General features: G+C 38.5%; 1 long non-coding RNA gene and 1 pseudogene across 1 annotated transcript; one reads left to right on the top strand and one right to left on the bottom strand.

Annotated features, from left to right (window-relative positions):
- Positions 1–36,080: 36,080 nt before the first annotated feature.
- Positions 36,081–108,815, bottom strand: LOC121450198. The gene is made up of 3 exons (XR_005974560.1): positions 108,795–108,815; positions 102,490–102,691; positions 36,081–36,116 (listed from the first exon to the last, which is right to left on the bottom strand). It is a non-coding gene; the product is annotated as an uncharacterized LOC121450198 (long non-coding RNA).
- On the top strand, positions 66,578–67,122 carry LOC121450191 (annotated as a pseudogene).
- Positions 108,816–144,179: the final 35,364 nt, after the last annotated feature.

Genomic DNA, 144,179 nt, shown 5'->3' on the forward strand with positions numbered 1-144,179 from the left:
CCCTTTGCATATAATACTGTAGGCTCGGGTTGTGTTCTGTGCTCTCTCCTCCATTCCCCATATAGGTGGGCTGCTACATTTTACACCGGTAAAAGGATGTTGGTGAACGGCAAAGCCCCTAAGGTGATATATTCTGGAGGTCATAAATGCACAAGAAACTAAGGCTAAGTTACCATAGAAGAGAGGCGAAGTCAGAGTCCTATGGGGAGACATAGTGGGAGGAAAATTGCTATTCATAGCAACCAGTGCACTTGAATAGGCAATGGTGTCTCTTGATGGATGGAATCGCATGCCCAGTCTGTAAACCTCAGATACGAAGAAAACCTACTCTTTCCATGAGAGTACTTGTATTCCCAGATCTCACTAGTTTGGGAAACAGCTTTGGAAGTTGCTCACCCTGGAAATGGAAGATGATTTGCATTAACTACAATAAGCTAATTCTCTGGTAAATCATCACGAAACATGTTATCAGTCTGCACTCACTCTTTCCCCATCTTGTCTTTCAGGTTAACACCAATAATAATAAGGTGAAGACAGACATCACTTGCTTTTGGAGGACAGTCACTACCAAGGGAGAGGGGGTGCTTGCTTTCAGTGAGTTTTTCTTCCAGGCTTTCAGAAAATCATCCCACCTGACTGCGCATGGTTGTAACAAATTTCAGATGCTTTACACAGGATAGGTGTAATGGCTTTTCTTGGTGTCAACTTGAGCACACCTGAAATTAACTAAAACCCAAGTCTGTGAGGAATTTTTCTCAATTAAATCACTTGAAGTAGGAAGAATCACCTTTAACCCAGGTCTTTTGAGGTGGGAAAATCCACCTTTGATCTAGTCCACAGCTTCTGATGGCAGTTTACCTAAAGGACTTGCTATTTGTTGGGTTGCTTGCCCTTGCTTTTGCTGGCAAGTCCATTCCTTCACTAGCATTAGAGCCGACTTCTGTAAGATCCCAGTATACACTCAAGACCAGCAGAGACATCCAGCCCAGGGGACTAAACAATGACTGGATTCTGGGACTCCTCTTTGGTAGGCAATTGTTGTTGGACTTGCATGGTCACAGCCTAAAGTGTGGTTCCTCTAGACTAATACAGTAGGCAACATACATCTTGCAGGATGGGCACTCAGCCCGTGCTCATGCTGCTCCTGTGAATTTCTCTGTTTTTAAGAAAACATGTCACATTAAGTAGTTGCTGGAAAGTGCATGCTTTTATCTTTTCTAAGCCTACAGAGCCATTCAGAGCTCACCGCTATGAGGTATGCATTAGTGGTAAGGACAACACCTCACTCATGAGAGCTATTTCTGTCCTCTAAGTGAGAGCCATCATCAAACACACAGATGGGAGTGAGCTACGATGAAACTAAGTGTTTCATGTTCTCAGAGATTTACAGTATAAGACCTTTCAGTACTAGACATGCTTACTTAAAAAAATAAAATCTTTTACAGAATGATCTCTAACACTCTTCTGAGGCTTTAACATAGCATGCTTATGTGCTGTTATTAACACTGTTTTCTATGTATTTCTGCTTTGAAATGATCTTGTTTAAACCATGACTATTTTAAAAAGAATGTGAGTCCCCTGTGAGAGGTCAAAGTAGATTTTTTAAAAAGAAAAACGTCCACCAAAATATATATATATATAAAATATATATATTTTATATATATAATATATATATATAAAAATATATATATATATATTTTATGGTGGGGGGGCAGTTAAGTTTTCTAGAAAAACAATTTCCTGCCAATGTTCTCATTTTTCATTCACAGCTTCTTAGGAAGAGCATCTTCCTGTCCTTTGTACGTGTACCAGGACCAGTGGGTGTTGCCGTGCAGGACTAACACTTCTAACCTCGCTGCCAGACTCTGGAAATCGATGTTCATTTCACACTGTACTCCTCCCCCCCCGACTTGTGCTACTCAACAAATACCATGGCTGGAAGAGATGACCCCTTTTAATTCCCTAATATAGGCCACAGTTCTCTTTGATTTATAGAAGACTGGTAGTCTATTTATAAAATATGTATCTGTAAGATGCAGTTTATGAGAAACTTGGCTTTGGGGACACATTAATTCTAACTGCAGATGCAACTTTCATGTTTTATAATATAACCCTGACAGCTGTAATTTCAGATTAAAGATTTTTCATTCCCATTCCCATCCTGATTGCGCTGCATGGTCCTTATATTACCTTATTGTCAATAGCAAGTGTTCACCCTATTGGGAGTCGTTTAATAACCAGTTGCCATTTAAAGTGTGGACAGAACATTTGTCTCGGCATAGCCATCTCGAGCAGGGCTCCTGGAGCACACAGAGCTGGGATCTCCTCAAGAAAAACAACAGCTGGCCCGCACCATTGTCCCCACTGATCCCATTTTTGTGCTGCCTAGTTAAAATAAACACGGACACTCTCGGTGAATTTTCTGGATGCATTTGTGAGCTTGTTATTTTAGTAACAAAACCGTTCCCGCTGTCAGTCCATCATCCCAAATCCCTTATCCCACCCTGACCCTCATCCACTTTATGGATCAACTTTTATTCTTTTCTGAGTTTTATAAATATATAACTCTCTGAAAGTCACATCATGGTTACTTAAAATGGAGAAACATGAAAATTCTAGGTTCCGTGTCTATCTTAAAACATCTGTTTTTGGGGGAAGTTAATAATATATCAATTTGTGCAGGTCACCTTTGTAAATGATCAGATTCTAATGAACATTAATTGTAACACTAAGAGGATCTTCCACAATCGAATTACAGGTCTTAGTCCATCTATAAAATCTTTGAGATCTAGGGTTGATATATGAAAACACATTCATGATTGGTAATGTTTTTATTTACAGTCCCTTTAAATTTTCTTCACTTGACAGCTGAGGATTAGCTTCTATAGCAGCCAGTGGTGAAAGAAATAAAAATGAAAAGTCAAAGAAGACAATGGACTCTTTCATGGCTAATTAAACCAGAATACAAATCAATCATTGGAAATAAGTGATGAATTTATTATGCTTGTGAGCTTACTATACCCCCTAGTGTCTGCTATACATTGAAATTATAATTTCCATCAGCTTATAGGGTAATCGTTTATCCTAAGCTTTATCTTTATCTATTGTATCGATCTGAGACTCTTCTGCAAGGAATGAAAGGTTGGTGGTCCAGGTAAATATGAGAAGTTAAAATACTTCAACTAAGAAACATGGGAACTTCTGACAATGTGACAAAGACCCCCCCCTTTTTTTCTTAATTTATTTCAACTGCTAGGAAAGTACCCCATTCCTAAATCCACAGGCAAATCTAGTTCAATGCATGGGAAGCAAATGTGGGAAATTGTCCTGGCAGAATGCACACCAAGATGCCCCTTGTATTGCACCACATTGCCCATTTCCTTCCTTTTTTTTTTTTTTTTTTTTTTGGTTTTTTTGGTTTTTTCAAGACAGGGTTTCTCTGTGGTTTTGGAGCCTGTCTTGGAACTAGCTCTTGTAGACCAGGCTGGCCTCGAACTCACAGAGATCCGCCTGCTTCTGCCTCCCGAGTGCTGGGATTAAAGGCGTGCGCCACCACCGCCCGGCCCCATTTCCTTCCTTGATGTGGATGAGAGATACTGTAATTGTATCATCCGTAGTTACCGGGAAACCTTTGCTTTCATAGATTTGTACCATAATACTTAAACATTACGGTATAATCAAAGTATTCTGATTTTTTTCATACTTGTTGTCCCAGTTATTTCTACATGTATTTATTCTTCCTATAGACTATAATAATAAACTTTTTTTCTTGAGCATCAGGCTCATACCTTTTGCAGTGAACATGATCGCAAGCACACATTTCCCAAATAAAAAAACGTTGAGATTACAAATATTTCTGCAGATGTATGAAAATGTCTAATTTTTTAAAAAGCATTGTGCAATTTTTCATAGATACATAGCAAGATTCAAGGAACCAATTAACTAATGACTACCAAGTGGCAACAATGTCTAGAAGTCAATCACCTCCACTTTGTAAAACAAAAACGGTGACCTCTTACCAATGTAAGTTTCGCAGACTGGCTCTTGCTAGTGAATATGACTTCTCTAGGGATGATATCATAACTAAGCAGCTGAACTCTCAACCCTTACAAGGTCCTCAGCCGGTTCCAATCCAGCTTGGTGACCTTGCTGGAGGGGCCACCAGTGCTCCTCTTGGCTGTCTCAACACACCTCATATTTTAGCCATTCTCAGAGCAAAACAGCAACATTGAGAACTTGGCCCAGCTCTCCTATGTGTCATTGTCTGAGGGCAGCAATAAAGAATTAGGCCAGCTGCATCCCTGAGAAGAGCCTATGGCCCGAAACATCTGCATTTCAAGGACAGCTCTGGATGGATAATAAATCGAGATGTCTCTGCCTTGGATTGGAAAAGAAGTCCCATGACTAATCATGCTTCTAAGAGAGTTAGTGTTCGAGTTTGGGGAGGGGGGAGGCGTCTTCATTTTCTGCCTCTGCAGTTTAGACTCTACCTGCAGATGTGGCATCGTTGGGAAAGATGTTGCCTGAAGGAAGACCATGGGTGTTTATATTCAATTTCTTTTATTTGATTAAGAGAAAAGGTTAGTATTCATATGTGTACAGCACAGAGTGGTGTACAGAAAAATGCTACACAATGGCAGACCTATGCCTTCTACATAACATTTAAGAAAACAATCTGGAAGGCTCTGGCTTTCCAGGTACTTACTAGCTGGCTCTGTGTTTGCTATAAACAAAGTATCCCAGCCTCTGGAGGCTAATGGGGCGGGTGATTGGTGTTTACTCATCCCAGCAGGATCTGGTTTCTGATAATCTAGGACCCCTGTGTACTTGTTGTGCAGGCTGGTGGTGAAGTTGTGGAGCTCACTTAAGGGCAGAGGGGAGGGGTTTGTAAACTCTCCCTGGCCAGGTTGGGCTGGAAGGCTTTGTTTATTTAGAATTCCTTCCAGGTCCTCTAAGACCCTAGGGAGGGCTGCAGCAGTCAAATTCCCCAAGGCCCTTTGTATCTTTGTTAGAGTATCTGGTTAGTGAAACACTAAATGAGATATTGACAACATTGTTTTGAGAAGCCTGGAACATTTTATCTGATATTTATCATTACCTATTATGCGGTGGTTTTGTTTCTCTAGAACATTCTTTGAACATGAACACAAGCTATCAGACTCTGAAAGCAGACAAGAAGACTGTTAACCTTAGCTCTACAAGATAATAATTAAGTTTCTTTTTGTGGCATTGGTGGGGAGGGGGCCAAGTTTTCCATGTTAGCTTGGCAATTTAATTTTCTTTGCTTTCACGGCTTTTAAGGTTTCTCTAAGAGCAGACCCTAAAGTGGAAAATTGTCAAGGACCCCTGCAGTTGAACTGTGTACAAGTCGTCTCCTAAGAGAAGATTTGGTACACCATGGTGGCAGCCCTGGATAAGGAATTTAACTTTGAGATGTTTATCCCAATCATATTCTGATCCTTTATTATCTTACAACTGATGATAATATGATTTCTATCCTTAAAACATGGAGGCTCTGTATGGACTTGGTGGTCCTACACGTCCAGACCATAGCGACTAATGGTACCTAGTAGCTACTTCATCTCGTCACAGAGATTTCTTTTTTGTATTCAGCTAAATTATCCAACTTTTACTTCTCTTCCCATCCATACCCATAAAAAAAAGATTGAGTTTGTTTCTTTTCTACATTTTTTAATTTTGTTTTATGTTTGAGGCGAGTTGAAAGGCAAAAATGGAAAATTTGTTGGTGTGGTTATAATTTCTGTAAGCCTTGATATATAAGCTGTGGCTCCTCAGAACAAAGAGGCTTCACACTTCTTACCATTTAGTACTATACCTCATCAATAGTCTTAGAGAAATCTAGAGTATTATTTCTCTTCCGGCATCTCTGTTTGAAAATACCACATTTTAACATCTGGTATGGAGGGGCTGGAGAGGCGGATCAGCAGCTAAAAGCACAAACTCTTGCAGAAGACCTGCTTCAGTTTCCAGCACCTATGTCAAGTAATTCACAACAGCCTGAAACTCCATTCCCAGATCATCTGAAACTTTCTTCTGGCCTCCACAGGCACCTGTACCAACTCCCCATGATACACACGTACACAATTGAATAGTAAAAACCAAATCCTAGAATAGCTGGTGCATGAGCAGCTAGAGAAGAAACTGTTTCTCCATCTATCCCTAATTCTTTGTCCTGGAATGATGTTTGATGAAGCTCAGTCACAGCATCAGCATCCCATCTCACTTGACATTTGTTTGCTTTTTAAAAAGAGTGCATGGATAAGCCAATACTTAAAAATAATTTTAAAAAAAGAACGTAATTGGATTTATTTGCAATTTGAGTTTGCAACACTTCTGAAGGCAAGGCATAAGTCACAAAACAATCCCACACCAGTTTGGAATTATGATTAATAAAAGGGTTATTTATTTAAAGGAAAAACTTACAGATCACCATCCTAGACAACAGCCTTCTGCCCTACCAGGAAAGGAGTCTTGTAGCCGGAAGCAAGTCTTAAGCAAGATCATGGCTACCACTGCTTTAAAAAGTAGCAGAGACCATGCCCAAGTGGGCTGGTATCTTAAAGGCTATTGGCTGAAGGAGCAGAAGAAACTCCCACAGCACACTTCGTTCCATAAAATAGTATAATTCAAAAAATGTTTTCAAATACTCATGTGCTTAATATTCTGATATGACTATAATACACTGTATATGCATATAACATTATTATGATTTATCCTCTAAAAATGTAAAGACATCATGCCTCAGTAAAAATAATAAATCCTACTTTTTAAATAATACAATAAAGGTAAATCTTTATGAATCTATCAAGAGGTACATATTGAATACTTATGTATATACAATGTACCTATACTTTGAAAGAGACTACACGCAGTAGCAACAATTGATCACTTTTAATTTTACAAGGACATTATAGCCATGCAGTAACACACATGGGAAGTACTTGTCCAGGTGAGAGGACTGTGTGTGCTGGTTACACAGTTGAGCTGTAAGGCAGAATGGAAGCTGAGTAATGAGCCCTGGCCAAAGTAGTTTTTTTGAGAGAGCTTTGAGAGAGAACAAGAGTTTGGAATGAATCTTGAAGGAAATAGTGTCACTGGATGGAGAGCAGAGGCAGAGGCAAAGCAAAATGATACATAGCATATGATCAGAAGTCAATTAAGAAGAGAGATAGACTTAAAGACAAGAATTTGGATAGCTAGAAGGATTGAATCCAGCAACAATTTTGATTCTGCATGTTAGGTAAGAGTTAGCCATTTGTACTTTAGGGAAGAGAAATGAAATTTTTGAATGCATGGAAAATAATCTGGAAAGTGTATACAAGACGGAAATGGAGGCTGAGAAAATGGTTAATGCTGTCAACTTTCTATTTAATATGCATTGTAATTACATTTTGAACATTCTAATAATTGGTGGAGGTATGCCCTTTTAAATTGTCTATAGTAGTTCTTTTATCTTAAAAGAATGCTCCAATAATATAAAATTATATTAATATTTTAAAATATCTGTTTATATTTGTTATAGTAATGACAAAATACATTCAATTTTTTGTAAATATTGAGTCAAAAACATTACCATTAATACTGTAACCTTTAGCTTTTCAGTTGCTTTTGTATTCAAACCTTTGATGTTATAAAAGCAGGATTTTTGACAATATAATTTTCTAATTCCATTAAAACTGAAAAATATAATGAATTCTTCCAATGATAAGTAATCTTATATAATAAAATTTTAATGTTTTTAATACTGTACAGGAAGGTTAGATATCTGGTGCTCTACTATTGGACATTCGGTGACTTCAAGGTCTTTCTACGGCAGAAAAAATGGCTATGTAAACATTTTCAGGACTAGATCTCTTTGTGCCTACAAAATATTTGGTCATATAATAGTGAAGAACATTATTTGAAATATTTTTAGGCCAAAATACATACGATTTATGATATTTTAAAAGCAAGTTAATAGTTACAATTTATAATGTATACAATTTATAATGCAAAGTGTCACATAAAATGAGCAATTTTGTAAAATGATGACCTTCGTATAGTGAAAGATAGGCTACCTAACAGAGAGCATTTCAAAGTCTTACTCTATTAAAGGGAAAGTGAATTAGTAGGGTGACATCGGTCCAGAGAGTCGGGTGTGAAACAAAGACGAGAAGGGTTTAGTCCTGATTCAAGCCAATTAAAATTACATAGTATATACGCCATTAGAAATCCCTAGGAAAGAATGATAGAGACTTATGCATGGAATAGAAAGAGAATGTTTGTATCTATGAGAGCAACATCCCAGGTCTCAGCAGGTAGAGTGGCTGATCATGAGGTGATAGAATATAGCAGTTCAAGAGAGGGGGAGAGGCAGACAGGAACTGATCTTAGATCATCCGAGTGATTCCCAAATCTGCAAGCAACCCCACTCATCTTACTGTGGCCTACTCTCTCACTTTACACCCTGTCAGCAGCCGCCACCCATATCACAGCGTAGGTGAAGCTTCCACGTAGGCATCTGGCTTTCTTCTTCCCTAATGATATCTTTATGAAAAGGAGGCCCCTGATCTCACAAAAGTACCCTTTCTGTCACAGTCTTGGTTTTCTTGCTCTTGTAGGACTGGAACAGAGACGGATTTGCAGTAACAGCTGTAGTAATAAGGGCGGCGGGGCTGCGTCTCCAGCACCCCAGCGGCCCGCACGGCTAGCTTATGCCCGAAATAACAACACACAAACTGTATTCATTTAAACACTGCTTGGCCCATTCTCTTCTAGGCTAATTCTCACATATTAATTTAGCCCATTTCTAATCATCTGTGTGTAGCACCCCAAGGTGCGCTTACCGGGGAGATTCTAGCCTATGTCCATCCTGGGTCGGAGCTTCATCCCAGGAGCAGGGCATGGCGTCTCTCTCAGGCGTCTGCTCCAGAGAGGAGAGCTGTCGAGACTCAGCTCACTTCCTCTTCCTCCCAGCGTTCTGTTCTGTTTACTCCTCCCACCTATCCTCTAACCAATAAAATGGACCAAGGCAGTTCCTTTATTAGCCAATGACCTTCCTCCATCAAACAGCAGTGGAGTCAGTACTGAGGTGGAGTAGGAGACATCTGGGTGGCCAGGTTTTCCTTTGAAACTTAAAAAGCAGGTAACGCGACAGGATGAACATCATCTCCAAAAAGATGCTCACGATTTCACAAGGCATATAAAAATCTGAGTGCAGGGAGGAACTGAGGAAGAAATTCTCCGTGAGGTTCTAGAAGAGTCCATCTTTGTATGATTTACCTCCCCTTGCCTGTAATTTTCATATGATTTTAATAAAAATATTTCCTACATATCAAGCACTCCCATCACTTTCTTCTGGTGCCTGAACAACTATTGAAAACAAAATATACTCTAAACTATTTTTTTTCAAACATATTTCTACCGGTGCTTTTTAACCAAGGAACACAAATTTCCCTCTCCCTGCCAAGTTTATCGTGTATTTGCATTATAAAATCAAAGTTAATTTTTATTGGTATTTGCTGTATTTCAGGCAGGCACAAAGCATTTTATGGGGCATTATCTCATTTCCTCTTTATGTCATGGGACTTTTCCTTCAAGAATGCTTTGGCACTGTGGCTATGTCTATGGAAAACAGAATCTGAAATCAGTTATTACATGGATAGTCCTGAAATCTTATTCCGAGGTAGATATGCTTTTCGGTCTGTTTAACCTGTCTGGAACTAGGTTCAAATGCTATGCTGAATCATTTCCACTGAGAACTTGGAGATGCCATGTTCCAAAGGCATTTAAAAGTTTTACCATAGGTTTATATTACTGCCTTTACATGTAATTATAATTGCCCACCTATGATTTTCATATCTGACAATGAATATGTTTGAAATGCATGGTTCGTTCACAAGATATGCAGGTAACACTGGACAAATTGTATAATGCATTTGGCTTGTAGAGGCATGGTTTTACCAAGGTTAAGATAAATGCCCACCAGGTTTGGGCTCTGGAGTCATCAACAGCTTCCCTCTCTGCTGAGTTCCTTTCCCATAGGAGTCTTCCCTCTCCCCTGCAGAAAATTTGGCTGTAAAAGAAATGCGTGCAAATGTCCACAGGTGCTGAGCCTGGAATGTAATGTCATGCAGGCAAATGAATAGCACAGGGGCTTAGTAAACCAAGATGCATCTGCAAATAATTGCCCATGGTAACTGACATTGGGCCAGCACGTTTTTGTTTTAGTTTTTAAAGTCCCATGTTTGTGCTGCTGCTAGCTTGTCCCAGAGTCAGTTTCTAAGCTACACCTACAATTTCTGAAAGTACAGACAAAGATATAAAGCCATTTATAGTACATTTCACATAGTGTAGCTTCCCTAAGATAAAGATACAACCTGCAAAATAATATTTTAACATATGCTGCAAGGTTCACTTACAGAAAGGATTGAAAAGGAACACTTACATTGTCTCAAAATGCCTGTAAGACACTATTCACTCTGGATTCAACTCCCCGTGTCCGACTTATTCTAAAATTTAGCGGCAATAGAAAAAGTATTTAAACATTCTAATTGGATGTAAGGCCTATGTAAAAGGAGGAAGCTCATGATTGGCACCGTAACCCTAGTCAATTACCCTTGGCTGGTTTTCATGGACCTTAGAAGAGAACCCACTATTACTACAGATAAGTGATTTTTTTTTAACAGATGGAGCCTAACATAGAGAGCAGGAACTGATCAAAATTCAGAGAGCAAATATTGGGCACAGATCCTGGTTGATACCTCTATGACATGATCCCTATGCCTATGGTGCAGGTAGCATCATGGAAGAGGGAATGGGGAAAGTGTAAGAGTCAACCTTGGGTGCTGTTCCTTAAGCCTCATCCACAGTTTGTTTTGAGAGAGGGTTTCTCAGTGTCCTGAGACTCACCAAGTAGGCTAGACTTGTTGACCGGTCCCCAGAGATTTGCTTATCCTTGTCTCCCCAAAATTGGCATTACAAATGTGTGTCATCATTCCTGGCTTTTAAAACATATTTTGGGGGAGGGAGGGACAAACATAGATCTTTGTTTAAAAGGCAAGTACTTTACCAACTGGTCTATATCTCAAGTCTACTGAAATACATGTGTTTTCAAGTTTTTATTTAAATCCTTCAGTTTTTGTTAATATAGAATGGGAGAGGTATATAATCTAATAACTTGTCTATTAGGACATGGGGATTGTCACACTCATTCTATACTCGGTTCCTTTGCGTGTTAGTTATCATTTGTTCATTACTCTATCCTTGCTCCTACAGCTGCTTTCTTTATTCAGCTCTCCACTTATGAACAGCTCTTAACTATTCTTCATTTTAGTCTTGCTGCCTCTAGAGCCCTCTAACAGAACCAGAGTTTTTCTATCAAAAGCTCAGATCTCTCCCACATGTTTCTGAGCTAGAACTGGCTTACCAGGGGCATTTCATATAATAGAAGCTGTGGGATGATTGATGTCTTTTGTGTCAAAAAAGCATTCATTATTCAAAAAGCATTCATTCTTCAGATACATGAGGAAGTTTCTTCGTGGCAAATGAATTTTCCACTGTAAGACAATTCAAGTCCCTGAATAGGCTCAGATTCATTGGCAGCTCCTGAGAGAGCCAATGAAAATTGTGCATAGCTTCTCAGATATGTAGCCCCAGCATCCATTTCTATGTTTATGCTGTCCTTAGAGGACTCGGGGCACAAATGCATGAACAAGCGCTTTTGGGGGGAATTAAATGCCTGCAAAGAGAATATCCCAGCCCCTCCATTGCCAATAGACGATGTTCTCCACAATCCAATTCCACTTCATTTTGCCAGCCTCTTCTAGAGCCTACAGTGTATTGTGATAAAACTGCAATTCCTGGGCCACCTCAGACACCTTCTCATCTCAGTGTGAGTTTCTCCCGGAACTCTTATTTGTGAAATTGTTCCCCCTTTCTCAAAGTGAAATGCGGTCTTTTTTGAAGACCCACTTCATGGTTATTGGTTTCTCTGAAGAACCTTACACATCTTGCAGAGAGAAACAGCTCTCTTTTATTTCCCATGCGCTAGCACGCTTCTCCCAGCTTCTTTACTGAAGTTGTCACTGGGAGTTATGAATATTTTATTTGTTTTATTAAGACATCACTTGCATGGTTTAGACTCCCAGTTAAATTCACAGGTGAGTATGGGAACGGATCACTTTCCATGCTCCTCTAGGCAGTGAACTCATTTATAGAACTCCAAGCCCTTAAGTAGTGTCTTTCTACACATCTGGGCTGATTGTGAGGGTTTTGAAGAAAAGATCCTTTGTGACTTCTAAGATGAGGTTGTAGAATGCTCATTCTGGGGAGATCTATTCCCCCCACGAATCCATAGAGACCACTGTGTGATAAAGGGGAACTTTTGGTTAGTTAGAGAGAGGGGGGGGATTGGATAGGTGAGATGTCAAAACAGAGAGGAAGAGAGGGGAAAAGAAGGAAGATGAGGAGGGACAACTGAAGTGGCATTTCAATGGTATTTTAACAAATAAAGACTGCCTGAAGATCTGAGAGTAAAACAGTCCCACTGGTCAGCCTTATAGACCAGGTTAAGGTAACACGCATCTTTAATTCCAGGAGCCACATTAGTTGCCATAGAAACTGAGTGGTGCGTGCCTTTAATCCCAGCTCTAGAAAGGATTATAAAATTGGAGGAAATAGTTCTCAACACAGTCTCATTCTGAGATTCTGGGACACAGGATCGCTATTTCAGACTGAGGATGAAGTAAGAGCCAGTGGCAGGCTGTTTTGCTTTTCAAATCTTCAGGTTGAACCCTAATTTCTGACCCTGAGTTTTTATTAATCATGCTTCAAACAACTATTATCTAGCCAGCAGACATTTCAGGTAATATACTAATATAGCCAGCCCATCAGAGGTGATATCTGAAGTCACCAGACCAAATATTATCTGTGCCTGTGGACATGAGGAGTCCTATGAGCCTGGCAGTGGAGTGAAGCCTATTGCTTTGAGACTTATGGACACTGAAAGACACTTAAATGAGCTGATGTTAAAAATATCATTTTATTTCTCTTAATTGTACTCTCTTAAGTTTAGAAAAAGAGGCTATGTGATGTCAGCATATGTCTTTAAAACCAGTACTTAGAAGGCAGAGGCAGAAAGATCTCTGTGAGCTGGAAGCCAGTCTGACCTACAAAGCTCGATCCAGTCAGGACTGTTACACAAAGAAACTCCATCTTGAAAAACCAAAGCAAAGCAAAGAGAAATAAAGAAAGGAGGGCAGGACGGAAGGAAAGGAAGCAAGAAAAACGTAAGAAAGAAAAGGAAAGGAAAGAAAATTAGATAAAGAAATAAGCTGTTTGTTTTCAATTAAAATATAAAGGAAACATTTCTGTCATAGTACTTGCTGGAATGAAAGCATGAAAGAGTTTCTTATTTTCAGGTTCTCCAATCAATAAAAGGTGTAAAGGAAAAAGTGAGTCAGGTAAAGATAAAATCTAGAGTGCTACCAGAGAAATGCTTTTCAGGGTAAATTTGTGGGTTTTTTTGTTTGTTTGTTTGTTTTGTTTTGCTAAAAACTCAAAATATTGTGCATAAGATTAGCAGAAATTCTTAGGTAGAACATGAATGTAAACAATTTGTAAATACTTTAGACTTTGTGCAGATGGTTAGTTTTGTATTCTTTGTTTACAATGTTCCCTTTGGGATGTGGAAGACATTCAGAGTGTTATCTAAGAAACTTTTCAGCACCCTAGAAGGAAACCCCATGCCCAACAAGCTACCACTCTCCAGTCTGGATTCCTTTCGGCTCACAAGACCTGCTATGTTGCTTTCTCCTGCTATATACAGAATTTTCATTCCTTGGATATTGTACATAAAGAGTATAGGGTAGTATGGGTTCTTTGTGTTTGCTTTCTGTAGCCAAAATAATTACAAGGATTACCCTTGTTTCACCATTTGTCAGTAGTTCATTGTTTTTGGTAATCTCTACCTTTGGCTGTCAGAAGTGAACTACTGGAAGAAAACTGTGGAAATGTTCATAACCTTGGTTTGGGTAAAGATTTCTCAGAGAAGACTTCAAAAGCACAGACAATGAAAACAAAAAGAGACAAATGGGGATTAAGCTGAACCCAACTTTCTGTATAGCAAAGGAAACAATTGAAGTAGTGAAGAGACAATGTGCAGAATGAGAAAAATAGTTTCAACTTTATATGTGACACCAGGGCTAATATCCAGAATCCATAAAGAACTCAGATCACTCATTGCAGAAAGCACAAATAATCCAAATGAATAAATGGACAAAGACATTTCTCAGAAAAGAATAGGGAAATCATGAACCAGTATGAAATAGGAAATATGCTGAAACTAGGAAATAGAAATCAAATCACATATAATCTCATAGGTCCTAGTGTGTCAGAAACCATTAAAGATAAGAAGCACTAGTGAGAATATGAAGAGTGTTGGAATATAAATTACTGCAATGTTACAGAAAATACAGAATGACCAGATGACATAACAACCCTTCTACTGCACATATGGGGGGAAATAAAATCGGTATATTGAGATCTACACTGCCAAAATTACTGAAGAACTATTTAAAATATCCAAGATATGGCAACTCAAGTACCTAGAGATACCCGAGTAGACTTTTAAAAAAATGTGGTGTATATGTATGTCAGACAAGAATTTAACCACGAAGAACAATGGAATTTTGTCTTTTACAACAACATAGTCTAAAAGACATCACATGAAATGAAACCTTCCAGACCCAAAAAATTAAATACTGAATGATTTCTTCATCGACTCTGCAGTTGCTCTCATAGGAAGGAGAGTAGAAAGTGATTACAAGGGAGTGGAGGGTAGAGGAGAGGTGATAGGTATGTGTTTCCACAGGATAGGAGCAGTTTTCACTGCTCCCCCGCACAGTGGGATGATGCTAGCTCATAATAATGTAGCCTTATTCTAAAATTCCGGAAGAGAGCACTTTAAAATTCATTGCTACAAAATGACAGATATCTGAAATGATAGACATGTTAATTATTCTAATTTTATCAGTAACTATCTACTATTACATATTAATTGTAATAGTGAAATATCACATTGCATGTCATAAATGTGCAATTATTGCTGATTTATTAAAGTAAACTTTAAACAACATCAAAAAATCCTCGGTGGTAGGAACCTAGATTTCCAAGAATGTCAGTATGTGTTCCCATAGTATTTGACTCAACTAAGCTCAAAGAGAGGTGAAAGTCATCAGGATCTTTATTGCTTTGTCATTTGTCTGATATTTTAGACTGTAATTTAACATCATGGAAGTCCATCATGTTTTTAAAGGAATTATAACAGCATGTATGAAAGGAAAGGAATCTGTTCAAAACCCAAAGATGCTTGGGGGCATCACACCCTGGCAGGCAGGAAGCAAATACAGAGCTTCTCAATTGTAAACATGGAACTTCCATTTTTTTTTTATTGAGAAAAGAAGAAAAAAAAACATAAACAAAAAACAAGTTTCCACCTCCTCCCAGCCTCCCATTTCCCTTCCCCTCCTCCCACTCTTCTCCCCCTCCTCCCACCCTTCTCCCCCTCCCCGAACTCCTCTCCCCCTCCCTCTCCAGTCCACAGAGCAGTCCGGGTTCCCTGCCTTGTGGTAAGTCCTAGGTCCTCCCCCCTCCGTCCATATCTAGGAAGGTGAACATCCAAACTGGCTAGGCTCCCACAAAGCCAACACATTAAGTAGGATCAAAACCCCGTGCCATTGTCCTTGGCATCTCATCAGCCCTCATTGTTCGCCATGTTCAGAGAGTCCGGTTTTATCCCATGCTTTTTCAGTCACAGTCCAGCTGGCCTTGGTGAGCTCCCAGTAGATCAGCTCCACTGTCTCAGTGGGTGGGTGCACGCCTCGTGGTCCCGACTTCTTTGCTCATGTTCTCCCTCCTTCTGCTCCTCATTGGGACCTTGGGAGTTCAGTCCAGTGCTCCTGTGTGGGTCTCTGTCTCTATCTCCATCCATCACCAGATGAAGGTTCTATGATGATATGCAAGATATTCGTCAGTATTGCTCTAGGATAGGGTCATTTCAGGTTCCCAATCCTCAACTACCCAAGGAACTAACTGGGAACCTCATCTTGGGCACTTGGGAGCCCCTCTAGGGTCAAGTCTCTTGCCCACCCTAAAGTTAAGGGAGTCCCCTTAACTAAGAATTGTTGTTCGTGCTCCCCTATCCACCTTTCCTTTATCCCAATTCTCCTGTTTCCCCAAGTCCCCCCTCCTTCCCTTCTACCTTTTCTCTCCCCATCTTCCCTTACCCCCATCCACCCCACCCCCAAGATCCCAATTTTCTCCCCGGCAATTTGGTCCACTTCCCTTAGCCAAGAGGATAACTATATGTTTTTCCTTGGGTTCACCTTCTTACTTAGCTTCTTTAGGTTCACCTATTGTAGACTCCGTGGCCCTTATTTATGGCTAGAAACCAATTATGAGCGAGTACATCCCATGTTCATCTTTTTGGGTCTGGGACACCTCACTCAGGATAGTGTTTTCTATTTCCATCCATTTGCATGCAAAATTCGAGAAGTCATTGTTTTTTACTGCAGCGTAGTACTCTAGCGTGTATATATTCCATACTTTCTTCATCCATTCTTCCATTGAAGGGCATCTAGGTTGTTTCCAGGTTCTGGCTATTACAAATAATACTGCTATGAATATAGTTGAACAAATGCTTTTGTCATATGATAGAGCATCTCTTGGGTATATTCCCTGGAGTGGTATTGCTGGGTCCAGGGGTAAGTTGATCCCGAATTTCCTGAGAAACCGAAACACTGACTTCCACAGTGGTTGCACAAGATTGCATTCCTACCAGCAATGGATGAGGGTACCTGTTCCTCCACAGCCTCTCCAGCAAAGGTTATCCTTGGTGTTTTTGACTTTAGCCATTCTGACAGGTGTAAGATGATATCTTAAAGTTGTTTTGATTTGCATTTCCCTGATTGCTAAGGAAGTTGAGCATGACCTTAGGTGTCTTTTGGCCATTTGAACTTCTTCTGTTGAGAATTCTCTGTTCAGATCAGTGCCCCATTTTTTAATTGGGTTAATTAGCATTTTAAAGTCTAGTTTCTTGAGTTCTCTATATATTTTGGAGATCAGACCTTTGTCTGTTGCGGGGTTGGTGAAGATCTTCTCCCAGTCAGTAGGTTGCCTTTGTGTCTTAGTGACAATGTCCTTTGCTTTACAGAAGCTTCTCAGTTTAAGTAGGTCCCATTTAATCAATGTTGCCCTTAATGTCTGTGCTTCTGGGATTATACATAGGAAGCGATCTCCTGTGCCCATCAGTTGTAGGGTATTTCCCACTTTCTCTTCTATCAGGTTCAGTGTGTTCGGGCTGATATTGAGGTCTTTAATCCATTTGGACTTGAGTTTTGTGCACGGTGATAGATATGGGTCTATTTTCATTCTTCTACAGGATGACATCCAGTTGTGCCAGCACCATTTGTTGAAGATGCTTTCTTTCTTCCATTGTATACTTTAGCTCCTTTATCAAAAATGAGGTGTTCATAGGTTTGTGGGATAAAATCCGGGTCTTCTATACGATTCCATTGGTCGACTTCTCTGTTTTTATGCCAGTACCACACTGTTTTCATTACTGTAGCTCTGTAATAGAGTTTGAAGTCAGGGATGGTAATGCCTCCAGAAGATCCTTTATTGTATAGGATTGTTTTGGCTATCCTGGGTTTTTTGTTTTTCCATATAAAGTTGATTATTGTCCTCTCCAGATCTGTGAAGAATTTTGATGGGATCTTGATGGGGATTGCATTGAATCTATAAATTGCCTTTGGTAGAATTGCCATTTTTACTATGTTGATCCTCCCAATCCAAGAGCAAGGGAGGTCCATCCATTTTTTGGTATCCTCTTCAATTTCTTTCTTCAATGCCTTAAAGTTCTTGTCAAATAGATCTTTCACTTCCTTGGTTAGATTTACCCCAAGGTATTTTATGCTGTTTGTGGCTATCGTGAATGGTGAAGCTTCTCTGATTTCCCTCTCTGCTTCCATATCCTTTGTGTATAAGAGGGCGACTGATTTTTTGGAGTTGATCTTGTATCCTGCCACATTACTAAAGCTGTTTATCAGCTGTATAAGTTCTTTGGTGGAGTTTTGGGGTCGCTTATGTACACTATCATATCATCTGCGAATAACGAAAGTTTAACTTCTTCCTTTCCAATTCGAATCCCCTTGATCCCCTTATGTTGTCTTATTGCTATTGCTAGAACTTCAAGCACTATATTGAAGAGGTATGGCGAGAGTGGACAGCCTTGCCGTGTTCCTGAGTTAAGTGGGATGGCTTTGAGTTTCTCTCCGTTTAATTTGATGTTAGCTGTCGGCTTGCTGTATATAGCTTTTATTATATTTAGGTATGACCCTTGTATCCCTAATCTCTCGAAGACTTTTAACATAAATGGATGTTGAATTTTGTCAAATGCTTTTTCAGCATCTAATGAAATGATCATATGGTTTTTTCTTTCAGTTTATTTATATGCTGGATTACATTGATAGATTTTCGTATGTTGAACCAGCCCTGCATCTCAGGAATGAAGCCTACTTGATCATAATGGATAATTTTTCAGATGTGTTCTTGGATTTGATTTGCCAGTATTTTGTTGAGGATTTTTGCGTCGATATTCATGAGTGAGATTGGCCTGTAGTTCTCTTTCCTGGTTGAGTCTTTGAGTGGTTTTGGTATCAGAGTAATTGTGGCTTCATAAAAGGAATTTGGTAATGACCCTTCTGTTTCTATATTGTGGAATACATTAAGGAGTATAGGTATTAGGTCTTCTTGGAAGTTCTGGTAGAATTCTGCATTGAAACCATCTGGTCCTGGGCTTTTTTTGGTAGGGAGGTTTTTGATAACAGCTTCTAATTCTTCGCGACCAACAGGTCTGTTTAGATTGTTCACCTGGTCCTGGTTTAGTATTGGTAAATGGTATTTATCTAAAAACGTGTCCATTTCTTTTACATTTTCCAGTTTTGTGGCATACAGGCTTTTGTAATAAGATCTAATGACTCTCTGAATTTCCTCTGTGTCTGTGGTTATGTCCCCCTTTTCATTTCTGATCTTATTAATTTGCGTGTTCTCTCTCTGCCATTTGATTAGTTTGGATAGGGGTTTATCAATCTTGTTGATTTTCTCCAGGAACCAGCTTTTTGTTTCATTGATTCTTTGGATTGTTTTCTGTGTTTCTATTTTGTTGATTTCAGCCCTCAGTTTGATTATTTCCAGTCTTCTACTCCTCCTAGGTGAGTCTGCTTCTTTTTTTTCTAGAGCTTTCAAGTGGGCTGTTAAGTCTCCAATATGTGCTCTCTCTGTTTTCTTTAGGTGGGCACTTAGTGCTATGAACTTTCCTCTCAGGACTGCTTTCATAGTGTCCCATAAGTTCGAGTATGTTGTTTCTTTATTTTCATTGAATTCAAGGAAAACTTTAATTTCTTTCTTTATTTCTTCCTTAATCCGGGTATGGTTCAGTAGTTGACTGTTCAGTTTCCATGAGTTTGTAGGCTTTCTGGGGTAGCATTGTTGTTGAATTCTAACTTTAATCCATGGTGATCTGATAAGACACAGGTGGTTACTAATATTTTTTTGTAACTGTGTAAGTTAGCTTTGTTACCGAGTATGTGGTCAATTTCGAGAAGGTTCCATGAGCTGCAGAGAAGAAGGTGTTCTTTCCTCGTTGGGTGGAATAATCTATAGATGTCTGTTAAGTCCATTTGCTTCATTACCCCCATTAATTCTCTAATTTCTCTGTTAGGTTTCTGTCTGATTGACCTGTCCATTGGTGAGAGAGGAGTGTTGAAGTCTCCTACTATTAGTGTGTGCGGTTTGATGGCTGCCTTGAGTTTTAGTAATGTTTCTTTTACGTACATGGGTGCTTTTATATTAGGGGCATAGATATTCAGGATTGAGACTTCTTCCTGATGAATTGTTCCTGTTATGAGTATAAAATGTCCCTCTCCATCTCTTCTGATTGATTTAAGTTTGAAGTCAACTTTGTTAAAAATTAGTATGGCCACACCTGCTTGTTTCTTAGGTCCATTTGCTTGATAAGCCTTTTCCCAGCCCTTTACTCTGAGTAGGTGCCTGTCTTTTTGGTTGAGGTGTGTTTCTTGTAGACAGCAGAATGTTGGATCCTGTTTTCTTATCCAATCTCTTAGCCTGTGCCTTTTTATAGGTGAGTTGAGCCCATTGATATTAAGTGATATAAATGACCAGTGGTTGTTAACTCCGGTCACTTTTTTAGTAGTAGGGTTTGTGTGTTTTCCTTCTTTGATTTGAGCTGGTGAAGGGTCTCTAGATGTCTGAGTTATTGTGGTCATTGTTGGACTCCTTGGTTAGTGATTTTCCTTCTATTATTTTCTGTAAGGCTGGATTTGTGGCTACGTATTGTTTAAATTTGTTTTTATCCTGGAAAATTTTGTTTTCTCCATTTATAGTGAACGAAAGTTTGGCTGGATATAGTAGTCTGGGCTTGCATCCGTGGTCTCTTAGTTTTTGGAGTACATCTATCCAGGACCTTCTGGCTTTCATGGTTTCCATAGAGAAGTCAGGTGTAAGTCTAATAGGTTTACCTTTATAAGTAACTTGGCCTTTTTCCTTTGCGGCTCTTAATATTCTTTCTTTATTCTGTATGTTTTGTGTTTTGATTATTATATGGCGAGGGGATGTTTTCTTTTGATCCAGCCTATTTGGTGTTCTGTATCCTTCTTGAACCTTCATAGGTACATCTGTCTTCAGGTTGGGAAAGTTTTCTTCTATAATTTTATTAAGTATATTTTCTGGACCGTTGAGCTGCACTTCTTCTCCTTCTTCTACTCCAATTATTCTTAGGTTTGGTCTTTTTATTGTGTCCCATATTTCCTGAATGTTTTGTGATGAGAGTTTGTTGGACTTGCTGTTTTCTTTGATCAGAGCGTTTATTTTCTCTATGTTATCCTCAGAATCTGAGATTCTTTCTTCTATCTCTTGTATTCTGCTGGTTATGCTTGATTCTGTAGTCTCTATTCGTTTACCTGGATTTTCCATGTCCAGCCGGCCCTCTGTTTGTGTTTTCTTCTTTGCCTCCATTTCAGTTTTCAAGTCATGAACTGTTTCCATTATCTGCTTGATTGTTTTTCCTTGGTTTCCTAGGGTATCATTCACTGATTTACTCAATTCCTCGAACTTTCCATTATACTTCTCATCCATTTCTATAAGGGCGTTTTTTATATGCTGATTAAGGATGTCAATCACTTTCATGAAGTCAGTTTTTTCTACTTCTTCTTGATTAAGCTGTTCATGTCCTCCTGTTGTGAGGTCACTGGCTTCTGGTGGTTTCGTGTTGTTTTTCAGATTGTTGGGAGAATTCCTGCATTGGCGTCTGCCCATCTCTTCCTCCCAGTACTCCCCTTTGGATCTTCTTTTACAGGATCAGGTCTTCTTGCCCACTGATGTACCTTCCCAGTGATGTCACTCCCCAGAGATGTTTCTCCACAATGATGTTTCACTTGGGGCCCAGATCGAAACTCTGCTGCTTGGTTAACTCGCGAACAAAGGGCCCACCCTGCTCGCTGCAGGCATGCTATGGGAACAAAGGAGCTTCAGGCCACCCCTTTGTCCTCCCGGTTTGGGTTCGGTCCCAGTGCCCTAGCCGGCTGAGCAGGGAGGCGCTATGCTTCCAAAGAAGGGAGGGAGGGAGGGAGACAGGGGGTGGAGGGATCTGGATGTAAGCTGGATGGGATAGGAAGAGAGAGGAGGTATGGGCAGTATAGCTCCTGTAGGATGGCCAGGAAGTGTGGGCAGGCTGAGGTATGTTCCCAGCTGCTGCAGCACTCACTCACCACAATGATGTTTCACTCGGTGCCCAGATCGAAACTCCAAGCTGCTTGGTTAGCTCGCGAACAAAGGGCCCACCCTGCTCGCTGCGGGCAGGCTATGGGAACAAAGGAGCTACTGGCCACCCCTTTGTCCTCCTGGTTCGGGTTCGGTCCCAGCCCCCAGAAGGCTGAGCAGGGAGGCGCTATGTGGCCAAAGAAGGGCGGGGGGGGAGGGAGACGGGGGGGGGGGGGGATCTGGATGTAAGCTGTATGGGATAGGAAGAGAGAGGAGGTATGGGCAGTATAGCCCCTGTAGGATGGCCTCCATTTTTTTTAAATGACAATGAAGATTGATTCAGAGGTAAGAACAAAATGTCCAGAATAACACTGAATCACAGTGAAGACTACTTGTCCGTACGAGAGTGCCTTTTGGTTACAGGAGCAAACTCATTAGCAGAAGTGTGGGGCAGAGTTCAAGTAGTAACTTGTCCAGGAATCAAGGAACTGGATCTGAAACAAGGATGACTCTCACTCCTAAGGACTTGCCTCCAGACAGTTTGGACTTGAACCATAGCAATGGTTATTCCACTGAAGAACACAGAACAACACAACTCAAGAGGAAATTAGGCATATAGTTTGTACTTAATGTTGATGGAGCAGTGAAATGGATCTCACCTTGCACAGGATTATTCCAATCTGCCTGTGGATGATATCCAAAGAACAAGTAGAAACACATGCCAATGCATACCTCTGGCATAAACTGATGGCTTATGCATTAAATGGTTTTGTCACGGAAGAGGGTCTTGACATCATAGAGGATGGGAGAGGCTCAGTATTTGCACAAGTGAGTACATCTTCACATTGAGATTTATGTGCACTGCCACCACATGTATGTGTATCAATGAGTTTTTTACTTAACAAGTGTTTCCCGTCTTTCTGCAGACAGAGAGGTTTATTTCCAAATCATTCAGCCTTCCTTTAAATACTCTAAAGCCTGGTGGTGGTGTTGCATGCCTTTAATTCCAGTAATCAGGAGGCAGAGGCAGAGGCAGGCAGATCTCTGTGAGTTCAAGGCCAGCTTGGTCTACAAGAGTTAGTTTAAGGACAGGCTTCAAAACTGCAGAGAAACTCTGTCTCGAGAAACAAAACCAAAACCAACCAACCAAAAAAACCAACAACAAAGAGACTCTAATAGTTGGTCCAAAGCCTAGAGAATTCATCTGCTGGCGGAACTCATGACATGCTTTGCATTGTCCAGTGAGGTCATCTCTGTCCATCACTGTTTGAGAAGTTTCCTGATAATGAAATCATCAAGACCTTAGTCTGCTTTTACATGTAGGCATTACTGTGAGGGAGGTAGGGCAAAATTAATCCACCCTAGTAGACAACAGGCCTGAGATGACATTTGAAGCAAGCAAGGGACATAAATAGAGAGAAAATTAATTGCAGATTTGCCCTTGTTGGCATTTTACCATAATTAGGTGTATATACTTGCTTGTCTAGACAAACCTTGTGACCTACTCAAAAAAACCTCAATTTTGGCTGATTTTGTGTCCTAGTGTATGTATTCTAAAGAACTACTGAGTGAGTTATCTTGTTAAATGACTTTGTAAATCAGCTGGAGGGCATTTGTGTCTAGAGGCATGTTCTCTGGAGTCATGTGGTCTGGGTTCAAATCCCTGCCCTGCCTATAAATGTGTATTTTGCCACCAACTACTTAACATTACTGGGATCTTTGTCTCCTCTTCTAAATGAAAGTCAAGAATTCATTTCCTGGGATTTGAATGAATTAATATGTAGAAAACTACTTAGAAAAAGACTAGTATGGGGATGGAGAGATGGCTCAGCAGTCAAGGGCATGTACTACTTTTGCAGAGGATCCAAGTTTAATCCCTATATTGGGGAGCTCATAACCAACTCTAACCCCAGTTCCAAGGGATCTTCTGGCCTCTGCTGGCACCTGCATATATACTCACACAGACATGGAAACAGAGAGAGAGGGAGAGAAAGAGAGAGAGAGAGAGAGAGAGAGAGAGAGAAATAAGAAGAAGAAGAAGAAGAAGAAGAAGAAGAAGAAGAAGAAGAAGAAGGAGAAGGAAAAGGAGAAGAGGAGGAGGACAAGGACGAGGAGGATGAGGAAGACAAGGAGGAGGAGGATGAATAAGATGAGGAAGACAAGGACAAGAAACAAGAGCCAGAACAAGGAAGAAGGCAAACCCAGGCCAACCAGAAGGCTTAACCAGTAAAAACCACTGCCATCATGCCTGGAAAAACTGGGACCGACATGGTGAAATGAGAGAATGAATTCCTTCAAGTTTCCTCTTATCTGCACATGGGTCCTCTGGCATTTGTGTGCAAGCACACATACTATAAATAACTAACTAAATAGCAGACATGTTTCAAGTTAGAACTTACCACTAATGAACTGTGAAGAGAGCACAGCAGTATTGATCTTCCAATGAAATGTTTGCTTATGTTTTTTCCCCTAAAATAATGAGTTGAACATTCTCAGGCTAAGTGAAATAACTTGCCCTACGTCATACAGGTGGCACATTCAGGATTTATTGCTAGGTTGTGTGATTGTGATTTCAAAATGTGTGCTTTCAACTTCTGTCTTTCTATGCTATGGTAAGTAGTATGGGGATATAAGAGAGGGAATGACTCATTCTGCAGACCACTGGCAAGGAGGCAAGTCCGAAGAGTATTTGGTCTATTCTATCTTTTCTAAACTTTAGGAAAAAATTTTTCAATGTTCCAGATACTCTTTTATTGAGTAGGGGAAAATCAATTTAATTACTATGACAACATTTTCATTAAAAATTCTGTTTTATAAATGACTTTACGTTCAAGTTTGCAAATCATTGTGTTTAAATCTTTTATTTTATGGAAGAGTCAGACTGTTACCTTTCAAGGTGATTAAAATTATTAAATATAGAGCCTTGTAAGTTCTGATTGAGAAAACGATTCCTCTACTTAGTGAGTTTTTTCTGACATACATACAGTTAGCATAAATTCAGAGGTAGACTACTAATTATTGAAGGATGAAATACATGTAAATACAAATCTAATACAAACCATATAACAAATTTGCTTTTGGGAGGTTTGAACAGTACTTCGGTCCTGCGAAGTCATCAACATGACAGCTACCACCTTGGCTTCTGCTTTGTCAAGAAGGTCCCACTCATAGCTAAAGAGCTATTGCTGTTTGTTGCTTTATGAGGAAAGTCCGTTTGTCAAGGTAGTGACATGTGGTATATTGTCCATACTCCAGGCGCCATGTCCGGGAGTAATCACCCAACACAAACTAAAATCCATGGGTTTTGTTTTATGCACTTAATTTATTCCCTCTTTCCAGTTTGGCATGTCTGCTGGTGGTGTTCCTGTTCAGTTCACATTCGTATTGGCAAGACTTCACAGGTTTAACTTCTGAGGTCATTAAGACACAGTTTAACAGAAAACTATTGCCTGAGCCTTAGAAACTTTCTGCTCCCTCTTCTGCAGTGTTCCCCAAGTCGCAGGTGACAGAGTATTCTGTAGACTTATCCTTTGGAACTGAGCTCCACCTCTCTGCATTTATATCAGATATGGTCTTTGTCTGTTGCAAAGAGAAGTTCTGTAGATGAGAAGCGAAGACTACCCTGCTATGTGGGTATAAGGGCAAACGTTTACAGAACTCTATACAAAATGCCAAAGGGAAATGAGTACAGCAGGGAGCAGGAGTGGTGGGCATCTCTGAGGAACAGCACACCAATTGGTTGTCCTGTGTCAAACAGTCAGTCAGCCTTGAGAATATCCATACAAGTAACATTATATAAACTCAACAGGTTATATATAGAAACTTACATGTACATATAACTGCATATAGGTAAGCAATACACAATAAGAATTAATGAAAAAAGAGGCCATAAATTTGAAAGAGAGGAAGGAAGGGTATCTGAGAGGACATGGAGAGAGAAAAGGAATGGGAGAAATGTAATTAAATTACAAACTTCCAAAATAAGCAAGAATAAACTGAAAGAAATTTGTTGGTGGTGGGGAGAAAACATGAAGTTGCATGGGGAGGGAGGTGAGGGAGGACCGGGAGAGGAAATGAATATTATCAAAATCTATGGAACTTTTAAAGAAATTTAAAAATTCTTTAAGAAAGATATGATAATACAACTTAGGGAAATAATTTACATTTTGGACCAACTACTTTAAAATGCATTATGACTTATGCTGTTTAGACCTGCATTAAAATCATATTGATATTATCTTTCCAGATATTTGTGTGTTGTTATTTAATTCTTCTTTATCAGCCACATGGGAAGCTAACCATAGAAGAATTTCAAAACAAGGAGAGGAAGAGGCTATGCTTTCTTTCCCATGCATGCCATGTTAAAACACTTTTCCATGTACTGCAGGTACATAAATTTCTCTTCATGTCCATGTAGTTAAAAGTAGGAATTCAGACTTGGTTAGACACAGGATACACACACACACACACACACACACACACACACACACACACACAATATTTAGCAATCAAAATAAGACATGGAACATTATTTTAGAGTTCTGACTTATAAATTATTAATAATTAATTTAATTAAAAAATTGGACAGTCAGACAAACAAGGACGGACCAACAGACTTGTTCTAGTAGAAGGAAATTCTGCCAGTCAGTTGGCAATGTCTTTGCTGTGAAATGCTCTGAACCAAGACAATGGAGACAATAGAGTCCCTGGATCACCTGCAGCTTCTCTCTCTTTAAGAAAAGTGGGCAGAGCTTTGGCCTTGATAAAAAGGGGAAGGAGTTATTTCTATAATACCAGATAATAGCTTGGAATCCAAGCATTGCTAGACAAATGCAGGGTACTAAGCCATCTTGCTTTAATGTAAGAGTCAACACATCTTTAAACTTTTGGCAGAAAAATAACTCTCGGGGCTTTTCTGTATATCCTATCTTCTTTTGTTTGCTCACTGAATCTCAGTATTATCTTTTTTATTGTTTGGTGCATCACATCAATACTAGAGTTCATATTACTAGCACTTTCTACATCTTTTCTCCCAGGTAAGGCAGATTGCCAGCAGAGGCCCACCTCTGGGTGATGGCTACTCTTGGGTGCTACCACTCTTGGGCTATACTGTGCACTCGGATCACTCTGGCAGGTTCTTCTGTGAGTGTTGTGGTTTTTGTTTGCTTTGGGATAATTTCCTAGCTTCAGAAATACACATTCATTTTTCCCCCTAAAGGAATTAAATCACCATCTAAGTTGGAAGACTGATAGCAAAACTGTTCGGTGTTTTGAACACACTGAGCTAGATTTTTCTATCTCAAATCAAATAAAGTACTTGCATTTAGGATCAGAAAGATGGAAAATACACCATGAGATGGAAAATCCCATGAGGGCAAGAGCTGTGCTACTTCATTAAATCTTTCCATAGATGCTTTAACTGTATCACATATTCTGACTTCTAATATGTATTTGTTTCAGTGTGTGTGTGTGTGTGTGTGTGTGTGTGTGTGTGTGTGATGCCTACGGAGGAGCTCCTGGAGCTGGAGCTGCTGGTTATGATACACTTGTTGTGAGGAATAGAACTCTGGTCCTTTCCCAAAGCAGCAAGGATTCTTAACAGCTAAACATGGCTACTGCTCCCATTATGTATTCGTTGAATGGACCAACAGGGGAAGAGAAAAATCAGATCCTACTGGGTTTCTATCTCTGCTTTAATTGTTTTGATTATTCTTATGTAATTAAGCTAAGATCTTAATATATTGAATGGAAATTTAGAAAATTTGTGATTTATGATGTAAGATTACACCGATAATATATAACATTTACATATAGTTTTTCATATTTTGCTCTAAGTTATATTTATTTGCTTGTATTCTGGCAAGTCATTCGTGAAAATAAAAAAAAAAAAAGATTGTCCCAAATACTGAGAATTGATGTTTCCAAGAACAAAACATTTTTTATTGTTCTTTAACCATCCTTTAAAAATTTGATAATTTATCTTCAGATTGATAAATTTGAGCCATTCAATTATGAGCTTTGTTGGAAAAAACATTATTATTATTTTATTATTATTATTTACATGTGCGCATATCTGTGCGAGTGCAGGCACATGCATGTATGTGTGTGTGTGTGAGTACAGGCATGTGTGTGTGCACATGCACATGTGTGTCTCTGTGAGTGCAGGCACGTGTATACAGAACCAGAGGGCAAACTTTAAGAATTAGTTTTCCCTTCACCTTGACCTGGGCATCAGGTTCAGGTCTTCCAGTTTGTGAGGTAAACACTCTTATCCCCTGAGGCATATGGCTGACTCTTTTACTTCATTTTTACGAAGGATTTTTACTTAAAAACTAATTGCCTCATCATTTTCAATGTGTTTTATTGCTGCTATCTTTGAAGCAATCTTCATTAACAGGCAAGAAAAAATACTAAAAGACAAAAAGAAACAGCATTTTTTAAAATATTGGTAGGTGGATTGTTTCCCACTGCCTTTAGTTGTTTTCCGCCAGTTTCAGAAACTCTTGTAGTACCTGAGAGATTCCAAGGCGTGTACATGCACATATGTATCTAAGTCTCTCTGTTTTATTCATATTTTGGTACATTTAGAGAAAAAATGACTTCTAATATGGTTGTGTTTATCATAAATGCTAGGCACATTCAACAATCATCAGATTTTTGAAATCCTCCCTGTTGATTTGAGAAAGTTCTATGTGGTTTGGCAGGATTACTATTGTTGTCATTCTACTTTTATGAATGTTGCAGGAAGTAAGTATCAAAAAAGGCAAGGTGAGGCCTAGTTTTGTGCACCTATAATCCTAACACTTGGGATGGATGTAGAGTCAGACGAATTAGGAGTTCAAGGTCATCCTTGGTATGTAGCAAGCACCAGGCCAGACTGGGATACACAGAACTTGCTTCAAAGCAAAATAAAACATAAAACCAAGAACTTAGCAATATTAAATTTTCTTTCTATGTCCTGTAAGATAGGAAGCACCACGAGGCCAGCTGAATTGCAGGGGAAAGAGTATTTGAAAAGCTTTCAAATTTACAAAAATGCATTCTTAGCTCATGTGCTACTCCTCTGCCATGTCATCGCTTTGGCACATGGCAATAGTGCAATATATGGAAACAAGGGATCTTCCCGTATTTTCATCAGGAGGCCAGGCCTCTGTCTCTTGCTCTGCCACATAATAATGCTCATGTATTGACAGTAATCTCAGTGTACATAAGTGATTTTGCATCTGGCCTATCACGTTGCTCCTGAGAATGCACATTTTACATGGACATGTATTATTTAGTAGTTGCTATTCCATGGGAGCGATTCACCTCTCTCACGGATAAAGAGAGTTCAGAGAAGAGGTCACGCCAAAATGGTTTATGCATTAATGATGGTCCTTTACCATCTTCATTTAGATTGTTTGTGAAATATTTAGGGAGGGAGGTGTAATGGACTCACTCGCTAATTAACAGACGAATCTAATGGGCTCCTGGCAGCCTTGTCAGTAGGTCAGGTCAGGAGAAAAGTACTCATCTTCATAAGGCAGTGACAAAGTTCTCAAACTCTGGTGCAAGTGTTATGGCTGCCTATGGGGACAAAATGCAAGTTATCGGACCTGGTATGATTCATATGCAATACTTCCCTACTTTTTCAGATGTGTACCAGTATACAGAGCGCGCATGAAGACTTTCAGTCAAATGGAGATCACAAGCATAATTTGATTTATGCAGAATTTTCAATTGTGAAATTATGGGAACACATGGGGTATAACAAAACAGAAACTTCATTTCCCAGCTTATAGCCAGAGTACAAGATTTTAACATAGTTTCTGATTTATCAGGTTTTTCTTTAAAGGATTTGAGCTATGTCTGCTTCAGTTTGGATTTATTGTTAATTTGTATATTGTTCCCTCCTGCAATGCCACAAAGACAAAGCTGAGAAGCATGAGAAATGAAAATGGAAAAATAAAAAAGCCATCTGAATTGCACTTAGAGTTGTTAGTGAAAATATTTACAGGAGATAGTTATTCTAATAGTCTGCCAGTTACATTAACATAATGGAAGAGAGATGTGTTTGTGCACGTGTGTGTGTCTGTGTGTGAATGATTTTGATTTGCTCACAGTTGGTTGACGATAGATTGGCAGTAACAGCTGCCACCAAGTGTCAACAATCAAGTACAATGAAGTGTGGCACCCCCCACCCCCTCGACTGTTTTTCATTCAAATGAGTTATGAGTTCTTACTGTGCAGAAGCACTCTTACTTTAAAAAAAAAATCAGAAGTTGAGTTGTGAGAATTGGGGAATATCCACCTGGCAGGAAAATTTTCATGCTTTGATAAAAAAGCAGAAAAATAGATTATATTAGATCAATCAAAGTCACTAGAAAATGTTAAATCAGAGGGGGAAAAACAGTGAGAAATAACCCCCAAAAACAATCCAGATGAACCTATTAACGAGGACAAGTGTCTCTTTTTCTTGGTTCAAGGACTCAGCTACAATGGGGTAGAGCACCAACCACCCTATCAGAAATGCACCGAGGTAACTACAGAGAACAAGGGGCCCACTCAACCCCCAACATCAAAGCCCCCTCGGAGGAAAAAAAAAGGCTTCGTTACTTGTAGCTTAATCCAACATTACACACTTCTTTCAAACATCAAAAATCCTGCTCGGCCTTGGATGGCGGGGCATTCTCACTACTAATCCAGCCTTAATTATAAAAATTTTATACTCCCTCAGTTCCTTGCCCCCTGTGTTACCAATTGCCTGGTGGGAGGCAGAGATAAGAGAAGAGAAAGAAAGGGAATCTCGCCTCACTTAGTGGTCATAGTTAGCTAGTACGTTCTAGCAACTTCAGTGCGTAAAGAGCTTTCCATAGAGCTCCTAACAGAACCTCAAAGTGTCCCCTTGTTTGACAGAAATAGTATTCCCCTTTCTTCAACTCTCACTAATGCTGTGTAACTTCTGAGCCCTCTGTGGAATCTTAAGTAGGAGTGAGCCCCCCTCCCCACACACACCTCTTCGGGCTACTTGCCTCGAAGGATAAAGGCCATATATTTCTTGTCAGCCAGGTTTTACCCATGAACATTGATTTGTGAGCTTTCGGTGCCCTTGGGTCTAAAAGCGCATGCTGTCTGTGCCTGGGTACTTGAACTTGAATAATGTCAGGGTACAGAGGTAAACAAATTGCCCCAAGTGCAAAGCAAATGAATTAGTCTGAGAGAGTCTCATGAATGGCGTAAGTTTCTGGCTTCTCACCTTTTCCTAATGATGACCAAAGTTAATCCTTTCTCCTCCAATAACACCCCTAAATGTTTGCAGACCTTTAACATGTCTCTTCTTATGTGTTTCTCCTCTAGCCCAAACATGTCCACCACTCACAGGTCTGCCTTCTTTCCAGCCTCTTATCAGTTCCCTTGCTTGCCTTTGAACTTCCTCCAATTTGCCTTTCTTTCTAAAGACATGAGAGCGGCCGCAGAGCACAAGACTCAGAAGCTTAGATGAGCAATTTAGACCAGTAGAAAGTGAACCCTGTCTTCTCGCATTCTTTGTAGAATGCCGATGTGTTAAATTTTTTGTCTTTATTAGAAATAGACTTTTTTTTTTTTTTTTTTTTTTTTTTTTTGCTGTGCTAAATTTATTGCCATCACTCTGTGGCAGCAGAATCATCACTAGTGTTAAGCATCCTGCCGTCCTCATGTGAACAGCAGCAGGGCCCCTCATTTAACTATTCTTATGAGGTTGTTAGATTGCACCCTGTGCATTAAAGTTTCTCTTTATTGGCATCTCTCCTCAACAATAAGTGTAAGAACATTTTTTTTATGTTTAATAATATTTGGTGATTTGTTGGATTATGTTTTCCAGTTGAAAAGCCCCCAGTGGATCGTATGTTGGGAAGGACAATCATACAATGTTGATTTCCGTCAAACTTGATGTTAGTCCTTTAGCAATTATCCTGGTGCCCCAAAGATCAGAAACAATAGGCCATCCATCTTTTAGTAGTTTCCTCTAATCCGCATAGCTCTGGTTTCTCTATGAATGTCACCCCCTGCTTTTGAAGAGAGGACAGGTGTCAAATGACAGCTGCACTAGGTCTCTTTTGACAACCTCCCAGCAATGAAGATTCTCCAAGTACCCTCTCTCCTAGCCTGATGCCCAAGTATCACTTCCTCCACAGAACTTAGGTAGGCCAAACTTGCAGGGGAAAAAGAAATCTGTAACAAACGTTATAAACTATCACCTAATCCTTTTTGTTTTGCCGATTTATTAGAGGGTGAACTGTGACTTCCAATATGCATTTTTCATGAAAAGTGCTATATTTCAAATGTGTTCATTCACATTATCCAAGCCACAGACATTCATAAGTAATCAACATTGTTGTATCATTCATTTCCATAAAAATTCATTCTATTCCAAATTAGATCAGACTTTAAAAACTAAGGCCCATCTGCAGTAAAAATAATAATAGGTAACATTACTTTAAAATTATATTATTATAAGAGAATAAATGAGTTGACTATTATTAGGATTTTCAGAAGAAAACTGTATTTTATGTGATACATTTTCATGAATGTTATGTAAATGCTACTTTAGGCATAGCTTATTCTCTGTCTACATACGACGGTTCAGCTAAACAGTGATCAAATAACCCTCTTAATGCTTGTTGACTCTTCCAACGAGATATTCCTAATAGCGGGAAGGATTTAATCAGCAGAGCTCTGTGGTATCTAAATTTAAATAGGAAATTATTTTGACATCTTGCGTTTGTGCATATTTGAATTCTACTGCATCAGATGTCTGTGGCTGTTTTCTTATGAAAACCATGCTTAGCATTCAGTACCAATTAAGTTCTCATACTGATATTTTGTCTTTGCTAAAAGTGCAACTTTGACAAGATGAAACTCACATCCTGACTTTACAGGGTGTGATGCCTTTACTTTTTGCTGCTTTTGTGTGACTCCTACCATAGCATCTAAGTTGTTTTGTGGGTAGGAGGGACCCACGAGGCCCAGAATAGTGGCTGACATAGGGAGCTGCTAAACAGGTAACTGCTGAAAAGGCTAACAAACTCTCTTGACACCCTGTGCTTCAGGTACAAGAATTCCAAGAAACTGCAGAGAGGGAAATAGAAATTCCCAGGAAGAGAAGAATGTTTAGAGCACTTCCTGGTTAATATTTCTGTCTTTTCCTGGCAATAGATATGACATCTGACCCACCTGAATAAGTGAGCTCACCACTATCCTTCAGGTTCTGCTCTTACAGTCCCAAACAAATTGCTTGTTTTCCTCTTTTACACAGAGAGATGATAGATAGATAGATAGATAGATAGATGGAGAAAGGGAGAGTAAGAGAGAGACAGACAGAGAGAGAGAGAGAGAGAGAGAGAGAGAGAGAGTCTAAAGGCAGACCGTGTGTATTATTTGTCTTTCTATTCATACTGAATGCATGCTTTGATGGTACATTATATATGACACTGGCTCAGAAAGTAGGTGAGAAAAAATTACTTTTTCTGTTTGACTCATGATGCAGGTCCAATTAATTTTTTCAAAGACCTTTCCAGCCTGAATATTCTCAATAAATACCTTATTTTTCAGTAAGTACACAGACCAAAAGATTAAATACTTCACATATACAGCATAACCAACACTAAGTTACACTCGAAAAAGTATTTGTGTGGGAGCTGCAGTATTCAAGGGCAATTCTTCATTCTTTCCCCAAGTTCTGTATTTGAAGCATCTGTTGTTACTAACCCTAACTCAAGCACTCAAGTACATGTATCAAACTAACAGGTGCATACACACGCACACACACACGCAAGCTTACACCCCGTGACTCTTATTACCTGGGGTCTTCACTCAAACACAGCTTACTTCTTTCCTTCCAAGCTCTCTGGTCTCTTTTATCTTTGATATTCAAGAGTAACTGTAGTTTATTTTAAAATGAGTATATTTAGCTCCTTATAAATTTGTGTTGTTCACGGATCACTAAAAAGACCACCAGTCTCTCTAGTGTGTTACATCCCAAGTCTATTTGTAGACACAGATTATGAATTCTAAGCTATTTAGTTAACAGATTTATAAGTATTGTTTATGACTCCTAGTTTGGGCTCTTTCCCTTAAATTAATAGAGCTCAAAAGCTAATACAAAAACATGACAGAAAATATGGGTTTTGTTTTGTTTTTTTCTTTTCTTTAAAAGTTGCTCCCATGAAAAATTATTTAAAATTCCTCTAGCTTGCAAACATCCATTTGGCGGCTGACTGGAATGAAAAGCCAACATGGTTTAGTGAACGATTGAAATGTTCTCATATTTATTTGATCTGGAGGATCAGTTTTGCAGTTCTGGATGACTTTACACAACTTCATGGAAGTCATTTTGCAGGAAATTGCAAATTATTCTGCACCAACTCGCTTTGTCTCCTGTTCTGTGGTGCGGAGCTTAAAAGCCTGCAAGGCTCCTTTCTTGTCCGGGGGCTGTTGTAAATTGATTTGGTGGTGGGGAAAGCCAAGAGCCAGAAGGAATGGCTTTCTCCATCACATTTAAATTCTTCTTCACTTGTGCAATTCTGTTCCAATAGTAAGTGCTCTGATTTAAAAAACAAAACAAAACCTTTTCTCTATTTTGAAGTATATTTTCTTTATTTAGAGAGTATTTAGGCACATTTAAGATTTTCACACTTGTTCTTTTGAATGCAACCATGTCATCATTTATGCATTAGTTACACTGCACACACGCTTTCTAGAAGTTATAGCAATATCCTCTATTGTTTACCTAACACTTGTTTCAAGGGAATATTAAATTAATCTTCTCAAAGGAACCTCAAGTACCTGTGTTTCTTGTCTGCTTTCATACTCATAGCAGAATCCCATAGTCCTAGAAAGACAAAAAGTCTACACTTAGAAGAGAGTTCACAGTTGGCCAGGAATAATAGCTGAAGGCAGTAGAAGCATGTGGGGATGGGCTGTATTTTTCCCAAAGCTTTGTTGGAGGTACAGAAGAAATGGTCTAGACATGATGCTGGATTAAAAACTAACAACAAGAAGTTAGTGGATTACAATGGCGGGAAGGCATAATCCCCGGTGTTCTTTGTCGGGTTTCCCAGGCACGTCAAAATGTCAGCTCTTTCTTCTGTGCATTTTCGAAAGACAATCACATTGTTGATAGCTCAGCCCTTGCCTTTGCGAGGCTGCTTTGTCGGAACCAGTCCGCTTTTGGCACATGGAGACAGGACCGGGGCTGCAAAACAGAGAGGAAATTCCAAGGCAGTGCCTCCAAAAACTGTAATATCTGTTTACATTTTTCTGTGGCTCAGAGAAAAACAGCTCCTGCTGAGTTCAGAGACACAGTCCTGAACACAGCCCTCATGAAATGGAACTGAAAACAGGCCAAACAACTGCACACTGTGAATGGGCCACACAAACGGGCATTTTGTACAGGCCACACAAATGGGCGCTTACGAACAGACCACAGGGTGATACCATCCTAAAATCTTTCTGTTCATGCTATTCTGTGGAAGGTGGCACTCAGGTAGAACCTTCAGGGCAGCCATGTGTCACCTTTGCTTGGAGGTAGAAGCGTATTAAGAAACGTGTGATAGGTGGGACAGTAAGAGAGGCCCACAGGCTGGACTTTGCAGGGTTGCCTTTTACAAACACTTGGGATACGGTGTTGGCATCTTTACAAGAATCAGTCATTCGCATGTCCCCAAGCGCCTTTTCGCCTTTTCGTAGTCTTTCCCTTTGCCTTGTCCATGCCATAGGTTCAAGGACAACGAAGAATATTGGTTTCCTTTGAGAACTTTGGGAGGAGAAAGTTTGATATAGGGCAGAAAATGTACTTTGAGGATGGGTGGTTTAACAGGCCATAGCCCTGAACATGTAGACCTTCCAAAGCGTCTCGTCTGGCTTTGAGTAGCTGAGGCTAACAGCTCTGCCGAACAATAAAACATCGGCTTGCTAGAGGACCATGCTCCATTTTTCACTATCTTGTTCCATTCTTTATTTTGCACCCTAGGATGAAATATTCAATTTTAAACTGAAAGGTTCTAGCCATTAGTAATCTTTAAATACTACATAATCTTTTAAAATGGAAAGTAAAGGCGAAGTCTTTGATAATTACCTTGGTCGTTCGGTGCCCCCAGCTCCAGCGTGTGGGGAAGAGACAAGGGAATTTAATGTGAGAGTGTACTCTGTCTGACCCGTGCTCTTCTCTGATCATGACCATTTCGCCTACTTATCTGCTGCTGGAATTTCGCCCTTTAGAGGCTGCTCTTCTTGTCTAGATGATATATAGGCACGTTGTACTTTTTGAAAAAAAAAAGTGACCGTTTTTCACTGCAAAGCTACTTGCATTCCTACAGTAGTTGAAATGATTAGGATATCCTTATTATTTATAGCTATATAGGTAATACCATAAATAAAAGACACACTGATTATAGCTTTCCTCTTTCTCAGTTGGTCATAATTTCTCTGGAGGAAGAAAATCATGCTTGGTATTTTCTTTGCTCCACCTTGACATGCTTGGCCTCAATTGCTTAAACCATTCGAAATTAACCAAATATAAAATGAATGCAGTCATTCCCCTTTCTAAAAGCTGGTTTTAACATTCTGTTACTCCTCTAACTTTAAAACAATGAAAACTGAAAACTTAATCTTAGCGTAATTACAGTCTTCTTCGAGGAAGGAGAACTGAGAAAAATTCTAAGAGTAGAAGTTAAAGAATTTTGTGTAATATGAAGATTTTAAATGTTGAAAATTATAGTTTGTCTTTGTAGAGTTTCAGCTATACTGTCAAAAGATTATCTTACTGACTTCATAAATAATTTAATATCTTAAGAACATAAGCAGTCTGGAAATGGAAACATTCAACCAAATGTACCTTAAGTACAAAAAATACTTATAATTTAAAAATAATGTTCTCATTTAAAAATAATTTTACAGGCAGACTCCAAAGTTAGAAAGTACTAGCATTATGGACTATAAATGGGCAAAATGTGCACTGGCAATACTGTCGGAAGCGCTTGTAATGGATAGGTGAGAAAGAGAACTGAGCCAGCAGAATAGGTAAGTCAGAGCAGTCAAGGCAAATGGATTACCAAATAGGATTCGAAATAAAGGAACGGAGGAAGCAATTTTCAAATATCCAAACGGGTGTGGCATAGACATGGATTTGGGCACCAAAAGTTAAAGAATAATTGAAGAGGAAAGATTAAAAGTCTGGGCATCTCTATGTTGTGTAATACCATTGGCAGTCTGTGGAGTGGGGACTAGGCTCAGAGATAATGAAACCTGGGTACATAACATATGTTATTGTTGCCGTACTGGTGCACTGAGAGTGTAGATCAAGAACAAGTGTGAAAGTCACAGCTAACACAGTGGAAAGCAACCGTAGGTTAGACAGTCCTCAGGGGGCAGTCAGAAGGAAGAAGACTCCGTCCCTTGGCACGCTGCTCCATCTGATTGCTCTTGTCTTTACCTTGCTCTCCTCCCACCCCGCCACCTAATATCGCTCACTAGTGACTATGATAGATGTTCACATTCTAATGGGTCTTTTGTCTGATTCCTTCCTCATCAGGATGTATAATTCAGAACGTTCTAGATGTTGTGTTCATGTCAGAACCCCTGCTCTCAGAATTAACTCACAACTGAGGAACATTCGACATGACAAAATATGGAGAATTTTTAGGTAGTTATAAAAGATAGAAAGAGGGAAAAGATAGCTTCTAGAAATTAGCATTATTGTAACAAAACAGCTTATACAAACATCATGATGGACATATTGGCACTAACAAATGTATTTTGTAGTTCGTAGGGGTGAAAACTAATTAGAGATTGAGCAACAGTAACAATCCATTGCTGAGACCTTTGCACACCGTGGATGCTCATTCCCAGCTAAAGCCAAGACAACAGTATGGTTATCCCCAAAGAACAGGCAGAGACATTAGACAAGACTGATAAAGATCACCAATGCTCTTCCAGAAAAATGAGTGGCTTCATCCCAAGGAGACAGTGAACAATAATCAGAGATTCTATATTACAGGGCTCCATTCTCTCGAGGTTAGATTGAAATGAGTTTTAAAAAAAACTTGTACAATCAGTGTAAAATAATAGGACTTATCAGAATTATAGAAGTCAATAAGTACATACCCAAGTATGAAAAGGCACATCAGATTTCTGCATCTAAATCTCACGTCACTAAGAAAATAACATATGATTTTTAAAGGCTAAAAACCACAGAGTTATGGAATTAAAATCCAATGTAAGGATGTGGGTACTTTCAAAAGCAAATTTAACAAAATAGAAAATGAAATAATAAATTATTTTAACTCCTTCATGTGTAGAAAAAGAGAGGAAAGATTAGGAGAGGGAAAGGGAGATAAAGAGAAAATCGAGTTAGAGAATACAATTCAAAAAGACCAGAAAAACTGCGTGATAAAGGGCTAAGACACAATGTACAATTAATGAGAATTCCAAGAAGAACAAAACGGAAAAGAAAATTAACAACAGAGCAGAAAAATAAAATATGCACCGCTGAAATAAATAATGAAATAAATTTCAGGCTGAGTCTATCTACAGAGGATGGTATAAGGATGTTACAGCCTGCTCTCCATGTATAAAGAGGACAAGAATGTTTTTGATATGTAAACCAGCAACAGCAATTTGAAAATATTATTGAAAGGTATAAAACGAATGAATAAAAGCAAAAGAGTTAAGCAAAAAACTATAAACTAGTTTAATGGCAGGACAAAATTCTAGTCTTTCCTGATAATATTGAAGAATGTTTGGGAGCATGGAAAAGCAAAGTACATTAAAATTTCACCCTTGTAGAGATTTCATATATACACTTTATTTTCTTTTAGCAACTATAATACAAAGGGTTAACTTATTTTTACTGAGAGTGTGTGTGTGTACTTATGTTCACCTGTGTGCAAGAACCTGCAAGGGCCAAAAAAGGGTGTCAGATCCTCTGGAGTGGAAGCTACAGGCAATTGTGAGCCTCCTGAGATGGGTACAGGGAACCAAAGCCCATATCTTCACAAAGATCAGCAAGTACTCTGAGCCACCACACCATCTCTCTAGCCCAAGAAGTGTGTTGGTTGTATAAGGGAAAGAAATCTCGTAGAGCAAAACCAAACTTTTTCACATATTAAAGGAAATGAACTATATGATTGAAAGACACGATACAGTGGTGACCATAAAACCCACAGAGAGGCTTAGCCAACCACCAACTCGGGAAGTCTTCTAGGATCCATTGCCTGTGCAAAAGACAAGACAGATATTGTGGAGCTGCATCTAGTATAAAGTGTCCCTTGGCACGGCATACATGTTTTATCTCTTTCCACTTCCAATTACCTGTGGTGAAAAATCACCCAAAAATTAAATGGAAAATGCCTTAATAAATGTTTTATAGGTTTTAAGTACCTGTGGTGATCTGAGTGAGAATGGTCCCCATAGCCTCATATGTTTGAATGCCTGGTCCCCAGCTGGTGGAAGTGTTTGGGAAGGATTAAGGAATGTGGCTTTTTTGAAGGAGGAATGTCACTGGTGGTGAGCTTTGAGGTTTTCAAAACCACATGTAATGCTCCTTCTGTTTTCTGCCTCCTACTTAAAGCTTCTGATGTGAGCATAATTCAACACTTCTTTTTTTTTTGTTTTGTTTTGTTTTTGTTTTTCTTTCCTTGGTCATGGTGCTTCATCACAGAAGCAAAAAAAAATTAACTAATACAATAACATTTGTTATAACACATTTCATTATTAGTTATTGTTAATTCCTGCTGTCCTTAATTTAAACTCCTTCATGGAGATGAGTACATAGGAAAAATAATGTGTGCAGAGATAAATATTATTTATGAGATTAGACATCAACCTGGTGTTTGGGAGTTATATACTCGAGCTAAGGAAAGACCTGCATTGTGAAAAACATTCCCTATTCCTTATCAAAGTGATCGACAGCTTTCTAAATCCTACCCTCTGAGAGTAGCAGTTCTCAATTTGTGGACCATAACCCCTTTTGGGGTCATGTGAGCCTTTCACAGGGGTGGCCTAAGACCAACAGAAAATACAGATATTTACATTTATGATTCTTAACAGCAGCAAAATTACAGTTAGGAAATAGCAATAAAAATAATTCTATGGTGGGGGTCACCACAACATGAGAGACTGTATTCAAGGGCTGCAGCATTAAGAAGGGTGAGAATCACTGTACTAGAGATACGCAGGCTGATAGGAGCATGTTCAATAAAATATGAACAACAGAGAAAGAGATGAGCTATAAAAGGTAGTGCTAGAAGCCTAGATCACAAAGAGTTTGATTAAAATAGAAAGGTGAATTCTTTAAGAAAATATCCAGAAACTAATGAAGGAAATTGAACAAACAGTGAAAAAAATTATGTCTGAGAGGAATTTGGTAGTTTGAGTATGGTCTATCATCTCTGTCTGTCTGTCCATCATCTATTTATGTAAACAGTATAATTTTAAAGTAAAAAGATAATGAGGTAGTGTCTATCAACATTAGGGTACATCAGTATTACAAAAATGCAAAATTATTATTACCTACTCTTTGATAAAGACTGTATAGTAATGCTAAATTAATGTATAACTTAATAGAAAATTGCCACATAAATGTACTTAAGAAATAAGAAAAGAAATTACAAAATAAGCTATATAAATTCTCTCTAATTATATTAGAAGTTCTATAACTTTCAGATTTCTGAGTCAAGTTTTTGAAATATACCCACATGCATAAACATACCTTACAGTTCATTTGCATGATTAATTATTTGGATTTTTAAAATGTATCCTATAGACATCATCAAAGAAATAGATGTTAACACAATATGAATATTAATAAAAAACTAAATATTAAAAATTGAAAAATATGATAAGCAATTTCTTTTGCCATAGGAAATACCAAAAGAAATAAAATCTCACTGATGCCAAATCAGATGGTGAAAAGCCCACAAGATTCAATCCTGTACAAAGAACTATAGGCAACTGAGTAAAACTGGGGACAGGAGACATGGCCTTCCCCAGAGAGCACACCAATTTGTTGTATGTTGCCACATATTCTGCTCTGAAAACATACAAACACGGAGCATTAAACCTGTGGTTCTTAACTTTCATAAGGCTGCAACCCTTTAAAACAGTTTCTCATGTTGTGGTAACCCTCAACCATAAAATTATTTTTATTGCTACTTCATAACTGGAAGTTTGCTACTGTTATGAATCACACTATAAATATCTGTGCTTTCTGATGATCTTAAATGACCCCGTGAAAGGGTTGTTCTACCTCTAAAGGGGTCGTGACTCATGGGTTGAGAACCACTGAGATTGAACAAACTGAAAAGGTTATATTTAGGAATATATACATACATATATATATATATATGTGTGTGTGTGTGTGTGTGTGTATACAAGAGGAATTAGTGAAGAAAAGAAATCATAAATCTGAAGGAGCATGGGGAGGCCTACATGAGAGTGTTTAGAGCAAGGAAAGAGAAGGGACAAAAGTGATTAAATTACAGTCTCAAAATTGAAAATGATTCAAAAGAAATAATAAAATATTTTAAAGTAAAAATGTGGATGGGAAAGGGACTAATAGGAAAGAGAGGACAACAAAGATTGGGTGTTTCAGACAGTCCAGAAGATGACAGGAGTCAGAATGCACTATAGCACATATGGAACTGTCAAATACATTCAAGAAAAGTTATATAAAAAAAAGGGGGGGGGGAGAAAAGTATGGCATAGGAAAGAAAGAGGAAACAATAGGAATCAGTTTAATAGCTGAAGAATTTCAGTTAAAAATTCAGTACATAAAATATAAGCAAAAGAAAGGGAAGCTTGTCCTTGTAATATGAAAGATGCTTGTATCAAACAGAGACAGAAATGAACATAAAGAGCCATCAGACTTGCAACTCTACTGCATAAATGCTCTTCTAAAGAGTAACGGGAACAAACCATGAAAACCTCGACCAAAGTGAACATAAAGCTGAACAAGAAAATAAAAGAAACACAATATTTAAATGAACATTATAAAAACTACAACTCTACATTAAACAGTTGTGAGAAGAAAGGAAAATCTATCATAAGAAATAGCACTTTGGTTTCCAGTTATAGCTATAATAACATCTCCCCTTTGCAAATAAGCATTTAAGTAAGTTGAGTACTTTCATTGTTACATGAGATCTGTTCATAAGATTTAGCCACACATCCTATGTGCTTGCACATGTGCACCTTGTGTGGAAAGAGAGCATTGATCTCAAAGTAGTGGTTTAAAAGCACAAATCTCCATACACAGAACACACATACAAACATTTATATTGGCAGTGGTTGTCTCTTTGGAAAAGGGTAGATTTGGCAATGTGAAGTTTGAATTTAACTTTTTCCCCATGCATTTCTTTATAAATTCAACTTTACTATGATCATTTCCTTAGGAAGTGAGAAGAGAAGTAATATTTTCTCCAGCTGGATGAACACAAATTCAATATATTTAATTGAAGAGTTATCTTTAATTAATTGAAGGGAATGACTCAAAAAGTTCCTGAGACATTCTTGAGACCTAGGGACTGAGAGATAGAATGAGCCGAAGCCAGAGGAAAGCCAGAGTAAGGATAGAAAAGAGTTTGAAGTTTAGGTTCACAGGTTAAGGGTTTGTTTTATTTTATAGACAAAGAAAGTTAATGGTTTATTTCATAGGCTGAGTGTAAATATCTCTGCATCACAAATAATCTTAAACTATTTCCCCAAGTTAGGACTGCAGGCATCTTTAATTACAATGTTTACTTGAGAAATGAGAAGAAAGATAAAGCCCCCCCCACACACACACACACAAAATAACCAATGAGAACAGAGCTGGAGAACTGTTTGGAAGCAATGATTAGGATTCATGTTGTAATCACCATGTGTTCGTAGAGTTTCCAGATTCAGTGCTACGTTTGTATAAGAGTAATTCGTGTGTAAAACAGTCCATTGTAGTGTTTCATAAAGAATAATAATGTCGTTGAGCTTTATTTACAACTGGTAATTAGCAATGATTTTTAAAATCTTACTTTTAAAATTATAAGGAAATCCTTGACATTTCAGAAAATGAAGGACAAATTGTATTCTTTCATAGCTATTAAATGACATACAGAGAACTGTATGTGAATATATTCTGACTGTTTTTAAAGCTAAAAATTATACATACTTTATATAATTGTAATAATGATACATATGTTGGTACTTCATAGTCTACATTGTGATCATCTTCCATATAATTATCTAGTTTAATTATTCTTAACAAACAGTTGGTATCTTGTACATGCTAGGTATATAACTTCTTGGAGCCCATTCCCTACAGAAAGATACCTTGCTCAGCTTAGATACAGTGGGAAGGCTTTGGTCCTCTCTCAAAGACTTTGTTGACTCCCCATGGGATGTCTCACACTCTCTGAGGAATGGGTAGGGGATGGGGTGGGGAAAGTGAGAGCAATGGAGGTAGAGGTAACTGGGATCGGTATGTGAAATAAAAACGATTGTTTAAATAAAAGAATTCGGTTTATATCCATTGTGAATAGCTACTGAAGATAAAAGTTGGTTGGCACCGCCCATCTTCACACCTTTCCCACACTTTCTCTACATTGTCAATGAAGGGTGCCGGGAGTGGTTTATAGGCAAGGTTGAAAACTTTATGGGGTGCAAACTTGGAATTTGAAATCTAAAAGCTGTTGTGACATTTTCCTGATATCTTTATTGTCTTTGTCAGCCTCAAGTCAAAGTCTGCCTTCATTTCCCTCTGTCCATTTTCCTCATTTAACACAACTGGGAAAATAGTGCCAATAATTTAATAAAAGAAACACTTAGGTAACAAGAGACTCTTTCAGGGAGATGTCATCATCTAATGGAGAATTATTACACCATATATATTATCACAGCTATAGCGGAACCAGATCAAGTAAAAATGATGAGTTCTTTTCCTTCTGCAGGCTTTTAAGAATGTGGGCAATGAAGAAAGGAAGAGGTTATGCAGTTTAAAGGGAACAAGTCCATGGGAGGTAATGTGATACATATTATTATTGAAGTATTTTTTGAAAAGGAATCTATAAAACAAACAATATTTGACTGAAGCTATACCAAATGAAACCATATTCTCTCAAATATGTCAACTACATTTTGTTGTTCAAGTGTTGGGATCAAATCCAGAGATTTCTCTATGCTAGGCAACTACTCTACCACTAAGCTACTTTCTTTTGTTTTTATTATTAAGAATAATTCTTTTTTCCTATAATAAATTAAAAATATTTCAGAAGAATAACCATCAATTTATCAACCTGAAAACTGGTACCCCGGTGTTTAAACTAACTGTATAGTGTCAAATGGCTAAGCAGAGCAAATGGGTTACTGTTCTCAATTTTGTAGTCAAAGTTATTCTAGGAAAGATAGATTTGTAGCCCCTTGGAAACAATTATCTTTCTGGAGGATAAATTTTTTTCATGTGAACTTAGAATCCAATAGCATTGCGCTATAACCTGTTAAAAATCGACAGCTCAGAGGCACAGGTAGTATAGATTTCGCCTCATTTCCCCCTTTGTCTCCTACAAATGATCTATTTGTGGATGTCAATAAAACAGATCAATGTCGCAAAGGACACAGAGAACTGACAGAGTTGGGTGCAAGGCATAACTACGAAACATGTGTGATCCAAACTTCTATTTCACTCACGAGTGGTTCTTCTGCTTTGTAGACTTCTGCCATTGTGACCCCTTGACAAATAGTCACCACGGTGTGCTGCAGCTTCAGCTTGCTTCCATTACAAGCACTGTGACTTGTGTGTGTGTGTGTGTGTGTGTTGTATGCTTATATAGACACATGCCTGTGGTACACACACTTGTGCAGGTGACTGTAGAGGCCAGGGGTTGATAGTGGCATGTCTACCTCAGCTACTTCTTTTCATGATGTTTGAGAGAGTTCTGTCATTAAACCTTGCTACTTTCCACTAGACTGCCTGCTCAGGAGGCCCCAAGTTCTGGAGTATCTATGCCTCAGTGCTGGGGTATCTATACCTCAGTTCTGCCATTGTCATTAAAAGCATGCGGCCAGGCTCTACTTTTAGATGGGTGCTAGGTATCCAAATTCAGATCCTCATGTTTGCTCAGCAAGCATTTTACTCAGCCATTGCCCTAGCTTGGTGACTTCTAGGCAAGTAAATGACCTATTAGGTCAATTTTTTCACTTTCCACATCTGTAAAAGGTAGAAAATATGATACTAGGAACTGAAAGGTTGGATCTTACCTCAATTTAATGAGAAAAATCTATATTACTGGTTTATTCTGCAACATCCTACAATGGTGCACTCTCCAAACTTTTATAATTAAATCATTTTGTTAATCAGAAAATATTTTTAGATCTAAAACCTATTCAGACAATCTCTATGTGATTTGGTTGTTCAAAGCCTCATAGAATTCCATTAGACACTAACCCAAAGCCCAATATAAAATGTAGGCATCCGTAGAGTTTCACCAGGATCTTTGGGAAACAGTAAAATTCTTCACTATTGCAGATATATAAGTGTTCTATATCCTTTACAAAGGCCCAATCTTCTTGAGGAAGTGAAAAATTCCCTTCTTCTTCACTCCCATCTGCCTGTGAGACGGAGACTAGAGTTTTGTTGTTTTAAACTTAACAAATGAAAAAGAGAACCTTCTATTTTTTTTTAATGCTGTGGGTCATAACTCTTAGCCACACTCTGATGTATGTCTTATCATCACATAAGACTCACATTAACTTCAAAGGCAGTGACACACAATGGCACACGGAGTGGTGAGGAACATTTCCAGGACATAATGAAGTACTATCTGAAGCAGGCATGAAGCAGATGTCTTGGGAGAAGAAACAGTAGCAGCCCAGCAAGTCAGGGAGCTGCCAGAGGCAGCCTGGGTCACTCACTCAGCCTTAAGGAGATCAGGCTAACAGTCAACCAAAAAACTCAGAGCCAGGTGAAGAAAAGCACGTTGGAAACACTGGAGACACTGCTTCTAAGTGAGGGCCAACTTACATGTGTGTGACTTGGCAGACGGTACTGGATATTCATAAATCTTCCAAGTTCCAGAGAGCTGGAGGCTTTGAGAAATGACCGTGACCCACATAGGCCTGAAATGGATTCAGGATATAAAAATGCATGTGGGACCAATGAAGAAAAGCCAAGGCCGTACCTCCTAGTTTAAGGCAGTTTTCCCAGATTCTACCATTGGAGAGCATGTTCTGGAGTGGTGAAGTTCTACTCTGAGTCCCCTCCAAATTTCGAAAGCTTCATGCCCCAAGGGTTGTAAAGGCAAGCAAAGAATGTCCTTGCTCGGTTGGGTAGAGAGTTTAGTTTCCCAAATATCAACCTATGGGACACTTCTAGGTATCCAGGAAATCTGAACGTCAAGTCCTGGGCTAGGTCTGCTGATTGGAAATGCAGAGCTAGCTACAGAGTGATGTATTAGAGAAAGGGACATGTGAGGATTTAGGAGATCAACAGTTGCAAGGCACAAATCTCCCTAGATTTCCTCGGTGACTGCAGTACTTAACTTCCAGTTGAGCAAGGAACAAGGTGTTGCAGGAAAATGTAACTTCAGAGAAAGAGCATGTTTTATTGCTCAGTTCACAGTGCTCTCTGAATGGCTAATAGAGAAACTAGGCGGCTGGATTACCACTGCCCATTGCCTTTTCTGAGTTGTTAGGGAATCTGATTAATGGAGCAAATATGGTTTTGGCATAACAATCAAGATGGGTTCCGTAGACAAAGCAGGACTTGTCTGCTTTACCCAATGCCCATTCAAGATGGACAAGTTGACATTTTCAAAATGGGAAACAGATGTTTGGTACAAAGCTTTAAAAGTGTCAGGTAGAGATGAAGGACCCTGGCTACTTAGATGGATGGGATCCAAGAAAGGAATGTGAAGAAATCTGACATTTCATTCACCAGGCATGAGTGTGTTCCAGAATAATCAGTTTACTACAGAAAAGAGAGAAGTGGTGTAGAAGTCCTTGGTTAGGAGAAGGAATGGCTTCTAAATGTCATAAGAAACTTCGTGTAATTGTTATTCCAAACAATTAAATTGTCCTAGCATCATCTTCAAATTGACTTTAATAAAGAGAAAAGGCCTTGAATAAAGTTATAACTGTACTGTTGGCAATTAAGCATTTATATTCAGCCCACTGCAAGCCCCCCAGGAGCTATGTAAGAATTTTGCTTACATTATTTTCATTCTTCTAAAGCAACGGCAAAGTGAACATCTGCATAAGCAAATGTACACTTTGAAATATTAAGTAAATAGGAGGAATTATTGTGTGTTTTGAAAGACAATGGTGTCAAACAGTGAATTTTTAAGAAAGAAAGCACTTAGTCTGAACTTTAACCTTAGGTATTCTGATTTCATTTATCTCTAGTGGGGCTGGACATCGGAGTACTTATAAAGTCCCCAATTATTTTAGTGTACAACCAGACTGAGAAGTACTACAGCAGTGTGGCTGGATGTCTAAGACACATGGATATATTCCCACTTCCTTAGCCTGCTCTTTACTTGCGTGTGTCTTAGACAGAGTCATTGCTAGTGAGTTTCTAGTAGCAGGCATCCCTGTTTACATTCTCCATAATAATACAAGGTAGTTAGTAAGAATTTGGATGCTAGAGTAGAAATATCTACTTTGAAACAGTGAATTTCCACTTCTGAGCTATGTAACCCTGTATACATAATTACATCCTGTGGTCTCCTGTTTCTTTTTGGTAATAACAATGAAACCTACCTCTTATGGTATGTACTAAGATTATGTGTAAATGAGACACACATCAAGCCTTTAGGATAACTCTAGCAAGATCAGGATCTTGTCACTAATTTTCTGACTCAGTGACACCAATAATACAACGTACATATAATCATTAAACTATTGAATTTATCAGTCCAGTTTTCTAGTCATTTCTAGTAATTTTTTGGCCTTTTTATCAATCATTTTACAGAGATTGTGATAGATTCAGGTCAGTCTGTTGCTCTGTTTTTCTCCATCTATAGTCCATGGAAATCACCTGATGTGTTTCTCAGAAATAAGGTTGACTGCACACCATGACCAGTGGTGATTCTTATGCTTAGTGTAATTTTAGCCTACCAGGTTGAGTCCATGTTGTCAAAATGGACATTAGTAGAACTTTTCTTCTTCTCATTTCAGCTGTCCTGGTTCTAGCTTATCAAGTTCCCTGAGAAACATCAGTACAATGTGTCTGTAGAAGGCACACAGAAGCTGATGCCAATGTGTTTATGTAGGAACATATTTAAGATTGTTGATTGACAAAGCATTTTTTATGTTGAAAATAGATTCTTTGATCATACAATATATTCTGTTATAGTTTCCCCTTTCTCTATTTATCCCATTGCACTCCTCCTCCCTTCTCCTGTAGATCCACCCCTTTTCTGTCTCTCACTAGGAAAAAAACAGACTTCTAAGAGATAACAGCCAAACATGACAAAATAAAATATAACAAGATGAAGCAAAAGCTATCATGTTAAAGTTGGACACAGCAACCCAACAAGAAGAAAAGAGTCCCAAGAGCAGGCCAAAGAGTCAGAGACCCAGTTGTTCTCATAACCAATTGTAGCACCACGAGGTGGCTTACCAGGAAAGATCTTAACCTGCATCCATCTTGGAGAGGAGAGCTATGGTGACTGCCTGACTCGGCTTCTTTCTCCCAGCATTCTGTTCTGTCTACTCTGCCTACCTAATTTTCTGTCCTATTAAAGGGCCAAGGCAGTTTCTTTATTAACCAATAGACAGATGACCCTCCTCCATCAACCAGTAGTCCCATAAAATTACTAAACCAATAGCTATAAAATATAAGCACAGGACTTGGTGCAGGTGTATGTAGGCCCTGTGCTTGCTGCTTCAATCTCTGGGTGCTCATATGCACCTTGCTTACTTGACACAGAAGGCTTTGTTCTCCTGGTGTCCTCCATCACCTCTAGCTGTTATAATCTTTCCAACTGCTGTGTCATAGGTTTCCCTGAGCTCTGAGAGGTGAAATGTTATAGAGACTCCCAATTTAAGATTCTCTCTTCTCAGAACATGACAAAGAACTTTAACTCTGTCTGTAAAATGCCTGTTTAATTGAGTGTTCAGTCCTAACTACTACTTTTATAGATAACCTTTCAAGGATCAGGGAGCAACATAGAAGAGGAGATAGAAAGAATGTAAGATCTGGATGATAGATAGCAGGAAGAAGGGTATAAATGCTATTTCTGGCCATGACACAGACATTGAAATTATGAACTCACAGCAACTGTAGTTTCCTGAACTTGACCTGTATAAGAATAGGCCTGCCATCTGTTAATCATACATGAGGAGGGTTTCATAGAACTCTATCCCTCCCAGAGGTACCACTGACTACAGATGGATGTATGAGGATAATTCCCCTGGTGAGCCTACTATATCACTCCAGTGGATAGTTCCTTACTGTTGGTCATAGAGATGACTGGGTGAACTGAGAGGGTCACAAAACAAAAGAGAAAGATATGAATGTGGAAAAGAGACTGTCACACAGAACTGGAATGTTGATGGGGGTGAGAAGGAGATAAATGAGTGTGGGAGGTAATGCATTGTCAGATGTATGAAATGGTCAAAGAATAAAGCTAATTGATAAAAGACATCTACCTTGGCATTGTATAATCTTCAAGTGGTTTCTTTGGGAGATGATTGCCTTCACAAAGGCATGAATCTGCTTTGATCACATTTCAGAAAGAGATAATATACTGTTGTGCTTTCTTCAGTTGTTCTGAGTGTCTTCCCATTGAGTTGACTCTCCGTAACTCACAGTCTGGGGGAAAGAGTAAATCCTTCAAGACCACCCATGTGTATCTTGTGGGTCCTGTTCTCTTTCATTTCTTCCCTTGAGACCAATTTTCTATGGCTAAAACACTCCTATTCCCCACACCAGAGGCTGATGGGACTTCACATGCACCCCCATCAAGCCATTCTTAGAAGGTAGGCTGCCAAAGGGTTATGCTGTGGTGGTTTCAATAAAAATGGCCTCCATCGGCTCATAGAAAGTAGCACTAGTGAGAGGTGTGATCTTGTTGGAGGAAGTGTGTCATGTCACTGGTTTTGTGGTTTCAGAAGCCTAAGCCAGGCCTGGTGCCACTCTGTCTTCTTGCTGACTGGCGATCCAGATGTAGAACTCTTAGCTACCGCTCCAGTACCATGCCTATGTGCGTGCTAACATGCTTCCTGCTATGATGACAATGGACTAAACTTCTGAACTATAAGCCAGCCCCAGTTAAATGCTTTCCTTTGTAAGAGTTGCCATGGTTATGATATCTCTTCTCTGCTAGACACATGCCACCTTAGAAGGTCCTTATTCATTTCCAGTTGGAGTAACTGTCATATCCACTAGCGAAAAAAGAGTATGTATAATCTCTTCTCCATTCATCATTCTAAAATACCATCCACAATGTTCCAAGTTTCACCTTACATCAGGGTTTTTAAATAGAACCCTTCCAAAATAACAAAATACATGAGCCCTTCAACAATGATTGTTCATGATGCTCACTTAATTCTTCAGTCATTTATGTGACTAAACCTAAAGCCATCAGAAACCACTCTCATTAAGTTCTATGTAGAAGCCCATGAATATAAGCCTATGCTCAGGAGGCAGAGGCAGAGAAAACATGACTTTTAAATTATTGAGATTTCATGTCAAAAATCAAAAAGAAAACATACTATAATTTACATTTTTTGTTTCTGTGTCCAGAGGATTGGTGGAAACAGTAAAAGGGTCAAACTAGAATAAAACAGGAAATGGTTCATTAAAGATAAAAAGACGTAAAATTAACTAGCACAGCTAGGGAGTATGGGTACAGCCACTAAATAGCCCTTTGAGACCTACCAAACAAAACCTGCAGGTCTGTTGTGTCTTGGTCATTGGCTCTCTATCAAGGGTCTGTTCTTTGGGACTCTGGCTGGTGGCATAGTTGTATCCAGAACACTGGTTGTTCCAATGGCTGAAGAAGAATACTCTTGAAAACTTGGCTCACAAAGCACATGTACCATTTTGGTTTGTTAACTGACTGACTAGTCATAGGGGGAAGCTCATTTTACACCAGAGGTCCAGGGATTACAAGCCAACCATTTGCTCAAAGAGATGAACTAGAGTTATTCAGGGAGAAGTACTAATGATTACCAAAGATGCATTATAGGCAGTGGTGCTTAACACTTTACACTTGGTAAAGTTTCTCAAGTAAATGGTAAGAATTGGTGTTCTTTATAGCAAGTGTATTTTGAAAAATGCTGATCATAAAAAAAGAGACTCCTGGTGGCTGAAGAGATTGCTCAGTTGTTAAGAGCACTAGCTATTTTTCCAGAGGACATGGGTTCAATTCTCAGCACCCACATGGCAGCTTACAACTATAATTCTGGTCCCAGGGGATCTGACTCTTCTATACCAATGAACATAAAATAAAGCTAAATGAATTATTAAAAAAGAGACTCATGGGTAAAAGATTTTTTTATGGTCATTAGAAAACTAAAAAGCCTACTTTGGCAGACAAAATTTATAAAGGTCTATCAATATATTTAATTTTCTTTCTTTTTAAAACAGCCATGCAGTATGGAATTTATGCCAGAATCCAAAAGGAGGGACTGTGAGTGAGCATAGTCTCTCTCTAGAGAAATTCAGAAGCCAAACCCAGGTATGAAGAATGACATTTCTAGGTCAGAAGATATGATGGCTTTACTTCTTATTTTAGAACTCTCTGTTTCAATGTTCTCATAATGATATATATTGTTTTTATAAAGGAAAATGCTCTGAAATAATCTAGAAGACAAAACTCTCCAGAGAAGAGGAAACTGGTAGGAATTTTGTATTGAATATGAAACCACATTACTAGCTATTAGGTAACTAGCCCTCGGGGGGCGGGGATCTTCTTTTCCCCTGCAAGTTTTAAAGCAATGTTGACTGTCATCAATTCTGAGGGTAGAGTTAGTAAAAGGACAAAAATGGCTGGAGGCTTCTGTTGTCCATCCCTGCTCTGGCTTGAATTTTCTGTCTATTTAAGACAGTGCTGGAAGAGGCACACACAGCTGTTCTTCAGAGGAAAAAAATCCTTTGTCAGATTTTAGTTTGGACATTTAGTATTTATTTGACTGTGTCTTCATTTTTGTAAAAACCCAAAACATAAAACCACACTCTATCTTAGCTTTTTATTGACTCTTGAATTATTTGCCATAGAATTTTTTAAGGATCCATTTTTCAATTTTTTTTTTTGCTATTTTATTGACTTTGTTCTTTGACTATTTTATACATGCATGCAAGGCATCCTGATTACTCCTGTGCCCCAATATCTCCCATCCCCCCCTAAGACTTTCCTCTCTTTCCTGTAGATTCCCTTCCTATCTTCATGTCTGGATTTTTTATTTCTTGGCCTCTAAGTTTGTCATCTGTGTGGCCACAGGTTTCGATCTTTTCAATGGATCAGGGTGGACTCATCAGTAGGTATACAATTTAAGGAAGTGATCACTGTAGCACTGAAAGACACCAGTTCAACAGTTGCCTTAAAAAAAGGGACAGGAACATATGGAAAAATTTCAGGGAACCTGAGACTACTTTTTAGGGCAGTTTAAGCATTCATCACTTTGAAGGTAGAGAAGATTTTGTGATAAATCATAACTATCAAAATTGTATACCTTAACTGTGGTCACTTATACCTAAATGCAGCCATTTAAAAGAATAACGCAATATTGTCTGGGAATAGTATGGCTTGAAAAGGATTCCTGTTAAGTTGAATTACCAAGCTGCAAAGGGCAAGTTTAGATCTCTAACTTGTAATATTTATATCAAACTTGCAGTTGAGAATGTGAAAATTTCAGGTGATACTGAGTTAGGGTGAATGAGAATGTGGGGTAGTTAAAATACATATGAAGGACAAACAGTTAGTAAATTGGAAGTTTACTAGTAGCTGATGCTGTGACTTCTGTGGCTGAGATTTCAGTGGCCTGGAAAAAAAATCCACATTTTAAAGTATTGGGTCCAATATTGTTTACCGCAGTTGTGATCCACCAACCATGCCCTATAAATGGTGTTTACCTAAAGTTTCTGTCACTAGGATAAACTAACATCTTTCAGGTGTAGTTCAAATTTTCAGAAACATTTCATATAAACCCCCATATTTTTTGTGATTCTGAGAGCAGGGTTAGAAATATCACTCAATGAATAGAAATCAGTGGAATATAATTTCCAAGGTAAACATCAGTGCGTGAATGAAAACAAATAATACAGTCCGAACATCGTGGCTTACTGTTGTAGAATTGTTTCTTAAGTATTTTCAGAACATTATGCTTTTCGATCTTCACAGGAAGTTTTAAAACTTCAGGCTAATAATGAACATGATACTAAGCCTCTAGTCATAACCGAGACTATTTCTATAGGGAGAAATGCAAAAGTGAGGTATTCTTTTGATCCCGCAGATCAGCTGTCCTTATTATACCAGACAATGACCGAGACATCTGAGGCACTTTGATCTCCCCACCATTTATAAGGGCCACAGCTGATTGGATTAGTACACACATGCTCCAAAATCTGTCCTGCCATCACATACACAGAAACAATGTGGGTCCGAGGAAATACTTTCAAATTCTAAAACACTATTAGAGAGTAATGGTGATTCAGTTGCAAAAATTAGCCATCGACGACCATATATTAAATTTTTAAGTTTTAAACAGAACTTTAAACCAGCTGGAAAAGCATACTCTTATTGGGAAAAAAAAATCCCTTCACTTTCAAAGTGAGGCAGCAGAACTCAAGAAGCATTGTTTTTAAAATTCAGGATGTGAAGTTGCTAAGTGCAAGTACCATGGTTATTTTTACTTTGTTTAGCATCTAACAAAATAAACCTTTACGAGAGGAACTGAAAATGTACGAAATGTTAAAGGCTAATGAGACTTGACTCAAATGTAGCTCAGAAAGACCCCATGGCAGCCACCTAAGGAGGCTCATGTGGATGGTTGAGGTGGAATTTGATATAGTCCCTTTTAAAACTATTGTTTTTTGTATGCTATCTGTTTTTTGAAAAAGAAGTATCATGATTTCAGTTTTTATTTTTGTGGGTGATGTGTAAATTCACAAACTCAGCTGGAACTGAATGGGATGCAGATGTAAATATATATGTAAATATATATATGTAATATATATGTCTGAATTTTTATAAACTATTGGGCTGATCCCAGTAGAATTTAAACTTTATGAAATACAGCTCTCTCTTTTATATTTTACCATTTTTTTACACACATTTTTTGTTTCTCTTTAGCGCCCCAGCATCTTTAACTTTTTGATTTAAAAAAGCTCCCTTTTATTTCTTTCCTCTGCCATATGCCAAGTTACTGTTTAATTCAGGACTGTTTTTCAGTTAAAGTATAAACTATTTATAGCTGTATATGGTGATTTATATTTAAAAATAATCCTGTGCTTTTGTTCAATTTTAATGTGAAATCAAAACTTCTCTCAAAGTAAAGACTATTAAAACTAAGCAATTGAAGATTTTAACCTGTACTACTCAGCCAGATCCTACTTCAAAATGGAAAAAGCAAAATGAAACAAGTATGATTAATCAGCAGTTTAAATATTTCTAATAAGCATGCTTAGGATGATCAAAGTATTCATTAGATGTTGGCAGTCATATAATGATTTACTGTTAGCCAGCATTTTCTGAAAAGCATCTTTGGAAATAGATCTTCCTAAAACAACACGTATTTTTATTTCTACTCAACAGGAAATGTTTAAAAGAAACATCTGTGCTAGTTTGAATGAGAATGGTCCCCAAAAGCTCATATTGAATGATCATCAGAGAGAATAACAGTGTTGGAAAGAATAAGAAGGAAGGGGAGGTATGGTCTTGTTGGGGTAGATATAGCCTTGTTGTAGGAGGTGTGTCACTATGGTCGGGCTTTGAGGTTTCAAAAAGCCCCATTCAGTTCTTCAGTTCCTCTCTCTTTCTCTCTCTCTCTCTCTCTCTCTCTCTCTCTGTTTCTCTCTCACCCTCCTTCCCCTTTCCCCCACTCTCTCCCTGTCCCTCTTACTGATGCATATAGATGAGGATATTCATCTCAGGTGCTCCATCACCAGGCCTGTTTGCTTCTTGTCATTGTGGTCATGGACTAACCTTATGAAACGAAAAACAAGGCCTACAAGTAAATGCTTTATTGTGTAAGAGTTGTCTTGGTCATGATGTCTCCTCCCAGCAACAGAACAGTGACAAAGCAGCATCATAATCCTGTAAGACACTGTGTATTTTCTTTGTTGTGATTTGTGATGTACGTATCCCCTTTCAACTTCCTCGGAACACTCTCATATGCCCCTCTTTGCTCTTTCAAATTTATAGCCTTCAAATTATGTATATGCTTTTCTTATATGTTTTCAAAAGTTATTAGATATATTATTATCATCTTCGTAAATGAAAGAGTATAACAGGCTCTCATTTCAGTCCTATCAAATTGAACGTTCTGCTGAAGGTCCTAAACATTCTCACTGCAAAGAAGAGTTGATTACAAGAGGCAATGTTTATGTAAATATGACCTATTTAATAATTTAACAGGGTGTGAATATATCATAACATATATCATAACATTATATTTTATCTGAGAAGTATAAATAATTATTTGACAATTAAAATGAGAATTTTAAGTGATTTCTCTTATTCTTTGAGAATATGATATAACTATAATATATCCCCTTCCTTTTCCTTCTTCTAATATCTTCCAAATACCCCTCCCTGCTCTCTTTCAAATTCATAGCCTCTTTTCATGAATATTAAATCCACATATGCCTATGCATATACACACAATATATATTATATAATGTATAACACACACATATTTCTAAAACATAAATACAGTCTGTTCAGCTTGTCTAATGTTACTTTTATATGTTTCAGGGATGGCCATGTGTACTGGGTATACAATGAACATTGTGTACTTCCGCTTTGGGGAAGACTACTTCTCCTCTGAGCATTGCTTAGTTACTTGTATTTGTGTAGGGTTCAGGCTTTTTAGGATTTCCCCTGTCCACTTTAGTATACCTGTTTTTGTTCCTGTTTAGCTCATGTTTAGGCAGACATGCTGGAGACATTATAGAAGTTTCTTACATTCCTAGGAGGCACAGACCTACATTGATCTCCATGCTCCTTAGACATAATTTTTTTTGCATCCTCTTTTGACATGCAGAAGAGCCTTAGGTGCAGGAGTTGTATTGCGGATGTATCCATTGGGACTGGGCTCCATCCTCTGCATTTTTAATAGTTGTAGCTTTCTGTAATCACCTCTATTTGTCCCAAAGAGAGGTTCCTTGATGAGCAGTGAGGACTAGGCTTATCTGGGTATAAGGAAAAATAGTTCGCATGTAGTTAGAGTCTATGCTGATATACTGAAGTAGTGGTTGTAGGTTTATAAAATAGGAAAAGGAAAAAAAACATATTAATTTGGATAAGATGTTTTAAATATCGAATCCTATGTGTTAGGCCAAATAAGTGCTGAGTAGAATTTAAGCAAAAATTCAAAGAAAATTTACAATTAATAGAGGAAGGGGGTGGGGTGAGGGATTTTTTTTATTAATGTAAACTCTCTGGGAATTTTGTGAAACTATAGTTGAATAAAAGGATGGATGTGCTTTTTGTGAAATTGTTTGGAGCTTTGAAAGGCTTGGGGTCAAGCTTCAGCCTTCCCAAAAACGATTTTCTGTGGGAGAGATCAGGAAACAGGGTGTCTGAAGCCCCAGGTGAGCACAGTTTGTTGGAAGCCAAGGCTGAGAACTGGTTGAGCAGAGCCCTCCTTGACTTCCTGGGATGGGAGGAAAACTTGACACGGTGAAATAGACCAGAATATTGAAAGTTGTCATTCACAAGGTTCAAGCTCAAAAGAATGGTTTATTTTTCCTCAGAGACCAAGTCTGCTAAGGGAAGAGAACTAACTTCCCACTGAAGTGAAGACTCTGGAATGCATTAGTGAAGTTCAGAATCTAAAGCACAAAGTCACGAAAACTGACCACTTTGTAGGATGTTAGAACGTTTCCTATTTGCATATGGCTAAATAAAAGACTGTTTCTGAAGATCCTCTTTCACAGTTTATCATGTAAAACTATTAAAGAAAATTTATAAGAACAAGCAGTAATGTAACCAGAGTGAAGAAACAATAAGATGAATTATCAAGGTCAATGAAGAGCAATGTAGTGGATTGTCTAAGGAAACACAGCAATTCTTAATGTAACGCACACCAAAGTAGATGAAGGCAAACTGGTAGCCTGTGAGGAGATGCAGAGTAAACCAATTTTAAAGTGGGAGACCTCAATATCTCTGCCTTAGAAATGGACAAATCTAATAGGCAAAAAGTAAGAATAGAGATGAATTCAAACATACCACCCAGCAGTGGGCATACTCCACAGATGTAGACGAGGCTAGCACATAGCTATCATGCACAAACTTGCAAATTCACGTGGAACACTTACCAGGCAAACTACATTTGGGGCCTCAAACAAATCTTTATATAACTGAAACAACAGAAAAGATAACAATGAGGGGCCTCAAAATATTGCCACATAAAACTAGGAATTAATACTGGAAAGGTAAGTGAAAAATGTCTATTACCTGAATATTAAATAGCGCACTTCTGAATAGCATAATTCAAAAAAGAAACAGCAAGAGAAGTAAAACTACTTTCTGCGAAGATAAAATGATAATGAGACAAATCAAAAGTGTGGAATGCAGAAATGACAATACCGAGAGAAGTTTCCAGCACTAAGGACTTAGCAAAGAAAAGAAGAAAGATCTATCATTGGTAGCAATAAACCAATTTAAGAAAATTAGTGAACAAATTAACAAATTAAATTCAAAGAAGTTGGAGAAAAGTTAAAAAAAAAGAAAAATGACAGCATAAATCACTGTAATTGGGATAGGGAACCAATGGAGAACGAATAGCAAATGCTGATTCTACAAAAAGACCAATTAGACTTGCTAATCGTTAAAAGGCAGACTGAAAATAAGGCGCATAAAAGTACTAATGTCAGAAATGAAAGAGGGATATAACTATAGGCTCCATGGACAGTAAGAGAATATTAAAAGAACAGAATTAGAAAATCTCTGTCATAAAATTGGTAGTTTAAATCAAATGGAGGGATATCTTGAAAGAATCTACAAATGTCAAACAAGTAGAAATAGATAATTCAATTAGGACTATAGCTACCCAAGAACTGAAAGCACCGAATAATGTATTTCCATACAGAACATTCCAGGCCAGCAAAGATCTCCCAGTGAAGTTCACCAAGGTCTCTCACTTTCTGCATAATGTCTGATGCCTTTGTTTCCATCTACTTAAGGAGGAAGCTTCTCTGACTATGGCCGAGAAAGGCACATATCTATGAGTATAGTAGAATATCATCTATTGCTGTCCCACTTTTTTTTTTTTAAGAATAGTATTTGGTTTTAATCTAGGTCCATGGGCTATCTAGGCTTAGCTTCTTGGTCACCCAGCAGTGTCAGGTGTAGGTTCCATCTTGTGCAGTGGGCCTTAAGTTAAATCAGACATTGGTTGGTTACTCCCACAAGCTTTGTGCCGCCATTGCACTAGCGTATTTTATAGGCAGGACACCATTGTTGATCGAAGAGACTGTGGCTGGGTTGGCCTTTACTTTTCTCCTTTGGTGGGGGGTAGAACATCTTTCTGCAGCAAAGAAGATAGAATGTAGAAATGAAAGCTCTGTGTAGGCACCTGCTCAGCTTTTCTAGGGTCAATTTTGCTTAGCAATGAGATTTTGCCCTCAATCTGTGGAAGGTAACATTGAGTCTTGGCAACAGCCTGCGCTGTTTGGGTGCTCCCTTGAGATCACTTTGTCCAACAAGTCAGATAGATACAATCCAGTTCTGGTGCTGGAAACTTCATTTGGTGATAAGAAATGGCCAGTTGGGGTTCTGTCTTCCCTATTATTTAGTGATTTTATTTAGATCACCTTCATATACATATGGAAGCTTCTACTGTATTATTTCAATACAAATCATCAAATGACCCTTTAGTTTAGCTTGTCTCTACATATTTCCTCCCTATACCACCTTTTTACTGCCCTCCTCACTTGATACTCCCATTTCAGAGCCCATCCATCTATAACTATATAATCTATTAATCTTTCCTAAAGAGCTCAAATGTCTTTCCTAGTCCCTTACTCTACATATAACCTCTGTGGTTTTATAGCTTGTAGAGTTTTTATTATTGACTTAAAAGCTAACATATATATATATATATATATACACACACACACACACACACACACATATATATATATGTATGTGTGTGTGAATACACACCATATTTGTCTTTCTGAGTCTATTATGAATATTGTAACAATGAACATGGCTGAGGAATTTTCTTTGTGACAGAATGAAGTGTCCTTTGGGTATATGCCCAAGGGTGGTATAGTTGGATCCTGAGGTAGGCTTGTAGCACAAGTTCTAATTGGTCTTAGTAATAAAATCCCAGAGTCAAATATAGGGGGGAAATGCTGAAAGATCAGAGACGAAGAAGCAAAACCACAGCAACACCTTACCTACTTAACTTCCCAGCCAAGAAGAGACTGAGTTCCTGTCTCCTCCCACCTTATCATTTCCTCTCTCTATTCAGCCACATTACTTCCTGTCTACCTGTACAGACCTGTATGGTTAGCTAGCTCCAACCCTTGATTTTCAGGCAAGCTTTATTTGTGCACACAAGGTATCACCACGTAGACTTTATTCTCATCTTCCTGATTAACCACCACACTGATTTTCTTAGTGACTGTACAGGTTTGCACTCCAATGAGCAGGGGGTGAGTGTTCCACCTGCTCCACATCTTTGCCAACATGAGCTATCCCTTGTCTTAGTGATCATAGCCATTCTGAAAGGTTTAGGATGAAATATCAATAGTTTTGATTTTTATCTTCCTGATTACAAAGGCTACTGAACATTTCTTAAAGTGTTTCTCAGTCACTGGAGTTTACTCTTTTGAGAATTCTTCATTTAAATCTGTATCCCATTTTTATATTAGGTTATTTGTTTTCTTGAAATTTAGTTTTTAGCAACCACTTTCAAAATATGACAGCAGAAATCAGGAGGATTGCTTCCTGATGAATTCTATTAAACACTTGGATATCATAACCAGATGAAGTCCTCTCTCTCTCTCTCTCTCTCTCTCTCTCTCTCTCTTTCACACACACATGCATGTGCACATACACGTAAAACTAGGATAGCATCACATATGTATGTGAGCATGCATGTAAAAACCCTCAACAAAATGTTAATAAAATTAATTCATCGATCTATAGGAATCATATATTTGGACCACATGGCCTTTGTCTCAGGTATGCAAGACTTTTCAAGATTTGAAAATCAGTTAATGTAAGCCTCAAATCAAAAAAAGTATAAAAGAAAATGCAAAATATCTTAACAATGCATGAAGAAAAATATTTGTCAGACTATAATGTGGAAATAACAGTATAATTTTAACAGTTTCTCTGCACATAAAACTACAACATTCTGATGAAAAAAACAATAAATGCTAAGATTTTCTATGTTGATGATAGAAGATACAATCTACGGGCTTTATATATTCAATTTAATCTCAGAACTGGAAGATGCCTCAGAAGAGTCAAGACAAATTTGTGGGGAAAAAAAATTTCTGAAGTTCAAAATTTGTTATAAAATCAAAACAAAACAAGACTGAATTTTATTGTAGCAGATATAAATAGAATAATGTTTCAGAACAGTTAAATTAATATATACAATGAAAATATCTTTGACAAAGGAACAAAGATCTTAGAATGAGGATATGCAGGTCTTTAAATAAATTGTATTTCACCACGTTGGCATCCACAAACAAAACCATTAACCAAACAGTGATATTATGCTTTTCATAAAAGTCAGTTGAAAATGATTGTTGAACTAGGTCTAGTGTGAGTTTGGTAGAATTTTTTTAAGTGGTAGCTGTGAAAGAAATAATGTAGAAGACTTTATCATTAAAATTCAAATTTCTAACTCTGTAAAAGATACTGTTAAGTATACAAATAACCATATATTGGAGTAAAATATTTGCCAAAAACATATCTTAAGAAAGACTTTGCTCTGAAATATACAAAGACCTTCCCACTCTCAACAGAATGGTCAATAATTCAATCAGAACACAGTCAGATGTGTAACTTAAAAGAACAATCAGAAATGAGAAAAAGATCCCACACCCAGGAAGATACACAAATGGCAGAGAACTTTGGGAAGGTGCACAACTTTACATGTAACTAGGACACTGAGAAGTTAAATAAGGATTCACCACTTCACCGTTATCACAAGGGTGAAGTTGGAAATGATGACAGCTTCAAAGGCTGACAAGTATTTGGAACTAAAGGAACCATCATGTATTGCAGAATTGAATACAAAATACTACAGCTGGTTGGGAAGACATGTGTCTTATTTTTTATTGTGGTGGTGGTGGTTGTTGTTTCCAGATGAAAATACAACTTCTATATTCATAATATCTACACAATTATTTCTGACAACATACCCAAGATAATTACCATAAAGGAAGGAATCCCTATTTTGTCACATTGTCAGACTTTTGAGTATACAGTTCATTGGTCCTGTTGCCTTGGGGCCTGTGGTGGAGCATACAATGGAATAAAGCTGCTCACTAAAGACAGATGGCTGCTAAGTGTAAGGATGGAGAGAGCACAGAATAGAGGAAGGGTGTTCTCCTGTATCCTTCCATTCCTGAAAATGTAACTCCCTTCATTGGTCCCAATGAATGTTTCATCATCTCCTCATTGTTGTGTCAACTGTTGACAAAGACTTTATTACCATAGGAGACATTGAGGGTCATTTCCAAACCATATCAAGTAGCATATTTATAATTACCCAAATATACATACAGATTATGTACCTACAATAGCATCAAATAAGTAGGTCAGTGGCTAGAAACACTTAGTACATAGAGATGATTGAATATTTCTCCACATGAACAAGGAAAAGGCAAAACAATGTACACAGTACAGAGATCAGTTGTGATCCTAGGATTAGAGAAAGGTAGGATGAAAATATGAAGCACTCAGAATACTCAGGACTGTGCACTTTATTTGCTCCTATAGTTCTAAGAAGCAAACTCAAATCCTTGTGCACGAAAGTCCCACAGTCTACAGTGAGATGCACCTCACCTTTTCTGTGGTACTTGATGGCTTACAGATTCTTTTCCACATCTTTAAAGAGTCATCTGACCTGGACACCACCGAAAGAGCTGATAGATTTACATGGCCAGGTCCAGCCTTCCACTATCCTTCACTACACTCTGCAGATGCTTCTTGTGTCCTAGCCAGTTTGCTCTAGAAGCTGAAGCCAGGAAAAGAATGCTTCTTGCAGAGCTACAGAAGCACGTTGCCCCTTTCGAGTGGACGTCATTGACAGGGAGCACGGGGGGGTGGGGGGGTGGGCAGTGCTCATGTGTACATTTCAGTGAAACAGCAAGTGCTAATTCCCATGCCCTACCTGGTTATTGAGGCACTAGATTTTGCTCCATTGGCATACCAAGGTGACTTTCAGGAAGGAGCTGTTCCTGAAGGAAAGCAGAGTTTATTAAGGCAGATGGAGTACCTCAGTGCCTTTGGCAGAGCCACCATTTAAATTTCATCATGTGCTTTGCTACTCTGATGTGCTATCAACCAAACTCATCCCATTGGCACTTTTTCTATCTAAGGATTATTAAACAGAGTTTAGACGTTTGTCCAAAAGAAATTCCTCAAACAATCTGTTGGCCTTAATACTTGAGAACCAAACATGATGTAGTGGTGTTTGTATAAGCATATTTTATTTGTGATTAAGGATATAGCCACAGACTGGATATATTAGGAATGATGAACATGGAGCAAAACAAAATGTTTCAGTCTACACAAATGCTTTCGGATTCTCTTTCCTTCTGATGACTATAGTTGGTGTCCAGGGAATAAGGTACCAGTCTGGTAGACTTTGAAGCATTGGTCCTTTCCTTTGTGATGTGTGACTGAAAAATGGGGCTTCTTGTCTTTTGATTTCCTTCCCATCTGGGTTTTACATTTAACAACCTCAGAGCCATATCATTTATCCCTCAAAATGGTCTCTTTTTTATTTGATGAAATTTCTTTCCATGGAACTCTATTCAACCTGTCAAGCTTCCCTTTGCTCATATTAGAAAGGGAAATGTATTTGCTTTTGATATGTCTGAATTAAAATGGCACAAGAATAATTTGCCACAAAGACACTAGAAATGGTGTCAGTGGGTGAGGTTTCACAAGTGGTAACTTAGAATTTGTATGTGTTTAGTTCAGTGAAGCCTGTATTTTATAAAGAAAAGTAAAACTGATTTTATCGCTCAAATAACTGAATTATTACACATTAATCACAATTACTCACTAAAAGGCTGTGGTACGTATTTTTAGGACATATAAACAATAGATTCTCTGTTCCAAGAACCATTTCATCTAAGGAAAAATGATTTTGTAATTCAAAACAGAAATTGCCCTAAGTTTTCATCGTACATGGCCACATTTGTGTCCCATTTCTTCTGGGCAACTTGCTGACATTTTTCGTGTTTGTGACTTCATAGGCTGTGGTCATTTGTTACCCCGACATTACCCATCTGCACATGTATTTGTCATTCCTCCTTGAATTTGCTCCAGTTGGGTATTGGGAACTTAGAACCAAGAATAATAAGGTTATGTGAAGGATACCATTAGAGGAGAAATTGTACTTCAAAGTCCAAGCACATATGGTTTTGACTTTTATAAAGATGGCAGGTGGACACGAAGAAAAGGTTGATTTCAAATTTATTTCGGGGATAGGAGGGACTTCTGAAAGTCAGAGGAAGATTAATTTTCAATTTGGAATTCTTCATAATTGAAACACGATCAGGTTTTACAACTTCCTGAGGTAACTTTTGTAGATGCCGAAAGTGTCCTCCTGGAGACCAGCAGAATAATTTAACCGAAGTGTCAGAATGATGAAATACTGACGAATGTTTGGTGAGACAAGGAACACATCTACAGTGCAGCCCATTTGAAAAGGTTTAGCGAGAAAGCTGATCATACAATGAGCTACAGAGTAGATGGTGACCTTTGAATATGATGCACAATTGAGAACACATATTTTTTTTTAAAATTTATCTACTTTAGAAGACCAATTTATTATACATTTGTTTATTTCAAATGCTGCCAGATGTCTTAAAATGCTGAAGGTTCTTTAATGAATCTAGCAGTTGGGTCTTTTGGAGGTACCTTTTTTACACTTTTCACATTTTGTACTAGGAATGCTTCCAACCAAAGAAGGGACAAAGATTGATCAGCTGAGAAATCAAACGCTAGATGCTCTCTGAAAGACACTTGATCACACAGTACTCAAATATCCATTGGCAATATTTACTAGCAAAATACAAGGAATCACCTAAATGTTAATTTATGTGAGAGGCAGGATTAGTCCTGTTGCAAATGTCATATTTTACATCATATTGTTGACAATATAGGTATGGTCAGTATTATGGAACAACATCCATGATGTAGAATATAAAATAAAGCTCAGCAGAGTATACTATGAATAGTATACCAATGTCTATATATAAGTTTTTAACACATACATTATCTATGCATACAATTTTAGAAGTAAGATTTTAAAATATATTCTACCTTCCTCCATTAATATTATGTATAACCTAAACTTGATATTTAAAAGAAGCAGACTAAAAGAATTTAGAAACAAGATACAACTATCTGTTGTCTCCAAGAAATACACATTACTGGCAAAAGCATCCAAAAACTGAGAGTCAAAATTTGGAAATGGATCCATTAAGCAAATAGAAGGTGCAAAGAAGCTGACACAGCAATTTTCATAGTGGGAAAAGTAGACCCCAAACTAAAACTACTCAGAAGACATTAATATTACACACACACACACACACACACACACACACACACACACACACGATTTCTTTTTGCTGTCTACAAGTAACATATCTCAAGATTACAGATAGACACAACTTTAGGCTGAAAGGATGGATCAAGATTTTTCTAAGTTATATGAAACAGTAAAAGTCACTTTTTCTAATAACAAACACAGTAGTATTCAAACAAAAACTAGTCCAAAAAGAGGAAGAATGCCCTTTAGTGCTGTTTAAGGGAACAATTGATCAGGAAAGCATTGCAATTCCAAATATATACCAAAAGTAGTTGCTTCCAATTTTATAAGCAAACACTACTAGATAAAAAGCAATTGATTAACTTTAACACCATAATAACCCACCATGTTGATACTCACTGTGACAAATAGGTAAGTTGCCTAGACCAAAAACTGAGAAATATTAGAGTCAAATGACACTATAGATTACGTGACTTAGCAGATACCTACAGCATATTTCTTTCTAACATAACCTTTAGAATGTTATCTTAGAATTTCATGGGCTATTTCTCCAAAACACATCACATATGAGAACATAAAAGTTCATCAATAGATTCAAGGAAATTGAAATAACCTCTTGCATTTTATCTGGCCACAAAATGATAAAGCTAGCAATCAACAGCAGATGCAGAAACTAGTGGAAATTAAAGAACACATTCCTGAAATGAAGAACATCAAAAAGTTCCTAGAACCGAATGAAAATAAAAACACAGCATTTCAAAACTAGTAAGATAAGATGGTGGTATCCCTAAGATCAAAGTTTAGAGCTCTGTGTTCTTGTGTTGGAAAATAGAGAGCGATCAAATAAATGACCCAATGATATGCTTTAAGGCATTAGAAACAAACCAAACCCAGCAGCAGTAGAGGAAAAGGAATGCTAATGATCAAGAGAAAAGCTGGGACTGCAGAGAAAAATTGGAACTGGTTCAGTTCTAAAGAATACTTGCTGTTCCTGCAGAAGCGCCGTGTTCAGTCCCCAGCACCTGCACAGTGGCATGAGATCATCCATAACTCTAGTTCCAGAGCAGTAAATGGCGTCTTTTTATGTATAGGAGCACAGTACAAACATGTTGAACATACAAACATGCAGGAAAAGTACTCAAATACATAAAATAAAATAAATACACTTAAGTTTTAAAAGACCAAACAGAAATCCATGAAATAGAAATGAAAAGTGCATACAAGTAATTAATGGAATTAAAAATAAGTTCTTTGAGAATATAAAAAGATGGACAAACCATTAGCCAAATCAACAAAAGAGAGGGACATAAATTAGTAAGTTTGGAGATGAAAAGAGAGAGTGAATACTTAGTTTTGCCAGCTTTACACAAACTTGAGTCATCTGACAAGAAGAAACCTCAACTGAGGGATTTCCTTCATCAGACTTGCCTGTGGGCATATCTGTGAGGCATTTTCTTGATTAATGATTGATGTTGAAGAAACCTGGGTTTCTTTGGTTTAGAAGGTGAACTGAGCAAACTGATAAGCAGCTTTCATCCATGGTTCCTGCCTGGGCCCCCTGAATGTCCCAACTTCTCTCAGTCATATATTGTATATATGACTATATAAAATAAGGAAACCCTTCTCTCTCAAATTTGCTTTTGGGCAGTATTTTATCGTGGCAGTGGAGGGCAAACTAGGAGAGAGTTGATGCAAGACTGTCATCTTGCTGTGAAGGACCTAACTGTGCGGTTAGAAAGGTGGAGTTAATATTGTGAAAATGGCTAATTTATAAAAACTGGTTGGGCCACGTCTTTACGCCGTCTCTGGGCGCCAGGGTCTGCACGGGAAGATGGCAGAGGTTGGGTCCAAGTCGGTGTTGTTCGTGTGTCTCGGTAACATTTGCCGCTCATCCATTGCAGAAGCAGTTGTCAGGAAACTGGTAACTGAAGAGAATGTTTCAGCTAATTGGGTCATTGACAGCAGCGCTGTTTCCGACTGGAACGTGGGCCGGCCCCCAGACCCAAGAGCTGTCAGCTGCCTAAGAAATCATGGCATTAGCACAGCCCATAAGGCAAGACAGGTTACAAAAGAAGACTTTGCCACATTCGATTATATACTATGTATGGATGAAAGCAATCTGAGAGATTTGAATAGAAAAAGTAATCAAGTTAAAAAGTGCAAAGCTAAAATTGAGCTACTTTTGGGAGCTATGATCTACAGAAACAACTCATTATTGAAGATCCCTATTATGGCAATGACTCTGACTTCGAAGTGGTGTACCAGCAATGCCTCAGGTGCTGCAAGGCTTTCCTGGAGAAGACTCACTAGGTGGTTCTGCCACCACCATTGAGCAGCTCACTCACCAGAGCCGTGCCCAAGGGTGGTGCCAGTCCTTAGCCCCATGTCTCACCTGTCTCTTCAGCTGACTTTACTGTTTATCTTTAAAACATCTGTAGGTCGAAATTAGGTGTATGTTCAGAAGGGTAAAAATATTAGAGTAAGACAGTGTGAGGTGTGGCTAAGTATTCTTAGACTAATTGAACCTTTCCTCTCACCTTGTCCTAATTAGAAAATAGTGGAACAAGGAAATATGGAACAAACAAGAACCCAATAAAGTAAGAATGACTTACAAGGTCTGGGTCTGCCTCTGAGCCCAGCCAGCCTGGGTGGTCTGGTCTTACTAAAGTGTGCGCATGGCTAGCACCCAGTGGTGCTATTCGCTTGCCTTATACCTCTCTATCCTAGACTCTTGTGACAATCATTTCATCCATATCAGCCTTCCACTTAACACTGGAAGATTTAAACTCAGACACACTGAAGGCGTTTAATATTTGAGAGAGAAGACAAACTCCCAGCAGGCCGACCTGGGCTGTGCACTGACGATGGGAGCAACAGATGTAGGAAGTTAGCAGTGTTACTCTTACTTGGTTTTTGTCCAGTGTTTTGTTGTCCTGTTTGAGCCACTTTGCCTCTTAATGCAAAGGGGGTGTGTGCTTAAATAGTGGCATGTCTGTAGTGTCCCTTCGTCAGCGTTGTAGAGAGTTACCCACAAGCATAAGTCATTCTAGTGCGTTGCAGAACAGTGACCTTAGATTCATGGCTGTATATTGGAAAAGAATGTGAGGTAAACTGGGAAGTTAACAAATACACCTGAAGTAGAGAAAAAAAAAACTGGTCGGAAGATTTAATGCATTCACTATCAAAATTCCAATGATGCTCTGTACAGAACATAAAAACCAATTTTAAATTTCATACAGACATATAAAATACCTGAATAGTCAAAGCAATTCTGACCAGAGAGTGTTGGAGGTGTCACAAAATCGAACCTTGAATTATACTACAGAGCCATAATGGCAAAAATAGTATGGTAACGGACAAAAAACAAATTGGATCCATCAACCAATCAAAGAGTATTGAGGACAGAGAAAATAAAAAAAAAATATATATAGCTTTAAACACTTTTTATTTTCTCAAAATTGTGACAAATGTTCATAGTAAAGAAAACAGTCAATTCAATGGCTGGTATTGGCAAACTGATGTCCACATACAAGAGAATGAAAACAGAACCATGTTTGGTGATGTAGAAAAGTCATTTACAAAGGCAACAGAAACCTTAGTTTAAGAACCTCAGATGCTAAAAGTATTATTGGAAAGCATGTCAAGATATAGGCACCAACATGGACCTTCTGAAGAGTACTCCAACATTGGAGGAAAGAACCCACTATTTTCAAATGGGATCAAATGACATGAAAATACCGCTTCACAGCAGAGAAAACTTTATTAGAATAAAAAGCCAGCCTACACCACAAGAGAAAATCTATACTAGGTATACTTCAGACAGAGGCGATTGCCTATAATACATACAGAACTGCGGGTCTCAAACACCAGAAACAGAAATTTTCCAGTGGGCAAACAGATTAATGACATGAACAGTCAGTTAACATTAGGAGAAGCACAACGCCCTATAAATACTGTAAAACTATTCAGTATCTTATATATCAGACATGTAAATTTAAACTGCTCTGAGACCCCATCTAAGCCCAGTTGGAATGGCTTTCCCCAAGAAAACAAATGACAACAATGCTTATGAAAACGTGGGGAAGAGGAACCCTTAGACACTGCTGGTGGAAAGGTAAACTGGTATGGTCACTGTGGAAATCATTATAGAGATGTCTCACAACAGTAAAACTAGAGGTACTATATGATCCAGTTATACATTTTTCTGGGCAAATATCCAAAGAACTCTTAACTCACCATGCCAAAGAGATACTTACACATCTATGTTTATTGCTGCAGTATTTACAGTAACTAGGAAATGAAGCCAAACCATATGTCCATCAAGAAATGAATGGATACAAAAAAATATGGTACATATTCACAGTGGAATTTTATTCAATAAAGAAAAAATAAAATTTACAGGAAGGATGGTTCTGGAAAATATTATAGCAAGTTAAGTGACCCAAACTCAGAAAAAATACTTCATGTTCTCTCTTTTTTTTCTTTATTTTTACTGAGCTCTACATTTTTCTCTGCTCCCCTTCGTACTTTTCCCCTCCCCTTCAACCCTCTCCCAAGGTCCCTATGCTCCCAATTTACTCTGGAGATCTTGTCTTTTTCTAATTCCCATGTAAATTAAATCTATGTATATCTCTCTTGAGGTCCTCATTGTTTTTGAGGTTCTCTGGGAATGTGATTTGTGGGCTGGTTTTCTTTGCTTTATGTTTAAAAACCACTTTTGGGTGAGTACATGTGATAATTGTCTTTCTGTATCTGTGTTACCTCACTCAAAATGATGTTTTCTAGCTCTGTCCATATTCCTGCAAAATTCGAGATGTTGTTATTTTTGTCTGCTGTCTAGTACTCCATTGTGTAAATGTTCCACATTTCCCTTATCCATTCTTCAGTTGAAGGGCATTTAGGTTGTTTCTAGGTTCTGGCTATGACAAAAAATGCTGCTATGAACATAGCTGAGCACATGTCCTTGTGGCACGATTGAGTGTCCTTTGGATATATACCCAAAAGTGGTATTACTGGGTCTTGAGGGAGGTTGTTTCCTCATTTTCTGAGAAATCGCCACACTGACATACAAAGAGGCTGTACCAGTTTGCACTACCACCAGCAATGCAGGTGTACCCACAACCTCTTCAGCATAAGTTGTCATCAGTGGATTTTGATTTTGGCCATTCTTACAGGTGTAAGATAGAATCACAGAGTTGTTTGATTTGCATTTCTCTGATGACATAGGATGTTGAACATTTCCTCAAGTGTCTTCCAGCCATTTTAGATTCCTCTGTTGAGAGTTCTCTGATTAGGTCTATACTCTATTTTTTTTTTATTGTATAAATTGTTCTTTTGATGACCCGTTTCTTGAGTTCTTTGTATATTTTGGAGATCAGACCTCTGTCTGAGGTGGAGTTAGTGAAGATCTTTTCCCATTTGGCAGGCTGTCATTTTGTCTTGTTGACTGTGTTCTTTGCTTCACAGAAGCTTTTCAGTTTCAGGAGGCCCCATTTATTAATTGTTTCTCTCAGTGACATGATCTCTTTTATATACAGACGAGTGTTTTAATTGTTTATGTGTTATATTTGTGTGCACAGGGTATAAGTTGTGAAACTGGAAAGGAAATTACAAGAGGAAGGCATGAGGGCCTATGGAAAAGGGGGAGGAGTAACAGAATACATGTGAAACAAAGGTAGAAAGGGAACCAAAGGCGAGAGAAAAAGGGGGTTACAACAGGTGGAGAGAAGGGAATGGGAAAGAGAGTAAGGGAGGGAACATCAATGAAAACAAAAGGTTTGTATATAAATGTGAAATGACTAAATGCTTTGTATTCAAGGTTATAATAAAGTAAAATCATAAAAATGCTAAATATTAACCTAATCATATAAAATTATTTAAAACATTAATAGTATCGATATGCCAATTAGTAGACAGATTGTTAAAATGAATGACAAAGCAAGACCAAAACCTGATATGGTGAAGTATACCTGGAATCCAAGCACTCCAGAGAAGGGGGAAAAAAATATGAATTTGGACTCATACAGAGCTAGAGAGCAAGACCTTGTCTAAAGAAACAGACGAACAAAAACATAATCCCCAAATCAAAAGAAAAAACATAGATATAAAATCCAATTCAAGTATAAAAATTCAGCAAATTTTATGAGAAAAATATAACAGAGTAGTATTAGTCCAATCTGAATTTTCAGACATAGAGATCGTTACAGAAAGCCACAGTTGGTAAAAATGCAGAGGACAACAGCCTGTGGGATAAGCAACTACAATTGGTACATCTACAACACAATGCCTATCCCTAAGACTCAGGCAACACCACAGGAGAAGGAGCAGAAAGATTTTAAGAGCCAAAGGACCAGGACAGAACACCTACTCCTGTACAGTGTCTTTTATATATCATAGGAAAGCTTAACTCAGGAAATCTCAGCTTAAAAATGGTAGCTTAAAAATGACACCACCAAGTTATCTTTGCAATAGACAGAGACCCCTACAGAAAATCACAACCAACCAATAGGCTGAGTTCAGGAGCCCATTCCTAGTGGATACATCTATAAAACACTCCAACACCTACGGAGCAGGAACAATGCAGATGGTAGTCAGATCAGAAGCTAAACCTATAAAGTCTCACCAACACGACCACCCAAATATGATCTGGAAAAGGAGGACACCCACAAACACATCAAATTGGATGGGGGAAAGCCACAGGCCTCAACCCTACACTAATAACTATAAGCAACTGAGTAAATCTGGGAGCAGGAAAAATGGTCTTCATAGGGAAAAACACAGCAATTGGCTACTGGGGTTAAAACAGTCAGCCCTTAAAACACATATGCATGTAAACGTTACATGGACTTACACTTGTATTTAGAAATACATATGTACATACAACTACATATGTATGTACAATAACAATTGATGAAAAAAAAGAGGCCATGTATTGAAGAGCAAGGAGGGGTGTCTCAGAGGACTTGGAGGGTGGAAAGTGAAGGGAGACATGTTGTAGTAAGAGCAGCGGGCCGCTTCCTGCCACCCGGCTGGCCACACGGCTAGCTTTACCCAAAATAATTACACGGAAACTGTATTCTTTTAAACACCGCTTGGCCCATTTCTATCTAGCCTCTTCTAGGCTAGCTCTCGCACCTGGACTAGCCCATTTCTAATAATCTGCTGTAGCCCACGAGCTGGCTTACCAGGAATGATCTTAACCTGCGTCTGCCTGGAGTGGGAAAATCATGGCGACTCCTTGACTCAGCTTCTTTCTCCCAGCATTCTGTTCTGTTTACTCCGCCTACCTAAGGGTTAGCCTATCAAATGGGTCTAGGTAGTTTCTTTATTAATAAGAAATCACTCCCACATCAGAGACATTGTAAAAATAAAATAAAATCTCAAAAATAAACATTAACATTTTTAAAGATTTATTTAATCTTATTTTATGCACATTGCTGTTTTGCCTCCATTTATGTGTGGGTAAACATAGCAGATCACTTGGAACTAAAATTACAGTTGTAAGCTGACATGCGGTAACTGAACTGGGTCCTCTGGAAGAGCAATCAATGCTCTAAACCACTAAGCCATCTAAAATACGAATTGACAATCTAATGTGGATGGGGAATTCTCAAAAGGTTTTAGCTCTTGAAGGGCTTTAGGCAACTGGTAATTCCTAAGAGTCAGTCTTTCCCAGGAATTAAAACCCCAGAGCCACGGTTCTCAAACTGTGGGTCACAACCCCTTAGTGGGTCACAGATTGGATATTTACATTATCATTCATCACAGTAGCAAGATTATAGTTATGAAGTAGCAATGGAATAATGCTACAGCAGCATTAGGAAGGTTGAGAGCCACAGCCCTAAAGATTAGCTTATCCTAAGAGGTCAGCCATTTAAAAAGTGTGCAGGACATGAGAGCTGGAGAAAGAAGAGGGGGAGGTGAGTGATGAAAATAAAATACTTCCTTATGAAATTCTCAAAATTAAATTTGAAAACCCTCAAAATTAGAAAGGCTGAACAGTTATAAATTTTAAGACACAACAGACTTTAGAAAAATAAAATTAGATTTAAGAGGGATGTTGTACATCAAAATATGTATTTTATATTCAAGAATACACACATTTCTAAACCTGTCTATACATACCAAAGCATGCTATACACAAGATCAATGTTTGTAGCAAATTTCCAAAAGAAAGAAAGTCAGAAATTGCTATAACTGGAAACTTAAATACTCTTCTTATGATCAAGGCTAGATCCTCTTGACAAAACAGCTGCAACAATACACATGATGCTATATGTATATCATCAATTAAATTTACTTAATTGTTATTAGCCAAATACCCCAGAGAAAGAATATATATGATATATTTTGGTTTTGAGTATACATGGCCATTCACAAAAGATCAGCTTCTTAATGATGGAGAGTACATTTACACAGAAAAGAACAGAAACCATTCAGCAAAACTTCAAACAATAGAACTGTACTAGAGGTTAATAATAGGTAATCAGAAAATGAACATCTATCTGGAAATTATGGCATACAGTCCTAAACTTCATACAGGACCTGACTTGCATGAGTCATGAAGTCTGAAAACAAATTAAAAAGAATACATATATTTGTAAATAAAGGAGAGTAAAACAACAGCCCATACAGGTCTATAGTGTACTGTACAATTTAGTGTTGCTGTGGTTCTAATATAGACTACACCAAGTGTACCAATTATAATAGTACAGAGAGGTGGGACCTGATGAATGGTGTTTATGTGATGATTATGATTATATTAAGTAGTGATGAGTATAGAGGCATGGGGGTGTAGCTTTCCTTATTGTTCTCTTGCCCTCTCATTTTCTGAATACCATGGGGTAACACAGCTAAAACTTTCTTGTGTGATGTTACCTCAAGCTCTGGATCTTCTTTTCTCCAGAATGATACATCAACAATCTCTTGCTCATTGTTTGACAAATTCTATGAGGTTTAGTTGCCAATTCTTCACAATTCCAGGGAATATAAGGAGAGTGAACACTGCTCAACTCCTTTTGTGAGACAAATACTTTCTAATACTCAAACCATATATGTACCAGATACAAAACTAACGGGTTGATATCTTTCATGGACACAGGTACAAAATCCTTTATATTTACCAATATGTTAAAGGGAAATACAATATGACCAAGTGGGGTCCATATATTCACAAATAATTTAATGTAATTCACATTATTAGTGAAGTCAATAATAAACACCACTTCACATTGTTTGAATACCAAAAAAAAAATCTTTTACCAAAAATTATCTATGCTTTTGATGCTCTTGCTGGGAAATTTCAACTGGTGTGTCTTTGAACTTTCTGTTTCTCCCGCTTGAACTAGTAAGCAGTTAATGGATTCTGTAGCGTTTTCAGATTAGTTGTCTTCTTTGGTTCCTAAATTTCGGTTGGATTCTTTTTGTAATTTCTTTTGGTTGAAATCCTCATTTTGTTCTTGTGTAGTTTTCTCAACTATGTTTAATTCCATATTTAAGTTCTCATGTAGTTTCCCGAGTTATTGTTTTGGTGTCTGGACTTTTGAAGAAAGAGGCAACCTTTTCAGTTATCGTCTGTTGACTTTAACAAGGTATCTTTTCCTAGCTAGTCCATTTAGAAATTCTTAGTGGAATAGGAAGTAAAAGGTTATTGGTTTTGCACCCTACTTCTTCAAATGAACTAGCTTAATTTGTGGATCAATGAAAGTGGATCAACTTTTTGGGTCCAAAGTTCCATCCTGGTTTTTGAGTCTTTGTAGATATTAAAGGTGTCCACTATGGCAAACCAAGAGACTGAAGTCACAGAAATCAAGACTCTTGGGTGAATCTCTGTAATTGTGGTTTGGCTTGGAGTTTCTCTTGATATAAATCTAAATGTTTACAAAATTATCAGAAAGCAGAAATAAAGAAGAAAAATGTTATTTTTGTGAAAGAACAAATAATTATGTTCTATCACAAGAAGGAAGTCCATGATTGGCTAGCCTTGTGGTTTTTATCCTGTGGTAATGTGTATTCTGTGATGGGAGTCTGTGGCTAAACAAGAACCTTTACAACTGTAAAGCAATTATATTGAAAAATTAGAAGACAATGGTATACACTATCACATTGGAGGCTTTGCCCCAATGACTTAAAGATCTTCCATAGGACTAACTTCCTTAAGTTTTTACCACCTTCCAGAAGTGCTTCCCTAGCCAATTCCTTTAATACACAGGCCTCTACTGAACATTCAGAAGATGATGCTTCAATGTATTTGACAACGAATCAGCAATAGCTGAAACTATCTCAAGTCTTAGTACATGGAAACGTTTTTTTCATCCAACTATGATCTTCACTGAGATAGTTTCAACTAAAGAGTAGAATCAGAAGAGATTAGTAGAGTTGACTAGAAAGCCCATTGAGGGTTTACCCCTCCTTTTACTTTCCTGATGCTTTAGTTGCACAGTGCTTTGTGTTGGATAACATAAAAGAGTGCTTGAACAGCGTGCCTAGTGTAAACCAGGTTAACAGAGCATGAGTTACTAAAAGGCCACCAGCTCGGAGCACTTTCACTCCCTCCCGTCTTTTCTCCCTCTAGAGAAACAACAACACAATGAGCTTACATCCATCATCAAGCTTTGGGAGCTTTAAGTCAACGTGGGTGTTTGCTCTATCTCAGTCTCCTTGGATTCCAGCAGATCCTCATGGTATTGATTGAATACCATTAATACAAGGAAAAGGCAAAGCCCTTTGCCAGAGTCCTGAGCCTTTGCCTCCAAAACCAGCACAGCAGCCAGAGAAAAGCCAGTCAAAAGAGATCATGTGACATAAAACAAAATGAAACTTCCCTGTAATAAGTGGCACAGCACTGAGTTCCCCCTCCCACAGCATCTACTGATACCATTGTTCCTTCACCTCCCACTACGGCAATTTTGTTTTGCACCACTCATGGTAGCCATGCAGACAATACATTGAAGGTTACTTCAAAAAAGAACAAGGACCACAAGGAAGCATCTTGGTGGAGCCTTCTGGAGACTGACTATGCATGGATGTCAACAGCCTTCCCAGTGGAACAACAGAGCAAAGTTCTAGAGGGACTGTTACTTCACCCAAGTTTCTGGGTCTTTTTTTTTTTTTTTTTATAACTAAGCATATAAACTCAACCCCTGTTGGGATTTCCTTTTTTTTAAAAAGGCAAAACATAACAAAGGTGGAATGGATGGATTAGGTAAAAGTTGAAGCTGAACATATAGGGTATCTCAGCAAACAGCAAATCAATTATGGAACTTTTTCTGCATTTTCCTTGCAGACCATCTGGGGCTGTCATGTAGCCTTGCCCTCTCTGTAAGAACTGTTGAGAAGGGATTGTCGGGGTTGTCAGGAACACATGCCTTACAGCCCTTGCACAACATCTGTATGAGAAATGACGCTTCTACAGCTCTGGGTAAAGTTACGCAGTGTCCAGGAAGTCCGCAAGTATGACTCGCCTCAGGATAATGTAAACGTTTACAAAGCACGGTCAACCATGCAGATTTCACACCTTCATCCACCAAACACTTCATTTTTTCTCCTTGAAAATTTTTCGTTTATATTATATTTTCAATGTCAGAATGTTTTCAGACATGGTAATATGCTTGGGGTTTTTCATATTTCAAAAAATTTATGTGTGTATGTTTCCCCATGTTACTCTTTCCTCTTCACATATATTTAGAAACGCAAAATTAATAAAAATATTTTATTTTTTCACCATTATATACCGGGCATAGAGTGCTACTGGGGAATCTGTAATAACTGTAAACCATAGAAATGATAATTTGGGACTTAGTAGTTATAGTAAATTGTAGTTTACTTTAATTCATATTATTATTTTGTTCTTTTAGACTGCTATTCATTTAGCTAATTTTCCTTTTTTGTTTATTTTGTTTTATTTTAGGACTTTTTTCTATTTTTATAAAAACAAAAAAACCCCTCTTTTTTCATTTTGCATACCAATCCTAGTTAATTTTTCAAAGGGGCAGCTAAAGCATGAACAGTGAACCTCCCAATTAAATAGAACAAACAGCTACTCCAGCATCATGGATAAATAAATACCTATGGCAATTAACCCTAAAATGCAATTGACATGTGTGTGGGAGTAGACCTGGGAGAGAGGGTGGGCGGAGAGCTGAAAGGAGTGGAGGGAGGAGAAACTGAGGTCAGCATCTATTTATGGCAGAAGAAATGTGTAAAGAGCACATGAAATCTTAAGTGAATGTGAGCTGTAGACAGGGGCACAGCTATGTCAAAGACCCCAGTGCCTCAGCCCCATGGGAAAGGCAAAGCCTCCCCAGGGTGAGGCTCAGAGGGATGGCAATGCCTTCTCTTGGTCTGAGTGCAAATGGTGACAGTGTCTACAGATTCCTCTACCACAGCTTCTTCTTCTTCAGGGATGACTGACTATATATAGCCTGAGCCTTCTCACTTACACCAAACTACCAAGGTTAGCCAAAGCTGTTCCTTGCACAGTTGTTTATCATAAACGCACTCCTGACTCATCAGTACACAGTAAACCCATCTCCTCCATTCGTGTGTAGAAAATAAATGCACTGATGTCTGGGCTGCCATCGCTGCTGCCCATTATAGCGAGCACAGCCCACGCAAGCCCGGCTTTGTTCTTGCTGACATAGCATCTCAGATACTTTGCCTGAGTAGTTTTAGACTCTTCAAGGTTGTGAAGAGAGGATGTCTGTGTTTGTTCATGCTTTGGGAGATAGAGCCCATTGCTGAAGATGTGTCTGCTTACTTAGTGAAACAATTTTATCTCGTTCAGCTCTGTGTGCAAATATAGACACTACTGGATAGAACAACTGCAAAATCCTTTCTTTCTAAAACCTTTTCTCTTTTTCAAAGAAAATAGATTCTCTCATAAATACATCTTGTTTACAATTTCCCTCTCCCTCAACTGCTCCCATCCCTACTCCCTTCTTCTCAAGATCTACTCCTCCTCTGTTTTTTCTTCATAAAAGGGCAGTCCTCCAAAAGACAACACCCAAAGAGGCCAAAACAAGATACAATAAGACAAGGCAAAAGCCTTCATATCTAGGGGGAAAGATGCAACCCAATAGGAGGAAAAGAGTCTCAGGAGCAGGCAGAAGAGCCGGAGATACAACCACTCCCACTGTTAGGAGTTCCACAAAAAGCAAAGCTCACAGACATGACATATACAGAGGACCTGGTACAGACCTATGCACGTCCATGCTTGCTGCTTCAGTCTCTGTGAGCCCATGTGTGCCCTGCTTAGTTGATTTGGTGGGCCATGTTCTCCTGATGTCTCCCATCCCTTTTGACTCCTACAATTTTCCTCTCCCTCTTCCATGGGATTTCCAGTCTCCAAAGGGAGGAACGTGGAAGAAAACTCCAATTTAGACTTTCTCTTTGTAGAGTGTCTTGATGTGGGTCTCTGTACCCAGACCCATCTGCTCTGAGAGGAAGCATCTCTGCTGATGATTGGAAATGTCACTGATCTGATGTCTCTGGGCTATCCAGTTGCCAGTTTCTGGCCATCCAGGCAGTGTATGGCATGGACTCCCTCTCATGGGCACAGGCCTCATGTTAAACCAAACACTGCTGTCTGCTTCTACAAGTTCTAAGATGCTATGTTGCCCCATAGCATCTGGCAGGCAGGAGAGATTGTAAGTCAGAGGTTTTATGTCTGGGTTCAGGTCCAGTTTTCTCTTTCCATAGCCTGCAGAGTACCTTCTCTTGCCAAAGAGATTAGGACATAGGGCTGAAGGCTCCAGACAGCATCGGCTCGATCTCTCAAGCTTTAATGAGCTGTGTGGATAGATATTATCCTCTGTATTGGGGCCCCACTGAGAGTTTTCACAGAGCTACCTTCTGTGCTAGCATCTACCTGGGTTGTTAGGGGATCTCCACAGGACCCTCTTGGCCAACAACTCAACCAAATACAACTAGTCCCACTACTGAATGCCTTGCTCGACTACGCAAAGTCATTCTCCTAACCACATTCTTCCCTAGACCTGTCTTAATGCTTTTGCATGGCTCTTACAATGGGCATTCGACGGTCACGGTCACTGACATACCCTACAGAGAGAAGGCTGGGGAAGTTAAAGCAAATGACCTCTGAATGCCACAGCAGTTCACACAAGGGCTGTGAACTCACTTGTTGCTGCTGGTAGGTGAGGACGCTCAAGGGCATAGATAGGTTAGCTGATAAATAAAAGAATGCCGAGACTCCAGGTTTGAGGAAGAGCCAACATCGCAGGCCAAGTTTTTCACGGTTAGAATTTACATTCGTCTCTGTTAAAATGCTAGCACTTCACCCGCTGCTGTATGTCTTCTCTAGAATGTATGAGGGAGATGGAATGAAACTGAGAGCTTTCTGTGTCTTAAAGAGAATCATGTGTGCAAGGACTAATTTTGTATGCGCATAAACAGACATGTAATCATGGACTTGCAAGGGTTACTGCTCTAAGGGTCACCTCTCAATTCTTCTGCACATTGTAAATATTTATTTGGGATTTGTTTGAAATCTTTCCTTTTTTGCATTATTTTTTAACTTGATTAAAATGATCAGAAACTTAGATTTTTAAACATATACAGTTTTCCTGAATCTAGCCATTCCCATAAAAGCAAGTAAATAATTCCAACTACTTCTCCATTGAAATGTTTAATTGTAAGTTCCACAGCTGTATATAATATATACATATATAATATTATATTTTATTACATATTATATATATATTTCCAAGGGCCAAGAACAAAATATTAGCAATATTAAGCTTATTTTCAAATACCAGGCACCACTCAAAAGTCCTACATGTCATTTTGACTTCAAAGTCTTGGCTCCTCATGTGTTGAGAGACAGGCAGACCTGCTGCTACAGATTGGAAAAAGAGCTGGGGGTCAGAGGTCGACACAGTGAGGGAGTTTGCTCTTTAAGAGGTTATCTGTGGATCTGCAAAGCCAAAGTGTAATTGGGTTTTGTGATGTGATTTTAGTGAGTAACTGTATATGGATCTGGGGTGGTTTCAAAGACAAGCTTGGGAGATTTTCTCAGCTTGCTTGTGATAGCAATTTTCGGGATTGCGTGCAATCTTGGATAGACTGGGCCGAGCGATCAAGATGGTGATCAGAAGTGACAAAGCAAGTGTTTTATTCTCTATAATCATAATCTTACACCTCAATTCTAATATAATGTGTTCTTTCTCTTTAGGTGATATTACCAATTAGGAAGATCAGAATATCTAGTGTTTGTAAGTAGTATCAGTATAGTCAATGAATGGCATCAATACAGTCATCAGTGCTGTTCCCTGTGCTTCAGAGACTGAACTTTATTTGAGGATTACTGAATGATTATAAAGAAGGAAAAAAAAAATCCAAGCTCTGCAATTGGCTACTGAGGGTGGTGGGGCTTCGTGCCACCAAACCTGTTAACTTTCTGAGCTCGACTTTGCTAAACAATGAGAAATAAACACTTCCTTATTGTTTTAGTTGTTTAGGGTTGCCTTGATTAAGCTGTCACTGCTGTCAGTTATGTTCCTCTAAGCCCGCTTGGATCTATTTCATGTTAGGAAAAAGCTCAGATAAATCCAGGAAAGCTTAATGTTTATCCAATGTGAAAATAATTACTCAAAAGTGTTATTCTTAATCCAGATAATTAGAGTGTGGAAGGAAAGATCAGTGTCATTGTGAATTATGCCCCGGCAATTGACTCTTGGTCCTTGTAAGTTTCAGGTGAAGATGTGAATGGATAAAGGTTAGATTAAACATAATCCAAAGTAGCTGCAGCCTTAATCTGTTATGATACAAGGATGATCATCTAAAAAGAGCTGGATTGTGGGGTTGTTTCTGGTTGGATAAGATGCTGCTCGATTGGGACTCGTCTTAAAACATGCTTAGCACCATGTCACTGTGGCTGTAAGTACCTGTGCGCGACCGTGGGCTGCCACACCAGTCAGCAAGCCTGGGCTCACGCTGTGCAGCAGAGCATCCGACAGTCACAGGAGCTGGGCTTGCCGTTAGCATGTCTTCCAGGGGCTGCGTGGAAAAAAAAAATTTCCTGTGCCCCCTGCCCCCACCAGGGCATCTCTTCTGGGTTGCAATAAGCATGAACTTGGAGTCTGTCAAAACTCAGGCATAAAGTGAGCAGCCACTTACTAACTGGTACAATTAGAAAGTATTTTTTTTTTTTGCAGTTGAAGTTATTTTATGTTCTGATTCAACATAGAAGTTATTCTTAAGTGTGAAAACTTAGGTAATAGACAAGGGCTGAATTAACTATCTGCCAAGCGCTCTGAAATTAAAATTAGCACTTTCTAAATATTTCTGTGGAATTAAAAATAATTTGGAGGAGTATGAATAATGAGATCCAAGAATGACAGAATACAAAATCCAACCCAGTCATTTTTTAATTAAAATGAGGAAATATTGATATTTCTTCTATTTCTTTCAACAAACCCCAGAAATTTAATATAATTTCTGTGTGACAGAATTGGCTTGCCTTGATTATAGAAAATGAGAGCAAAAACATTTTGCCAATTATTATGTGAAATTTTATTGCCTAAATCAAAATTCATTGCCATCTTATAACAAATGGATATTAATTAGTGTTTGAATATTTAGTAGTTTGCTGGGGTTGTTTCTCTCTTTTCCCCATAGAACTGTATTGTAGTATATTTACTGTTCCTAGTTTAAAAAATAACGATTGTAATGTAAAGCCTAGCAATGCAGCACTTTTTAGCACGTGCTCATGTTGAGTTAGAATAATTAGCGTTCTAAATGCGAGGCTGAGTTTTTCAGAAAGTGTGCTAAACCAGCATGACTCAATATCTCAATTTATTTTTAACCGTTATCAATATCCAAGTTCACATAGGACAACACTTACTGCCCTTAGATAAATACATAAGATGACATACTGTGAACACAGCAGACATGCTTCCACTTTTATTGAGAGTTTCCATATGCATTTGTTCAAAGCATGCTGCTAAGCCTGGCATCAGAACTCTGTCCATGGAGTGAAACTACATGGCGGAAGGAAAGAACCAATCCTATAATTTGTTCTCTGACCTCCACATGTACACCATGGCACAAGCACCCCCCCCCCTCGCTCACACAAACACACACACACACACACACACAATATGAAAATCAGGTAAATGTGCACTATGAATAGCATTGACAGCTACAATAAAAATGAAGAAAAATGACCACTTGAGGTTTAGGACAGGACCTGCTGCATTACTATTTAAGTTGAGAAGGTTTGTGATAGCTTCATCATTACCATTAGTATAAAGATCTGAGGGTATTTGGGAATGAGCTGTACTGAGCTCATGGTTTCAGATCTACCAGCTTCTGTATAATTAATTACTCCCAGTAAATTGGACAACTTACCAGACCAGTAGCTTTTTAGACTTTCAAACATTAACATTTCAGTACTAATTTAAATAAAGGTCTAGCTTTTTTTTGCATTTGAAAATCATTCATACTAGACAAACTTCATTAAGTTGTGGGTCTTAAATATTTAAGAATATGTTGTGCTTGTGGTTTTGGAAGAACATTCAGTTAATGGAGGAAAACATAGAGCTTTTAATACTCCAGAAGTTGCTAGCATTATTTGGTAAGGAAAAACCAGCAACAAGTTAGGACTTGTTCTGTTGTTTGTGGGTGCTATAGATCTGTTGATCTATGCTGTAATTATGTGATATATCATCTACAGGTAATGCCTTGACATGGCCTTGCTTTGAGAGTTCATTGACACATAAGACATGAATAGTATGTGTAGTGTGAATAAAAAAATCCCAGGGACAGATATTGTGCTTCAAAATGAAAGATCAAAGAGCAAAGCAGCCCACTAGTCAGCCATACAGGCCAGGCAGTGGTGGCACACACCTTTAATCCCCGCAGTCACTCTAGTTAGTCATAGAGGCCAGGTGATGGTGGTGCATGCCTTTAATACCAGCACCCAAGAGATAGAAGTAGGTGGATCTTCACGAGTTCTGGTCTACAGAGCAAGTTTCAGGACAGCCAGAGAGAACCTGTCTCAAAAATCCAAACAGAAAACAAAAACAAAACAAAACAAAAAACTCGTAAATCTCAAGAAGGATATAAATCCATCCTGATCAACAAATTATATGATTGTTTACAGAACACCCAAGATGTTTGCAGCTAAACTATTTGAACTAACAGAAAGATTAACTGTCAGGATAAAACACTAATAAAGAGCATTCATTGCGAATTGGAGTACTGCTACATACTAATTACTGAAATGATGCTTCTACTGAAAAATAAAAAAAGATAATTTCAACTATAGTTTTAAAAGTTATAGCTCCCATAAGCATGATAACAGTAGAAATAATGTGGGGGAATATTGACCATATATGAATGACAAGAGAGGAAGGGGAATGTATAAGTATAAGTAACACTTGAAAATTAGAAGGAATGACATCTATAAGATCATGGCAAGAATACCAGGAGATAAATCAAAGAAAACACTAACATGAAAAAGAGATACTCTGAATAATTAATATTGAAAGTTAAACAGCTGTCAGGTACTACTGATTTCTAACTTTCTACTATAGCCATTTCTGAATGTGTAATAAATTACTCAAAACATAGTCCTTAAACATCAAACATTTATGTCCTCATAATTTCTGTGTGTGAGGCATCTGGGTGTTTCTTATTCAGCCCTCATCAGCTCCAGTGGAGAAACCAGAAGGTTTGGAGCCATTACAGGACTGTCTCTGCCCACAAAGGACATGGATGTCCTTTCCCTGCATCTTGCTATTGGTCAGACATGCCAATGTTTACCATATGAATCTTCCCACAGGGCTTCTTACAGTGGCAACTGGAAGGGGGTGAGACTATATCTATGATGTAAGTTACTGCCTTTCGGCCACCTAACTTGGGAAGTGACATCCTTCCACGAGATTCTGGTCAACAGAAGCAAATCAGGAACTTCCATGGTTTCATTTCTTTTTCCAATAAATTTGTTGTTTGATAAGATTATACATGCATATAGTGCATTCTGATTGCTTTCGACCCCTGCTTATTGCTCCCCACCCCTGCCATCTCCCCCTTCCTTACAAACCCCTTTGTCACACGATCTCACAGTTGGTGTGATTGCCCACACTGGGTCTGCAGAACACTGTGCTTATTAACCCTTAGTCATGGGCAGAGGAAGGTCTCACAGGGAGCTACTTCTCCCTGGTAAACTACTGGCCACTGCTTGATTCCAGGAGTAGGGGAAATTGAAGTTTTTATAGTCACATATCCAATGGTGAACCCACCAGGCTCCAAAGACTCATTCAAAGCCATGTTCACACAGATGACCCTGGGTCACAAAACAAGCAGATGCTAATGTGGATTTGGACAGTTTTGTTCTTTCCAAAATTCATGCAGTAAACTAAATTCCAATGCAAGCACCTTGGGAGGCAATTTCTTGGGGGAGGTAGCAATGATACCACAGAACAAGACTCTGGAAGTGGGGCTGTTCTCCGTGTGTGGAAAGCCACTCAAAAATCTCGGCACATATTTGGTTTCTAGCCATAAATAAAGGACATTGAGCCTATAATTCATGTTCCTAGAGAAGCTAAATAAGGTGAATCCAAAGACAAACACATAGGCATCCTCAGGAATATTAACCTTCATCAGGCGATGAAAGGAGACAGAGACAGAGACCCACACGGGAGCACCGGACAGAAATCTCAAGGTCCAAATCAGGAGCAGAAGGAGACGGAGCACGAGCAAGGAACTCAGGACCACGAGGGGTGCACCCACACACTAAGACAATGGGGATGTTCTATTGGGATCTCACCAAGGCCAGCTGGCCTAGGTCTGAAAAAGCATGGGATAAATCCGGACTAGCTGAACATAGCGGACAATGAGGAATACTGAGAATTCAAGAACAATTGCAGTGGGTTTTTGATCCTACTGCACGTACTGGCTTTGTGGGAGCCTAGGCAGTTTGAATGCTCACCTTACGAGACCTGGATAGAGGTGGGCAGTCCTTGGGCTTCCCACAGGTCAGGGAACCCTGATTGCTCTTCGAGCAGATGAGGGGGGGGGGACTTGATCGGGGGAGGGGGAAGGAAAGGGGAAGCGGTTGTGGGGACGAGGCAGCAATCCTTAATAAATAAATAAATTTAAAAAAAAAATCTCGGCACACAAATTGAATTAAAATAATTTAAAATAAAAGAAAACACAGTATATGGAAACAAAAAGCAAATTACCTAAATGTGTAAAGCTAATGACATAACCTGGAAAAATAGTACTCTTAATCAAATTATATTTACAGACATGTAGATTGGTATAATTATAAATAAAACTTTAAAAAAATTGTCTTGATTTATGGTGACATTCTGTATATGAAAAATATTCCAGAGATTTCTTCTGCTCTTTCGCTTTCCTACTATAAGAGTGTAATTAGCTGTCTTAGTAGCAATTTGTTCAGCCATTTAAAAGGTGTTATGTCACAAGGCAGATCCAAACTCCAGGCAGACCACAGAACTGAGAGCAACTTCTATACTCTATGACCCAGTGTTAGTCTTGGTTAAAGTAATCCCTGATGGTAACAAATACTGCACTTATGAGTAATCTCATGTGGAATACATTCAATAACACACTGCCTTTTAGCCAAACTTATCAGAATTTTAGCCATGTTTCTAACAGAAGCCTGGTGCAAATTTGCTTATGTCAAATCTTCCAACCATCATCTATTAACACTGTGCAAATCACTACAGTATGTTTTTATCAGGAGTAATCAAGAAATGTAGAGACCAATCAGGAAAATGTTCAGTCTTTCAGAGCGTTAGCTGTGTGTGTGTGGAGTCTGCATCTGGAATCAGCCCAATGTGCATCATTCAGACATCATGTTTTAAAATAGTTTCGTGAAGCTCAGGTTGCTACTGGATTTCTTCTGTAGCCCATAATGACCTTGATCCACCTGCCTTCACATCCCAAATGCTGAGCTCATGCTGTACACTACTGTATCCAGTTGTATCTATTTCTGGGGATGGAGCTCAGGACTTCATGTGTGCTAGGCGAGAACTCCACCAGGTATACATCCCCAGCTCTGGAAATCATTTCTGGAAAATCTTCCCTAACAAACTGTATGACAATGTGTGCCTATCAGTCTCTTTCTCATCCCTTATCCCAGTGTCTAGAGAATCCCTGCAACACATTATTTCTTTCCTAACTGAATGTGTAAGTGACGATTAGCATTTGAGTCTGGTTATGACAACATGTCTGCAATCTTTCGCTTTCCTTTCTGTCTTGATGTTCCTCAACACAAAATCACTGGGAACCTGTAATGACAAACTTTGAGTTTGGCAACATCCCTGTTCTCTACCACTGCTTCCCACGCACAGTAAAGAGAAAGCTAGGTAACTGTCCAAGTTGAAGACTGTAAGAATTGCTGCTTCTGTCGTCATGCACTTCTTTCATTCACCCAAGTAACACAAAATAACTTTTGTTGCTGCTCTTTAAAGTATAGATTAAGATAGCTGCTTTGTGGTCGTTATGCTTCTCCTCACACAAATGCCCTGTGGAGTTAAAGTGTGTGTGTGTGTGTGTGTGTGTGTGTGTGTGCGCGCGTGTGTGTATGGCTGTCAAAATAATAGCTCTTACATGACTAAAGACTTTGTTGATGTGATTGTGCGTATGGCGTTTGAGATGGAGCATTTCTTTTCATTACCCAGTGACCTTAGCTAATCATGTGATTCCTCAAAGTAGAGAGCCTTATCCTACTTCTGGTTAGAGGAAGATGTGACAGTGAAAGGTGGGGTGGAAACCTGTGATGTTGCTAACTTGAGCAGATAGACAAAAGGACATGAGCTGGGAGCTAGGACAATCAAGGAAAGAAACGTCTCCCCTGCAGCCTTCGTAAAGCAAAATGCTATGCTTTAATTTAGCACAAGGACATGCATGCTGGACTTCTGACTCACCAAATTGGAAGATAATGAGTTGCGTTCTCCTTAAGTAGTTAAGCATGCCTAATTTTCTGAAAACAAATGGATTGATGCTGTTAGTAAATTTGTGTTATCTAAATGCTAGTTATTGGAAGTTATTTTAATAAAAACATTATTCAAAAGTAATAGCAGCACGACAGCTGGTTGACAAGTAAATTTAAATACATGTGTATTTTATAAATTGGCCCTATCGGTTAAAAGAAACATAATCAAGTATGGCAGATGGAATTTTAATAGGAAGCGATCTGTTCCTGCATCTTTTTGAGGGAATTTATGGGAATCATTATGTGTATCTAAATTAGGAGTGCATGTGGCTACAGACATGTTTCCCTTGACTGGGGCTTGAGGGATTGGCAGGTGGGGTATGGGGATGGAAGGTAAGTTTGTATTTGTGGTCAGCTTGGTAAAATATATGGTGGCATATTGATTTTATATATGGCTCTTTAAGTCGTAACATGTTGGCAATATGGCAGTACTCTTCATCTGGAATTTTTGAATATTAAACTTAATATCATCATGAGATAGAGATATAAAACCAAGAAACTCAAAAATTAAATTATACAAGATCATGGTTAAAATTGCACTAGCGAGTTAATCTTTGTTTTTTTAAATTTCTACTTACGTAAGTGAAAAATAGAAGTAAAAACTTAAAACATTGAAAATCTACTAATCTTAGCAAAGTGTATTTATTTTCACAAGGTTCACATGAAATTTCTGTAAAGATTTTGACTCTTTGAAGTAATACAGCTATCCTCAAATTGATAAATAATTTAATCTTCCATTTGATCTAAGTTGCTTTAACAAATTTTCACAGATGATTAGCTCAAAACAAATTAATTCTCTTAATAGTTTTGAAACACATAAATGCCAGAACTTAAAATCCATCAAGATGTCTGCAGTGTTGATTCCTTCTGGATAAACCAGATAAGAATCAGTTTGCCACTTTTATGAAGTCTATTACTCAACAGAATTACAAACACAACCATCTCATTATGCTGTCCTTCTCTGTCACGGCACTATCGTCCACACTGACCTGTCAGCTTCTTGGCATTGTGTAGCTTTCTCCAATTGTACAAATTTGTGCAGCAGTAAGAGTTTGATATTTTAAAGCATTCATTTTCAAATTCTATTACTGGGCAAGCTGAAGGTCTATAATGAGGACAGTCCTGTGAGTGATATGAGTATGTTCATTGCAAGACAGAATTTCAGAAACAGAGGAACTGGACCTTATAGAACCATGATCCATAAAACATGTTTTCCTTCAAAGTCCTTTGGTCCCTCACAAGAAATATGCTTCTTTTAAAAAGCATGCTATTTGTTAGATGTTGCCTATTATTCATTAAGTGTAACTAATCCTCTACTTCCCATGTCTTTGGGGGACAATATAAAAGGGACTATTATGGTTTACACATGAGGCCCCTCAAAGGGCCTATGTTGACTTGGGCCATAGGGACTTTAGCCTACTGAACTTGAATCTATTTTCAGCCAAGGAATTAAAATAACTTTAAGCCAAAAAATTTGAAGTATGATTCACTGAGAGTACATTTATGCTACTCTATGGACACATGAAAGACCATTTTAGGCACATCTAGGGCTAAGAGTAACATGAGCAGAGACATACAGTACCACATACCTATTCTCAATTTTACAGACTTGTGGATACTTTGTCTTTTCTGTTAATCAAGTGTATAGAATAATAGTATAGCTATACTTTGTTATTTTGTGCGAAAAGGTGTATTTTCACATTTTTAGAAGAGATATCTTATCAGTACACCCCAGTTTCTATCGACTGTTTCAGGTGAACATGGTTATTGATGGCATCAGTGTACATGGACAGATGTATCTACACAGAAACACACACACACTCAGGGACACAGCTTTCGTTTACTAAGCAATAAATATATAAAAATAAAATAATATGCCACAACAGAATATTGTTATCTTAATTTATATAACATTAATATAATATTAATATATAAAACTTTAGGTATACTATATTTCACATAGCAAATGTAAAATATCACACATGATAACATACTTGTAATATATATCACAATATATATATATATACATATATACACATACATATATATATTATTTTCGGCATATCCTATCATATAGATAGTGTCATTCTCTAGAAAAATTCAGGAAAACATGCAAGCTATAAAATTAGACTATACAAAAAGAAACTTATAGGAGTAGAAAAAGTCTTAGCTTGATTTATGGAAGTTGCATCAAAAGTCATTAGGACAACAAAGAAGTAGGAAATAGGGGTAGATGAATCAAATTAGAGAGATGATTCAGAAACCACACACTAAGCTAATGCTGTTGTAACAAAAATGGGACTTGAGTGTGAGATTGTGTCTCCCAGTAATATCAGAAGCTATACACAAAAAGTCTCACTATCATGACTACCCAGATATGATCTGAACAAGAATGACAATAATGGACATGCCAAATTGAACAAGGAAAGTTCTTCAATGCCACAACCCTACACAAAGATCTATAGGCAGTTGAGGGAAGCTGGGAGTGGGTGTGATGGCCTTCCTCAGGGATGGAAACATCTATTGGTTTCCAATACCAAATGATCAGCCCTGAAATCACACATAAAAGTAACATTATACATATTGATCATGTTATATTTAGGATTATATGTGTACATACATATACAAATGTAACAACAATTTTTGAAAAAGAGGTTATGAGTCTGAAGAAGAGCAGTAAAGGGATATAGGAAGGTTTGGAGGGAGAAATGTTAAAATTTAAATAAAATATTCAAAATAAGAGAGAGAATAAAGAATGATTTTTGCATCATACCTAAGGCTCTGAATTCCCATTTATTATACACTAGAACTTCTGCCACTGAAATATAATATCTTCTAAAGCATGGAGGCAGATGGATTCAGTCTTGGACTCCTTATCCAATGAAATTGTAAACATACATGTAAAAGAAAAGTAAGTGACCATGGAAGACTTAAAATACTCCAGGTAACTTACTTATCATGTTTCCCTTGGAAACCTAAGGGGTGATGTACTTCATCAGATGAGGATAAGTCGAAAGTGAGGAGCAGTATTTTAACAATGGGGAACCCTAAGGAACTGGGGCCATGTGACTAAGCCAAGAACTGTCATGAGCTCATGGAATAGGAGGGGAAGACACCAGGATGTACCCAGATGTGATTAACTGCAAGAGGGTTTGTACATGGTTCAGTGAGATGAGGGACCACATTGTTGGGAGATGTACCAAAAACGAGGTCAAAACTAACCAAGTGTTTACTGGTTAAGTTCATGGTGAAAGAAAGCTATCTAATAAAAGAAACAATAAGTCCTATCATTATTGTAAAACTCATATCAATTTAGGTACACAGACTATTATTTAGTTGATGTGGTGTGTGTGTGTGTGTGTGTGTGTGTGTGTGTGTAAAACTTTGAGAATGGTGCAAGAGTAAAATTAAAGTGTAGCTTACTTAATATTTCACATTAAAAGTCCAATCTAGCTCCATCATTTTTCCTGCAAAATTCAACTTGTTTTTTTTTTCTGCTGTGTAGTCCTCCATTGTGTAAATGTACCACATTTTCCTTATCCATTCTTCAGTTGAGGGGAGCTAGAAAACATTTTGAGTGAGATAACCCAGACACAGAAAGGCAATTATCATGTGTACTCACTCATAAGTGGTTTTTAAACATAAAGCAAAGAAAACCAGCCCACAAATTACAGTCCCAAAGAACCTAGACAACAATGAGGACACTAACAGAGACATACATAGATCTAATCTACATGGGACGTAGAAAAAGACAAGATCTCCTGAGTAAATTGGGAGCATGGGGACTTTGGGGGAGGGTTGAATGGGAGGAGAGAGGCAGGGAGGGGAGCAGATAAAAAAGTAGAGCTCAATAAAAATAAAAAAAAAGTCCAACCTACGTTTTAAAAGTGATACTCATAGTTTTCTGTGTGCAGTAGGAATAGTTATGGGACGGTTAAAATATGTCTACTAAATTTATGCACAAGCAACATGATTTAAATTCTTAGACTTCTTAAACTATGCACATAACATATATTTCTTGGGAAAAACTTAAAAATCAGGGCAATATGCAAACTGTTTGTCTAATCCACTTAGTCATAGTTTAGTGGTGTCTTCTTCAAGGAGGCGGAACCAATTCTCACTGCTCTGTGAAGTGCTTGGCATGTGAACCATCCATCCATTGTCAAAGAAGGTATGGTTATGCATGAATGTTCACACATATGCATGCACACATGCCTTGATACTACTGAGGCAGACTGAATAATATGAATCACATTTTTAACAGTCACTACTATTTTAGGTTACCAGCTGCATATTTAACAATAGAAGGGGAGACCCTAAAAAATCTTATTTGCATTTTCATCTTAGTATGTGTGTCCAAGCTCACGCTGTATTGAAAAGAATCCGAACTGCAAATGGTAATACCTGCAACAAGTGTTTGCTTTACACTGTGAAAACAGCACACAGTTCAAAGGACAAAGCAGAGAACAAAGCTTGGAGGAGTCACGGGGTGGGGAGGGAAGCAAGTAGCTGCAATGGTTTACATTAAAGAAGTACCTTATACTTTGTGTGATCTTTTCTGTGGTTATTATTTTCCTTTGATATAATCTTTTCTTGTGATTATCTGACCCACAGTGGAGCTGTGTCTAAGTTGGACAAGAGGGTACCTGTGGTATCAGAACTGGGGGGCCCTTGAGAGAGAGGCAACATGACAACGACCCTTCCCTTGTAAGTTCTGAGAGCAGTCCCTGTCATTCTCAGTTCAGAATGGAAAACAAAAGAAAACTATTTCCCACTGCAAGCTCTTAATTGAGAGTCTGTGTGGAGCATAAGTGTGTCTTTTCCTCTCCCAGGGAATCTTCATGTGAAAAAATCACTGTCAGAGATCTAGCAGTTTCTATCTTTGCTTCCCTTGGCACAAGGAGGCTGGAACACTTTTCCTAAATGCAGCTCAGCTTCTGTGAGGGAGCTTTCCCACTGGGCGCAACATTTGCTTTCCAATCTACACCTTAGATTCTTCAAAGACAGGGCAAATATAAAGCAGCAATGCTTCCAGAATCATCAAGAGCATTGTAACAAAGAACCAGGAAGCTTGATATTCTTTCTTTCTTTCTTTCTTTCTTTCTTTCTTTCTTTCTTTCTCTCTCCCTCTCTCTCTCTTTCTCTCTCTCTCTTTTCTTCCTTCCTTCCTTCCTTCCTTTCTTCTTCTTCTTTTTTTTATCTTGTTTTTATTTTATTTTTCTAAAGAAATGTGGGTTCTGGGATCAAAGTCAGGTAGATGTTCATGCTTGTTTGGCAAGCAGTTTACTGCCTGAGCTGTCTTCCCGGCCTCTGCCCTGGTGTAGTCTGCAAAGGGGTCTCTATTTCCCTCCTAATAGAGCACCCCCCCACCTCTTCTCTCACCTGCTTTGCCCCACCGTGTCCAACACTGCCCTCCAACCCCTCCACTGCTTTCCCGGGACACACCAGGTCACCACACTGCTCAGAATTCCCTCTGCTCTCTGGAATGCCCTGTTCCCCAGCCCTGGTCCAGATTCTTTTCTATTTTGTGAGCTGTTGCCCAGAATCACGTCCTTAAGACCTTGCCTGTCCCACCGCCTATCCCCATCCCTCCCAATTCCCACCCCACTGCTCCACCCAGCTCTCCCATCCCCCCACTGCTCCACCCAGCTCTCCCATCCCCCCACTGCTCCACCCAGCTCTCCCATCCTCCCCCACAGCTCCACCCAGCTCTCCCATCCCCCCACTGCTCCACCCAGCTCTCCCATCCCCCCACTGCTCCACCCAGCTCTCCTTTCTTCTTTTTTTAAACTTCTTTATTGAATCTTTGGAGGCTTCACATCATGCATCCCAATTCCATTCACCTCCTGGTCCCTTCATACCCCTCCTCCACATCCCTGCTGTGCTGTCCCCCTTCCCCCACAAAAGAAAACACAAAGTAAGCAAGCAAGCAAACCAAAGCACAAATAAATCAAAACAGAATAAAGATCACATGAGGAATGGAAAGGTATTTGCTTCCTTCCTGCCTTTCCATCCCTCTCTTCATCAGTCCTGGGGGCATTAGAGACTGGGATGTTTTATAGTATACACCTTTGTCCCATCAGCTTGACCGGTAAACTGTTGACTGCAGTGAGTCACTGGTCTGGCTAAAGGCCTGTGGTTTTTGGTACGCCGTCCTCACTGGATTCTCACCAGAGCTCCTCTGGGTGAGCCTGTAGCTGCCCCACGTCTTGAAGTTTTGTGGGTACCCTTCCACAGAACTAGACCTTTCACGAGCTCCAGCAGGAATGAGTGGGGTAAATGGTAGGGTGGGTCAATCCAAGGTGCAATTTTGGATGACTGACTTCATACATTTTGTGTTTTAGGTGAAATTTGTATATATGGCCACTATAAGGTATCCAGAGGCATTCTGTATATCCATAAACTCATACAATGTAGACAACCGCCACGTCTCTCTAGTTTCAGAACTTGCCCATTACTTTGGAAAAAGACCTCAAACATATTAAGTATTCATTTTTCTTTCTCCTGGGCCTCATTCTATGACAGCTACTATTCTTTCAATGACTATTACTTTTCTGATTTTGAATATATTATAGATAATGGATGATAAAATAAATATCTAATGTTTAAAACACTGCATCTTCTATTTGGTATAATTTTTTGGTTCATTCAAGCTTTTTTTTGTTGCTTGTTTGTTTGGTTTCGGTTTTGGTTTTTCGAGACAAGGTTTCCCTGTAGCTTTGGTACCTGTTCTGGAACTTGCTCTTGTAGACCAGGCTGGCCTCGAACTCACATAGATTCACTTGCCTCTGCCTCCTGAGTGCTGGGGTTAAAGGCAGGCGCCACCACTGCCCGATTTGGTTCATTCAAGTTACAGCATCTATCAGTCCTTTATGTCTTGTATGATTGAATAATGTTCCATTTTTTGAAGATAGAACAACTTTTATCTAATTTTTTGAAGATGTTAGTTGTTCATGCCTTTGAACTATTAAAAATAATATTGCTATAAGCATACATTTGATGGAGGAAGGTCATTGGTTAAATAAAAAGAAACTACTTGGCCCTCATTGGTTAGAAGATAGGTGGGAGGAGTAAACAGAACAGAACGCTGGGAGGAAGAGGAAGTGAGCTCAGACTGGACAGCTCTGCTCTCTGGAGCAGAGGCGCCATGCTCCACTCTCCCGGGCAGACACGTCTGCCCACAATGAAGCAAGCTGCCAGGTCAGACATGCTGAATCTTTCCCGGTAAGTCCAGAGCTACACAGTTTAATACAGATGGGTTGATTGGGATATCAGAATTAGCCAGTGAGAGCTAGAGCTAATGGGCCAAGCAGTGTTTAAATGAATACAGTTTGTGTGTTATTTCGGGCATAAGCTAGCAGGCGGCAGGGGTGCTAGGGACGCAGCCCCGCCACTCCTATTACTACAACATACATTCACAATGTTCTATGTGAAATTATTTTTACCTCTTTTTAGGGCTTATAACCAAAACCAGAAAAGATCATAGAGTACCGCTATTTTAAAATCTTGAAGAACAGTCGAGTTTTTTCTACAGTGGTCACATCATTTCACATTTAAACCAGCTATGCACAGGGTTTCTGTTTTCCTCATTCTTGCCATGACATATTCTTTTTCTACTTCCCATGTAGATTAGACCTATGTAAGTCTCAGTGTCCTTGTTGTTGTCTAGGTTCTCTGGAATTGTGGTTTGCAGGGTGGTTTTCTTTGCTTTATGTTTAAAAACCACCTATGAGTGAGTACATGTGATAAGCACTTCCATATCCTTTGGTTTGCAGTTTCTTAAACCAGTTGTATTGGATATATCATCAAATAAAGACTGGCCATTTGTGCTCTTGGCCTACTTAAATTTTCAAATCACATTTATCAACTATTTGTTTATTAAGTGAGTGTATGTTGTAGTGTAGGTGTGAAGGCCAGAGCAGAACTTCCAGGATTAGGACCTCTCTTTCTACCTTATGAACGACAGGAATTGAATGCAGATCACATAGATTGGAGGCATTCACCTTAACTGGGTAAGTCATCTTACTGGTTATATTTATTATCCCCTTTAAATTATGCTTTTCTTTATTTTATTTTTAGTTGTATTTATACGTTATGGATATTAAATTTTATCAGCAGTATGATTTGCAAATATTTTATTCCCTGTTTTGAGACCTGTCCTTTCAAGTGCTTTATTTTATTTTTATTTTTCAAGACAGGTTTTCTCTGTGTAGCCCTGGCTGTCCTAGAACCCACTCTGCAGGCCATGTTGGCCTCGAACTCAGAGATCCACTTGCCTTTGCCTCTGCCTCCTGAGTATTAGAATTAAAGGTCTATGCCATCACCATCCGTTGATCAAAATTATTAATTTTAAGGAAAGAAAACTTGGGCCATTTTTATTGCTTAAATCTAATGATCCATTGCCAAACACAGAGTCTTAAATAGCTTTTCTTATAGTTTCCATATTCTGTTTATATAACCCATCAGTTTTTATGTATTGCCAGCTTCTATTGGAGTTCTTAGAGTATTATCATAGCCACTTTAAAATTCCTGTGTGTAAACCTAAATCAACATCACACCTGAGTCTTTCTCTTATGCTTTCCTAATTTTTTTAGTTGTTTTGAATTGCTCTGAGTTACAGCCTGTGGTTGTGTTGAAATCTAGACACATTGAATAGGGAATAAGAACCGAGGTACTAAGAAACTGGATGTGAGGACTTGGGTTAGTCTTGTTAGGAGTTGGGCTATTTATACTTGCTGTGTTTCACATTTTTGTGGCACAGGTTTCAAATCTTTCTAGCTCCTTTGTCCTTGTCTCATCTCTACCTCTGAGTTTACCTAAGAAGTCTTCATTAGCCAGATTGTGAATACTGCAACCTCTTCAGTCAAGATTCTTTATTACTTTGCTGAAATCCTGGCATACTGACAAGGTAGGGTGGGAGGTAGTATTCTACAATTTAGTGATTTTTTTTCTTAGTCTTAGAGTAAGGTTATACCTACCACTGGATGTTGACATTGACAAGTGTTTTTTTTTTTTTTTTCTCCTTACCCCAACTAAACAGAGCGGAGAGGTTGAAGGGAAGTAGGATGAGGAGGAATTCTCTGCTGGAGAAATCTCTATAGAGTTGGGTTCCTCTGGAGAGCAGGCTTCTGTTACAGAGAACAGTTTGCCAATTTTCCCATTGCTTACACCTCTCCCCAAAAGTAAACTACAGAGGGGTATTTCTGAGGCTCATCATCTGAAAATTAGGTGGATTTCGCAGAAGAAAAACTGTCCAAGTGTATGGGCCTGTAAAGCAGGTTTCTAGGTGGACTGGCCTAATTTCCCTTCCTTGCATACATTTCTTAGAGGAAATATTATGTAGAATATTCTAGAAAGAAAATACCCCCTTTCTCTTAATTAGACACACACACACACTACTCAAATATTCTAGAACTTGTTCTTATTCCTCCCAGGAAATGAAACACCTTATGTTAGATGTGGCAGGGCTGGTTTTGCCCCCTTCCTGGAAAGCAGAATAGTTCTTATGTGGTCCCTGAGGTATATAACCCCGAGTTCCCTTTTCGAGTCTCTCAACTGTGAACCAAGTGAGACAGAGGTGATGAAGTTTTCATCCACTTGTGTTAACTATTTTGAGCCTTGGGCCTTCTCAGCACACAAGCCCCTGATCTATTTTTGTCTTTTGTTGAAAAAAGCCCAGTCTGTGCAACTTTGTGATATATTGTGCTTCGTTGAGCTAAATAAGTATGTGTCTAGTATCTAGTAAACTCATTTGATAGGGTCTTCTAATATTGTCACCTGTAGAAATTTCTTTCTCAGGCCAGTCCTGCTTCATTCAGTTCATAATCAGCTCCACAAATTCATTAAGATTCTCATGTTAGTTATTTCTACCTGTTGATGGGCTCTATGGTGAGTCTTCGTTATTTTCCGTTACCAGAATAAAGCACATTGCGAGGAACAATATAAGGAAATCAGGGTTACCTTAGCTCACAGTTCAAGGCAGAGTCCATTAGGGAGAAGTCAAGACAGAATGAACTTGAAACAGCTGGTCACCTTATATCTTCAGCAGCAAGACAAGAGCAATGAATGTCTTCTCACTAGAGCCCAGCTAGCCTTTTCCATTTCTTACAGTCCTGGATTCCCTGTTCTATGAATGGCTCTAGCCACAATATGAGTCTTCCCACACCAGTTAACTTAATAAAAATAATGCCCCGAGGCCATTCCCCAGAGCAATGGTTCTCAGCCTTTCTAATGCTCTGGCCCTTTTTAATACAGTGGGGACTCCCGACCATAAAACTATTTTTGTTGTGACTTCATAACTATAATTTGCTTCTGTTATGGATTATAATGTAAATACCTGTGCTTTCCAATGGCTTTAGGTGATTCTTGTGAAAGGGTCTTTCAACCCCCAGGCTCGTGACCCACAGGTTGAGAAACACTGCCCCAGATGCTCCTAGACTCTGTCAAGATGACAACAACTGACACAGAAGATACCAGATGTAACTCCAGATTCATTGGTTTCTTAGAGTTTGAGCAGTTTCCCTGCATACCTCACTCTTGGGATGCGACGAATAAAACTCATTGGTTTTAGTTTCTTCAACTTTTTATTTGTAGCCAAGAATGACAACTATCATTTTGTTTGCTTGTTTGTTTTTTTTTGTTTTGTTTTGTTTTGTTTTTCCACTAAACTGGGCGGTCTCTTTAGCAAAATATTTATTTTTTTGGATTACTCCAAGCAACTCTACGATGTTTTCTCTGAGTTCATGGTGGTTCTTTCTCTCTCTCTGCTTACAAAACCTGCATCCTCATCACCATTTATTAATTTAGAAGGGTACCATTCTTGACAGTTTTCCACTGGCATCAGCTTTCAGTTGCAAGCTTCTGGCTCCCCATAATACTTGCCTCATTGACCTCTTTTATAGCTGTAATAATCTACAGCCAACCTTCCTTACTCTTCCTTTTCCAATGCTGTGAATTCATAAGTATAGACAATCTTTCTTTTTGCATCATTATACTTATCTTTAAGTATAATATTATATCATGTTAGACTTGGAATCTCTATGTTCTTTATCAAGAAATAGATGTAAACCTCTATTTCAAGTATGTGTTCTAGCAGAAAATCAATCCCAATCAACTTGATCTTGGCTTTCTGCAAAACTAAACTTACTGGAATCTTCTGTAATTAGATCTTTTTTATCATGTTGAGATTTGACAATTTTTAGTTTGAGTTTTGACAGATGATTTTCAGCATTTATCAAAAAGATCATAATGTTCTTCTCATTTGGCCTGTCGAAGGCTTAGATAACTTGATTTTCAAATGCTGGAGTAGTCTTGCATACCTGCCATTAATGCTGCTTGCTTATGGTGTGGGATTCTCCTTATGTACTCATGGTATAAATTTGTTTGCATCTGTTAGAGATTTGATTTGGACAACAATACTCAAGAACGATATTAGTCTGTTTTATTTTTTTTTGAGGTGTCTTCTTTGGGTGTTATGGTACCATGAGTTCATAGACTTAGTTAAAAAGGGAATTACGTTCTCTGATACTTTGTATATAGTTCACCAGGAAACCCAGATGGTCATGTATAACCTCTTTAAAAAATTATCACTTATTTATTCATTTTAAATAGTTATAAATCTATTCAGATTATCTATTTCTATACATGTAAATTCTGATAAATCAAGTCTTTCAGGAGTTTGACCCAGTTCACTGAAGTTAAAATTTCTGTGGTCAAAGAGTGGCTCCTAGTATTCTTTTATCTCTGGGTAGTTCTTGACTTATAATAATTTTATATCAGATAAACCTACTAAACATAAATCTATAACTTGAAAATGCTCTGGCATTTTGAATGCTCTAATTTAACATAGCGACAGAGTACAGGTGGGGTTGGGCTGGGCTTCTTAAACGTTCACATTTATTACTCCTTTTCATCAAATTAATTTTTTACAACCATACATAGCTAGGTATATAAAATATGTATACAATAAATATTTATTGACAATAAATTATAAATAAGCGTATTTTTAAATAATTAGTATGTATACATATACATAAAGCCACTTATTAAAGATGAACACAAACTTGCATTTTGATGAAATGATATATTTATTTTCGCCTAAAGAATTAAGACCAGCCTGAATACTTGGTCTTTCAGAACACAGAGGATCTCCACAGATTTTCAAAGTTGATTAAAATTTTGATTTTATGATTGCCCAATATTGAGAGTAGTATCAACATACATATGCAATGCAAAATGCAGAAGCATGTGGAGAGCTACTCCAGAGATTGTTGGAAATTCTGTTCTAATCTCAAGCCAAAATGCTTTGAATGATTTAAGAAACTGAAGTGAGCAATTCAATCGGGCATTTTGAAAGTCCAGCATTCTAACACAGTGCAACCAAAGATGTGCTAGCATGATGCTTAAGTGCTGGAAAATGGTGGTGGGAAAATATTAGCTCTTCAGTTAAGCCATTCTGTTTTCTGTAATATCAGAAACTTTCATATAGTAAAAACAATGTAATTTATGACATATAATAGTCTTGAATATAAAGCATCCTGGTATCCAAAACGTTACATTTGTACTCTTGTTGTTTTTTTTTTTTTTTTTAGCTAGCATGGCCAGAGGATTATTAGTTATATTTGTCTTGTCAAAGAACCAACATGGGGCTTGTTGAATTTTCTCTATTCATTTTCTGCTTCACTGATTTTTAAAAAATGTTTATTTTTCTTCTACATAGTTTGAATTCTATTTGTCTTCTTTTTCTAGCTTCATGCAGTTGTTTTCAATACTAATTTAAGTCTTTCTGCTTTACTAAATCACACATGAATGCTGTAGTTTTCCCTCAAACTACTGCTGCTATTGCATTCAACATATTTTGTTTTGATTTTTTAATTTAACTCAAAACATTTTAATTTCTCTACCTCTTTTTCATTGAAACCTATATTCCTTAAATGCATATTGCTTAGTCTTCACCTTTTCTTCATCTTTTTTTAAAAAAATCTTTTCTTATATTGTTGATTTCCAGTAGACTTCTACTGCAGTCTGGGAGCACATATTACATGTTTTTTTATAATCCAAAATAAGTCAATAGATGTTTTGTGGCTTCTCTGGTTATAATAGTTAAGATTGTCAGCTTGATTGGATTTAGAATCAGTTAGGAGGCAGACTTCTGTGTATAGCTATAAGAGGGCTTTCAGAGAGTTTTATTGTGATTTTTTTAGAGGTTTTTTTCTTTAAATGGGATCTTACAACATATCTCTGGATGACATAAAACACATTATGTACATCAGAATTTTGTTGGACTCACAGAAGTCCACCTGCCTCAGCCTCTTCCTCTCATGTGCTGGGATTTGACATATGCTGCCACCTAACTTCCAGAGGTGTTTAATTAGGGTGAAAAGTCCCTCTCTGAATGTAGTTGGTAATACCCATGGGCTAGGATCTCAGGCAGAAAAAAATGGAAAAGGAATAAGTGAAAAAAAACAAGAAAGAATAAACATTCATCTTTTTTCTTACTGACTGCAAGTATAATGTGAATAACTGCCTCATAGTCTCATTGTCAAACTTAAAATCATTTTCAGTAGGCTACCTTCTGGGTCATGATTGACTATACTCACAAACTGTGAGCCAAATAAGCCTTTCTTTATGTTATCTTTATCAGGTATTTGTGACAGCAATGTCAAATGCAATAGAATAAATGCATCATGAGTGGTGTCACTGCTCTAATAAACCTGACCTTGAACCTCTTAAGCTTTTGGAACTGCTTTTATAGAGAAACGTGGAAGAGTCTGGAGCTGTAGGTTAAAGAACCACTATATGCAGACATTAATAGACAATTTTAGTGGGAATTTGGAAGACCAGGTTGCTGAGACAAATGGAGACATTGACAAGGTGTGGGGAGCAGTAGGAATTCGATTAGGAACTGAGCTAAAAGTCATTCACATTGTATTTTTTAATGAAGAACCTGGCTGTATTCTGTCTGTGCCCTAAGAACTGGAGGGAAGTTCTTCTCAGATGTCAGAGATGTCTGAAATAAATTGTAATTTGCTAAAGGCATGCACACTTTGGTACTTTATCTATTGTGTTGTGAACACCAGGAGTGGTGAAACCATCTCAATCAGTGGACTGTCAGAAATTCTGGGGGATGCTCTTGGGACAGTTGGAAATTTGGCAGATAATGTCAGAAAAAATATGTTAGTTTAAACTGTGAAGAAATAAAGGAAGTTTTTAAAAGTAGATCAGAAGGCAAGAAAGCCAATGGCATTTTGGATGACTGTGTTGGGAAGTTCCATGCTCCCTGGGCACTGTGAGTTGAACTGAAAAGAACTGGAACATTTCTAATACAAAGAAAGCATTGGAAAATTTGCATTATAATACTAGTACCAGAAAATGGAAGAGAATATGAAAGGGAGCCTTGCAGCATCCCTAACAGAGAAAGGGATTTGACCAAAATCAGGGGCAGAGAATTAAAACAGTGTACTCATTATTCTACAGATTTTCTGTTAAGGCAGAGAGGAATCCTGGGGTCTCCATTCATTCAGGTCATCGATCCTGATGGAAGTTTTTCTTTTTTGACACTTGTCTGGAGAAAGCCTTTTTTAAAGGATCGCTTTTTAGTCAGTAACTGCCAGTACTCCCTTACCCACCTTACTGCTAGAACCACAGAAAATGCCAGAGTACTATGCTCAGAGATCTGGCTCCAGAATCCCTTAGATATAGAGGAAAAGCTTTGGGTCAGACTCCTGCAGTGCTCCACATGGTGACAATTCAGTCTGAGATGTAGACTCTGCAGTACTCTCTGGCTCCTTGGAAAGGGCATGAGTGATAAATGGCAGGTGGTTAAAGTTGGTAGGAATTAAGATGAACCAGTGGGAAGCTTACCAGGTGGCTACCAGTACCTAGAGACTGAGCATCATCTGAGTCTATAAGGCCTAGTCTATAACCCATGATTTAAAATACCAGACTTTAAATATCCTACTTTAGTTCCAATGCTGTTGTCAAACACCATGGCCAAAACCAATTTGGAAGGAAAGTATTTATTTCAACCTACACTTCCATATCATAGTCCATCCCTGAGCCAATTCAGAGCAGGAACTCCAACAGAGCAGGAACCTTGAGGCAGGAGTTGATTCAGGAACCACTGAGGATTTCTGCTTACTGACTTTTTTCTCCAGCTTTGCCCAGCCTGAGATCCTACAGCATCCACTACTACCAGCCCGTGGTGGCACCACCCACAGCAAACTGGGCCCTCCCACACCAAATATCAATCAGGAAAATGCAAGGCAGGCTGGTCCATAGGACAGCTTAGTACAGCATTTCTCGATTCATATCCCCTCTTCCAAAATGACTCTTATATCGAGTTAACATAAAACTAGGCAGCACAGCGACAAGTGACCCAAAGATCTCAAGAAGCCAAACACCACAAACATTGTGCTCTCGATAAAGAAAAGTTAGAAAAGTTAAACGTAGACAGATGCTATCCCTGAACATGTGAGTGACCTCAGAGACAGATTTTGTACTTGTAGCGGAGGAGTTACAACATAAAGAGAGACCCCACATGCCCACTGAATTCTCCTTCTGTCACTTTCCTATTTTAAGACCCACTTCCAGGGGATCAAATGTTTCTTCTGGTCTCCAGAGATGCATGGGGTGCATATATATACATACATAAAGGCAATATGATCATACATATAAAATAATCGAAAGGTACCTTTAGTAGTAGATCATTTAAATGTCTTTTTGTTTGTGTTTGGTTTTGTTTGGGCCAGAATACTCACCTGGCTGTCTTCAACCCTTCTATAGGCTGAGAACTCGTGCTGCTTTTTGAGCATTGGCTGCCTATGTTCACCATTGTCATTGTGTTACAATCATAGGCACATAATCACCACGAGATTCTGTTCTTCCTTAGTGGAGTAGACCATAGAACATCTCTAGTTAGCTGAGGTACTAGTCACACAGTAATAATTCAGCAAATATTTACTGAAAAGAATAAAGCAATAAAACTTTAATCAATCAAATCCCATCAATAAAATCTGATGGGAAAATAGGAGTGAGAATATGAGCAAGGAATTCAAGATCATGAGGGGTTCATCCACTGAGACAGTTTGCTTGAGCTAATAGTAGCTCACCAATTCCAACTGGACTGGGAGTCAACTCTGAAGGGGGTTGACAGTTGGGGCAGACTGGGGGCCACTGATAGTGACACTGGGATTTGTCTCTACAACATGTTCTGGTTTCTTGGGATCCTATTATCTTTGGATGTAAACCTTGCTCAACCTAGATATAGTAGGGTGGGCCTAGGACTTTCCACAGGGCGGGGTGGATGGCCCTCTCTTAGGACTGGAAGGGGGTGGTGTGGGAGGGTGTGTGGAGGAGTGTGAAGGGAGTGGGAGGAGGGGAGGGAATGGGAATTTGGATTGGTATTTTTGAAGTAATATAAAAGAGAAAAAAAGAAAATTAAAAGGTTGCCTTGAGTCTCAGACATGGTCTTGGATTTTGAAATACAATTTTAAAATTATATATATATATATATTTCTTAAAGTGCATATAATTTTTTTACTTCCAATTGAGATGAATACTTGGATATCTATGATCTTAGGTGACAGGTGTAACCTTAGGCTCAAAAGCAAGGGACTCAGGTAACTTGATTCAACTGAAAACTGAACTTGCTCATCAGAGAATTACTTCTGTTCCTGGTAAGAAATCTGACTTCTGAACAAAGCCTCAAACAAGAGTAATCTCAGTAGGAGGGATGGATTTTTCTCTTAGGTTATTTTATATTTTAAACTATAAAAAGATGGAGCCTGAAAAAAACTGACAAGAAAAATATCATACAATAGAAACCTTACTAAAATAGGGATTCTCTTTAACTTCCTTGTTTTGCAGTTATTTAACCATGAGGTGTGAGATGCTGCCAGTGTTGCTGAGAGTGTGCTTGAATCCTAGTGAACAGCTTCACATCATTTCACTGTACAACTGAACACAGCCAAACACCTGGAGCTTATAATATCCAGGGTGTTTAAAATCTCCATCTATCATTCTGTTTAATTAATTGAAACAGTTGACCAGTTTTTGATCAGCAGTCTCTCAACTATTAGACTTTAAATGATACAAAATAGTCTCTATTTCTTGAAGCTAAACTATGCCTAGATGTGGGACAGAATTCAGAATTGTGATGAAGGGGGCTGTAAGCTGATGTCACAGAGGTCGGCTTGGAGCTGGTAGTAACTTCTAGCAGCCCTGGCAGACCTTATCCCTCCCTCCGTGGAGTACGTTGGTCTTTGTCTGAACTGCTGTGATAGAGCTGTTTAGATCCTTTTCTCAAATCAGGTTTGAGAAACTGCAGGTTCCTGAAGCATCCTATATCAGAAACCTTTTCCTTCTATTTGGAGGTGTGTGCGCACACACGTGTGTGCACGCACGTGCGTGCGTGTGCTTTAAATTAATTGTCCTTAATTCAGTGCTAGACGCCTTGATTTGGTAAGTATGCTTTGTAGTCAGATTGTTTTCTGTTGTCTCTGGGTTTGCTACTCCCCAGTTTCAGATATTAGACTAAGTCCAGGAAAAGGGTACTTGGTGGGAGGGTTAAGTGTTTAGCAGGGAGACAGCGTAGTCTGCTAGAAGACAGAATGAGGCACAAGAAACTCCTGAGCAAGCTGGTTCATGGTCTGAGCAAGCCTGTTTCAGGCTCAGCAAGGGGTTGGCTGGACACCTTCAGAATCTTTTTAACCCTGAGATAGCATTACCTACATTGTTTGTTTGTGGGGTTCTCCCACCCCTCAAAAATAAAAAAAAAAGCACTGCTTTCAAAATATTTTTTTTTTTTCTCTCAGCAGTTTTGGGCACTAACATTTTGAAGTGTCATTCCCTCGGTTTTTGAAACAGGTCTACCCAGTGTACTTGGTGGAGTAATTTGATTCAGTAAGCACAGCTGGGAAGGTTGTAGGAAGCTCCAGTTCAGGTTTCTCATTCGCTAAGGGTCCTTCACTGCCTGTGAACAGTAATTACTTTCTACTGTCATCCTCATTTCCTGATATCTGGATTTTACAATCAAGTCTTTTTGTTGTTGTTGTTGTTTTGTTTTATTTTTTGTTTTTCAAGACAAGGTTAATCTGTGTAGCTTTGGAGCCTGTCCTGGAACTTGCTCTGTAGACCAGGCTGGCCTCAAACTCACAGAGATCTGCCTGCCTCTGGCTCCCAAATGCTAGGATTAAAGTCATGTGCTACTACCACTTACCTCAAATCCCTTTTCAACCACAAATAAAGTCTCTTCCCCAGCTGAGATCTATGTGAACCTCCCTGGACAGAGTTCCTTCTACTTCTACACATGAGGATCCATGTTTGGGTTCTTTCTTCTTCACTGGGGGTTGGGACATGGGGCAGCAGTGGCCAAGTGGCTGCTGAATTTGGGAGTGAAGCCAACCTCTGCTGCCCAATCTTCTCTTCCAGGTGTGAACGATGTTAGACGTGAATACAAGGATTAGCGTTGCCATTTTTAGCGGTATGGTGGCCGGTACAATGATACTGTTAACTATTGCCTATTTTCTCGTCTTGACAGCAGTCAAGGAAGTCAAGTAAGTCACGTGAGTAGGAGTGAAGAACACTTCTGCAATGGGACACTGGGCCCTCTGCTGGAGCAGGGTGATTTCTTACTACAGTGGCCTATAAGAGGGGAAAGTCAGGGGCCACTGTCAGGTCTAAGAGGATGGGGACAGATGGGTACAGAAATCTTGAGGGTTTTCCTTCTAGCTTGGTGCTGAGAGCTTACAAGTGCACTGTTCTCAGCTGGAGTGTGTGTGTGTGTGTGTGTGTGTGTGTGTTTGCACACACGTGTGCACTTGTGTACTAGCATTCCTTTCTGTCACCAGGGAGTGTGCCTTCAGGTGTTTAACAGGACCCTGGCTGAGCACCCTTTCCCTCCCTGGCACTGTAGACTGGGGTATCCACAGAGGATGCCTTAGGCATGAGCTGTCTCCTACTCACAAAGAGTATGGCTGTAGCGACCGCTTCCCACTCACATGTCCCCTCGTTCATTGTCTGTGGCTGTGGGAAAAGTGAAGTAGGTCAAGAGAATAGAGACTCCATGGAGGAAAGATGACAGGTTTGGATGTCAGACAAGAGATGTTAGAAGACTGGGAGAGAAGTCTTAAGTATGAGAGGTAGGCTGTCAGCAGTGATGGTGTCCTTTCTCGGGACTTAGATGGTAGAGACCAGAGCTGAGCCCAGCCAACTCTAGCACCTTCTTCATCATTCCCATATCTCATGGGCCTGTAGCTGCCACTGGGTGCAAAGCTCTCTCCCTTGCGGCAACCTGGGTTCACATGCATAGCAACTGTAGGAGAGGAAAAGATAGTGAAGGAACAGAGAGCTTTACCCCAAGGCTGGTGTCACATGAGTGATGGGCTTCAGCCCTGGACTTCCCATATAGTTCTCATGACCGTAGTAGCTCACTGGAAAGGACAATTCTAAGCTCATTTTGTGTGTGTGTCTTTTCTTAAGATTCTCAAATCGAGGAGATGTTGAAAGCTGCATTAATTCACGCAAATTCACTAAAGAGAAGATCATCCGGGCCAAACCCATTACTGCCAAGTCTTGCTTTCTCCAGTACTGTAATGAGTACAGCATCTATATAGACTCTGGCACCCTGCAACCTTCTCTTTGTGGCACCAACAAAAGACTCTGACATGGCTGAGGCGGAATCCAAAGTCTTCAAAATCAGCATTTCTTTGTTAGTAGAAAAATTTAAGTTTCAAATTAATTTCTGTTATGTTTATACTATTATTTACTCTCTAATATGGTTTTATGTTCTTTGTATAAACACACAATAATAAAAATAATGTTATACTTTCAAAAATGTAACGCAACTTGTGGATCCTTGAAAGTTATTATTACCAACTGTTTAGGATAATAAGGAAATATAGCTTAGCAATTAGTCACCTATTATAATCTAATGTAGTCACATTAGGTATCTTTTTAAGGTCAAACAAAGATATATTTTATAGACAGGTCAACTCCAAACACTTCACAGATCTACAGAATATGGCATTTAAGATATTTTAATAGCATAGGCTCATTTTAATGACAATGAGACATGTCTGCTTCTGGCAACACCAGTCTACTTCAAAGAAGATAACAGCATCTAAGAAACTCCAATGTAGTTTACTTTCTTTGTGGTAAAAGTAAACCACTGGGCAAGAAAATACCCTTGCCTCAATTGCTGACAGTATGTTGTCCTAATTGGATAATCAGGACACAACAAAAGTGACTGTCATACATTGTCAAGAGAAGGAAGGGAAGCCCTTTGAAATATCCTGCTTTACAGAAAAGTGTCAGATATATTAGGTATGTAGGCCAAAGATGGATGCCCCAATGTTGCAGAGGAACTTTGGGTGACTGTCCAGGCAGTCAGCTGTTTTTGTCATTTCTCACATTTTTGGGATGTCGTTTGCTTACACTTCCTACTCACTCTGCTAATATTATTTCCCTCTTGGTTCTCTGAGGGAGTTGAAGACTAGATAGTTATAGCTACAGTTTTCCTTGTTTACCTAATGCAGAAAGCAAGTTATGATAGAAATTGAATTAGGTACAAGACTTTGGACTCACCAAGATAGAATAGTTATGGAATATTTTCTCTGAATTTATCAAATGCAAATAGGCTTGTTGATGTATTTATTGCCTGCATAAATTGGATATAATCATTGTACTTATTGTATATAGTCTTCTATTAGTTATAACCTTTTTATTTTAGACTAAAAGGGAAAATGTAGTGATATTTCATTTTTTATTTTAATAAATAAAGCTTGCCTGAAGATGAGAGTAAAACAATCCCACTGGTCAGTGGTGACACACACCTTTAATCTCAGAAGCCACACTAGTTGCCATAGAAACTGGGTGGTAGTGGTGTATGCCTTTAATCCGTATCTTAGAGAGGAACATAAGACAACTCACTCTCTGTCTCATTCTGAGATTCCTGGAGGCAGTATCACTGTTTTCAACAGAGGTAGAGGTAGGAGCCGGTAACTGGCTGTTTTGCTTTTCTGACCTTAGACTGAGCCCCATTGTCTATTTCTGGGTTTTTATTAATCGTGCTAGAATCAGAAATGAAGTGAAAAATGTAAGTAGCAAAATGCTTATAATGTGGAACACACATATAAACTTTCTGAACATGTTCAGAGGCACTGTTATTATTGGTTCAGTTTGAGAAATTGCAAATAAAACTATTTCTAAGTGGGAAAATTTTTTATTAAAGTCAATAATTATCATAGAAAGTTACTTGTTGGTTGATATTGGTGTCATTTAGTTATTAATACTTTTAAAAATTATACCTTTTATCATTTGGAAGCATTTGTTAATGTTTGGCTGAAAATTTAGATTGGCTTTTAATCAAGGCGTTACTGTGCTCCACAACACGGCACGCAGTCATTTGGACCCTTCAACTCTTACTGCTACATTTCAAGTCTACGAATTTAAGTCTCTAGTCCATCTGCTGCTTTTATGTTTGATGAAGTATGGAAGGACGACAGGAGCAAAGAAACTAGTTTTCATAAGTAGCATCTTAGAAGTTTATGCTCAGATCTGAAAGATGAAAAATGACCTCAGCTGTGGGAAAACTGGAATGCGGAATAACACTGAAACTTGGATCTGGTTACAAGAAGAGTCTATCTCCTAAAGCTTATTTTTAAGGGATGCTTTTCTTTCTTTCTTTCTTTCTTTCTTTCTTTCTTTCTTTTTTTTCTCTCTCTCTCTCTCTCTCTTTCTTTTTTGTTCAAATGAATTCCTGTTTTCCAGTTTCCAACTCTACAGTCTTCACCATCTCTATTAAATGAGCATGTGCCCAAAAGAGCAATAAAGTTTATTATATTAGCCTTTGGGAGACAAATGACTTGTTACAATTTTCCAGGTTTGCTAACATGAAATTCCCACAATATTTCCAATCCTTAGTCTAGGTCAAAGTGTTGACAGAATGGCCACTAAAAGCAATACACAAAGATGGACAAAATACTCAATAAAGGGCACCCCCTTCTATCTTTTTAAAATAATAAATACTTTTTTATTCTTCTGACATTGTTGAGTGACTACTTACTTGTATTGTATTCAGTAGTTTGGACAATGTAATGGCAGTATTTTCTCTAGTATGCTTCAGGCTATGAGATTTGGTTTCTTTTCTGTTCATTCTACAAGCAAAAGGAAGCATGGTTGGGATAAGTATTACTAGTGATTATATTCAGAATATGAAATTATGTCTATTTTTTATTGTTATCAACCACTGGTAATGCTTATATTTTCTGCATTTTTATATCTTCAGGCAGGTAGGTAGACAAAAACATAAATGTCTAGATATTGAGACACCTACATACTTCTTTGCTAGCAAGGGACATGTTCATCCCCTCCCTCCTTTCTCTGTTTACTCTCTTACATCTGCCTCAAAATGCTTAAATATACATTGTAAGCCTCAGGTTCTACACATTGCAACATTTTCAACACTTGTCTAAGACCAACAGTCTACTGAAGCAATGCAGAATCTTCCTGTGGGCTATTCTAGAAAAGCAGATAGAAATTTTTTCAAAATTGAAAGTACAGCAGAATCTAAAATTTATCTGTAATATTAAAAATGTGTTTTGCATATTATTAATTTTATTTACAGTCCCAAGAGTTAAATTTTAAAGAGATCATACCAGTACATGGAAATTCAAAGCTATATATCAAACTGAAAGTAAGAATTTTATGTTTCATCTTTGAAACAAGATGTTTCAATTATAATTAGATTCATAAGTACCTGCTGATGTTGATGGTGATATTACTTGAAGTTATCTTTATTTGTGTGTGTATATAGGTAACTATGTATCTCTGTGTGTGTATGTGTCTGTGTTTTTTGTTGCTGATATTTCTAGCACACTTAGAGCATTTTTCACAAAGTTGGTCTCATTATGTTCATGTCTTTAATGATAATCTTCCTTGTTGACCTGCCTGATGACCTAGAAATCATACCTCTGGGTGTATATTTGAGGGCATTTATAGAGAAGTCTAACTGAAGAGGAAATACCACCCTGAATATAGGTGGCACCATACCATGGAATAGGATGAAGAAAAGAAACCTTATGGGCACAGCTCTCTGGTTCCTCTCTGCCTGCAGACCTAGAATGACTGTTCTCACACCAAGCCTGTCTGTCCTGACAGACAATATCCCTCTTAAATGGAGTCCATATGAACTCTTCCTTAGTTGAACTGCATTTGATAGGAATTGCTCATATCAACGATGAAAGTAATTAATATAGTACCGCATCCTAGAAATGCTTAAATGTCTTTAGTATTCAAGAAAGGATAATGAAAATTGACTAGATTATTTTAGAGTTCAAATACATAAAAATGTTGCAGTGATGTGATGTGGTGTAATTTAGAAATATCCCCTTACAAATACACATTGTAGGCAAGAAGCTCATGACCCCAAGTACCTGCTACTATGTAGTCTATTCAATTGAATACAGATTCATTTTAGGGGCTATAACCAATAGCCAAGGAAAAGCTTAGCAAGATTCGGGGGACTTCACATTCAAGTTTAACACATCCTTTCATGAGAAAATCAACTCTTAAACAAAGAAAACTAGGAAGACAGGTATACAGTGTGAATTCTCATTGAGATTATAAAAAATATATTTTGTTTCCACTTAATTTCTTCAAAAATTCAAAGTAATAAAATATTTTTCATTTGAGTTTTCTATTTTTGACAGTTACAGATTGAAAACATGTTTTCAAGTGCACGTCCTAAAATACGTTATTGCTTTTTTCAGATCTATAAAGTTAGAAATAAAAAATTACAACTTTTGAAGATGGTAAAGATTGGAGTGTTTTTTTGTAACCAGGTCCTTCCTATTTTTATTTTAATAATTTATATTATGAGATTACAATATAATTGCATCATTCCTCCCTTCCTTTTCTGCCCTTCAGACCCTCCCATATACTCCTAATAGCTCTTCTTTTAAAATTCACATTCCTATTTTTCATTAAATATTGTTTTACACACACACACACATACACTCACAGAGAGACACATACACAGAGCGAGAGACACACAGACACACACACACACACACACACACACACACACACACACCCCTGTACAGCGGACCACTTGGTATTAGATAACAAACTGGTGTCTACTTCCCTGAGGATGACTATCTCTCCCTCTCGCAGCATTCCTTAGTTCACTGTAGGGCTCTGCCTAGGGCTGAGGTCTCCTGAGCTTCGCTCCTTTCACATGACCAGGTCTATTGGTGTTATCCTTGCTTAAGTGATGCTCAGGCAGCCATGTTGCTGAGACTTCATGTGTGTAGCTTCTGCCTCTTCTAGGAGACGCAATAATATAATAGCATATTATATAATAATTTATTATAATTATCTAATATACTCCCCTTCTGTACTTTCTTTGCACTTCAAGCCTAGCCTTCCCCCATGTTTTTTTACTTCTCCCTCAGATTACATGCACCCTGATATTCTTCCCTATATTCCTACCCCATCATCCTCATCATCCTCCCTTTTCACTGTCCTGGCTTTGGGAAGGCCAATCATTACAGCTGGGTTGTTCACTCTGTTGGCTGATTCCATTGAATTCATAGAAAATTTTATCACTTTCAAAAATTGCACCAAAATGTCACTTTTTGCTGAAATGAAAACAATAGTTGGACTTTTTCTGAAGCATTACTAGTGACACAGTTTTGTACAAAGTCAAGAGCATTAAGTTAAGAGTATTCTCAATCACTTCTGTTTCTATTATATTTTTTTCCATTTGCACATGTGTGGGGATATGCATTCATCTTTGCCTGTGTGGGTGTATGGAAGCCCAAGACTGACGTAATTATTTTTTGTTGTTGTTTGTTTATTCTTTTTTTCTCTACCCTTCCACCTATATTTTTGAGGCAAAGTCTCTCAATCAAGCCCAAGCTCAGTGCTACAACTAGTCTCTCCTGCCAGTGTGCTCTCTTTATCCCCTTCCTCTATCTTCATCTTTAAAGGCTGAGCTTACAGGTGACTTGTCTCACCCACTCAGCATTTACTTAGGGTTCTAGCTTCTGCCCTGTTGCTTGCATGCAAAGGGTTTGATTACTGAACCATTTCCCCAGTCCTCCAGCTTATGTTTTAAAACTCCTACAACTTAACCATTTGGGCCACCAAACTATCCCAATTATATTTATATTTTAAACAATTTGAAGATGTTTATCACCAGAAATACACTATTGAAACAAGTAAAACTCTGAGTTTCCTAACGCATGTTAAAAATTGAAACTTGTTCTGCAATTTCCTTCGAGTAAGATGCATGGAATGTCTCCTAGGTGTGTGGTTCTGAAGGAAACAGGATTGAATTCAACTCAGTGTACTCTGGACTGGAAGCAAAGGACCTTGGACATCTCCAATTTCCTCACATATAAAATAATGTGGGAATTGTGTATAATTATACATCTGAATTACATGATGTGAAAATACAATTGGAACTGCATCATGGCAGTTTGGTACAAGATCTTTCATAGATGGTTCCACTCCTGTTATTGTGTGCGTAGATTATACTCACCAGGATGACTCTTCACACTCCCAAACTTCTCTACGAGTACCTGGGACAACATAGGAGTTGCTTTTGTGGTTTATTAGATTCTAACAGACCAATGTTTAATCTAAGACTTTTCCTTTAGTGACTTCAATGTTACTTTCCCATTTGCTTCAAGTATTTCTGAATGAGTAGCAGTGTTCTGCCAGTTGCTTTATTGACTTACAGTGATTTACTCCACGTTGCTAAACAAAGCCTGTATCCAGTATTCTCTGGATACATGTCTCCGGATAAACTTCAACTTATCCTTGACATATGTCTCTAATTGAAAAGTTTGCCTAAAAATAACAAGAATTTATATTTATGCTGCTTTGAATTCTGTTACTTGATCTCCATTGATATAAGTATCACGAGAACATTGGGTGTGAGAAGACCAATTTATATGTGGTACAATGGAAGTAAAGCCTAGCTGACATTTTAAGTTAACACAAAATGATCTAGCAGAACTGAAATTCAAATCTAAATTTCCCTGCTCCAAATATGTCCAAACTTATTGACATCTTTATCTACGGAGTGGGTCAAACTTTTATTCACAACAGCTGTGTGGTTAAGTCTTATACTGTGTTCTAGAAAACAAGAGGTGACCAAAGTAGGCCTGTCTACCTCCAGAAGGTAGAAGCTTCTGGGCCAAGAAGCATGAGCTGACTGAGAAACATGGGTTATTATTTCAGCCACTAAATTATGAAATAGTTTAGAAAAAAAGGAGATTTGCTAAAACTCTCACTTCTTTGCTAGCAGTTTGTGAATACTGTTGTGGTCATGTAAGCACACAGAGGTCCTTACAGAGAATGCCTTTGTACTCTAGACAAGTAAAACAGCAAAACAAACCCAGAAGGATCCACATAATGCATAACGGCAGCAAGATTCTGGAAGAAAGTTGGAATCTGATGGAGGGAAACAGCACGAGTGACCATTTTAGTTTTTATGGCTTGGGCTTGAGGGTAGGCACTCAGTTGGCACTATTCAGGGCAACTAGAACTTAAAGTGGAACTCAACAGACTGCGTGACATCAAGACTAAGTTGACACTTGAGGGCTAGAGCCAATGGCAAGTGCAAGCAGAGTTGTGGAAGGAGAGGATTGCCCCTGATCTGCACTTAGAAACTCTGCAATGGTCTGTGGCTGGTTCCTGCACCACTTATGCTCAGGGAAGATTCCAAGGAACCCAATTGAGGTTTCATTGAACTGAGACTGGAATTACTTGCTGACATGGAGTATGCAGTGGGCATACAACCAAAAACAAAAATCGGCACACTCTGAAGTGCTGCAATAAAAATCCATGGCTCCCATAACAACACTCACAGTGTCTGGAATAAAATTCATATTGCTCACCTTCGATAGTGTTTTTTTTAACTTTGCTGTGTATTTGTAAATTTCCACACAAAAGGTCTTTAGAAAGTCAATGATAATCACATACCATCGCTGCATTATCATTTCAGATAATAAAAAATATTCAAGAAATAGTTCCCTTACACTATTAAAGAACCACCACATACAGTGTTAGGAACCAGAGACAAGAATAAGCCCCCCACTCATCTATCCTTTCCTTGTCTTGCAGTTCAACAGAATACCAACTTCTCACTTATCTTAAAATGAGAGTTCTTATTCCCCGATTTTCCTGAGTCTTCAAAACCTTTCCAGGCATAACACCTCTTAGAACATGCTTAGGCCACAGAAATCTGCACAGTCACCAGCCAACCTTCCAGTCTGTGAAAGATAATATCCCAACAAGTATGCATGTGCATAAAGTATGAGGTGGAGAGAAATATGAAGGATGTGTAATAAAACATTGTCTTCCATTGCTAGTTTTTACTGTGCCATGAACTGTGTGGGTCTTAGATATTCAAGATATGCATTTTAGTTATCTCATTATTTTCCTGCACCAGACAGTCACTTCACAGCAATTCAGCTGAGATGGCTTTTTATCTAGGTAGCTGAACACATCCTCTCTTCCTCCCCTGTGCAAGTTCCAGTCTTATGCATGAAATGTAAAAGTAAATAGCATTCAATAAAAGTAACACATTGAGCAAGAGTCCCAGGATAGTCACTAAAATATCACTTCTATGGCAAAGGTCAAAGCATCCATAAGATGTGCCAACCCAGAAGGTATTTGAAATGACCTCTCCCTGTGATTATCTCTTCATGGGGACATTACCAAGCAGAAGGGTTTTGTAGTTCAGTCTCTCAGACAAATAAAATTAACTCTAGAATTTAGGGAAAATGTGAAAGATATGTGTCGTTAGTTTCTTTGAAATTTAGTCTTACAATCTCTTCTAGCTAAAATTTTTTTAATTAATTAATTTATTTATTAAAGATTTCTGCCTCCTCCCCCTCCCCTGATCAAGTTCCCCTCCCTCATCAGCTCGAAGAGCAATCAGGGTTCCCTGACCAGTGGGAAGTTCAAGGACCACCCACCTCCATCCAGGTCTAGTAAGGTGAGTATCCAAACTGCATGAGCACTAGCAAGGAACTCAGGACAGCGAGGGGTGCCCCCACACACTGAGACAATGGAGATGTTCTATCAGGAACCCACTAAGGCCAACTGGCCTGGGTCTGAAAAAGCATGGGATAAAACCAGACTTGCTGAACATAGTGGACAATGAGGACTACTGAGAACTCAAGAACAATAGCAATCGGTTTTTGATTCTAGCTAAAATTTTAAAATGATATCTTCCAGGTAGTCTCAAGCATGAGCGAGAACTGTCCACAGCCCATCGCTAACAGGAACTGCAGTACTTTGAATTTCACATACATAGTTTCAAAATCTCTGCACATACATTCTCTCAGTTGAGCCTCATACAACTTACACTTGGCAGGTGGCTCAGATACCATTATCAAAGAGCACCTCAGAGAACACTGAGGACAAATGGATTGTTACAAAAGATAGACTCACAACCGACACAGGATATTATTGTGAAATTTTCTTTATTCTTTTTTTTCCCTAAACATTTTTTTGGAGAGGTACAAGGAGCTTATAATTTTTAATGCATTTACACACTGGGACTAATTTTAAAATTAAGATTGATTTTGTAATATTCTTAATTAACTAATTCAATGACTAATACTCCCAATGAAATTAAATAGCGCTGATCTTTGTCATCAGACTTCCTCGGAGCAAATTCATTAGTAATTAAACCATGGCATGAAATTAATTTTAAATACCCACATCCTACCTAGAAAAGCCACTTCACCAATAGTAATTTAAATAAAATCCTTTTGTTTATCATAATTCCTTTTGTAGTAGAGCCACCTTGACTCCTTATCCAATTTGGCAATGGGCAATTTACTTCAGCTGGTAATTAACAATGTTGGTTAGAGCATCCTTTCCGATGTTTACATGGCCCGAATATTAATGTTTTGGTTTAATTTGTGAATTAGATTTTTCAGTGTCCACAAACAGAGGCCTATAATTAAATCCTAACTTAAGAATATGTTTTTGGATTTAACAAAATAGCGTTTTACGTTCCCCTCTAGTTTTTACTCCTTGGTCTTCTTCATGGATACTGGATAGGTATCCCGAGTTAGTACCACAGCTCCACAGGAAGTAGTTGACAAAGTCCTACAGTAAGTCGCTTACTCTTTCTGCTCCTACCTCTTAGTGTCTGAAAATTACTTTATTATGTTATCAAGGATTAAATGAGTCATGCGAAGTACTTAAGAGTTGAACCTGATTTACAGAAGTACGGCAGGAATGTTTGCACATGTTGCTAACATGATATTTAGCTTCAGGCAAATCAACACCATAGTTAACATCAAGATGATGAAGCACTTTGTAAATGATTGAGACTTTCAAGAAACGAGATAGATGCTAGTTTTCTCCCATCCCAATGGAATATAAGTTTTCCACAGGGCAGATAATAGGCAAATAATATACTGAGTATCCATCAAATAAACTTTAAAATATTTCCTTCTCAAGCTTTCATATTGTATATAAAATAATTTACTTATAATATATTTGGGTAGTATTTAAAATAGTCACCAGTTTAGGTTCGCAAAATTCAGGAAATACTTCTAAAAATCAGCAGGGTATATATTAGTGTTTTTTGGTAAGGAATTACCCAAAAAGTTACTTTCTATGGTTCCTAATCAGAATAAAACTAGATGGAAATTCAGTAAGTTTTTACTTAGATCAAATCTGTATTCTTTTATAGCCTGGAATATGGGTTGTCAAATACTTGACAATGAAAGCTGTATGAGTTTAAAGACCTAGACTTTCAATTAAGAAGTCAATGACAGCAAGTAGGGCTTTCTAGATCATGATTTTCCTTGCTCTGAATTCAACATCTGAGTCCACAATAAGGCTGCATTCTGAGCCAATGTGAGTCAGTTGAGGTAAGCTGTATTTCATTTTTCTCCTCTCCTTGTATGTCACTCTGAAAACTAGTTTTGTGTAGTATGCAGGATGCTGAGATGCACAATGTTGAGATGCAGGAGGCTGATAGATGCTGGCTCCTGAGATGCAGGCTGACCTGTCCTCTTTTCTAGGTGACTTTCTGGTTCACAGTGTTCTCTTCATTTTCATGCCTTTGTTTTACTGGTTTAATAGATATGACACAGACTTATGACATTTGTGAGACAAGGAAATCACATGCTATGCATGAGTGTGCTTGACATGTAGCATTGGTATTTGAGCTCTTGTAACCAAAGCATGCTAAGATAAAGAATATGAAGGATTTGCAAGAATCTAAATGGATGAAATCAAGTGTGTTGAGGCTGGTATAAACCCTTTGATCTACAATTTGTCCTGTCTATAAACTATGTTAAGGCAATGATGGCACAAAGCTTGTGGGTGTAACCAAACCATATCTAATTTGACTTATTCCATGAAATGGAAGTCATCCCTGACAATGCTTGGGTGACCAAGAACCAGAGAGTAGATTGCCCAGAGATCTACGCAGAAATCAAATACCTAGGATAAAATCAAATACACTTGGTCTTTAAAAAATTAAAAATAACAATAAATGGCATTATAATATTCTGCTATAGTCATAGATCAGTGTCTTATTCAACCATTTTCAAAGAAGCTTCCTTCTGAAGCAGAAGGGAACAAATACAGAAACAGCTACCCACGCCAGTCAGATACATGGAGAGAAAATGGTATCTTGGAACACACTTCCTAATGGGATGTCTCCATCCAATTTCTTCCTCAGAGTTCAAAGAATCCTATGGAAGAGGAGGTAAAAAGAGCCAGAGGAGATGGAGGATACCAGGATAACAAGACTCTCTAATCAACTGAGCAAAGCTCATATGAACTCACAGAGACTGCACAGCACTCACAGGGCCTGTGGGGTCCGCACAGGGTTCTCTGTGTATATATTCAGTGCTTTTCTGGCACTCCTGAGTGTGTGAATGGGTGGGTCTCTCTTTCTTGTGTCTTCCCTTAGGGCTTCTTTCCTTCTGTTGGTTTGCCTTGTCCAACTTCAATGTGATTATTTTGTTATTGTTTTTTCTTATTGTATTTTATTTTGTTATCTTTGGTTGTTATCTATGCAAAAGAGGATGTGAAAAGAATGTAAGAGCCAGATGTGGTGAATGACCTCCCAGGAAACAGTGTCTTCCTGACACAGCAGGAATGATGGATTTATAAACTCACAGAGACTGTGGCAGCATGCACAAGGCCTGCACAGGTTCAAGCCAGATGGGGTCCCAGCACAGAGAGGACAAAGTGGTGTCCCACCTCTAATAATAAGTTATTTGGAATTGATAACCACCACTGGCAAAGGAAAAGATTCTAGATGGAGTGGCACTTGATAAAGAAACCACTCTACAGAGCATGCTTCATGCCAAGGAGCAGTGGGCCAATACAAAATGAACTTTGTGTTTTGCTTTTCATTTTTTTTTGTTTTTGTTTGTTTGTTTGTTTTGTGTATGCCTTTTTTGTTTTGAGAGAAGAAGGAGAGAGGGGGCTAAGAATATCAAGTTGGGTGACGAGGCGGGTGGGGAAGATCTGGGAGGAGTTAGGGGAAGAGAAATAATAGGATCAAAACATTGCATGAAAAGAATTTAAATAAAACAGATCTTGCTTACATCCAAATGAAGTTCTTAAAGCTTCTAAGAGTGAAGTGTATGACAAGGACCTTGCCTAGGCTGCTGGTCCTATCCCCTGCTGTTTTTCAAACGTTTGCTTTGTATTTATGTCCAAATTCCTTTTCTTACATCCTACCTTCACCCATATAGCTTGCTCTGTTTAAAGCTTTCTTTTTAATGCTCCTAGAGACCTGCTCAGTCATCAAAACTAAGTCCATATTTACTTTGTCCACAGGTCATTCCTGACTTTTCAAGTATGTCGGCACTTCCTGCCTATGTACATCACAAGTACATCATAGCTGACGATCATAACATAGCTGGAATTGCAGCCACACAGTCTACTCTTTTATGAGAATTTTGCTCCACATGGCAAGGACAGCATAACAGTTACAAGCCCAGCCATCATATTACATGGGGTAGAATCCTAGCCACACCACTTCAATAGTCATATGCACATGGGCAAGTGAAAAACCTCTCCTCTGGAAACTGGGGCCAGTAGCGGTCGACAGTTAGCTAACCTGGCCTATTAAAGGATTTAGTTCTTGTTTGTAATCTTAAATCAATTACAGACATCAGTTCAATGCTGGTTAAAAAATTATCCATCATTTACTTCTAAATGAACAATTGTGTCAGAGATATAGTGGATTTCACCTTGCTACATAAAGTAATAAATGATTGTTAAGTCCATTTATAAGAAAAGACAAAAGAACTCTTAAAGGAAATTGTATTGTTGTATTTGAAAAAATGGTAAACATCCTTATTAGAGTTTAAGTTTATTTATTTATTTAGCATCATATATAGCCTAGGCTTTCCTTAAACTAGCCTTAAAACTGTTTCAGGCTTCTACATGCTGGGATTGTGGGGAAGTGCCACAGGACAAGGCTTGAGTCCAGAAGCCCTGTTGTTGTAGAACAATGTGATTTGTGTATGTGAGGTGTAGGTATGCTGATTTGTGAATATAACATGTATGTGTTCTGAAATTTGTTCACCTGGATGTGTATATGTGGTGTATGGTGGTTTGTATTGCATGTCTTCCTCTATCACTTTACACCTTAGTTATAGATGCAATGACTCTAATTGAATCTAGAACTTGCTGATTGACTCGACTGGCTGGCCAGCGAGCCCCTAGAGGCTGCCTGTCTCCACACACTTAGCTTATATGTGGATGCTGAATTCCAAACTCAGGTTCTCATTCTTGTCCAGTGAGTACTTTGCCCACTGAACATTTGTCCAATACCCAAAATGCGAAGTTGATAAAAATTAACTTATTTAAAATGAAGAAAGTATTCAAGGATGACCTATCAAATTCTGCCTTAACTCATTAATTCTTTCACTTGAGCAATAAGCAAGTAAGCAAAGTGGAAGAGAAGAAATTATTTAGTTTTTCAAAAAAATTAGGAGTCACACTAACATGATAAAAAATGAGTTTTGAGTTAGCATGTAATTGCAGTCATTATGGGGAGAGATACCCTCTTTTGAATTAAGACATAAACGATGAAATTTCTGAGTATTGAATATTTTTTACACACATTTTCAAGCAGTTATAAAGTTTATATGGAATAGTAGACAGGTGAATTAAATGTGAAAATGTTTAAAAGCAGATAAATAAGTGACTTGCCCTATTATGTTTTTTATCAGATAATTAAACTAGAATCCAAATCTTTTGAATCACTATTGCTGAGAATCTGGGACTCCTATTTGCTTAGGAAAAGACAAATTATTAAATAAACAACCTCAGATCAGTTGAGTATATAGGAAAAGAAGATTGTTTTACACCATACGTTAAGTGGCAGACAGAGGAATAACTGCAAAGAAATAAAGAACTGATATAAAATGATTAGAACTTGTGTCTGATCATGATATAAATAACATTTCTGAAAAGAAGATGAAGTGGGAAATTCATAAAGCAGATAGGTGAAATATAACAAAATTAATCAAAACTATAATGATAACAATAATATAACTGGTAGTTGATAATACTAAATCTGAAGAAGGCATGGTTAGTTTCCACAGCTGTTCTGCTATAAATGTCAAGCAAGGCATTGCATCTTTCTGTACCTTGATTCTCTAATACATGAGATATCTGTAATGATTCTAAGTCTTATTACTGTAAAATGTAATAATCATCTCCCGAAGTTTTCCTGTGAGCTAAGCAAGGTAATGGCCATTAAGCACCTAGTAAAAACGATAGTAAGGTAAAGAGGAGCAGGAAAATATTTAGAATATAAATGATAGACAAAGCTTTAACATTAGCACACAAGTATTTCTTATGTATCAACACTGAGATGGCCCAGATGTGAGAGACATGAATACAGAATTCACACATTAAACAGTAGGTGAGCAACTATAATTACAGGACAAGTTGATTCCTAATTGCTATAAGAAAGAGTGATTCTTGATATTTTCAGTTGTCAAGCTGCCTGCACTGATTAAGCTATTTGGAGAAAAAAAACAACAGGGAATCATTTATTCTGATTGCAGCATAAGTAATGTTTTAAATGAATACGCTGGCAAGATTTTCATCTCTAATACTCCCTTCCTTACCTATGCTAAAGGGCTTGATCCTACCTTGTGTGGCATCCGGAAGTTAAGCTACACACTGTGCATCACTAATGACACTCAGAATGGTCTTACTGTGTTTTGTTTACTAAGATACTTGATTTTGCTTGACAGTTGTTACTATCTTGTAACTTCTCATCCTCCCTTTGCTTCAACCAGCCCTGCAAATACTAAGGCAGCAGGAGAGAGAAGACAAAACGGTGATTAGGGGGTGGTATTAATGAATTGCCTAGCTTCTGATGAAGATATCTGTGTGCTATTCTCATTAGAGTAAATGCAAGCCATCGCATGAAATATGTGTTGTATGGCAGTGCACACCCTTCATGCCAATTTGTTCCATAGTAAGATGTTGGTCATCAATGAAATTTGCTTATATAAATCTGAGGCAGAGTTTATGGATGTAATTTAAAGAAAGACATGATGATCTTAGTTTAGAATAATCCAAATTGTTATTTCAAATAGATTGCGATGCCTTATTTAAATGTGATTCTGTATTTTTTATTGCTGTCTTCCTATGACCTTTAACTAGGAAACATATATAAAGATTGTACACTAATGTTTCAAGTGATTCCTTTCATTGTTTTGGTAGGCTTTATACATAAGGTTCTTATTGTCGCTGTAGAAGGGAGAGCTAAAATCAATTTCCTCTTTAACATATTGATAAACAACTCCAGATATAAGAGGTAGAGAGGAGAAACTAGACTTACCTTTGCGTGACCTACGTAGGAATGTTGGGAAAAATTAATTCCAGAATATTATGTCAACATTCCTAGAAGCCGTGGATATGATTTACATAGTAGGTCTTCTCTCTCCATCCAGATGCTTTCATCTCGGTACTGTAAATTGCTTTCATTTTCCCCTCTGAGCCGTGCACTTGAGGTATTGTTGTGATAAATTATGGAGGTACAGAACTGAAAATGGTGTGTAGATTGTCTAAGAAATTGAGTGCAGTCAGCCTTAAAAGTGGTGGATGATGTGCCAGGCAGCTCCCTCACCCTGGCCATGGCCCATATGTCCTCAATGAACAGCTGCTTTTAACTTTGCCTTTTGCCCAGAGAGCATGAGAGTTGCTGGATTTATTGAATTAATAACCACTCCATTATGTGTGTTTTGTTTTCCTGTGACCATGAAATCTGGCTCTAATGTTAGGAAAGTGTAAGACAGCGCTTCTTAACAAACAAGGCGCTTATCTATTTGGGGGTCATTGTTTAATACTTAATCTTTTGGGGTAGAAAATAATAAGGAAATCCTTTCAAATCCGGGGTAGAATGTTTCTAGCAATATTGAGTTTAAAAGGAATTTTGTGGGTTACACAGACACATATACGCTGGATTTCTCTGTGATTCGTGGTCTGAAGTACAGCTACCAACTGCAATATGTTTGTGATTGGACAGAGTTTTGTTTTGCTTTTTAAGCAGAATGCTATACAAACATTGCATACATACATATATAATATTTAGTAATATCATTTGTCTGTCTATTATCTATCTATCTATCATGTCTCAATCTATCATCTATCTATATCTATCATTTCTATCATCTATCTATCTATCTATCTATCTATCTATCTATCTATCTATCTTTCTATCTATGTATTTACCTATCTATCCTCCTCCTCATCATTACCTGTCTCATTATCTATCTAATCTATCTTAGTAAACAATTAAACATTGTCTGAAGGAAATGAGTGAAAAAACAGTGCCCTCTCTTTTTTTTTATTCCTAATGTTCTTTCTCTTTTTTAATTTTATTGACTTTTATTGAGCTCTGCATTTTTCTCTGTTCCCCTCCCTGCCTCTCCCCTCCCCCTCAGCCCTCTGACAAGGTCCCCATGCTCCCCGTTTACGCAGGACATCTTGTGTTTTCCTACTCTGATATAACCCCAAACGCAAGATTGCAGCAGAAGTGGAACACAGCACACATGGGAAGAGGTGGACCGGTGACCTTTACTTCATCTCACCAAGGGAGTGAGAAATGATTCTTCTATCAAGGAGCCTCAGTCAGGGTCACTTTGACAAATGGCTCTCTGTTTCTCTTTTTCTTCTGTTTCTTTATTCCTAACCACATCAACTCACAATTGTCCATGCTCCTTCTATAACTTTTGTCTCCTTGACTTTATAGAGAACACATAGAAGGCAGAGACTTCTACCAGCTGTGTTTTCACACCCGGGCAGTGCCCTATTGCTGTGCACAAGCAACAGAAATGGTTGTCCTTGGGAGATTTACCAAGAAATAGTCTAGAAAATCTATTTGATTCATTAATTTCTTGAAAATAAGAGTAATAAAAATAATCAAGTTTATTATTTTTAAAAGATCACACGCTTTAGCCTTTTACTTTATATGTGGGGAAGCCATGCTCAAACAATACTTTTTAATTTGTTTTAAAATACTTTAAGTGGTTCTAATGAACGTCTGTCAAGTCACCATTAAATTTCACAACAAGGAGAAATGCCTGTATTTTTGAGTAATTACAGTCTTCTCTTAGTTTGATATTTGTTTAGAGTCGAGAAATTTTCCAAACTATAAAATGACATTCCCTTTTAGAACATTTTGAACCCAGAACTTAGAACCATAGTGCATTAAAGTGACTGAGTATTGATTGCAGCTATGTAAAAATTATGTGACCCCCCCCAAAAAATTATGTGACCTTAATATGTCTTCTGAAATCTTAGAGTTAAATCTTGTTCAGCATACTATATTTTATTTTCTCCCTAAAACTATGTAACATAGCATAATCAGTAACAAATGCCTACTGTATGTCACAGTTGCTGAATGTTACCCAACTTTCAAAGTTACTTCCTGTGGCAGGTCTTATCATTCCCATTTTATAAACTGGAGAAATAAAAATTAGAGTGATAACCATTTCCACAAAGTGATAGCGATTATTGTAAGTCTGTTTCAATCAATGGTCAAACTCAGTCTAGTAATCAGGTTATTTACATATACATTAAAAGTCAAATCACTACAAGAGCTAGTTCCAGGACAGGCACCAAAGCTACAGAGAAACCCTGTCTCAAAAAACCAAAAAAAAAAAAAAGTCAAATCACTAAATTAGTATGCATACCATATGTGAAAACAGGGAATATAATTTATTCCATTTGCCTATGAAATACACTCAAATATTTGCATATTTCGACGTGCAAAATGATTAATGATGACAATATACAAACATTTGAGAAAATAGATTTGGAAATGTATCTTGTCGATACTAACATTGTTAGTTGGATTATAGTTGTATACTGCATTATCATGTTTTTAAAGTTGAAGGTGAAATGACATAAGCTACTCACATGGAGAAGGGATATATTTAGTGGGGGCTAGGAGTTATTTATGGGTAAATTAAGGATGTTTTAGCTTGGGCAGTGGTGGATTGTCCTGTTCAGTCTCACAAAGTTCTCCATCTCATTTTCAGGTGGTTTTATTTGCTTTATTCTATGCCTACAAGTCTGAGAGAAAAAAAAAAAAACACAGCTAGGCAGGACTTACAAACAATCAACCTGGCAGTACAAGGTGTTTTCAGATCTCAGAGTGAAAACCTCTGTGCCTTGTTTCCCTTGTTCATTAGTACATGTTAGTATGTTTATGTATTAATAATCTTGCAGTTCCCTCACAATTCATTCACCAAATCCAAAATAATATGGCCGGTTAACTATCTATGCAAACAGTGTTACTCTAACTGTGTATAAATTGTTTGACCATAGAATAGTGGCCACCACATTGCCATGGACAGTTCTTGCTAATCTTATCCTAAACTCCATCTTCAAGGACACAAGCAGGAACACTGTCCTTGGCTTGTCAAAGACTTTTTGCATCACTAGTCTTTTCACAGCACAAGATAAATCCTTCAAACACATCACAGAGGACCAATGCCACTGTCAAAACCTTCACTATGAAAACATGATTGGGATAAAGGAAGGTTGGATAGGGGAGCAGGGAAGCACATATCTTAATTAAGGGAGCCATCTTAGGGTTGGCAAGAGACATGGACCTAGAGGGGCTCCCAGGTGCCTTGGGTGATATCCCCAGTTAGTTCCTGGGGCAGCTGAGGAACCTGAAATGACCCTATCCTATAGCCATACTGATGAATATCTTGCATATCACCATAGAACCTTCATCTGGCGATGGATGGAGATAGAGACAGAGACCCACACTGGAGCACTGGACTGAGCTCCCAAGGTCGCAATGAGGAGCAGAAGGAGGGAGAACAAGAGCAAAGAAGTCAGGACCACAAGGGGTGCACCCGCCCACGGAGACAGTGGGGCTGATCTATTGGGAGCTCACCAAGCCCAGCTGAACTGTGACTGAAAAAGCATGGGATAAAACCAGACTCTCTGAATATGGCGGACAATGAGGGCTGCTGAGAAGCCAAGGACAATGGCACTGGGTTTTGATCCTACTTCATGTTCTGGCTTTGTGGGAGCCTAGTCAGTTTGGATGTTCACCTTCCTAGACCAGGATGGAGGGGGGGAGGACTTTGGACTTTCCACAGGGCAGGGAACCCTGACTGCTCTTCAGACTTGAGAGGGAGGGGGAGAGGAGTGGGGGGAGGGGGAGTGGAAGGAGGGGGAGAGAATTGGGAGGCTGGGAGGAGGCGGAAATTTTTTTCAATAAAAAAAAGAAAAAAAAACATGGTCTATAATTCTATTAAAAGTATCTTCAAGCATTAACGATGCAGTTTTAATTGTGTTAATTCATCTTATAAAGATAAACGTTCTTTTCTATGCTAGGGAAAACTGGTGAGGCTTGGGTGTTTGGGATCTTGTGTTGCTACTTTGGGAGCCTATCCCGGGCTCTGCGCATGCTCGGAAAGCTCTCCGCTACTGCATTCGCAGTCCTGGGAAAATTCAATTTCCAAATTAATTTTCGTCTGTTTGTCATCCTAACCATAAGGAATGCTGACTGTGAGCTTGTTTCTGGAGGGCTGGCACTAAAGTTCTACCTGAATGTGATGCCTGCTCACAGAGGACAGTTTCTAAGGATCCATTTCTTGCAGATAGAATACTGTGATAATTAGTAAGGGTTTGGTGGCATTAGGTCGCCTTAGATTGGTGTGATTATAAAATAGGCCACCTTCCTTTCTCTTAATTTAAACTCTAGTCCCTACTTGCTATAAAGCAGACCCTACAACTTGTTTACTAGAGAAATGTGTAAAACTTGATTTTCTCTACAAACCCTCTGACATTTGGCCTTGAAGAAATTACTCATAAAACATCTGTGTAAGTATATCTGAAACCTTTGTCACACATCTGTGTAAGTATATCTGAAACCTTTGTCACACATCTTTCCAAATGACGTTTTATTTATTCTCTGAAATTTAGAAACAAGCCATATCTAATTACTTATATAATTATTGACATGCTAACTCTGGGGATTTTGATTTATTAGGGATTGCGTTAAATGGAAATACCCTGGTAGGGACTGCTGAATTGCTTGCTATCGGTGGACATACACAGGACAAAGTTGTCACATGTGGCAAGAAGGGCACAGGAGGTGAAAATCTGCTTCTGAAGGGGCGACTGATCTGAGAAGTCAAATATTTGCATTTCGGTGTTCCAATTTTCAATTATACTCTAAACACACAGGTTGCTGTTCAAGCTCAGGAACAATTGCAGGCCCTTGGTTCTTAAGGTAACAGACTGGGGCAGCATTCTGCAGCAGAGCCACCTGGGTGGTCTGGCAGCATTGCCTCAGGAGGTAGGCACTGTCATAGTCTAATCCGGATGTTACAGAGGTATGTAGCATGGCTTGTCTTGAAAGTCTAGCTTATGTGTTGTCTGCTCCTTTGTGGGGAGATCAACATTCTTTCAGCCTCCTTTGGAACCTCTGTGGAATGAATGGGCTTGAAAGCTATTAACTGATTTTCTTAATAAAAGGTGAAATGAGACCTGAAGATTACATTGAAATATAAAAATATGTAGGAGGGGATAAGCGAACTCTGCAAATTGCAGCTCAGGTTTCAAGCCTGTGAGTTGAATCGGTGCTTGATGTTTGTCCTGTGGTGATGGTACACAACGGGCCTGGTGTTTCACAACGGTCAATAAAATTAATCTGCATATACTTTAAACGTAGGGCACAGGGCACGTATACTTGGTGTGCCTAATGTCATGTGGCCATTAGCATGCCGACATGAAAAGGAGAAAAAATGCTGAACTTTTCAAAAACTGGGAGTTTGGAAGCCAGAACCTCATCATGATTTCCTCATAGAAAGCTCAGCACCTGTAGCCCCCACGGACGCTGCCACCCAGCCCCTGCCCTGCCTATACTAGAGAAACTAGTGAAGTCACTCAGTAAATCTCAGTGGCATCTCCCTCCAGACTAACTGAAAGGGAAGAAGTTCAAACCTCACATTCCAATCATCCTGGGCCACCTGGAATTTAAAGCAAAAGCATTGCCTTTTTTTTTTTTCCTTGAAATGCATACGGAGTGGAGCGCTGCCTCCCCACTCTGACCTTTCCTTCATTTTAGAGAATTAAATAGAGCTTACTGAAGGGTAACCTTCTCTCTTTTTCCTGCACCTGCACACATCCCAAAGCAAGAGTGCCGAGCCTAAAGGATCCTTGAAAGCAGGGAAACAGCGATGACCTTTTGTGAGGGAGTCTTCCTGGAAAACATCTGGGGGAAAGGTCTTGATGATATTAGAATCAATGTCAAAAGAACTGATCATTGGAGAAAACGCTGAGTTTATTTCCAGGGGAGGCCCATATTCTCAGAAAAGGGAAAACTTGTTGAAATTAATTGAAAAAAAGAGAAGAAATGAACTTCTGCTTTAATCTATATGGATTGAGGGAAGGAGAAAAAAAGAAAATCATGTAAAGTAATTATTTGAGGGTTACTAAGATGATTATTCAAAATTCATTATGGGCAGTTATCTTAGGTGAGAAATCCTGTGGAAGTGTGCCGCGTAGAATAATTCAAATAAGAAATCTAGTGTAAAGGGTTTTAATCCCTTCTAGCTACACTAATATGGTGTGGATGCCGTGTGGGTTCAGACTCAGTTATCTTTCTTGTTGACACACATAAGAATATTTTGGCCGGGCACACATGATTTATTCTTTATATCTGGAGCTGTGCTGTAGTCATTCACCCCTTTTCAAGTCTACTCTGGCAACTTTATCTCGTTTGCAGTTTGCATTTTTTTTTTTGAAAGTGAAAATATATTCTACAGCGTTTGATGTGTTGATTGGTAGGAAGGTAAAGACAGCTGCACAGGGTCCCTTGAGACAGGGCTCAGTGGCTAAATGAAGACCTCTCATGCTTTCTTGTTAGCCAAGATAGATCTACATCCCAATGAAGCAGAGCTAGTCAATAGCAGGGGCTCTCTGCACATGTGACCAGGAGCCACAAATCAGTTTTCCCTGGGACTTAGTTATTGGCATTTTGTGCCGTAGGCTATGCCCTTGCTGCTGCAGGCTGTAATTTTTCCCCGAGTGAAGTTTTTAAAGTCACAGACCGAGACTGGAACTGGGGCTCTCTTGGCAACAAGGCTGTCACCAGCCTGCCAGATATCAAGGGCCCATCAAATAAATTGAGACTTTAATGTACTCAGTCTCTTACAGCTAAAGAGACTCGGTGCTCCTAGGATTTCCCAGTGCTGTGCTGCCCTCCCTCAGATTTATTTCCAAACATCTGCTTAGTTCTGGCCACCTGTGTTCATTGCACGACTTTAGATGTAGATAGTTTGGCCTTGAAATTTCAAGTCACCCTTTTATTTCTGTCATTTTTGTATCGAGGTCACAGTATTCTTCCTATCGGATTCACTTTGCTTCTAGAAATGTCTTTCCACATTTTACCCCAGTCTGCTTTAAAATCTTGTAATCTCTCTTTGTCTATTTCAATAGGATCCTGAGAGATAGTCTTGCAGTAGGGCCAAGGATGACCTAGGAGGACTATATTTTATTGAACAGAGATGAGGTCTTCGGTCGCCAGACTGTCTTTGAAAGTAGCCAGATGCCTCTTTGTAAGATAGTTGATATTTTAAATTTGAGGCCCCCAGCTGTGTTTGAAATGTTTATGATACTGACTTTCAAATGTTTATGATACTGACTTTCACTACTATTTTCAGGAGGATCAAGGGTTATTTTCATATCAGGAGCCTCATTTTCAGCCACGGGGGCAAGCTCACCGCAACTGTCCATACCCCTGTCGGTGCACAGGCGGCTGACTCCTGCTAGCTGCACAACCTCTTCTAAGACTGAGCTATGAAGCTGTCCTTAGAGAGGAGTGTATTGACACTGCATATCCCCGACAGCACCAGCTCTCATCCTCCTCCATTCTTATGTGAGCAAGGGACAAGAATTTTATCTTCCTCTACCAGTGTTAGGTATTGTTCTTATGTAGAAGTGCAAGCCCCAAATTTTGAGGGTAGCATTTATGAATGGTATGACTGGTATAGGGTGCCCTGGCCTCAAACTGTCCACTTGTTTTCTTCCCAGGACCAGCTAACAGCACTCAAAACAAACTCTTCATGGTTTTCGGGATGGCCAGTCTTCTAGCTTAAATGACCATGCACTATAATGGCTTTGATAGAGCCTCTTCCCCCTGTGTACCTGCTCAGTTCTCCTCATTCTCTGAGTTACAGTTAAACAGCACCTCTTTCCAGACATTAACAGAAGCTAAAGGTAATCTATACTTTTTCTCCTGTTTTTTCATGAGCGAGAGTTGTTAGCTCATATGGGAAAAAAAGGAGGGTAGCAGACACAATTGTTAACTGGCATAACAGTCAGAACCCCATCCAGAAGGAAATGGAAAGAGCAAGATCAAAGGTAGAGATAAAAACATCACCTGCCATCTCTGATATAGCCCCTGTAGATATTAACCCCGTGTTTACTCATAGCTCTTCAAGATCCTGCCCAGTGGTGTCTGAAGTCCCTTAATGGAGTTATTTTATTATCTCTTGCTGGAAGCACTGTAAGGTATCCCCCCGATTTATCTTGTTATTTCTGTCTTAAAGTGGGTATAAGATGCAAGACCTGTCCTGGTATTTCCTGCTCAAAGCCCTCCTCCAGCAAACACCAGCAGGCCACAAGCCCCACATCATTGCCTGCCTGACTTATTCCACTGAACTTGAGGCAACATTTAGCTATTTGTACTGTTTATTGAATCCTCTCGTCCCAAGTAGCATGAGAGCTCAGTACGAGGTTTTATGTGTTCACCTTCCTCCTCTGGCCTCGGTAGCCAGGCCACCTGGTAAGGTCCTCAACACCTATTTATTGAGTGAGGAGTGGATTGTCTAACAGGTGCTCATGCATGCAAACAGCTCAGAGAAAGGGAGAGGGGGAACACTCACCCAACTAACGCCATCTGTGACTCAGCCAAAAGTTACGGATGTCTCCCAAAACCCCCATTCCAATTTCCTATGAATCACACTTGGTAGATCTGAATAAGTCTCCAATAAGACACAGTTGTCTTGTACATATGCTTTTAAGATTATTAAACTCACATATCTTAACTTATTACATTTAGAAGTTTTTGGTTTTCTCATTTTTTTTTCACTATTGGCACTTAGGTCAATTCAGGTATGAATAACTAAAATAAACAGAAATTTCATGATTAACTGCATGTTAATGTCTCGGTTGCTGTTGCCTTAATTATAATTTTAATACATAATATGTGTAATTATAGTTTTTAAAAAAACATTGTCCCTTATTGGCATCCAATGTTTTTCCATAGTGCTTGCTGTATTTTGAAGCCCAGAACATCATATTCCCTAACCAACCTCTAACCAGAATTTGCTTCTCACTTCTCTTAGGATGGCAAGGACAAAGGCACATTTTCAAACTGTACTTTCTGCATCCAGGATGCTCGATTACAGCTATTTTGGCTTCACACTGCACATTCGTAGAATCAAGTCACACATTTTCTCAATGCTGCTGTGCAAACAGAGGGAGAACCAAAGCCAGGGCCTAGAAAAGTAATTCTTGGGTGGCTTGAGGAGTGTGTGGATGTGCTCCATTACTTTCAGCCTCCCGCAGTGCAAGTGATTAGTTAAGGAAACACTCTAAACCTGTTAGTTGTACATCTTTTAAACCGTTTTTAAATTATGGAAAAGATAGTCCTCAAGAAATTAATTAAAGTTTTGAACAATAATACAATAAGGGATATCTGTGTTTGCAGTCTTTTCTCTCTGCTTGCAGACATCTTTCTCTGTCAAGTACATCAAACAGCTAATTAGCCTCATTTTAAGCACTTCCCTGCTCACATTGCTTAAAAGAATCTTTGGGCAGCCTTCTGAGGAGGCTCACACTTTCTGTGCACTGGCTTGCTAAATGTTATCTAGACTTTGAAGGGCTCTGTTCTTCTCATATTGGAGAAAGCTTGAAAACATGTGGTCTTTCTTCCCTCAAAATCAATTCTCTTTGTTTCCCCACTGCTGATCAGCATTTTATAAATAGTCTTGTAAAGATGGCTAAGCCTATTTCACCTAGTAGTTGCTTATTTTCGTTCAATACCTCTGGGTTTGTGGAAGACATCTGAAAAACATTAGCAAGGCTGCTTTTTATTAAGACATGTGGTACCAGAAAGAAAAAAAAAGTATGAGAGACCAAAGTGTTGCTTTCATTTAGCATAAAGTGTTACTACCATGACAAAAGTTTGATGTTTCAAACACTCATTTCAGAAATAACTGCAGGTCACATGATCTAAGGATATCACATGTTAGCACATGTTAAAAGTTATAACTATAACCAGAGACAGAATTTCTGACTCAGAGCTTCCGTGAATCTGAACTATCACATGTCATCTCAAGTTGACTATAAAAATAACTCTGGATGCCAGAGTGCTTCAATTAAACCATGAAATATTGTGATATTTTAACACAGGTGATAGCAAGATTCAGTGCTGAAATAGGCACAAGGCCATGAGTTGCAATCATCTCCTTGAAGCATTATTGTTGAAGGCGGATGTCCAAAATGCTGTCTTCCTTCATAAGTCAGAGGCACACAACAGAATGCAACAAGGGAAGAGCTTGGGGAGGGTGTTATGTTTACAAGATTTCTTGGTCCTTTTCTCCCACCTAGCTGTCTATCCAAATATATGGACATGACCTGGGAAAGGAAGGTAGCAGGTGGTCTAAGAACACAAGAGTATCCACAATAGCAACTTTGTACTAGACCAAGTACAGCAAGGTATTCAGTGGAACCAAAAAGATGCTTGTGAAATAACAGCGATAATATTAGACATCCACTGCTGTCTCCTTGCATTCTTCATATGACTTAAAATCATTTTAAATGCCTTGAAAATATTTAATTAAATCTTTGAAACAGTTACTTGAGGTTGTTACTATTACTTAATGCTTCCACTACTTATCAAAGTAGATGCTTGTGTAGAAAGCTCAAGTCACAAGTCCACAGATTGTATTTAATATTTGACACCAGGTAGTGGAAACCCAATGTCCTGCATCTTAAAATCCCAACAGAACTATGATATGGTAGAAATGGTAGATATTAGTATAGAGGAGATAGAGATAAGATGGAGGTGGGATGGGGAGGAAGCAGAAAGGGACTATTATAGGCCAGAAAATCATTACTTTTTACTTTTTAGGAAATGCCTCATATGAATGCTGCAAACTGACCCAATGGGCAGCCAAGTTTTAAGAAGCAAAGGGGCAATGGTGGAATGGATTTCATTGAAGGGTGTGATGCTTGACCTCTGTATTTGAAGTAAATCACACTGGATTTAACCTTCCTTTTTCTTCTTTTTGTTTTAAGAATTCATTAAAACTGAACCATGAAGCAGTCTTGATGCTTAACAAAGTATATTTTCATACAAAGCAGAAAATAATTTCAATGAAAGTAAATATTATGGCTTCAAAGAAGTCAGGTTGATATATGAACTACCCAAAAGCACTGAAGAAAAAATAAAAACACATGAAAACTTATCCTTCTGCTTTTATTTTTCAGAAGTGTAAACCTGCATTCTGTATTTCAAAGCTATACACCTGAAGCATCAGACATATAGGTATATGTAAATTACCAAGAAGTAAGACATAAGCAGTTTTTAATATGAAGACACAAATGCAAACCTGTTTGTAAGGCACAGTTCTAATCCAGAGTTTACTTTCTATTAAGCTTTCTATGGCAAGAATATCTGAGAAATATGAGTTTTCACCCATCTGGCTTCATAGTGTTATCCTGGGAGTCTCTGGACTTTAGGGATCATGTTTATATTGATACAAAGGTATATAAAAATCCTGGAGGTTTGGGGCTGAGAGTTACATTAACCATCATCTAATCCAATCGACACGCATTGTCATTGGGGAAAATCCAAGACCTAGAAATTAGGATTACTCAAGAAGTTTCCCATCTATATTTGCTAAGAGTCTTCCATTTATAGACAATGCCTGTTTAAGAACATATAGTCAGGCAGTGGTAGTATATGCCTTTAATTTCAACACTTGGGAGGCAGAGGCAGATGGATCTCTGTGAGTTCGAGGCCAGCCTGGTCTACAGAGTAAGTTCAGAAAAGGCTCCAAAGGTACACAGGGAAACCCTGTCTAGAAAAAAACAAAAACAACAACAGCAACCACAATAACAAAAACCCCATATAGATGACGGATGAATGGAGGTCAGGGGCAGCATCATTTGACACCCTATAAGGAGCACTTCCCATTGAATCATACTTACTTGAGAAGTATCTTGGAATTTTGGTTTTAAGATCTTTTACACCTATCTTCCCAGTTTTGTCAGTGGTTTCTTGCCATGTGTTTTCTATCTGAAGTCTAGAAACATTGTCATAGACAGTACATCTAAAAGAAAGGATTTTCCCTCTCTTGGATGTTTTGAAGTAAATGACCTATCACCCTGTGCTGGCTAGATTTTTGTCAACCTCTTACAATTGTGGTCATCAGAGAGGAGGGAACCTCTACTGCAGAAATGACTGTGTAAGATTGTTTGTAAGCAAGTCTGTAAAGCATTTTCTTGATTCATGATTGATATGGAAGAGCTCAAACCATTGTGGGTGGTGCTAACCCTAAACCAGTGGTCCTGGGGTATAGAATACTGTATGCTGTGAATATGTATTGCTCTCATTGGTTGATAATAGATGTTTAATTGGTATATATATATATATATATATATATATATATATATATATATATATTCTAGCCAGGCAGAATAAAGCTAGTCTGGAAAGCCAAATGGAGATACAAGCAAAAAGGAAAGGAGGGCAGAGTTTGAGAGAGATGAGCTAGCTATAAAAGAAGCAAGATGCTAGAAAACAGGTAAAGGCATGAACCGACATGGCAAAATATAGATTAATAGAAATGGGTTGATTTACATGTAAGAGTTAATTAGTAATAAGTCTGAGCTATAGGCCAAACAATTTAATACTATAAGCTTCTGTGTCAGTTGTGCTGGCTTGCTGACTAGTTTTCTTTTTATTTTCATTTCTTTTTTAACTGGACACAAGCTAAAGTCATCTGACAGAAGGGAACCTCAACTACATAAGACTGGCCTGCTAATATTAGCACCAGATTTCCTCATGGTGTGGACCCTCCTAGATGCTTTGGTTTAGGAACCAGTTGTATGCTCAGTTTTGGGGACCATCAACCCCTTCAGTTCACTTGCTTCATTTGAATTCTTCCTGCCTTTTCCTTCCATGCTTTCGTGCGTGCTTTGAACCTTAAACTTGGGTCATCCTAGCTTACTTCCTTTGGGGTCAGTTCTTTGTCCTTCCAGGTCCTCTGACTTCACCAAGGCCTCCCGACCAACAAGATTAAATAATCTTGAATAATTAAATTATCAAAATAATTTCAAAGAAAGTAGATAAACTAATTGCAGTTCTCAAAACACCCATTTCAATTACAGGAAGAAAGGGTGCTATTGGGGGCACCTAATGTTCCTAATTACACATCTTATCCTGTAAGTATAGCCAACTGAGTAGCATAGCAAGAGGGTAAGCATGCCTTGATCTGTTGTCTCTAAGTAAAGTGTCATCTATCATGATATGTTCTTAGTTAAATCCCTATTGCAATATTTTAGCTCCTCTCTTGGTGATTAGGGTTTTTATTCTGAATTTAGAATAGAATTCAGAATAAATTTAGAATTTATTCTTTCATTCCTATAGTCTATGAGATTGCTAGGATAACTGGAACAATTTTGAAAGATACATATACCAAGGACAGTATTAATTTTATAAAAGACGTCAAGCAGACTTTTTTGGCACTACTAAATTCTTAGAGTGAAATTTTACTTAAACATTTCACTTCTGGTCCGGCTAAATGCATTTATACTGAAATTATTAAGAGTCCGTAGATTGTTTTGGGAATTTACATGAGAAGAGTCTTCCTGATAAGATAAGAAAAGAAAATTTTCATCTGTTGCTCCAACTCATGCCGCATGAGAAACACACAGACTGACACTATGAAACTGTTTTATGAACAGCATGTAAGTCTAGCTTCTGAAGTTTTAGTCAAATATACTTAAACTACATGTTCATATAACTATATATCAGCAGCTGTCAAGGACTTGGAAGGTTTCTATACCCATGGCTTTTAGAGCAAGCAATGCATGCAAATCTAGTTGCCTAAGAAAAGATGTACTGAGCTGATTCCCAGAGGAAATGCATATTATGAGAAAAATTAAGCTGTATTTGCAGAGTACCTCAACTTCTAATTGAACTGTTCATTTCTTCTTTAGTTCTTACAATTTAAAGTATTTTTCAGTATTCCCAAGAAAAATTTTATCTCATCGTGACAGTGACTCACTTTTCATTTGCAAATACACAAAATATTCCACTGAGAAGAGAGATGGTCTGTCACTAATCTAATCAGGTTTCCATATAGATGACTTCATTGCATTCCCAATATTTAGCCATAGGATACAATGTTCAGTGAATACTCAAGCACATATATCTTTGAAGGTGCAAGTATGTGCATTAATACATTTTCAGAATGAAAATAATTGACTGAATATTATCTGCAACTATTTTGATGAATATACGCAAATTTATTTTCATGGCATTATTTTTATCATATCCTAGTCATATAAAAAATACTTGCATACTTGCATAGGATATGACTTGCATATATCAATACTATATATCAATATAGTGATATGGAGATTGTTGCTCCTACTTTGGAATTTTGGGAGACTGGCAAGTGAAAACGGTGTCTTAGTGTGATATCTTTACCCTACAACCTTCATCATCAGTGAAGATGAACTGCTTTCTGCTAAAAACTATTGGAACAACTTTTTTAAAATACAAATATCTTTTATGTCTTGCTACATTTTGTATAGCTTTTCAAATGTAATCTTTAAAATTGCCTAATCATATATCGTATGTGTCAGTCTTCATTACTTCATATGGACCGTTTATTTCTAAAGATTGAATTCATGCTGCTTTGAGCTCTTCTGATCAGTACTGGCATAGTTACTTAAGAGTATATAACATTTACTCTTACTATATTCATTCCTTGAGACCCCAAATTTTCATTAACCTCATGTACCCCAACCTGTACTGGAGCAAAGGTGAGAGAATGTGGGTAAGACAATGCAGAAGTGGCTGCTTTTCAAAAAAAAATTTCTCATGTAACAACACAGTTCTGTATCACACTAAATTGGGGAAATGCCAATTTTAATAAAGTTAAATAGATTTCTGTAGCATGGGGCCTTTTAGGATTTTTATTCTACTCATGAATATCCAAGAAGATGGCAAACACAGCATACAGCGTTTTTTTGTTTTGTTTTGTTTTGTTTTTCTGCCCAAGTCTGTGGAACTAAACCTGACTTGTTTATGCGTTGTTTTCTGTAGGGCCCATGGGTCTACCTCTGCTCCTGGGGTTCATTTTGAGGACAGTCTCTGCCCTCACTCTTTCAAAGCTTTTTGAAGGTCAGCCTTTACCTGCTCCCAATCAGTAATATTAAAGCCCCCTGCATGTAGAAACCAGGGGCTAAACTTTAAAACCATCTTAATGATCTCTTGCGCTGTCTCAATTTTAATACCAGTGCCTTCTTTCTCTAAAAGAACTAACAATTGGCCCGTTATTCGGCCCGTTAACACTGGAACAGAATTACTTGCACCCATTTTCAATTCACCCTCACCATTCAGTTTCTTACCTGCTGGCCAGCCTTCTGAGGGTGATCTCTCAGGGGTCGCCTACTTCCTGCTCTCGCTGATGGGTCTCCGACTGTGGCTCCTGATCATCCCAGCGGTGCCTCCAATTGTAACACTTGATTCTGTGTTACCTTCTCAGTACAGTTCACGTGCCACTGTACCGTCCACGAGCCGGGCAAGGGCCTGAAGATTGAAAGAACACACAAGAGACCTGGGTCATTCAAAAGGAGATTAGCCCAATGTCGTTTATTCAAACATAGGAAAATCCTTATATTCCTAGCTGCTGCACAATGGAATACCCCCCAGGCAAGTGGGAAATACCATGCCCAAGGTGGAGTAAATGCCCTATAGCTAATCACCAGGTGGGGGAGAGGGAACAGAGTAAACACTGGTTGGCCAGAGTCTGTCCTCAAAATGAACTCCCCAGAGCAGGGGTAGACCCATGGACCCTACAGTCTTCCCTCCCTCTATCCCATCAGCTCTGTTTCCAAACTCCTTTGGTTGGAACCACACACAGCAAAGAGATATTTAAGTTACTCTATACTGATAAGCAATTCTAATTCATACAGCAACTGAAAATAGGTAAATGAAAGACTAGAAAAAATTCATCTGTGGAGTTAGGGAGATGACTCAGTTCGAAACTGCACTTGCTGTTTGAGTAAGGAAACCTGAGGGAGTCTTCAGAACCAGCATAAAAAGCTGAGTGTGGTGAAACCCTGGGGAGGGCATGTAACTCCAGAACTTTTGATTGTGATGGAAGGAAGCTAACTGGCATCCCCCGGTCATCAGCCAAGCTCAAGGTTTTATATGTGATACTGTCTTAGATGATTAGGCAGATGCTAGCACAGTAGAACACTTGGCATGCTCCTCTTTTGCCTATATGCCCAAAGACATGCACTTCTGCTCTCGTGTACTACATATAGCATACAGAGAGAGGGGGTAGAATAAAATTACATTTATCGAGTTGCTTTTAGAGACACAGAAATTCTATGTAAAAATGTAGAAATCACCCAATGAGAAATATTAAACCATAAAAGAAGAAACACAAACAAGTCAAACTATCTTTTCAGTTTGGTTTGGAAGAAGCAATCTGTGGACACAGCTATAAAGAAAGCCCAGGAGCTCCTCAGCCTGCGCATTGCGGTGACAAGCCAGCAGTTCCCCAGCTTTGAGAGGCAGAGAGGGTTGGAGCCATTGTCAGTTCGATTCCATAACTATAAATAAAAGGAAAGAAAGACAAAGAAAAGAAAGCCAAAATGAAATGAGAAGTCATTTAGGATCCTTATCTTATGGAGTAAGGGAGGAAGATGGCTCCCAGGAAGTCACTAGGCTGCCTACTAGGTGAGCAAGAGTTATAGTGCCTGCTTGGATTCTCCTCTGTGCTACCAATTCAGTGTTTCTGTCAAGACAGCTCTAAGCTATCCCAGTGGTTCACTTCTATCTTGTCTGTTATACCTTAGTCCTGTAGAAATCCTCAAAGTTCTTTGTCCTTTGTGTTATATTGATGGTGTTTCACAAATTAAAGACCATGGGCATATATTGGGAGATTCTAATAAACATTTCAGTGCTAGGTAGAAAGAAAAATCTTTTTAATATTGAACTGGGGCAAAGGAACAGTACCAGTGGAGAGAACCAAGAGAGCAATAGGCCATGTTTGCTGGACATTTGTATTTCATAACTCTGGGGCATGCTGTTTGCTGTGCATTGGAAGTACTGGGATATGAGGGCACACAGAGGCAGTAAGGAGAAAGGAATTGCCCAAGAGACTACTGGAAGTTGAAAAGGTAGAAATCTAAGCATTCTTCTCTGGTGCTGTAATATATCACTGACTTGAAGGACCATGAAAGAAGTGGTTTATTTACATTACATGTTCTAGTACATCACCAAGGGAAGTCAAAGCAGAAACTCAGGGCAGAAACCTGATGATGAATGGGCAGAGAGACACTGTTTACCGGCTTGCTCCCTGGGTGTTGTTCAGTCTACTTTCTTATACAACCAGATCAGTGTATTGGAGTCTCCCACATCAATCATCAGTCAAGAAAATGTCCCACAGGCTTGTCCACAGTTCAAGTCAAAGGAAAATATTTCTCAGTGGAAGTTCCCTCTTCCCAGGTGAGTTTAGTTTGCATCAAATCGACAGAATGAACCAGCATAGTTGGTGAGACTCTCCAGAAAGTTCTGTGAATGTCAAACCTGTCAAGGAAAACAGTGATCCCAGTTTCTGAAGTTTCCACCACATCTTTGAGGTGTAACAGGGCAAGTCAACATTTTTATCTTCCGTTACATCTCATATCTTCCTAAGTGTTTCTGCATACCTGAAATTCAAGGAGAGGATAGTGTGTTCTTCAGTTGCTAGATCTCCTGAAGCAGCAACTGGCCCCAGGCAGAAAATGAGATGATCTGATACTTTAGACATAGATAGGAGTAGTAGTCTCTGCTAAACAGCTGTGTTTTTATGTTCTGGCAAATGCCATAAACAGAACATCTTCAGTTTAGCTTCCTTCTCAACTGTTACGGACATAATGGCTCACAGCATGCTCAGATTTATAATACTGATCCCCCTTTACTAAACCAGTTATTTTTCTTCTCTTTTTAAAAAGATTCCTTTTGGAATATAGCTATACATTGTATCCAGGAATATTGAGAGTCATGCCTTCTATGATGCTTTGCCATCGCGTGATGAAATGCTCTATTTATATTAAAATGAAGGTGCTCCTAGGGGAGACATAGACGAGAATGAAACGACAAACAGAGCTTTAGGATGGAATATGTGAAGTGACAGAAATGGAAGCTCTTGTTACAGAATGGCCCAGAGGACCGGAGGAGACTTCCAGCAGGCACTTTGGTGGCTGGAGCACTCCCAGCAAGCAGCTAATCAAGTCAGTCCTATTCCTGAACATCTCGACTGATGGGTCATTACAATACTATTTTCCTTTTCTTTTAATTGAATGAATTATTTAGTCGAATAAACATATCTGCACATCAATATTGTGATGGGAATCATCTGTTTACTCCATGTAATTAGTTGGGTCAGGCACAAAAACCATGTTAAACTTAATGTGATACTACACCAGCCTTGTCAAACAAGAAAAGACTGACTTCTTTCCTTGAACTTCCGTTTTCATGGTAATGACATAGATAAGGTGGGGAGAAAAGGAGCATAGGTTTACACGGGAGCCATGATCCCAAGTCACTATTTTATTTTCAAATGAAGAGCTACCAAAAATGAGGTATGAGAAAGACCTAGTTTTCCAGAGATATATATTCATACATTCATATATACACATATACATATGCATTCTCTCTACATATAGATACATATTCATACATTTGTATATACACATACACATACGCATTCTCTCTACGTATAGATACATATTCATACATTCATATATACACATTATATTCTCTCTACATATAGATACATACATTATATACATTGGGGGTTTGGGGGATGTAAGTTCATTATTTATTGGATATCATATTTGATTAAGTCATAATTTAAGATTTCCTCTACAGCTAAAGCTTATTATTCATAATTGATTTTGATTAAGCAAATGTTTATAAATGTATTTAAAATTATTTTTCCTTGAAAGCAGTTCTTAAGATTGTTATTGAAAGTTATGCATCCTTACAGAAAATAGAGTATGTATTACATAGTTTCAGCTGCATACGAATTAGATGGATTCTCTGAGACATTTGGATAGGTATGTGAGTTGATCTTTAAACAAATTGGACTTTTGTCTAGGTGTGGGCTCCTCTCTTAACACTTATTATATAATTTTTAACATATGGGAAACTCTTTTCCAGATGAACTAATAATTATAATGCGTGAGGCCACATTTTTCTATCAATATATAGATAATTTATATTCCAAGTGTTTGCACAATACCATAATTTAAAACTCTGATGGAGGAAGGTCATTGGCTAATAAAGGCACTGCCATGGCCCATTTTATTGGTTAGAGGATAGGTGGGAGGAGTAAACAGAACAAAATGCTGGGAGGAAGAGGAAGTGAGCTCAGAGACTCCACAGCTCTCTCGGGAGCAGACGCCTCAGAGAGAGACGCCATGCCCCGCTCCCGGGATGAAGCTCCGACCCAGGATGGACTAGGCTGGAATCTCCCCGGTAAGCGCACCTTGGGGTGCTACATACAGATGATTAGAGGTGGGCTAAATTAATATGTGAGAATTAGCCTAGAAGAGAATGGGCCAGGCAGTGTTTGGAGGAATACAGTGTCTGTGTAATTATTTCGGGGCATAAGCTAGCCGGGCAGGCAGCCGGGGTGCTGGGGACGCAGCCCCGCCGCCCTTATTACTTCATATGGCGCCCACGTGGACAACTGCTTCCACATAAAGCCTGAGACAGCTTGGGAAGTAATTCTAGAACAAAGTGAAAGCATTGTGCCTGGTTTCTTGGTAGCAGCAATTTCTTGGTTCTACTCTGCTTGCTAGAGGCAAGCAAGCGCCTCATCTAAGAGAGGCTTCCTGACTCAGCTTTAGCTGCAAAGCCTGCAGCTCATTAAGAGGTCCTGCCACGAAACACTTAAATGGTGTTGACGGAAAGCTGAAGGCATGCTTTTCGGTTTTCAGCCGTAGCAGGAAAAAAGCTGCGCCGTTTAAAAATGCTGGCTTTCTGGGCCATCCTGCCAGGGCAAACTCTGACTGTTTAAGGCAGGAGGGCCGGCTACCAAGAGAGGACGTGAATGTTGTCTGTTGTAGCTCACTTGCTGGCAGGGACCTTGAAATGCCATACAGTTGTTGCAGTAAACATGGCTATAGCCTGTATATCCACCATGAGGCTGGAAAGCTAAGAAATGGACTGGATCCAGCTGGCAAAGCCACGCCTTTAGTCCTACTGAGATTGCTTGGTAAATTAAAGATTCATGTGGTCAGAAAAAGAGAGATATACAGTAAAGAGAGATTCAAAGGCAGAGAAAATTTCTGAATGGTTTAAAGTGTGTTAAAAATATATGCAGACTAAAAGTTGAAGTTCTTAAAGTAAAAAACATATAAAAGGAAGAGAGTTGTTGTGTGTGGTAGCACATGCCTTTAATCCGAGTGCCTAAAAGGCAGAGACAAACAGATCTCTGTGAGTTCAAGGTGTAGCAGTGTACACCTTTAATCCCGAATGCCAGGGAGGCAGAGACAGGCGGATCTCTGAGAGTTCAAAGACAGCCTGGTTTACAGAGTTACTTCAGGTCAAAGATACAGAGAACCTATCTCAAAAAGCAAAGAGTTAAAAGTAAAAATAAACAAAATAGAGGTTAAAACAAAGCTGCACAAAGATGGAAAATACACAGAGAATCTTGATACTGTATGCTATTATGCTCTCTTTGAATTGTTTGAATGCTGAGGAAGGAGCACACCCTGCTAAAAGATATTTATTTATAAATGCTGCTGAACTAATCCGACATAGATATTTTGATGCCTTGACTTTGAATTTGGATCTAAGGATATGATACTTTGGAAAGGAGTTTCTTATTTTGTTTTCACAGAGGATGAGACACTGTTCATTTCTTCTATTCCGATTTGGTATGATGGACCACGCCCTCCTGAAGGGTTGCAGTGAACATCTTCAGAAAATTGCTTCGCTCAACTGCCAACTGAGATGAAACTAGCACACAGGTTATACCATGAAAGACCTAATTAACGACGCCCCCATTCAGCAGGAAGCAGTTTGGAGAGAAAAAACTGCGCCCATGTTCCCAAATATGGTTTATAAATGTTCTTTTACATTTAAATGGGGATATGATATAGATATGAATAATTTGCATTAGTATAGATTTTGCTTTATTGATAGAGATTTAAGGTCAATTTTGTTATATGTATAAGTGTTTCTGATTTTGATTAAGGTATTGTAATTGTGTAGTTCATTTAAATATGCACTGTATAATTAAGAAATATAGGTTGTTAATGGATTATCATCGATGATAGTAAAGCTTGTAGTCATGTTAGTTAGATTTTCTAGATATATAGAGATATATTTTAGATAAACATTCTTCATGTCTTTCAAAGATTACAGAATAGGACATTTAATGTTTTAATAACTGAGGACTTTTCATGACAATGAGACACTCTGCTCCTGGCAGCACCAATGTACTTCAAGAGGAAGATGGGCATCGAAGAGGCACCTTATGGAGTTTGATAGCCATTTGGGCAAGAAACTGTTCTTGCCTGGACTATCGCATAAACTGGACACAGAGAACCTGCAGAGAGAGGACTACTGAACTTGCCTAAGGTGAGATGATCTTTTGGGGTTCCTGATTCATTTTGAAAGAGTCTGCAAGACATTCTGCAGAACACAACAGATAGTGACTGAACTGACTTTGAATTTTCCTGCTTTATGGAAATGTCTGCTGGATACCATGGGCCTGAAGGCTGAAGATGGATGCCCCAACGGTACAGAGGAACTTTGGGTGACTGTCCAGGCAGCGAGATGTCTCTGTCATTTCTAGAGTTTTAAAAGTTGCTTTTTTCTTGTTTGCTTAGGTAGTATTGTATCTTTCTGGAGTCTTTGATGGAGTTAAGAATAGTTAGTTATAGTTAGAGTTTTCCTTAGTTATGATAAAGATTATTGTAACTTTTACTTGATAACTGTTTTGTTATATGTAATTTTGCTATGTTAAAGCCTTTTTTTTGTTTAAACCGAAAAAGGGGAAATGATGGAGGAAGGTCATTGGCTAATAAAGGCACTGCCATGGCCCATTTTATTGGTTAGAGGATAGGTGGGAGGAGTAAACAGAACAAAATGCTGGGAGGAAGAGGAAGTGAGCTCAGAGACTCCACAGCTCTCTCGGGAGCAGACGCCTCAGAGAGAGACGCCATGCCCCGCTCCCGGGATGAAGCTCCGACCCAGGATGGACTAGGCTGGAATCTCCCCGGTAAGCGCACCTTGGGGTGCTACATACAGATGATTAGAGGTGGGCTAAATTAATATGTGAGAATTAGCCTAGAAGAGAATGGGCCAGGCAGTGTTTGGAGGAATACAGTGTCTGTGTAATTATTTCGGGGCATAAGCTAGCCGGGCAGGCAGCCGGGGTGCTGGGGACGCAGCCCCGCCGCCCTTATTACTTCAAAACTCCTTTCTTCTCAGCCTCTATCAAAAAAATGCAGATAAAAATAATATACAGAAAGGACTGCTTAAAAGATGACATGTATCTATTATTCCAGACTCAACGTGCACTCCCCGATGAAATGAGCTTCATAGCTGGATGGCATTGTATTGACCATTTTCCTT

This window comes from Microtus oregoni, unplaced genomic scaffold (genome assembly GCF_018167655.1).
Source record: "Microtus oregoni isolate MIOR12 unplaced genomic scaffold, Mior012 000000F_ref0000247, whole genome shotgun sequence".
Lineage (NCBI taxonomy): Eukaryota > Metazoa > Chordata > Mammalia > Rodentia > Cricetidae > Microtus > Microtus oregoni.